Genomic DNA, 110,545 nt, shown 5'->3' with positions numbered 1-110,545 from the left:
TTTGAGAGAGAAATTTAAAAGAAGGAAGAAGGTCTTTGGTTTGAAAACTGTGCAGGAAGCTGCCTGTGGAGGGCAACAAATTACCTCAGGTTTAAAGGTATCTTTCCATAACACACCTTTTTTAACACCTTATGAGTAATCCTAAGTGTGTTTGGATGAATGACAACGTTCTGTCTTTCATCAGAAAGCTTTAACTCAGGGCTGAATGCATAACTTCTAATGGGGAAATACAAATGGAATGCACTCTTGCAAGACTGGATCTGTGAATAACCGAATCAAATCACTTACCCTGGGGTTAGAGTTTTTACCCAATGTCAGGGTTGGCTCACAGACATGGACGACATGGTTAAAGGCCAAATCCAGAAGGTCATTTTCTATGGTTATCGATAGTGCTCCTGGTTGCCCCCTCATACATCGAACTATTTTACACGTGTTTTCTAAAGTCAGCTGACTAAATGGGGAAGGAACACCACACTGATATTTCTGAACAATGGCTAGTTTCAGCTGGTTTGGAAGTCAAATTTAACTTCAGGCTGTGTTTTAAAATACACTTCTGTCTGAACTCCAACTCCAGCATACACATGAACCTCTTTGGGGCGACAAATCTTGATCATCGGGAAGAATTTTCTCCCTCCCACTTTGATGTTTCTTCAAGGTTGACTATTTATAAAGTCACCACTTGTTGTCTGGAAAGTGCAAGTCTGTGGTGCTACATAGATCCCCACTGTATACAAGCATATAAACAGTCCATGCTCACAACACTGCCCTCCTTATCGACAGGAACCCAAAGTTCCTCCAGCGGAAATGTCTTTGTTCCCCCACGGCTGCCACACAATGAACGCGACTCTCTGGAGTCTGCTGAAGGCACTGCAACCAAAGGCCTTCGCTCATTCCACACATAGTGTAGCACAACGAAGGCAGTGACCTTGGCAAGAAGCTATTAAAATTGTTCTCCACTGAACGAAATATGTACAGTCACCTTGGCACATAAAAACACTCCCTTTAGCACAACAAAACATGTTTAGGTGACAGCTGCTAGAATAAAACAAATGGAAAAATTTATCTCTACTTATCTGTCAATCTATCATTATATGATATGATCTGTATCACTTACCAACTAAATTCTGATATCTTTTCCATCTCATCTGCCCTTTTACTGCAGGTTCCATGGATCACACCTCTTTTTCTACCACATTCCACAGATTATCTTATCTGATATCTGGGGAATTTGAAAGTCAGATCAACAACTTGAACTCTCTGTAAAGCATTTTTCTACACATTTTTGCAGGGTGGAAGAGCGCATCCTGCTTGAAGAGGTGAACCCCATCAAGGAATGCATTTGCTGTGAGCAGCAAAGTAAAAGCAAAAGTAAAAAAGCAAGTGCAAACAAGACGAATCAGCAAATGAAAACCAAGCAAAACAAAATGCAAAGCCTGCAAACACAATCGCTGGTGTCTTGGCCAATAACCTCCTCCACCAACCTCTTAATGTCAACCTTTATCTCGTGACAAGGCACTAACTTCAAAGGGCACCTTATTCACCTGGGGATGAGAATTCACACGCACAACAGAACTAAACCAGGATGAAACCAGACCACCTTCTCCTATTGTTCAGTTCTGACGTTCACATTAGGCTCTTTCAATAGTGGGCAGGGGTGAGCATGGCTCTCCTTTTACAGACCCTTCTGCCGCTTTTCACACCCAACATTAAGACTTTCAGTCATGTGTACACCAAGTTCAGAGTTATCCTGTTTTTGTTGTACTAAGATGGCAGCTCACTTCTTCCTGGGTTACAATACCATGGCAACTTGTGCTGCAAACCCAAGTAAGTAACGTGTATTTATAGATCACTTTTCACACACGTAAAGTCACAGAATGCTGTACAACAAAATAATTGAAAGCACAATAAAATATAATCACGAGCTCTGGATAGTGACCGAAAGAACAAGATTAGCTTTAGCTGGCCTCTCCTTTAGAGAGAGGGTGAGGAACTCAGGCATGGGCTCAGAGTAGAGCTGCTACTCCTCCACATCATCATGATGACTGATGCAGTGTATATTTCTGTACTCATATTGCTTGACCTCATTGACCTTAACCATAATATTTTACTTAACACGCTTAAGGTTTTAGCTGTTATCTCTGGCTCAGCAATAGGCTGGTGTTGCACCTATTTTTTGAAAAGACTTTTTCTGTCAAATTCTCCCCTAACACTGTTTCTTTAACCTGCAAGGGTCAATTGTAGGCCATTTATTCTTTTTCTTTAACATCCTTTCTTTATCCAGCATTTTTGATCTTTTCTGGCATTTTCTATCATTTCTGTGCTGATGACATTCAGCTGTATATGTCTTTAAACCTCATCAGCTGTATGGACTGTCCATCAGAGTTGACAGTTCATCCCAGATAAGTGAGTGGAGCTCCAAGTGGCTCTCCTTGTTTCAAACTCCAACAAGAGGCCGTGATTAAAGCTCCTCCTGAAATACGTTCAAGAATGAAGTGATTGTTTCCTTTTGCAAAGTCCACTGTTCACTGGGATAATATTTGATCCTTCTCTGGCCTTCACATGCAAAATCTATCTCATATTCTCGTTTTATTCACTTGAGGAACATTTCGAAAGTTTATTTTCCATTACTGAACTGGAAAAACATATGCATGCATAGATATCATCGCACTCCTGTTATTGTAATGCCCTATTCACCAGCTTAGATAAATCATGTCTTTCACGGCTTCAGGCAATACAAAATGCTGGACCCAGACTCCTTACACGTTCAAGCAAGCAACCTCACATCACCCCTATCTTTCACTCCCTTCATTTCAAAATTTCAATACTTATATAGAGAGCTCTAAACAACTAGCTTCACACTATTTATTAACTTTTTCTTATAGACTGCTAGCATTCTTTGTTTGCGGGCTCAAAATGTATTAGTTGTTCCTTTTGCAAGATTGCAGGAAGACCAAGGGAGAAAGAGCCTTTCAGTCTGTGGCACTTATACTTTGTAACATTTTAATCGTATATGCTGTGCTGCACACAGAAGCCCAAAGGATCTTCCAGGAATGGTGATGCTTTTTCTAGAGAATTAAGTAGGCGATGATTTCATATCTGTTTCTGTCAACTAAAACAATTCCTGTTCTTGGGTAGAGTGATGTGAAAATGGTAATGGGAAATGGATTTATTCTTAAATAATGATTTTCTAATCCCCCAGCGCACTCAAAGTGCTCTGGGAGTGCGAAATAAGGTGTTTGTCTGCTTACTGATTTCTTAGTTTTCTTGTACATTTACAAATTTCACCAAGGGCTAGGTACATTTGATTAGATCATTTTCCTTGATAAATTAAATAATTTAAAAACTGCGATTTCTCTTTACTTGTTTTATCTTTGTCTAATATTAAAATTAAAAGACCTCTGAGAAACAAAACAGCATTTTCTCACAACGCATCTTAAACCAAGAATAATAATTTACATACTTAAGATAAAACACACCTATATCTATTGGTGAAGTTAAAAGCAATATAAGAAACACAATGAAGGAGTCAAGCGGATGATGTCCTATGGGTGTTTGTATGCTGTATACTATGCTGTTGATTTTGTACTTTATGGTGTATTTGTAAAACCTTTGAGACAATTTGAGTCTGTATGGCTGGTGCCTTGGGCAGGTCTCCCTTGTTAAAGAGATTTGATCTTAATGAGACTTTCTGGTTAAATAAAAAACATTTATTTTTTAATTGACTGTTAAACACCACCAAAGCTGGAGAATCAAAACTAAAACTGTCTTTGAAAGATCGGTTTAATTGAAGACCACTCATAATCCATCTGTGTCTCCTGTGTCTTAATGAAATTATTGCGACTTGATAAATCTGTTAATTTGCTTTTCTTCCCGCATTTAAACTTTATTAATGTAGTATCACTTTTTCAAACTTCCTGACCAAAATGCACCCATTCATTCATCCCTTGAGTGTGAGTTCCCTCTCACAACATTGATTTGTTGTGTATTGTTTTAAGTTTGTATTATATATGTAGCCTCTTTCCAATACTATTGTTTTATCATCCTTTGAAAAATCAGTTGCTCTACTACCAGCTGACTTACCCATGTTTGTGACTGGTCAGAATCTGCTAACACTACCTCTAGATAAGGAAACCCGAGTTAACTTGGTGAGCTGATAACCAGCTTAGCAATCGTGAGAGTTGACAGTTCATCTTGTAATCGGAAGGTTGCCGGTTCAAGCCCCAGCTCGGACAGTCTCGGTCGTTGTGTCCTTGGGCAAGATACTTCACCCTTTTCCTACTGGTGGTGGTCAGAGGGCCCGGTGGCGCCAGTGTCCGGCAGCCTTGCCTCTGTCAGTGCGCCCCAGGGCAGCTGTGGCTACAATGTAGCTTGCCATCACCAATGGGTGGATGACTGAACGTGTAAAGCGCTTTGGGGTCCTTAGGGACTAGTAAAGTACTATACAAATACAGGCCATTTACCATTAGTGTGACCACCTGATTGCCAGTGTTAGGATAAATGAATTGAGATACCCTGGGTACAATAGAGTTGTACAGGGCTCTGAACACCACTGGCATCAATGAACTTTGGGCACCCAAGATCCTGCTATTTTAGAGAAACTCTGACCCAGTCATTATCTATCAAGATTACTAGATTTGTCTTTGTCAAATCTGCTCAGAACCTCATGGTTGCGACTGAATGTTCACTTGGTAAGTAACAATGGTAACGGGATAATCAATGTTACTCACTTCACTTGTCACTGGCTTTAATGTTGGAGCTCACTAGTGTGCATCAACTGAATTGTATTTCCCTTTGTACCTATAAGCCTTAGGATCTGCTTTTTGCTGAATCTGTTTCTTCGTAGCACTAGTTCTGGCATGCAGCAAATGTGCATGTGCAACAAATCGACCAATTGAGGCCCCAAATAAAGTATAACTACCTACATACAGTATCAGCAAAGATGCACAAACACACACACACATACACATGCACACAAGCAGATATTTCCTAATGACTTGCCTCATGGCAGCAGTCAGTTGAAGGTCCACAGAGGATGAAATCCTGTTACAGCTGGCTTTTCATGACGCCTTTAACTGCATTATACTCTCCTCTCAAGTCTAGATCCAATTTCCCTATCAAACAAGGTAGCACACGCACAGCAAAGCTGTAACAAGGCTGGCTGCCTTTAATGTCACATAAAACAAGCGTTTTTTTCTTCTGCAGTGTCTGGACTTTCTGAGTAGATGGGAACAGGAAGTTGGTCAGACAGATGGGAGAGGATGGGGGGAACAGTGAGTGACTGGATAATTCACTTAAGTTTGCTGTGGTAATCATAATTATAGAAAGGTCGCCTGATCACTTAGCTTGCTTAGGATTTCAGAAATTTGTGTTACAGTAAACTGGATTAAGGGGGAGGTTTAGATCTATAATTGAATGGTATGAGAAAAAAACCCCAAATAATGTATTCGAAACACTCCCTGTTGATTTATCTCACATTACCTTAAGCCTAACAAGCTGACATTTCCACCTGAAATCATTATTTGAATGAATGAATGAATGAATATGAAGTCTTTATTTGTCACTTGCCGTTTCCTGCAGTGAGTAATACAATCATTTTAGACATTTAAAAGCAACACAGTGGAAATTTCTTACATGATTACTGCCTTTAAAAAATGAAACTGATTAACTGAAAAGTAAAAATAAAAATAGTAACTGGTTGAGCTCTCCAAAAAGTGGACATGGAAAATTCAAATGAGTTATTAGAACTTGAAAATATCTGGGTTGAATTTGCCTGAACTCTTATAATATCACCATCTCTGAATACCAAATGGTCATCAAAACTAGTGTGATGTGTTTTACTCTAACAACAAGCAAAAGTGATGTGAAATCAACTAGAGAAACGAGTGTATAAAGAAGCAGTTGCAGTATCTGCACATGTTCCTCTACAGGATAAAAGGCCTTCCTTATTCAGTCAGCTGTCACATCTGGCTTATTGCCAAGCTGCACATCCATCTACTCGCTAATAGCAGCTGTACTCTTATCGCTCAGTGCCAATGACAAACCCTAGTATGACCTTATACAACCTCAGCTAAGAGTTTTACTAGCCTCGCTGTATTTCTTCCCAATCTCACTTAAATATGCCTTCACTGTGGGCAGCCTATTTAAAGAAAAGGAGCAATTATTGTTTATTCATGCTTATCTAAGTGAAATAATGACAATAGTTGCAGCCAAATACAATTTATAGAACTTTCCAAAGGTTTTTAATGAGTAAAGGGGATCACTGGCTTAAACTCAATCAATTTCTTTTATATAGGTCTCGCATGGTAACTTTCAATTATCCTTTCATTTACTCTTTGTAATTGAATTGATGGAGTTGACCTCTAATCAGCTTTCTAAGGTCACACCTGTCAAGTGTCAAGTTGAGAGAATTGATTAAAGGATCACTTCAGTTTCTGATTAATTGATTTTCTTTTCTTGTGGAAAGGATCTCTTCCACAAACACAGGACATATGAAGGAGACCCGTTTCAACATTAATGAGTCTTGAAAGCCGGAAGTTGCTTGAGTTCCATACACGTTATTTTTAAAATTGTGTGTGAGGAAAATCTTAAACTGTATAACTGTATAAATGTAACTGTAGCATAAAATCAATCAGCATAAAAATCAGCCAGAATTGGGCACAGAGCAGTTTTTTCCGTTTTTATTTGCTCTCAATGCCTCAATGAAAAGGCTGGTACAAAAAGGGTATTGACCCTGATAATACTTTGTAGTGCCTCCTTTGGACACCACAGATCCATCCAAGAATAGATGATGGACACAAGACCTTAAGGAGCTATACAGTATATGTACATTTAAATTAACTTCCCAGTAATGCATTTCATAACTAGTTAGAAAGCTAAGCTGAGGACTATGCATATCCATCTGTTTAGCTAAAGTGCACCACCTGCTTCTTCTAATGCAAACAGTGCTGGGAGTATTCAAAATAATCAAGCTCTGCAAGACAATTTCTCAGTTAACCTAAGCAATTTTCCTGCTTTTGTGTTCTGTTCATATCAAAGCATACCTAATATGTCACTGTATATTTGTGTCTTTGGGATCATGTCCTGTTCCATGACTCAATTTATCTGTCAGATAAATGGCCTTATTTTCCTTTTCAATTTACTCACAACACACATTTTATTTATAGAATAGTCACAAATGGAAAGAAAGGGCACTGATTTATGTCAAGTAAGATAGTTAAGACTCATCTCTCTGTCTTGTACTGTGCATGGATCAATTATGCTTACTTTCTTTTCCTTTTTTTCACCTACTTAGGAAGAAAAAACCTGAATGGCTCAGTGTTGGATGATTAATATCACCTATCAATGTTATCAGCCACAATGTAGACATCGTCGCTGATAACGTATATCCAGGGCATGATTTACAATGAAAATGACCGTACACTGTCAGACAGTTTTAAGGGCGTGTAGGAAATATTACCTTAACCCAAAAAATTCCTTTAACAGAAAACCAAGCCTCTACATGCTTCAGCTGAGCTGTTTACTCACGTATTAAGAGGTGCAACACATCATTGCAATGTGGAGAAATTTGCAGCTGTAAACCATTTTTTTCACGCCCCCTGTTTTGTGACTGAGATGTGAATCAGGGGTCCTCACTAAGTTAGTCTGAGCATGATTAAGGTGGCCACTTTCCTCCCTGCATTATGTCTAAAACACACAGTCTGGCTCATCTATACTTGCCATGGCTCAAGGCAGCATATTTCCATGACATGCCCAAACCAAACATGGAATGTGTGATATTACACAGTCACGCATTCATTATTTCATTATTCACTCTAAACCATTTGCGTCAAGACTGAGTCATATAGGAGTGTCAAAATGAAAAGATCAGCAAAGCCTCACAATGGGTCGGTTTCCTTTTTAAAAATGTGTTTTTCCATCACAAAAATCTAAACAGAAACACTCCTACTTACCTTCACATGGATGTCAGTGAAACCCTTATTAACTCATTCTTTATTAGAAATAGCCCACTCTTGTAGGCCTTTCAAAGGGTTTTTTGGGACATTAACACTGACCTATGAATCATTCAAGCGTAAATCAACCATGCATTGTCTTCCACAGAGCCTGGACTACAATGTTATTGAAGCAGAGTGGGATCATCTTGACAGAGAATATGAAAAAAAGGCAATCAACATCCAAAGAGGAGCTTTGAATGTCCTTCAAGAAGCCTGGAGAACTATTTCTGAAGACTGCTTAAAGAAATGACAAAAAAGCTTTCCTAAGAGAGTTCAAGCTGTGCTGATGGATAAAAGTTGGCATAATAAGCATGTGCTTCAGCCAGTACCTTTTTGATTAGCCTTACTTTCTTCCTTTGTGGTAAATCTTTCTTCTTTATTCATTGAGAGAATTGAATGCTAACCAATAAAATAAAAATAGAAAAAGTGGTCAAACCAAATACTGACTTTCAAGCCTATTAGAAATATACAAAGTATTTATACTGTATTTTCGTGTGTGTTTTTACGTTTCAATAAATCTCTGTACCTATTTCCAGTTTTCCTAGCAAAAGTTAAAGAAATGAGGGGTCGCTCAAGATATTTGCATAATACTGTAGATGACATAAGCTGGTGCAGAATGGTAGTAATGCAGTGTAATTTGAAGAGCATAAAAAATCCTCTTATGTCTAATTATGTTCACAGTTCATATTTTATGAGGAACATAAATCAGCACCATGAAAGAATAATAAAATAACATATAAAATAAACCCCTAAAGGTAATAAGTCATTGAATTACTGCCCACAGGTAGAAACCAAGACTAAAGCAGAGGAATAGTCAGTGTTAGCTTACATGAACTGAGCCAAGAAACAGGAGTGAACCGAAACCAAAATCTCAACTTGTAATATGCACGTTAGGACGAGCAGCTTATACTTACAGCCAGTGATATAAAGCTCTGGTGGCTGACATTTCAACACAAAGTCTGAAGTATCTTTGGCAGAATAGTTTACTTTAAAATGAGTCATAAATATTTAACAGCAAGCTCCAAGCTGTTCTAGCTGCAAGCTACGGGTACTATTAGGCTACTAGCTAAAGTTAGCTAATGAAGAGTGTATATGTTACAGCAATATCAGCAGGTAATATTAAGGTTCAAATCCACCACAAATAAAACTCTTTTGCTCAACATCACACTTAAAGCATGTGAACAAAGTGTACTAGAATTCCAAAGTATAAGTTTATGTTCTGTAGAGATATATATCTACGATAAATTATGTAGTATTATAAAATTACAAAATTACTATGTAAAGTGAAATCAGTGTTTTAATGCTAAGGTTGTAAAGGAATGGGGAAATATTTCATTTCAATTGAGCTAACATTGCCTAGGTTGGCCTTGAACAGTTATTTCTAGATTTATTTACTTGAGGGCAATCTTGTGAATGAAATTGTTGGCAGATAATTTGGTCAATTTTGTGTTGAAGTTACAAGATAAAATAGAACAGCATTGTAAAATGAGGTTGTATGATTCACAAGACCAATACCGCATGAAAAATAATTACACACACAACACACACACTCAATCACTGACTAACCTAACATGTAATTCTTGAGGTTGTGGGAGGAAACTGGATTACCCATTGAGGACCCATTCACACACAGGGAGAACACATACTATTTTGGCAAAAGTATTCACTCACCTATGCAAATCATAGCATTCAGGTGTTCCAATCATTTTGATAGCCACAGTTGTATAAAATCAATACACTTGGCATGCAGACTGCTTCTACAAACAATTGTGAAAGAATTGGTCGCTCTCAAGAGCCATGATAGGATGCCTCTCGTGTATCCAGTTGTCCAGTTGTGAATTTATTTTGCTTCCACTGTCAACTGTTAGTGGTATTGTAACATAGTGGAAACAACTGGGAATGACAGCAACTATTAAAAATCAGTGGATATTAGAGCTGGGCGATAGAACGATAACGATATGTATCGCGATATAACTTTTACTCGATAGAGAAATTAAGCTATCGCGATAGACCTCTCCGCTCTTGTCCCCCCCCCCCCAAAAAAAGGTCAGCCAATCCAAATTAAGTAGCGCAGAGCCGAACCAATCACAGCCGCAGCGTCATGTCGCGTGACTTGTTACGTACAGCACAAGTGCCAAGCCGTGTGTTTGTTTGGGAAGCGTGCCGACTAGAAAAATCAACCGAGCGTGACCGAAGAGAAAACAGATGATGGTTCCAATGCCGGAGAGATTGTCGAACGGAAGAGCCATAGAAGCTCCGTAGTGTGAAGGTATTTCGGCTATTTCAAGTCTGACAAAAAACAGAGTAGCGTGCACTGTAAATTGTGCCGAAAGCAAGTCTGGAAATACAATAAACTGGTGCATGCGTCACACTGTGCGCCATGTTATTGTTTCGGTGAAATGAATTTCTACAATACTGTTACTGTTAATTCTACTCTCTGCAGTGTTTAAATGCTTACATATACACACAGTTACTGTCCCTCCACACATACGACTCGGTTCTGCTTCTATGCCGCAGCTTTGTTTACTTTTTCCCACCGAGGCTTCTAGACTTCTGATTGGCCAACATTTCTGCACGGTTAGGAATCTAGCGCCACCTGCTGCTTTGGCATGTTCATAGCAGCGTTTTCCTTCATTTCTGCCTTTATGTGTGGACGGGATTATTTTTTAAAACGAAAACGGAAAATCTCCGTTTTCAAAAATACCCGTATACGTGTGGACGTAGCCTCAGTCTCTGACTGGAAGCGCTAATTCGTTATTCGGCTTTTGTCAGACTAAAGTAACTGTTAAAACTGTTTGAAAAGCTCAGCTATACAACAAGGAGAGATTGAGAATTTCCTTTTAGTTCTCAGTTTATTTGATATTGACAAAAGTTAGTCAGTTTTGTCTGTTCTTCTGTAAAACAAACTAAGATTTATTTTTAGAATTAATATTTTCTTTCTAAGTGGAATTGACAATTTAGTCTGTTTCATTTGTTCTATTTTGAAACTTAAACGCTTTAGCGGCTGCCTTTTGTGTAGTTTGCAATATTTGCCTTTATTTATCTGAAAAAGTCTCATGTTCCTTAAGTACATCTACCCTGTTGAACTTATTATGGGAAATAAATATTTAAATCAAAACAAGCTGCTGATTATTTCACATTTTACTTGTGAGCAACGGCACATTTAAATCTTACAAATATAGTTATTTGGCTTATATCGTGATAGATATCGTTATCGCCTGAAATGAAAAAAACATATCGTGATATGAAAAAATCTCATATCGCCCAGCTCTAGTGGATATGGGGCACATAGTGCACAGAGGTTGCCAACCTTCTGCAGTGTCAATCCCGATAGACCTCCAAACTTAATTTAGCCTTCAGATCAGCAGTGCGTAGAGAGGTTCATGGAATGGGTTTCCATGGCCAAGCAGCTGCATCCATGCCATACATCACACAATGCACAATGCAAAGCGTTGGATGCATCGATGAAAAGCCCTTCACCACTAGACTCCAGAGCAGTGGAGACGTATTCTTTGAAGTGAGAAATCACTTCTTTTTTCTTTTGTCATCATACCAAGACATTTTGGATCATTTCATGGTCCTAGTTTCATGGGAAGAGTTTGTCTATGGCCCAATATGACTGCCCTCCAGTGCAAAAAGAAAGGTACATAAAGACATGGATGAGGGAGTTTGGTGTAGAAGAACTTGACTGACCTGAACAGAGTTCTGACCTCACCCCGAGAGGACACTACTGGGATGGACTAGAGTGGAGACTGTGAGCCAAGCCTTTTCCTAGTGTCTAACCTCACAAATGCACTGCGAAACCCCACAGAAAGCCTTCACAGAGGAGTTGAAGCTCTTGTAGCTGAAAAGGGTGGGCCGACATCATATTAAAGCCATGGATTAAGAATGGGATTTCACTCAAGTTCATATGCGTGTGAAGGCAGACAAGCAAATACTTCTAGTGTAAAAACCTCTACACAGATTAGTTCAAACCCAGAACCTTGATGCTGTTAGGCAACCGTGCTAAATACTGCATAATCGCATCACTTCAGTTAGTTATTCATCAAATGGTTTTAAAACCTAGCAAAAAGTAAGGAAATTTGTGTTTGATTGATTATTTCTTTGTTGTAAAATCCTTCTTGGCAGTTATTCTTATATGACTGGAAAGCCTGTTTATTTCTCCTTAAATAGTGCTACATCTCTAAAGGAAAACAGCCAAGTTTAGTATGTGGGCTGTGCCCATTAAAAACTTGCCAAATCTTTTCTGCCGTTGCCCAAAAGCTTAGCTTGCTATTGGATGTTGTTTTGAGATTCTAGTAGCCCAGGTAAGGACAAGCAGGTGCCTGATTAGTGCAGCACCTGTGAGCAAGGACCCTGCTACAGTGGTCAGTTGGTGTCAAGTATACCACATTTGACTGAACTAGATCAGACCCCGATGCCATATACTCAGCCCACAAATACATTTTATATAAATGAATAACATAAACAATCGACCAAAAACAAATTTCCTTCCATTTCTGGTAAGTTTAAATTGTAGCCTACATGTATACTTTTGACTGAATTGGAGAAAATCCTAAATAAATTCAAACTTGTATCAGTGCAGAGCCACTAAAAGTTATCGTGACAATTCTGCCCATGATGAGTGTAGGTAAACTTGTGACCACAACAGTAAAAACATCCCTATAGTGCTTCACTGTGTGTATTGCCAGTTACCTTTGAGTTTCGTTGCACTTTACATTATTGCAATTTGCTTATGAGTAGCTCCTGAGGGTGTTTTACACTCCCTGGTGTCTCTTGGGCTGGGAGAGGGGCAAATTGACCTTGCGTATCACTGCGCAGAGTGTAAGGTTACACTGCACACTGTCATTTGAGCATGTACAAACAGACACGCATGGAATATGTGGAGGCAAATATTGCAAAATCTCAAAAAAGCACAGCCCTGACCATAAGTGTTTCCATCTTCATAATCATGTAATGTATGCACTTTGTTTTTCACCACCAGTTGCTAAAGAACACGTTTAAACCAGAGGTATCAATTTGACCAACAAGTGCTGTGCATGCACTGGCATCAAGCTACTGCATGAGCATGCATGTACAAGAGTGGCTGCCGACTGTGGTAGGGAAGTAGATTAAAATTCACAGTTTGTTTATCCTCTTTTGGCCTCTTGACCTTTCCTTTGACCCCGCAAAATCCAGCATGTTTGTTTTGAATTGCTTCCATGGTTGTGAAGAAGAATGATTTACATTTAAATATCTATGTACGCACACAATCCCCAGAGGACAACTAACATTGTTTTTGAGGATAGGCAGCTAATCTACCTCTCAGTGTTGTTTAGAGCTAAAACTATTAGTCAATAAATAGAATTTGAATCAATCAAAATTGAGAAATTTTTATTATCACTGCTTAAAAACAAAACAAAACAAAAACAAATTACTCCATAAAATCCTGTTTCCTGTTACCTTTAATGTGAAAATTTTATATATTTATGAATTTGAAATAATGATCATCAGACTGATCAATATTAGAAATAGTTATAATTAAGAATCAGTTTAAATTTCAGTGATTAAACCTCTGTCTATGTTGCATTATCTATTTGTCTCAGTGTAAATGCTAGGTTTAGCCACAAATCATTTAATTTTCATCTTAATCTTTGTTTATTTAGATGCATGGCATTCACACACACACACACACACACACACACACACACACACACACACACACATCGAACAGCTGTCCCAGAAAAGCTGTTATGGATCTCTGTTGCACTCCTGCAGCCCCAGCCATCTCCTCCTCTCTGCCAAGACTGTGCCCTCCCCGCCTTCTGGTGCAGAGGGTACGTGTCGGGGTTTCTGCAGCGCCAAAAGAGACCTGCAGTGCCAGTAAACACACCACTCCCCCAGCACACATACACAGACTCAGTCAGTACACTGTTGCTTGTTTCCCTGCCTTAAACAACCCACAGTGCCAGCTGCAGCCCCGCTGTCCACCAGCACGCGCCAGCTTGATGTCCAATAAGGGCCACGTTCAGCGTGTGTATGTGTGAGTAGACCTTATGTGTGTATGTGTGTTTAAAGGGACGAGGGGCTTAGCCTTAAATCCTGTCACCCAGCTGCCTCTACAGTCAGATGGTCCCAAAGACCCACATCAACAGATGTACAGAGCAGCTAGAGCGAGCAGAGCAAACAGAAAAAAATACCATCTCAGACTTAGTCTGCCTGTGTGTGCAGAGGGAGTATGTGTCTATAAAAGAGTGTACAACCTCCTCTGAATTAATGAAGAAAAGCAGTCGTGACCTTTAATATTTAGCTGTTTATGTCCCTTGTGAATCCTTTCAGCCATTTTGAGCTGTCTGTAGTAGTACTACGTGTTTACAAATGCAGCACTGAAATGTCCTTGGCTGTTGTGGAGAGCTACTTTTGGAATCTGGTGTCAGTTTCCTGATGCAGTCTGGGGTATGTGGGGGGAATTGATGCCGACAGTCACAAAAGCAACTTGGCATCACACTCCTACTTCCTTGTACCAAGCAACAGCAATAAATAAATATTGGTATGCTTCCAGATTAGACTTAAAAAATTGATGTTGGCATTAAAAGCAGAAACAGATTAAATGTAGGTCAAGCAAATAACGTTTTACAGAGCATATTGTAAAAGCTCTCTAATGGCAAATTTGTGATTCAGAATGCTGGACTATATACATAACAGACTTAATCAGAATATTAGTTTCCTGTTAACCTAACCTTTTCCCAGCTAGAACAAAGCTACAAGTAAGTGCATGTAAGTGGAGTGACAAATGCCACATGGCTAAATTTTTTACAGCATGTGTGATGCCGTCACTGATCTCCCAGTTCTTAGCTGGGACTCTTATGACTTTGAGTCAATCCAAGATTCCGTCAATATAACACGTGAAAAAAGCATAACAGTAAGAGCTACACAACATATGCATGCTTTAATAATAACCTCCACTCTTTAAGCTTCGGATTTTCCACAAGATATTGGAACCTAGTTGCACGGATTTGTTCTCAATCACCGTCCAAAGACGAAGAGAATTAATAAATCTTTAGCTCAATGACAGCTTCCCAGCTTTTGGATGGGGTCTTGGTTAGGCCTCTGAGAAGGCTAGTCAAGTTCTTCTAAACCAAATTGTGTTTTCTGTCATATATACACTGGACAGAATGGAGAAGAAAGATGACTTTGAACATGGCGTAGCTGTTTTCACCAGAAGGGCTGATCTGAGTATTTCAGAAACTGCAAAGATTTTCCCACAAAACCATCTCTAGTTTGTTCCAAAAAGAGAACATATCCAGTGAGAGACAGTTCTCTGGGAGAAAATGCCTTGTTGAGACATACATACAAACACATGCAGAAAAGCACAACACAGCCAACCTTGAAGTGGATTGGCTACAGCAGCAAAGAACCACACTAGTTGTCACTCATATCAGCTAAGAATAGGAAACTAAGGCCAAAATTCACATGGGCTCACCATAATGACATTGACAGTGACACTCGGATGGTAGGGTCAGAAGTTGGCATAAATAGCATGTGAGCATGGATCTATCCTGCCTTATAAACAGTTCAGCTTGGTTGTGGGGGTGGTTTAATGGACTGGAGGATATTGAGCATTGTTTAATGTTACAGCCTATCTTGGTAATGTTGCTGACCACGTTCTTTAATTTTGGGATCACAGTCTACCAATCTTCTGATGGCTCCTTCAGGATAAGGTCACAAAGTTAAAATAGTCTCAAACTGGTTTCTTGGACCAGTTTAGGTTCATTGTACTCGAACTGCAGTCACTTTCAGATTGGTGAAGGCTTCCACAGCCACCAGATCTCAATCTAATAGAGCATCTTTGGGGTGTAGTGGAACGAGAGATTCACATCACGAATGTGCAGCTGACAAATACGCAGAAACTGTGTGATGCTATCATGTTAATATGAGCCAAAATCTCTAAGGAATGTTTTCAGCACCTTCATGCCATCACGTATAAAGACATTGCTCAAACCATACTGTGGTCCAAGCCTAGATTTGCAAGGTGTACTTAATAAAGTGTGATCTAGCTTGATGGTGCATGCATATGTTACACGTGACCAGAGAAAACAACTTATTTCATACAGAGAATAAACTGTACCAAGCCCTAACTGTATAAATTAAATATGGATTATTTTGAACTGTGAATTATCCAGAGATACTCCACTAGAGTCCAAGGGTAAAAATATGGAGATAGAAAGCATGATAGCCCCCCTTAAAGGACCTCATACAGAGCAGGAGGAGCACGGCCATGCTCAAACAAATTGTTTGTTTAGAGCACAAAGCAATAAATGCTGAGTCATAAAAGCAGCAAGAACTGCAGACAGTATTTCTGCAGAAATTAAACACCACATTCTGATATCGGTTACTCATGTCCACCAGATCTCTTTTACAGGATGTAATTATCCTAAGACCAGCCAAACCCTTCCTAAAATGATACAGTCATCTATATATTAATATAGCCGTAAACATAATCAGCTGACTTCCCTTCTCCCGCTATAACACCATCACTCCTACGAAACTGTAAGCTGATCTGGCTTTTCTGACAAAGGAAGGTCCCATTAGCACCAGCTGGGGCTACCCATGGGAACGAGGAGGAAAAAAGTTGTCCCACCCACACCACACACCATAACATTACTCATGAAACATTCACATCCTTATGTGGCCTGGACGATCACGCCAGTCTCCCATTGGCAGAGAAGAGATCGGCCCAGAGCAGGAGACAAGATTCTATTGGTGTGGTGCGAGCATGAGTGATGACAGGACGGCGGGGAGGCTGGCGAGGTTATTGGATCAATCGATCCAGGTCCTTCGCAGACCACACAGATGAGGGCAAGGGCAAGTGCTGCAGAAATTCAGAAGATGGCAGTTCTGGGGTAAATGCTAGCAGTTACAAGTTGTATTGTGTCATTACAAATACAAATACATGTACATATGTCTGTGAAGGTTCTCAGTCATCCAGGTCATCGTAGTCAAAGGAGCTTGCAAAGAAAAGCGTCTGGACTTCTTTAAGTTGCTTGAAGACGTTTCACCTCTCATCCGAGAAGCTTCTTCAGTTCTAAGGTCAAATGGTGGAGAGTCCCAGATATAAACCTAGTGGGAGTGACCCCTCTAGGTTTATATCTGGGACTCTCCACCATTTGACCTTAGAACTGAAGAAGCTTCTCGGATGAGAGGTGAAACGTCTTCAAGCAACTTAAAGAAGTCCAGACGCTTTTCTTTGCAAGCTCCTTTAAATACATGTACAGTTATTGAGCAGAAGTAAATTTAGTGAGCAGCTTATTTTGCCCACTTTGTGCTTTCGTCTTTATCCCTGTGGACAAATATTGCAAAATCACAGGGTGAACTGCTCCCAAAAGAATTACTACTCAACTATTCAATAATCGGCCTGTGGGCAACCACTTTCAATCACAAGGCTCAGTTGGTTTGTATTCCCACTTTTAAGTTTCTATTTTAAATCTGACATTCTATCTGGATGGAACTAGTTAACGTGAATTTCTGTGTATACCGATGACGCCATCATATTCCTATGTTATTGCCACCTTGAATGACATTTTGTTTCGAGGACAGCCATTGATTGCACGTGCTTGCTTATCTGGTCCCCGTCTTTGAAACAACCATTTCAAGGGGAATGATTTCAGAGGTGCATTGTAGAATGACATACATCTTGGGTGTCCCACTATCTCCAATCAGCATTTTCTCTAGACTGACTGTAGTATAAGGCAAGATTTAATTAAAAAAAAATAAAATACATTGACAAATCAGAATGTGTGTAATCGTTAAATGTTGCTGCTCAATTTACACTGGATGTGAATATTTTGGGGTGATTTTTGCACTGTAAACCAAATATTACAAGTGTGATCATGGTGTGTCAAAACTGCTTTAATAAATAGGTAGGATGATTATTTAAAACAATGAAACACCCTTTTTGCTTTGTACAAAATTAACGCATGTCCCTTGTACAATAAAATGTATACAATATGCATATTCAGCTTTTAACACCAGCAGTGATGCAGCTTTAATTGTTTATTTTGCTGTGTCCCATTTACAGAAATACAATGGCGTTTTGAGACAATGACATGATATGAAAAGGGGTAAAACTGTTTAAACTGAGTTGGTAACTTAAAACACATTTACATGATGGCAAAGAAAAATCTGCATCTGCAAACATTGTTCCCTTCATTAAAGCCTTTAAACCAAGCTAATGCTAATGCAAGATGTCCACATTTGACCCAACATCCACATTCAGAACTCTAAACTGCCAAGAGTGGACTGGTTTTTCTTTTGTTTTTAAACCATCCATCTGTGTTTTATTTTAGAAATCTCCATGACAGTAAAGTGACAGCAGTGCACTTTACTCAAGCGAATAAAGCACACCACACTACACAAGATGTCTTACCTGCCTTAATAGTGGAACAACATCAACAACAACAACAAAAAAAAAAACAAAAAAAACCCCAACAACATAACACGACCACTGATAACACAAACAATGCACTGTTACATTAAGGCACCTGAAATAAAAGGGTTTGTGATGGGTTTATAAATGGTTTGGAAACTTGTTAAGGCTATAGTATTGGCAGCTTTTAAAAAAAAGAAAAAGAAAGAAAAAGAAAAGAAAGACAAAAGAAAAAAAAAAAAAAAACCAAACAAAAAAAAAAAAAAAAAAAACAATGAAAAAGAAAGCAAAAGAGCGGTTTGACCGTAATAGCAATATGATTTTCTCTACAGCACTTACAAATAAATAGCAAGTAAATCTTAGGGCTAACAACAGTTAAGAGCAAAATTAAAGCATTTATAGTACATTTTCCTACAAAATAAAACATCCAGGTTATGCTTCCTACTTCTAACTTTGCCAATTGTGTATACACCCCCCTAAAAAACAAAAAAAAACCCAACAACAACAAAACACTAAGGGAAGCTAATATTGAGACTGCATGCTAGACTGAAAGAAAAGCCAAAATAACATCAATGACACGAACAGGATGCCTAGTGATGCCTCGGCCCTGTGAAAGTTATTCTATCACATAATGTAAAGGTGAAAAACCAAAAACATCACTTTTTCTTTAATATTTCAAAACACATATTAATACCCCCCCCCTCAAAAAATAGACACCATTTATAAACCCTTCATAAATTCCTTCATAGGTGGTACCTCATTGTAAATGTTCCTAACTCTTAACTGCGGGACTGAGTATTAAGTGTTATAAAACCTGCCTATTTGGACAGGCATTAAATAAAAGGAATGGCGTTGTAAAAAAAATAAAAATAATATTAATCATAATAATAAAAATGTGTGACTTGTCTTTTAAGTTACTTATTTCAAATATACACAGCGACTCCTTTAGTATTTACATGTATGTACAGAGTATTCATTTCTGCTTTGATCAAATACCTTGAATGGCGTTGCTGTGAAACTGAAGTCTAAATGTACACATATCCCTTTGAGATTTGAGAACAAGGAGGTCAAACTGGGCAGCGCAACTTGGAGCCTGAACGCAGCTCTTAGAAAGGCACTTGCTACCAACTCAAATACTGCAAAAAATCGTCAAACAGAGCTTTCAGCCAAGAAAACGAGACAGGAGAAAAGGAAAACAAACAAAAACAAGGAAGGCCACATAGTAGGCACTGGGGTTTCTGCCCCCTCTTCCCCTCCAGGCCAAGTGTTTTTGGTAAGGCTGGCGTGTGACGGCCACAGGTGGGCAAAGCTGGAAGGAAACTAGAGCAAAGGGAGAGTTTCCCCTGTTACTGTGAATGCAACAACAGTCCATGTCTCTAAAACCCTTCCCTTTCTCTCCCTTTAATGTGCATCTGCCCCAACAGACACTGAACAGGAACCCACTGATAGTTTAACAAAATCATACTCATCTGTAAACAAAACAAAAAATAAAATCATTATACAGCCTGTTTTTTTTTCCCCCTCAATCCATATCAGTGACTCACCATTTACCAACAAGTCCATAAACATAAATTGCAAGAAGCTTCTTTTGCCTCCTGAAATATCATTACATCTCAGCTCCTGTGTACATGTAAAGGAAAATAAGGTAACAGAATGAAAAAAGGATGTTCACTGTGCTCTAGCCCTCCTGAATCAAAAATCACTTCAGGTGACAGTGACGAAAACATGAAAATGAAGCAAACAATGGCTTATATAAACAAAAAGCATTTTTTCCTTTCTTTCCAAAAATAGTCCAAACTAAAAATAGTCACTGCCTTGCAGCTTCTCTTGCTTCCACACTGCAACTCATTTGTTTATATATATCTCATACACAATAGTCTCTGAGGTCTTTCTGACCAGTCAGGACCGCACTGACATTTTTCCAGCGGTTGTCTTTGGGACTGTAGCCTGGGGTCCGGTGGGGGGCTTTGAGAGGTGAACTGGAGCTGTGCATGGTGCAGATCACTCCTCCACTGGGCCGCACTGCAGTTTTAGAGTACTTATAAACTAGCTGCTTTCCCGCCTCTGCTCCACCGCACTCCTCCTCGAGCTCAAGCTCGCCTTCCGTCTCCTCCTCCTCCTCATCATACGTCCGACAGGAGGGGCCCATGAGCTTTTTGCGCTCCTGCTCAGCCTCCCTGTTGCTTTCTTTCAGCTGCTGCTGCTCCTGCTGACGTCGCACAACGATCCGCAGTGGCTCCCACTGGTTGTTGACGCTGTCGTCGGCGGCTGATCGGGAGGTCCTCTCGCGCTCTTTTCTCCGTTTGCGTGTCCACCAAACACATACAATGATGCAGAAGAGGCAGAGCAAACAAAAGGCGACACATAGTAGAGGCACCAGGTAATCTGTTGACATCAACATGGAAGGAAATTGTAGAAAAAGTAAAGTCAGTAGGAGTGCGACGTCAGCAATAACTAAAAATGGCTGGCCCTATGAAACCATTGTGCAACATTTGCGTTAATCATTCCTTACCCACTGATGGACGCATGACCTGGGTTTCCACTTTGACCTCAATGACTGCCAGCATTATGGTGCTATTGTGCCGCTTAGACAAGGTGCCCACAATGGCACTGGCTGTCTCCTGGATCAGACTGTGGTCAGGTAAATCCTCTGGATGGAAAGACTGAGAACCAAATCAAAAAGAAAGGAAGAGAAAAGACACCATGAAGTCCCAACCAAACATCTTATTGAGTATGCCACTTGGGTTGTATGGTAGGCACTGGCTGTTTGTGTATTTTATGCCCCCACCCATAAATCTGTGTCAATCAAGCTTGGTAAAATCTCCAACATGAGCTAGAATAAGGTTGTTTTAGAAGGCAATGGAATAATCACCACTCTAATTCACTTTTACTTACTATAGCCACCTCTACAGCATCCTGATTTGAATGAGAGAGATCACAGAGAAGGAGAAGAGCGTGGTCTCTTGCCAAGTGTCTAGTATCAGGAAGATACCTCAGCTCAAAACAGATATTCTCCACTGTTGTTCCCTGTAGATATACACAAAAACCCAAAACGCATCAATCAGAAGCAACATAAAAAGTAGTTTAAACGGTTCAAAGCGATATGTGGCTGATTACTCACCGGCGGTACTTTGTCTCTGTTGAAAACGAGTGTTATGCGGCCGCAGCTGTTGTCCAAATGGCCGCTGTTTGGCTGGCACTTGGTGGTTACATGTGGAGGTGGAGGTCCAACCATTGAACAAACCCCCCACTGATGACAAGGGGGGGAGAAGCAGGTGAAGTAGCTATGCTCCAGACATTCTTGTCCAGCCGGACAGGACTGGTCACGGCCCGATGACTCGAGCCGGCACGGACGGCGACCACACAGCACCTGGTGTTACAAGGTCAAAATATTCACTTAGACGTGAGACAACATTCGCATTGCCATTTCTTTCTTGCGTCACTTGTCACCATGTTAAAATATCACGTGGGAGTGCGACTTCATATGAAAGCATTTTCATTCATGCTTCTGGAAATATTCCCTTGAATATAATATCCATTGTGAACTCAAAGACACAGAATGGAAAAGCTAATAACAGGATATCAATCAAGCCATCTAAAAATAGCACAAGTCCTGGAATCTGTTCAAAGGTGCGAAAGAAGAGTACCTTGAAGGCTCTAATCATAGGCGGTTATTTAACTTTAGGGTCCAGGAATAAGATAAACACGATGAGCTCTTAATCAGAACGCCGTTTTGATAGTAATTAAGTCTCTTACCTTTGTACAATCCACCTTGCCATCGAGGCAATGGCAACTGTTGCACTCCTCCTCCCAGTGGCTGCCATGTGGAAACTGCAGCCCAGTATAGTGGCAAGTTTTCCCAACGCCTATGACTATAGATAGGAAGAACCATGATGCACTTATGGAACAGTTTTAAAATCTCCAGCTGTCCTCCTGCAGCTCTCCTCTCTGGTCTAAGCCCCTTGCAGTAGATAACGACATTCGTAATTGCATGTCATAACCAGACAGTGAAAGCCCTCAGCTTAAACCACTGTGCCACTGGAGCTCATTCAATGCAAAACTTTGTTTTTAAGATACTCCATGGTTTTAGCCAATAATGTAAATCTAAAGGAGGTGATTTCATCCTGAAATCACTTAAATTTGAGCGTGCTTACACTCTTGGCATCTGGCTCCTCTTCTTCCACGCGGACAGATGCATCGGAAACTATTGATCTCATCCACACAGGTGGCTCCATAGGCACAGGGTGAAGACTGGCACTCGTTTATGTCTACACAAAGAGGAAAAACACCACAATTTAAGACAAAATGTTAAACCATTAGTTAGGTCTACGAGTCTTCCAAGCTCCCTGAAAGTTGATGTTTTAAGTACTTTGAGCTACTGGGAAAAAGTTGACATCTTAAAACAAGACGTGGCCTTCTTATGCCTTTTTTTGCAACCAGTCACCATTGGCTGTACATTGTTAAATAAATGTTGTTCTACAGACAAAGTTAATTCAAAAAGATAGAAAATAACTATAAAAGTCACATTTTCCCCCACTTACAATCATATCGCATTTGATGCTTTAGGGAAAAAAAACAAAAAAAAAACAAACAAAACAAACAAAAACCGCCCCCCAATAACAACCCCCCACCCCCCACCCCGAAAACAGCCAGTCAAAACTAAAAACTTCCAAAAAGTGCAAAAATAAAAATCACAAAGCCTCGCCTCCCGTGTCAGTGGGAACCTCCAGGCCATTGTCACCCAGATTTCACATGAACATGTCTGAATGAGAATTTTCAAATTTAAGCCCCAGAAAAAAGGTGAAGGCTATCCGTCCAAAACAAAGGAGCAGAAAAGAAGAATTTCGGGGTCACTGGGTTATTTGTCTTCAATGTGTGAATATGTGACTGTGTGAGTACGGAGGAGGGATGACCTTTGACCCCCCCAAGGCGTTAAAGGACTAAGAGAAAGTGAGAGGGGTCTGTCTCGGTCTCACATTTAGATGTCAATACAGCCATCTTTTTCCACGCCCTATACTTTTTTCCACCCCTTCTTCCATGTAGCAATCCTCTTAATCATGTTCTCATCAGGAATATCATTGTGGTTGGTTTTAGCCATCACATCCAAAATCGGTTCATCTTAATCCTCATGTCATCACTCACTGATTCTGCAGTCAGGTCCGGCGAAACCGGGGGCGCACTCGCACCGGAACCAGTTGACTCCGTCCACGCAGATCCCACCATTGTAACTGAGGGAGCAAAGAAACTGACAGTTAGATGAGGCCGTACATCCTTTCCAGCTACAACAAAGCACATCGATTGTGTGCCTTTGTGGGGGGGGGGGGGGGGGGGGGGTCACAAGACTCAGTTCAACCCATCAATACAAGCCTCCACCTTTCAAATGCTAATAGGTGTGTCCAGTTCCTCCCCTCCCCTCATCAGGCCTTCTTCCATTCCTCCTCAAAAGCCAAGCTTCCCCCCAGGTCGCACGGAAAGAATGGACACGTACACCCCCTCTGCCATTCTACCCCCCACCTGCATTCACCACAGGGTAGGTGGGACTCTTGTCCTCCCCACAAAACTCCCACTTCTCACTGTCCTATTCAATATTTGAGCCCCCTCCTCTGCGAGATGCCCTTTGAGGCTTGATTTAAGGACAACTTCCACTGCTTTAGTGGCCCTTCACCCCTCTAGCCTGTAAGGTCTGAGTAAAGCGTGGAGATGAAGGAGCCAGGGAGGTGTGCAAGGAAAGAAAAATGTTACATACCATGGATGAGGGTCGCAGTCGTTTGTATCTGTTGAAGAAAAGAAAAAGTAATGTATCATCTTTGTTGCATACATGTGGCATGCTACCCCCCACATCTGAATTGACCAGTCTATTATTTATATGCATGTAATGCAGCAATAATCCCAGCCTAATAAGATCATGGGTTTCAAGCTTTTGTTACTTGCAAACTTTATAATAAAACTTAAATGTCCCATTGCAACAGATTTCACCTCTACTTCAAAAACAGTACACCCAACACACAATTATGGTGATTTTACCGTCAGTTATATTTAAAGTTATACAGTAAAACTAACTTTGTCCACAGGTGGGGCCTTCCCAGCCCTCTTTACAGATGCAGGTGAAGGTATCGCCTCCTCCCACACAAGTCCCTCCGTTAGAGCAAGGACTGGAGGCGCATGTGCTGTTCTTAGCTATGGAAAGAGAGAGTGAGTCACGAGGTGCACTAGACTGTCAAAACCCAAAAGAGCAACACATACACAGGTATATGATTCCAAGCAGTGGAGCAAGTGGGTGATACTAAACTACCGGGAATAAGGTTACAGGTTTCCTACACATTATAAACTTACCGTACAGTCCCTATAGACAGTTATTTTATGTTCTACCAGCCTATATTTATCATCATTTTACTATTTTTTAGCAACAGGCTTGAATAATTACTTGTTACCTGAGTGTTTGTGAAAGGCGAGGTAATTTGGGACATGCTTGTCCCACTAATTCCAGCCAGCCTTTAAATTAGCTAAAAGTAAGCTCTCAGGGAGGTCCTCCTTGGAAGGCTAATACCATATTGGATTGTCTGAATCATCCACTCCATATGGCGGTGTAGCTTCTGCCCTCAGGTTATCATGCAAGGTCAACCGTTTGGTCTCTCATGAATGCGATTCAGATATTTATAATGGGTTCTATTCTGCAAAAAAATGGGTACTTTGCTCACTTGTTATGAATTTTCATTTCCCACTTCTTTTTTTTTTAAATGCTAAACTGCTGATGCCATTACGTTTGTCATGTTTACAGTTTCTATATGAACCTAGAAAAACAGGACCGTCACCAGAATCCAAAACCTCTTCCGATTAAAACATTCGCCAACTTTCTCGTCAACCTAAAATTGGCTCACCGATCAGACAGGATTAAACTGCTGAAATGCGACACCAACAATGGAAGCCGATCAGAGGTGGCTGTTCTAAGAGTTACGTGGTTATTAAAAGATATGCCAAGTCTTGCAAATTTGCAGCAATCACTGTAGCCCGTTTTACTCTGAATCTAACCAATCGAGACTAACACAGCTGGTTGTTTCTCAGTTCTATTCAAGAAGTGAAGGGGTATAAGACTGCATGACATTTCTTTAAGGAAGGGCCAACAGACATCCCATCTATTACTCCAAGTTTGCCCACCATAAGGTTTATGAGTGAAAGACAATCATGCTCCATCTCCTACACTTAGTTTTAAAATACAATAATGTCAGTAATATAAAGCATCAGAAAAGTTTCTGATAATCTTACAAGTGGATGTTTCCTGTCAATTTGTGACAGTTTCTTATTAACATGATACTTATTCACCTATAAGGAACTGCAGTTGGTTTAAAATCAGGGCTGATTAACAGCCAAACTTTTTCATCCTTGAATCCATCATTAGCATTACTCTGGCTTAGCCTCACCCACACACATTTCTCAGCTTGTTCAGAGGGTTAAGGTTAGGCCTGGCATTGTGTCCATTAATGACAATTTAAGCCAGTGACGGAAACAGCCCATTTCATAGTTATGAAAAGCATTAAGAGCTCCCAGCAACTACAAATGTAGCCGTAATGATTGGTCCATGCATCGTCTGTTTAGTGAAGGCAAAGCAGAGCAAAAAGCATTCAGTAAACATTTTAAAGTTTTTGGATTTCTGACAAAATCTCCCGTAAAACTAAGCCATTAGCTTCCTTAAACCTTAGCGTATTCCGTTTCTGCCTCACCTGTGTTGCACATCTTTCCTCCCCAACCAGGTGGGCATGCACAGCGGAAGGTATCCCCGTGGTCATTGCAGGTTCCTCCATTACTGCAGGTGGTTTCATCACACTGGCGCTCACCTGGCAAGAGGAAATTAATTAATAATTGGTGTAATCCAATAATGATATAAATGTAGACATCAGTTTTACAGCTGTGAAACTGTAAAAATACACAAAAGGTGGAGCTGGAACTACTGGGAGCTGTGAACATAAACACACCCATTAACACATAGGCAGATAACTCACGGGAATGGCAGGTCTTGCCCTTCCAGTTATCGGTGCAGTTGCAGTAGAAGTCGTTTACTAGGTCGATGCACTGTCCACCATTCTTACAAGGATTGTGTCTGCACTCGTTGACATCTGAGGAAGGAGGAAGGTTTCTATGATTCAAGTGTTTCATTCACTTTTGCATAAACTGTGGCGTGTTTGGTACAAAGCAACGCAGTGGTGGCAGATTCTTTAAACCAGCCGTGACTTTGTGTTTAAGAAGGACACAAAGACTAGCAGGAAATCACTCACTGTGGTCACAGAGCTGGCCCTCCCATCCATCAGGACAAACGCACTGAAATGAGTTCACTCTGTCAATGCAGGTTCCCCCATTTCTGCATGGGTTGCCTATGCAGTCGTTAATATCTAAAATAAAAAGAAAATGATATGACGTATATAATGATATACTGAAAGGGTTAAAAGAAAAGAAAAAACACCCCAAAAATGAATTACAGACCACACAGCACCTCCAGAATCTGAAAGCTCAAGTCTCTACGTACTCTCGTGACAGTAGATGCCACTGAAACCCGGATCACAGACGCAGGTGAAGTTTCCGGCTGGCTGGCTGATGCAGCGTCCTCGTGCGCCACAGACATTGGAGGGTATGTTCTGTATGCCATCCGAGTCATTGGTTGCAACAGCAATGCTGCAGCTGTCAATAGCTGTCAAAAATAAACCAAAAACCCCCCCAAAAAAACAAGTTTCAGGTTTAGTGTTTTCTCATATTATCGATCTATTCCAGCCTTTTCCCCCCTGCAGATTCCTTTAGCCACCTTGACATGGAGTGGTTTGGCAATCCTCTTTGAGCCTTTCACACATCTTTCCTTCGTAGCCTTCAGGACACGCACAGTAGAAGTCCTGTTCCATGCTATGACACTTGGCCTCATTCTCACAAGGGTTTGGATCACAGGCATCAGAAGATGACGAGCTTGGGATCTTTGGAAAAAACAGGAGAAGAGGGGGGGGGGGGGGGGGGGGGAGGACAAACAAAATATACACATTAAAAGAGTGACTGTTCCAATTATAAGACCAATGATGGCGGAAAAAAATAAATAAATAAAAATCACTCAGTAAACATAGTCCATCATCTTTACACAGCCAGGTATCTTCTTCAGGTGATGATGGAGACCAAGAGGATCTAAAGCACTATATGTTAAAACAGTCCATTTGTATTCACCAGGTCATTGCAAGCACAAATGTTGAGGATGCTTCCTCAAACTAACAGCCTGATGTTGGACACAAAAACCCCGGCAAACAATACAGTAAACTGGTGTGACTTAGTACACTCAGCAAAGTTTTCTTCAACAAGTGCTCACGAATTGTGGGGTGGTAGAGCAGATCAGCTACTAACTGGAAGGTTGGTGGTTCGATCTTTGGCTTCCCCAGTCTGCATGCCAAATATAAATCCTTAGGCAAGATACTAACCCCAAATTGCTCTCCGATGTGCCCATCGGAGTGTGAATGTGTATGAATGTTGGTTAGATTATACTTGAGTATAGAAGGAAATGCTTGTATGCACACTATATCAGTCCGTTTTACGGACAAAAGAGTTTCTAAGTGGTAGAAAACATTATCATCACATTAAACTGCCTATGATAATAAAGCAATCAGGCCAGCTGGAGTAAGGACAGCTAAAGTCTGAAGGTGAGCAGCTTAGCTTGGCTCAAGCCTCTGCGATTATGAACAAACTGAGTAAGTGGACGAGCAATGTAAGCCTCAGAAACTTTTACTAAGCTCATCAACAGAATCCATGCTTTCGGTTTTACATCTCTGCCCTGCGTTATCATTCAAGATTATTTTGAGAGGAGTCAGAATGCGAAACGGAGCAGGCAAAAGAACGGCTATCTATTATGAAGCTGGTTCCACATCATGCAGAGACAAGCGAACACATAAATATAAATCCTCTGACACAGAGAGAAGCTGCCTAGAGGTCAGAGTGATAACTTCAGCCATTTACACATACGGCATTTCTGGGATTGGACAGAAAATCTTTCAGTTCCTATAAACAGAGCATAACTGTGCATAAACTCTGGGTTGCAACCCGTTGCCATTTAAGGTGCTGAAAAAGGGAGATGGAATTGGGCAACGGGGTTGGTGAAGTTTGTGGTCACACACAGTTTATTTTAAGTGTCAGGGCCAGACTTCTTTCTTTAGTATTTGCACGTGTGTGGTCAGGGAATCACGTCTGAAGGTAATAAATCTGCAGAACATCACTGTTAACTGCTTGTGCTGTCCAGAGCACAAAAGTCATTGTTAATGCAGCAGGCGAGAGCCCAGAATTTAGTGCGTTTCATTGCATAATTTATTTTTGCTGTGTCTAGCCAGACTTTTTGGCGATCGCTTAGATCACCCACATGTCCTCTGTGAATAAAAAGGGCCCAATTAAATGTAGATTGCCAACTGAGGACTCACATTTTACTGACCCCCTCTTTTCTTTCTTTGTTATTCTCAACTCGTATCCATGTTGTCCACTTGTCATCAAGTTTTCTACAGGAGACAGAGGCTCTCGTCACCAGCACTACCCGGGCAAGTTTAAGCGAAATTGCAAGATGCACCATTTCAAGTGGTCATAACTTGAAAAGTTGGCTCTGAAGAGAAAACTGGCAAAGGTTAAATCGGGTATTCCTGGAAGTTTTTTGTTATTTTCCCTTTTTTCTTCACACCTCTAAGATTGTTTAGATGCAAGCTGCCCATTTTTGGATATCTCTTGCTTTAGAGATGTTTGATTTCGCGTGAATAAAATCTCACTAGATGGCATTCACCGTGTTGCGAGTAGTTTCATGTAGGATATTATCTTTCTATTGCACTACATCCACCCGAGGTATAATTGTGCAGATGGAGGCGGGCATCCACCTGGGTCCTGCTGATGTCAGCGTGTAATGATTAGAATTTCTTTCGTTTATCATTATTCAGCAGCTGGTACCTCGCGATCTCAATTAACTCTGAGATAATTTAATATATTGCTTAATTTCCATAACAAGAGTCTTTAAAAAAAAAAAAAAAAAAAAGCATTGGCCAATCAGATCACCAAGATATTTAGGAACCATGAATGGATTTCAAGGCAGCAAATATGAGATTTCACGCTGGGACCTAGTGCTTGACCGACTAAAAGTGATATTCGCAGAGTCACACTAGTAAGAGTGCTTGAATATAAAAAGATAAAGCTCTTTTTTGCTTGGCCCCTTAAATTCACAAAATTCACAAAATTTAAGCATGTCTACTACCATAAAAGTAAATGCATCATATTTGTCCCCTTTAGCCTTTTCTCTGTACCCATTTTCTCTGAAGACATGAAACACCGAGGCAAACATGACATTGATTACTCCAGTAAGCACTTGATTGTGTAGTCACAATCTAATCAGAGAAATACGATGCTGGAGGCATTGTAGTTTTGGCACTGCGGGGTAGGACTATACGGCCCTGCAACAGCAGGCATTAGAGCTCTGTAGTATGCGGGCAGAAATCCAGGGTCCCCTCATTCAGAGAGGCTCATATTTATAGTAGAGATGCTAAATCAGGATTGGCTCCTGACCAGCAATGTCCTCCATTCAGGACCCCAAGAGATGCAGCTGAGTGTCGGTTTCCTCACTGCTAACCTACATTCAAACACTCGCTTCATACATGAAGGGCTGCAGCAGGGACACCAATATGTGGCATCTTTATGAAATAAAAGTATGAATTGTGACGTGGACTTGGCTTGCAGGGTTGGAGGCTGACAACATTGCACGTTTTGGCAGATCACAGCAGCGATTTGGCACGTAGGGGAGTTTAATGATCTGCTGGATCAGATGACTATTGTGTTATGGCTTTTTGGTTGTCTTTATAGTTTAGGGCAATTTCTAGTCCATCTTAATGACACTTACATCCCAATTCATGGGCTGCTTTGCTTCACAACATGTTTTCTAGCATCCAACTTCACAGGAAACCATTTCCCCATCAGTGCTGGTACAATTGCACATGATTAGTCGCTATGATGGCATTTTGTTAATGTTCTACGTTTACAGAAGATCTGTGAAACAAACAGATCACCTTTTACGGTCATGATACCAGGTTATAATAAGAGATATCATCTCCTGATTTACATGCATATAACCACAAAGCATTTGCGGTCACATTTTATTTGTAGTGTGAACAACCAGACCAAAAAAATAAAAAAAAAAATAAAAATAGGAATTGAGCATTAAGACCTGCAGTGTGAACGTAGCCTTAGACCTCCAAGAAAACACCCTGAACTTAAGTGGACATAACATACAAACTCCACAGGTCCTGGACCCCTAAGCCTGGGGTGGGGAACTCAAGGGCCGGTGTCCTGCAGGTTTTAGGTATCGCCCTGGGTCATCACAGCTGAATCAAATGATTAGTTCATTCCCAGGCTTCTGGAGAACTTCAGGACATGTTGAGGAGGTAATTCCCCCCAAACCCTGTCCTAAGCACTAAAGAGCTCAAGTTAAGGTAGTGTGTGAAACTTCTGGTTTTGGATCGATCAAATAATCAACGTTACTAATTTACAAGCGTTTGTTGAAACAAACTTTGAAAATGTGAAATTGTGAAAACCAAAAGTGTGCCTTGGCAAGGCCAACAAGTCCAGAAATGTGAAAGGCAGTAAAGCACTTTACACAAACCATAAATCCTGCATGATATTGGTTTATGGAATTACAGCAAAAAACAGGTTTCGCCTCTCATATTTTATACCACAAGATGCAATAAAGGGTTAGTCAGCATCTCACAGCAAAAATTAATAAATGAAGCCTACTGCTACGTTACGTATTGCAGTTGGTCACTGGTAGAACCTGGGTAACATGAGACTCACCTCACACAGCTGTCCAGTGAACTGCGGTGGGCATTCGCACACAAAGCTGTTCAACACAGCGCGGCAAGTTGCTCCATTCTTGCACTGACCGTGGCAGGCACTGGTATCTGAAGAGGAAGACAACAAGAATTAGCAAGTTTCCTGCAAACATACATTTTAAAAATGCTACTCCACTAAAAGAGTGAACGATGCGCTATCAGTTGTGCATAGATTAAGTAAAAGTTAGGAAAAGAAAAAAAAACTAGTGAAGTGAGAAGGGTGCCAGATAGACTCTTATGTAACTGGGCATGCATAACACAGCTGGAGTTTCGGTTTGCGAGACGAGAAAGGAACACGTTGCCACACGTGTGGAAAGTAAGCGGTGCCAAAGTACACCTAAGCTGTGCATCCAGAAAGTGAGGAGGAGACATCCGAGAGCAGCCAGAAGAAGAGTTATCGATTTAGGAGCGACTTTGAAGGGAGGAATACTGACTGATGTCACAGTTTTGTCCGGACCATCCCCGAAAACAGCTGCAGTGATATCCGCCAATCAAATTTTTGCAAGAGTAAGCGTTCACACAGGGCTGTCTTGCACACTCATTTGCATCTGTGAAGGCAGGAGTAAGGAGTCAATCAATTGAATGAAACCAGAGAAGGGACAAGATAGGAAAGAGACCAGCAACCCAGCTTTGAAGGCCTGCTGGCACCTGCGCTCTTGTATAATCGAACACTCAGAAGTTCGAGTGAGGTAAAGTTCGAGGAATAAAGAGTTAATCAAAGAACAGTTTAAATAATGAGGATTTTTGGTCAACTTCTGAGTTACAAAACTTTATGAACGTCTAATATTTAATGGCTCAAGTGCCTTAATTCTTAAATTTTTTGTCCAGTTGGTGTCAACAGAGTACTGGTATAAAATTACCTGCCTATTATTGGAATTCAAAAGCACAAAATTTGATATAAATATATTCATTCTTTTCAGTTTCTTGACCAATGAAAACATTGCTGGTTAAGATCAGGTGGAGCGGTCTCATAGGCTCGCTTCTGTACCCACAGAGTTCTCTCCACTTTCAAAGCTATAGTCTTCAGACCGAAAATGACGCAGGCTCAGGCGACAACACCTCAGGCACTGTATCAGACTTCACACAGCTTTAAGCACCACAAAAAGCTTTATTCAAGCCTTTACTCCACAATACATGGAAACAAACTTTGAAGAGTAAAAGTGCCGAGCTACTTTCAGGATCTCAATTTCAAATTCAGTGTAAGTGATAAAATCTGCGAAAGTTCACCTGAATTTAATATTTAGCACCGAGTTATCCTGTAGTGCACTGAGTCGACGTCATTTTCGCAAAAAATTCCCCATTTGCATCACAGGGTGTTTTTTTCCCTGCTTAAGAGATTTTAGCCAGACTGAGAGAAAAGCACTGTAATTAAGTCTTACGTAAAGTTTATTTTAGAACTTCATAATATTTTTAGAATATGTTTTGTGCGCCATATAGACAACCTCACAGTAATTCTATACACCACTTTGACCTGTTCAATAAAGATTAACAGTTTCACTCACAAACATCAACCACCTGCAGGTATTAAAAGTGGGTGTTTGGGGAGGAGAGGGCAGTCCGCAGGGAGTCCTGCTACACTCCCCTCACACACCTGTCTTCTCTATGAAACCCCAAACTCTACACATGCACCAATGGCCAGGTAAGACAGGAGGCCTATAGCTGCCTGTAAACTGAGACTGGAGCTGGTAAAACGACACTGAACTCTCGGGATCTCTTTCCTGCCTTTACCCCCACACACGCAACCCAACTTTGTTTACCGGTTGTAATCCATTTCCTGACTTTATGCTGGTCACGTCCGCTCATCGGAGAGGGGGGGGTTCTACAGAAATGAATGCCACAGAGAGTGGCCAGCAAACAGCCGGATATAGGCTTTGGTATCTCATAAAGTCATTGAGAAAAAGGTGGTCACGCTGTGGGAAGCTGCCAGCTCATTCAGGATACCAACATCCTATATTGTGGCCTTGTGACATGGCAGTTTCATTCCAAAATGATGAGCAATGCTATGCCTGCGTGTCAAAGGCCAATTATTTATTTTAGGAAAAGGAACAAACAGGAAAAGGGCAGAAAAACATCTTCCCCGGCTGAAATAAAAACACACTAATATGTGTATGCACACAAAACTCACCTATCTGGCAGGTCTTTCCTTCCCACTGAGGGAGGCACACACACTCGAATCCATCCTTCAGGTTAATGCAAGTTCCACCATGAGAACATGGACTGGAAGCACAGTCATCCAAATCTGAGGAAAATACTCAGGTAAGTGACTGACTGATCAAAAACCTGATTTTCATGGCTGGAAATCACTTTCATCATATAAAAATAAAAATAAAAATGTGTGTAGAAAAGAAATGAAGACACTCACTGGCACAGGTTGGGTTATCCCAGCCTGGAGGACACTGGCATTCAAACCCTGCTGGAACCTCGCGGCATGTACCACCATTTGCACAAGGACTGGAAACACAGGCGTGCTCAGCTGAAGAAGCAATAGTGTGGAAGAAAGGGAAACATTAATTTCATATGAGATATGTTTGGGTATTTTTTTCCTGTTTTTAAAAAGTGTATTGTTAAAAAAAAAAAAAAAAAAAAATACAAGTCTCCATTTGTCTTGCTGGATGCTTTCCCTACAAACTGTAAATAAGTTCACAGAAAAAGTGCCATGTATTTCTGACTAGCAAAACAAAGGCCAGTATAGCTGAGAGAGGAGGCGGCGGCAGCAGCAGCGGAGGAGAGGGCAGAAAATATGCTGTACATGGAAGGCCCACCTCTAGGGAGTGGATTCTCTCTCACCTATCTCACAGTTCTTTCCAGAGAAGCCCTCTGGACAGGCACAGTGGTACTCATCTGGCTGGGTGTTCATACAAGTTCCTCCGTTAACACAAGGCTGATGGCGACCGCAGTAATTCAGATCTGGAGCAAGAACAGCAAGGAGATGCACAGTGAAGTGAAATGACAACTCAAGGTTGCAAAGAGAAGCACAGAAAATCTATGAAGCTGTCTTTTTTCACTTTGCGCTATATTTTCAACCAGGTAGAGAGAAGTTTGATATTAAGTGATAAGTGAATGTTCAGAAGGAACATGAGGATTAGAACTTCACCACTCAGAAACAAAAATCAAAGATGACAGCTGTTGCCACACGTGTTTATGATGTTTCACATCAATCTTAGACACGGGTACAGAGGCATACTGCCAAATATGAGTTAATGCAGGTCAAAATAATGTTTTTACAAAACTGTTCCTGGTTGAACTGAATACTAGAATTTTATCTGTATTGGTATATTCTGAAGTGACACTACTAATAATTCTCTTTAACAATTACAAGTGGAACAAACAGCTCTCATCTTGTTCCACTTTTTATCCCGTTGGAGCAGAGAGCTCCCAGAAAGCTCGTCAGATTCCTCAGTCAGCAAGAAGCACCAGCTGTCCACTTTGACAGGAAGCACAGTGTTTTCTCAACCCCTCTGCTGCACTGCATTAAAATAAATTTTACTGTATTCAGACCACTAGCTGTGTAGACTTAGTCTGCTTATCTGTATAAATGCAGTTTTTCACAATTATATTCTTTGCTTCATTATTTTAAAGCTCCCAAAAATAAACTAACTGATCGCTGCACACCAGCTTTAGGCTAAAAGCCAGGTCACCCTAAAGGCTGGTAAATAAATGAGCAGGGGGATCAGTCTCCGCTGGGGATCTTAGGGCCCATTCTCATCCCCTGAAGAGCCCTGTGTGACGAAGGGATGTGGGGGGGTGGAGATCGGGTGTCCCTGCTGTCGCTCAGATCACACAAGCAGTAAAACTATCCAGCCGCCGGTCTCCACTCAGAGAAAATGAGCAGTAAATATAATTCAGACCTCATATAAACAGTGTAATTCTGTAATAACTGAATAACTATAATAATATAAAGATAAATGTAACTCCTCAATGTTAATGGGTCAGGGTGTGAGAAGCTTGCTCATCTATTACTCATGAAATCCAAGAAACTGTACCTGGAGGGGGAGCAGAGGAACGACAACAACGACTCACCCTGCCTGGTGTTGCGAGTCCCTGTGAATACATTTTGTAAAAAAAATAAAAAATAAACAGCATTTCTTCCATACCTTTTTCGCACATCAGACCACCCCAGTTCTGCTGGCAGTTGCACTGCCAGGGGGCGTTGCAAGTCCCGTGGACACAACCAGGATGAAGCTCACATTCATCACAAAACTGGCCCTTCCAGCCATATCGGCACCTGCCAAACAAGAACACAGCCATGAATAATTTCCCTTTAACAGCTTCTTGAAAAATTGTTGGTTTCATGGTCCGAATCCTAATATAGTGAAATCACCCATCGGTGATGAATCAATCTTTTCAAAATATCTACATAAAACAATCTGCAACTTATGTCCAACAGTTTTGAAACTGATATGGTTTTATGCTTGATTATAAATCACCACAACCAAACTAGTGTCTGTTAAGAACAGTTCTTAAAGACACCCATTAGGCTGTGAGCTGCTGTAGCTACTAATGATGCACAAGTGACAGACAGCCCGTGGAAACAAACCTAATATTGTACCTGCTATAGTGTCAACACATCCCATGGACGTCTTCTGCCAACTAATCTTAGTAGAGGGTGACATTCCGGGGCAGCAGGGGTTAAGGATACTTCCAGTAGCTACTGTGCATTGGGTTAGAGTATGCGGGTGAGGCGGATTTGGGGGCTACAAGGGTGACGTGATGTTTCTGAGAGTGCGTGGCTGGAGGTGATTGTGTGTATACAGTGTTTATGCGCAGCAGTCTGACTGTACTCGGCTATTCCAAGGCTGAAATGTTGTCACGGCAGCTGTCTTGTCAATTGGCTGCTATTTTGAGCCCCTTGCAGACGGCACCGCTGCCTCTCTGAGCTTTCAGCACCCCCTTCCAACCCCCTCTTCCAGCCAGTCTCAGACTGTGGGGTCCGGGGTATCAGGGTAAGACTTGGCATGCTTCATCCACTGTATTCAATTACCACCAGAGAGCTTAACAGCAATTTGGCAATAACACTAAAAAGAACACGGAGACTGCTTTAAGGTATCCAAAGAGTAAATCTGTAGTTTGTCCTTATTGATATAATTAATCACAAATGTGAAACTTATGAAACTTGGCAAAACTCCATATAGAAGGGTTACAATTAATATCTAAGGAGTTCTTAGGAACACTGCAGCAAACCTCTTAAATATGTCAGAACAAGCCTAATGCGGGCTAATAAAAAGCCTCAATACTGTGGTGTGACAACAGGCACGTACTAGCTTTTGTGTTTCTCAAAAGCCCGTGGCAGACGAGGCAAAGCCCATAAAACCTTGATGAAATAAAGGGAATAAAGGGAGATGGCAAGGGATTTGATGCAAGCTTTCTGTGACCTGAGGCATCATTAAATTCATGCCGCTGCAGGAAGTCTCTTTACTGCTGCTCTTCCATTGATGTCACACTTCCTGTTGACTGCAACTTGACATTTTGTATGACTAAGAAGAATGCGCTAACTAGAAAAAGGACGGCACAAGAAAACACCATTCCCTCATTCCTCAGCTTTCGGCCAACTCTCTTTCCTAACACGTGGAGGCAAGCATCCCCCCCCCCCCCGATACAGCAGGTGAAAGACTGGGGTGGCGAAATGACGACGGGATGTACCACATCCTGGAAACGTGGATTCACTGGGACATCCAACGTCACTTTATCTAATTGTCGTTTCCACTTTGGGAAATGTACATAACACGGCGGGATATTCATTTCCGCTCCTGTCCCTTGCCCTTCGAGGAGGACTGCAATGCGGATGGGGAGAGCATCTGACAATTCCCAGCACGTTTTGCAGTGGTCAAATTCACACACCAAGACGAGTCCCTTTCTTCAGTCCGAGCTGCAGAAGCCTGATGAGGTGCTTGGTATTCTAAGGAGGATTTCGGATAGCTAAAAATACAAGAAGGCTGGTACGGCATTGCCCTTTTCTTCTGAACCGAGGTGGAGATGCCCACGAGGGAGGGAAAGGCTGACACACACACACACACACACAAAATACAACAGGCTTCGACAAGTGAAGGTGCCTCTGCTTTAAATCCAGCCTTTCCACCCCCACAGATTTAGCTCCTCTGCTGAATTTTTAAGAAATACCGATGCAATTTTGTATGTTTTAAAAACAAACAAACAAACAAAAAAACAAAAACCAACATTTCATCTAAAAATGCATGAGCAATATGACAGTGATCTAACATTTTACGACATGTGATACATTTAGAAAATTACAGCGCCAGAAACAGAAAGATTCTGCATTTATGATTCACATTTTTGCATATCAAATAAAATCTTCCCAGTCATCTTACTTGCATTCGCCTGGGACACTGCATGAGCCATGTAACAGGTTGCAACCTTGCTTGCAGATCGCTAAGACAGAAAAAGAGCAACAACATGTGTTTATTTAAATGCATCTCTTCCCATCCCATGCAACCCAGGTAATTAAAGAAGTGGAGGAAAGGGGGCACCAAGACAGAAAGTGGGTGGTAGAGACGCTGGTTTGTTTTGTTTTGTTTGCCTTCATCCTAATAAGTGCAACAAGACATGAAAATTCATGGCACCCTGACTAGACAACTTTATGGCCTGCATAAAACACCACCCTCTTTTAAAAAAAACAAAAAACAAAAAAAAAAAAACAAGCCAGGCCTTCTGCGCTCTCCTCCCCTTTTTCACCCTTCATCTTCTAAGGTCAGTTGGATGATTTATTGAGGGCCCCCCACTCTCTCCAACACCACCCACAAGCATGACCTCAACACTGCTAGACTTTAGAATAATGACCTGACCAAACATTCTACGTTTATTTATGCATACTGCACATTTCTGCCATCTTACTTTAATAATTATAGCCTTGATGATCAGTAAAGAGTAAACTGATCGGACTCCCTTTGAAAATCTGAACCCAAACTTAATAGAAACAGTTTAAAAGACATCTCATTAAATAGATCTCAAAAGGCAGCGAATCTTTACAATTCATTCACGCATTTCTTTTTATTTTTGAAGACATTTTAAGGTGCTAGGAGCTCACCTGTTGTGCAGTCGTGGCCCATCCAACCATCCAGGCACACACGGGTGCCTAAAGGTCCACAGCGGTAGTGGCCAAAGTAGTCGTCACGAGGAGAACACTGTATGTTGCACGTGCTGGTGTAGTAGTTTTCGTCACACTTTACCCGGATACGATAAGTGATGCGAGCCACGGGCCCATCGTGCATGATTGTCTGCCAGGGGTCACCAGGGTTGATCATGCCAGTGCGGGCGCTGCGCTCAATCAGCAGGTCCTCCTCAGCTGAAACAAAACGGGGTGAATGTGCGATTCAGACTCACTTCCTTCTCACCACACATAAAGCAACTCAACCTGACACTGGATCAGATATTAGTCCACTCAAAAGGTGTCCTGACAAAACGTCCATCTATACGGCAGTTTAGTTTTTTGACTTGATCATTGCGGTCAACAGAGTCGACACAAAGTGTAAAGCTCAGACGATGACATTTCATTATTGCCTTTCTCTTGTTATGTTCTACACTAGCTTTAGAAGCTTTTATTGGACTTGTGCTAAAATAATATCCTGCCATAAACTGAATTAATATTTCACTTCATTTCACTTTCACACCTTTTGTCTGCTGAGAGCAGCTACACTTACAGTGAGAGGAGGGAGAGAAGAGTCTAACGTGACTAGATCAGAGAGGTATGCAATAGGTAAATTGAAAGTGGTGTTTAAGTACAGCCTGATGTTGCCTGGTGCCATGTAAAGAATCATTCCCAGCTTTTTCCTCAAAGTGAGCACCACAGCTTATTAGTATTCCCTACACGAACACCAACTACAGTCACTCATTTAAAATTTTTAGGCCGTCCCAGACTTCAGTGCATTTTACCAACTTTATGAAGCTCTGTAATGCTCCATATTTATTCTCAACCCTCAAGTTAATTTGTATAATTCACAGTTCATAACAATCCTCATAGCTCGAAGTAAACCCGCATAGTTCTCCCCGTTTATAAAAGCAAGACATTTCAAGGTCTCTCTTTTTAAGCCAGCTTCCTTCTGATTGGCTGCCCTCTTGCAAATCGATGGTCTGACCAGCAAGTGAGGGAGCCTTCTCTGCTCACCACCAGAACTGTGTCTGAGTTTGCCATTAAGGATAGCGAGGGGGGGGGGGAATCTGGCTGGTACTGAGCATTTACAGAGATATTAATTCTGAACGTTTGTTGCACAGGCGGTGCCTGCACGTGTGGTAGACTCCACATTTAAGCCAGATTTAAAATAATCGACTAGTTTAACAGTCAAAATACAGAAAAGTGTAACAGATCCGATTTCAGACTCTGACAAACACTCGGACCACATAAATAAGGCACACATGCTGTGCAATAACCAACAAATACCCACTACCCAGGCTGAGATCCTCACACTTTTTCTTTCCCCTGCCTATTGCACGCTTCTGTCCGTCTGTTACAGACCAAGCCACAGCATCTAACAGAGTGTCAACAGTAGACTTTATATAAAAGATTACAGTTGGAGACTTTAATATGAGAATCTCTTGGACCTGACTTGCATCTTCAGTCACTCTCAGGAGGTTTTTTGAGATACTGCAGTTTGTGGCACTTTCTGGTGGCTTCGCTTTTCAGCATCAGAGGTCACTGCTTTCTGTAAATAAGCTTCCACTTGCTATCATCAACTTAAAAGGTAATGAAGATCAATCAAGCACTTTAAAAAAAAAAACACTATCTTAGGAGTGAAACCTTTATGCAGAAGTCTCTCCATTAACTAAGTTGTTTAAAGGCTGAGGTATACTTATCAGGATGACTAAAAACTAATTTATTTGAAGCAATTTGAAAATCGGACGCTGATGTGGAGCCTCTATCCATTCGTACAGTCACACTCAATTGTACCCACTAAATTTTAAGTGCGCTCTTGAAATTCATTGTCAATTTTCTGGCAACAGCACATATCATCTGTGAGCTTTAAACAAGCACCATCATGAAGCATCTGTGAAACATTTAAAGCCAATCATCCTCTAGCATTCAAACAGTCTACTTCTGAGGGGCAGAATGAAATAACAGGCAATCTTTTCACAGTGGAGTCAAAGCTGGAGAACAATCTCTGTGGAAATATGGGGGCCTGCGACTTCCTCCGTGGCTTTGGGCTCAATGCTCCAAAGACATTTTAAAGCAGGAACACGCACACACACACATTCCTCTGCTGGAGTCTGACAATGTCAGACAAAATTAAGCAACAATAACAGAAATAACCCTCGGTGGTTGCCAGATAGAGAACAATGGGCTCGGGGCCCAAGCCGGTCTCTGCTACTAAGCGTCTAAACACTGAGCCCGGCCACCCAGTCCAGTCCACTTCCTGCTCGATAAACACAAGGAAAACAGCCGGCAGCCTTTCCTGAGGACACAGGGGGAAGGGAAGAGGGGTGCTATGGAGGACATGACGCTGGAAGAGAGGAATCTCACTGACATCCTCGACACACTGGTAGGCTCTTACGTAGGACCAGACATGACCCCGATGCTGACTCAGGCCAGACAAGTTCAACTTAATGTCTCAGACTGAGAATGAAGAATCCATCTGTGCAAAAACAACAAATAGTTCAATGACAAGCAAAAGAAAAACTTAAGTATCGCTGGCTCATGACAAGTGTGAACTATGGCTACACTTGGAGTGGCGTGTCTCCAGAATATTCAACTTTGCAGTAGCTTGCAAATGCAGACCCTGTTCTGTTCTGCAAACTCTCCAAAGTCTCCACCTGCTACAGGTTCTAGTTAGAGTGCACCTCTAGTACACAGTGAGTCAGAGTACACCACTGGGGTGAGGAGGTCTCTGAAGAGGCAAGTGAATGACAAAGGAGCACTACAACGGGGACGAACAGGGAAACATGAGGAAGGAAGACTGAATATGTCCCAGCATTGATTCATTAGCATTGGTGTCCATATTAATACAAGCACTGTTTTTTCAGCACTACCAACTGACTTAACAGGCTCCTTTTTTTGTTTTTTCTTGCAATGGTTACAACGGCTTCAAGCTGCAGTTCCACATGTATCCATTAGTATAGATCAAACTACGGATTTGGTTGTTGCACCCCAATTCTCACCAATATGTGGTGTTCTGGTGTTGGCCCAGTATAGATCTGGTGTAATAGAACTGGTGCTTCAATGTTCATGATCTTGGCTCTACTAAGGCCTACAGACCAGTCAGTGCAACCAAAGAAGACAAAAAACCCACTGATAGGTCTCTAAATTTGTGTGACTGGCGCTTTAGTTTTGGTGGAAGAAAATCTTTTACCATCAGTAACAAAGGGGTTCAGATGATGCTTTTCTGTTCTGTAAATCTAGATGAAGGCTTGACATCTTAGAACAGCGGTCCCCCAACCCCCGGGCCACAGACCAGTACAGGAGTCGCTTGGTACCAGGCTGCGAGAGTTCAGGCTTGGGTGTGAAATTTATGGTTTTCAGGTTGTTGGTTTTTTTTAAAATTATTATTAACTCTGTTTCTCTGGGTCTTTTCCTGTGTTGTAGTTGTGTCTTATTTTGAAAGAAATATGTATGCATTACCATAGCGACCAGAGAGCATTAAGGGGCAGAGGGGACGATGTTACTCTCAATGTTGTTGGCGCATTTCAGGGGGACGCTGCTAGTAAAGTTACAATTACACAGTGAATTCACGGTTATTATTGTATTTACAAAATACCACAGTTTGTCTTTGTTGTATCATTTTATTTTGTTGTATTTATGGACGACACCTTAAAGGCCAGTCCGTAAAAATCATGTCTGACATGTAGCGCAAAAAGGTTTGGGGAGCGCTGTCTTAGAACTACTGGAGAATGAGGTCCATGTCTTTCTAACAAGTCTCCCCATTTATAAAAAGTTGCCTTACCATTACTCATGAAATAAACCTACTTCTAACACGTTGCTATGAAAAGCACAAGACACCACTGCTAATGAAAAGATAAGACAAGTTCACGTGTGACCTGTCCAACCCTCCCACCTGCTGAGAAAAGCTGTAATAACTGCCCAACTCTGACATAAGCTTGCTACTACTGCAGACTGGCCCACCATCCTCCACAAAAGAAAAAACCAAACGTGTTTGTTCCAGACATTGTTATTTCTTGAACTTACTAAGGTAAGAAATTTGGGACATAAAAGCTAGTGACATCTGAAAATGACAATGAAAATAAAATAAAATCTAAGCTGCCTCAGATTCAAAGGACAGTATAATTAAGGTTTTTCTATAGTTTGGCAAATGATGAAAAGCACAGCATTTTCCGTCTCATCTTGGTGAGGAGTCCCATGTCTTGGGGAAAAAAAAAAAATCTTCATCTTCTTTATAGCGATTTGGCTGAGACTAAAGCGAGAGTAGTTGGCAGATAATCAACTGGTCTGTTACTCAACAACTGGGCCGTACCACCTTCATCAGAACTAATTACCGTAAATGTACACAATCAGTGCAGAAACAGGAGACTACACAGGGCATGCACAGTCTAATCAAAGAGTGATGATGTCAAAATCTATTTCTTCTCCATTGTCTGCATTCTCAAGTGGAAGTGTGTTTGATGTTATGGACAAAACAGGATGCAGTGACCTCATATAAACAGAATAAGCTCAAGACTGGACAAGACAGGATGGCATGATTCAATACAAAAATTAATTCACCCTTGCATGCACATAAGGTTAATAGAGACACATGAAAAATGACACCTTTCTCACAGATCAAAGTTACATCTAGACATGCAGACATTATATGCCTCAATGTGTCCTCTTCCTCCTAGACTGGGCTACTGCTCAGATGGGGAAAAAAGAGGCTCTACAGGAGTCCACCCAGCGGACACAACCAAAGGAAAACAGGATACAGCTGGTCAAAACTGACTGCCACAGCCAACATAGCCAAGGAAAACCAAGGCTTGTATTCTTTATGAGGAGTCCTGTAATTCGTGACCTCTGCCATTAAGCCATCATTAAACTATGTGTCACAAAGTATTTAAGAAATTTGGAGGATATGCTGGAAAGATCTTTGGCACATTTTAGTGGAAATGATTAAACGTAATGTAGCGTCATGGTTTTTTTTTTTTAACTGTAAGATGTTCTCATTACTGTATTAAAATAAATAAATAAGGAAAAAATACATTTAAAAAAAAGGAACCCTTACTACACACACACTGGATTGCAATCAAATCAAATTCGAAACTCAAGTATTGATGTCGATACTAAACTCAAAGAAATCCAACGCCAGTCAAGATTTGTACTAAACACTTCTTACTGACAAACGCTACATAGTAAAATCCAAAGCAGTATGATGAAGGTGAGGTTTAAACTTACTTTCTCGTGTCTTGTTGTCCCAGTCCCAGGCCTCTACAATCAACGTGTATGTCCGCTGAAGGAAAAAGCAAAAACAAAAAGACATTAGTCACATGGCATTTATGACTCATTATTTTAGTTTTGGGCAGGTGGGCCTAAATGAGCTTGTTTAGTGTTGGCCATTGACTGGTATAATGTGAATAACAGGAGTCTTCAGGATCATGCACATGTAATAGTTGTGTCCATAAGCTGCATTTTTGCAGCTCTTTTTCCTTCTACAAACAGAAATCAATGCATTTCCAGTAAATGAAGTTGCAAACAGAGTCTCAGAGTACACCTTATATTCCAATGCACGCACAAATGTTTGGGACTATTAATCACAGGCCACACTGTAATACCTGCTGTACAATGAAAAGTTCCACTTTATTCAGTGATTACCGTGACCAGTCCAATTGTGACATGGCTGTTGTAGCGAAACCCAGTGAGCATTGCAAGACAGAATTTCAGTTGATTTTACTCGTCTTGAAGGTAACCTTGTTGACATTTAAATCTAAAGACAAAGAGGAATTGAGGACAATGAAATATTCTCCAACCAGTTTTTGTTTTTTGTAACTAGAGGGGGGGGGAAAAGGGAACATTAAAACAGCCTTTGTCATTTTGTTCCTAAAATCACAGCAGTACGCATTAATAATGACAGTCGTTTCCTAAAAACAGACCGAACTGTGGAGATGATCATTTTAGCCTCAGCTGTGCTGCTCTCAAACATCAGCACGCACGGATACAAAAATCAATTTTACTGCTACTACAGCGTCTCATATGGACCTCGGCTCCATTATCCAAGGGTATGCTGAAGTTACTGCTGAATCATTGGGTTTCATTGACAGTGTAAGACAACAATTACAACTGTGGAAAAGAGCCAAGACAGGGAACAGGACTTCGATGTGAAAAGTACATGACAGGAAGATAATGCATCGCATTGGGTATTGGGATTATAGCTGGTTTAAAAGAGTTTTTATACCCTTACAGAGCGGTCCAAACACATCAAAATGAGATAAGAGCCATTCAGGAATACAACTACAAGATATAGTACATGTCAGGCAGGGGCTATGATCACATGTACACATTTCAGTCTAATGTGCAAAAGTGATGTCTAACCAAAGTCAATCTTTCCTGCTTCAGTCTCCAGTTTTTAAGTTTGCCTTTTATCAAAAAAGAAATTAAAAAAAAAAAAAGAAGAAAAATCTGCAAAAATGTACGGTCACTTTGCCAGTATAAGCTGTGTGAGATGAATTGGCTTTATCCTTGGTTGTCAGACAGTGAAAGAAAGCAGCAGCTAAGGGGATTATCTTGTTTCTGTCCAAGTTATGCTTTACAGTTAACCAGTACGACAGCGCTACATGGGTTTTACACTCTGCTGAAATTATTGTGCAATTAATAATAAAGACGAGCAAAGATACGATTGATGATCTATTGATGGAGTTTCATTAATGTGAAAGCTCCTCTGGTTGCTTAACTCCCCTCGACCAATGGACAGACGGGACCGCCCACTCTGATGAAAGTCAGTTTATGGACTGAAACTGTTTTATTCACACTTAATGGAAACCAGACAACCGTTTGCGTTTTAAGCAACGATGCAGCAAAAACTTGAGCATTCTGCACAGCTGATGCTGCTCGAGTAAACACCCGCACACAAAATAACCAAGCTAACCAGTATCACAGTAATCTAGCTGGTGTGCTGCAGGGCACACTGCTAGGCAACTAGCTGACCTAAATAGCACTCGTTACGTCACCGCCAGTGACAGTTGTAGTAGCCACAGTGTGACTGCTGTGATCTCTAGTGTAATGTCAATGACGGGGCATTACTCTCAGTGTGGATGGAAGGAAAAAAAAAAAAAGATAGTAGCATTTGAGCTACTTAAAGTTGAATGAAATGAGGAGGAGAAATCAGGGAGGGTCACTGTAAAACATGTGTACGTCTGCCTACGTTGTTGTTCTGGGGGACCAACAAGCTGGTAGGCTAGTTGCTGCTGGGCTGTTGGATTAAAGAGGCTTGTCTGGCTGTGGGTGGCAGCGGGAGGAAAGGGAGGGGAGTGTTATTGTGGAAGATCATTGGTGAAAAGAGAACGGAATGGAAGATGACAGGATAGGTGTGAGCGGGAGAGCTTGGGTTAATAAGGATTGGGAGTGCAGGTGTGTGAGATTGTATGTATCCAGGCAAGACAACATTAGAAAAGAAAAGAAGGCTGGCGTGAAGAGATGGAAAGCTATAGTTAGGAGTTAAGAGAAATCAGGGGATCAGGGCATGGGCAGACTCGTGCTTCTGTTGCCGGAAGCTTTGCCAACCCATCCGACCGCAGACACACAACAGATGCGGGCTCAAACGTGGATTATTATACATGAACGTGCATCATCCCACGACACGTAGACGGCTTCTGACCTTTCTAAAAACCCACCCTCCCCCAACAACAAAAGGGTGGGCTGGCCGACCCACTCAGAGCATTTGGATGGGTGGGTGCATATGCCAGTGGATATAAAGAGGAACTATAAGTGGCAATACATGCATTTGGGACAGGAGATCTTAGAATGAAGCCTGTCTGTTTCGTGAGACTATGCAGAGAGACGAACCTCGTCGTGACGCACATTCAAAGATTAAACAAAGAAGGGGTGGTCATACCGTGACTTGCACCTTTTGGGGTTTACTTTAAGTCCAGGCTTCCTTACATGCCTACATGTAGTAAACGTTTGAGTAAACAGTCCCGAATCGCGCATGCTGGGGATGAGCAAAGCCATGGACTAGTCTGGTTTCCCACAGACCGTCCCCGTCTGTGATTAGCTGGATTAAGTGACAGCTGCCCAAATGGTTGGAACAAGATAGATGGATGGGCAGAGGGATAAAGGGGAGGAGTGGGGGAGGGAAGGGGGTGAAGGCAACTGAACAAAGACCCTTGTCCCAACACCGTAACTCACCCCCATTCCAATCAAAACCATTGTCCATGAAGAGACACAGTCAGCACGGGGACAATTAGTGTCAGCATGTGTGCTACTGAGCCTGAGCAGCACAGTTGAATTGCTGAAGTCAAAACAAGCCGCCAGTGGCTCCTGTGCAAGTCCTAATCATATAATCAGACTCAGAAAGTATCCTAACATCATTAACCTGCCCTTTTTTCAACTCAAAACACATCTGCCATGTCTGACAGCGTGAAATACATCATTTGAGACTACAAAGTATCTGCAGTCAAATCTCCAAAACCCTTCCAAATGGATTAGAGGATTTACTTGGAGAAATCCTAGCTTTCAAGTCAAGAAGGGGGAGCAATGGTAAGAAACAAAGGATGTTAGTTGGATGCACTCAGTGACTGAGGTAATGATGCACTGACATTTAAGGGAAAAATAATAATCATTATCTATTCCAGGTAGTTATTTAATTCTCCACAGTAGACCACAATGATGATAAAAGCAAAGGATGTACCACTAGTGATGTCTGGGGAGAGCTACAGGTGTAGGTTCCCACGCCAGACGATGGGTGGATGGGTGAGTGGAAGGTGGCTGTTGAAATAATAAAAGGGACGGGAAACAGAGAGGTGGCAGTGGGAAGTGGAAGCCGGGGCAGGTTGGGGTCACTAAGCATGGGATCTGCACGCTTCTTTTTCAAAAGAGGGGTCAGCCCTCTGTATGTGGGGGCGACGTGCGGGTTTGCATTCGAAGAATACTGAGAATGTGAGATCCAGGGCTGGTGTGTAATCCCATGCAACATCCCCGTCTGCCAACAATTCCGTATCGTTGGAGGGGCGCGTCTGCTTTGTAGATCACAGCTTTGATTGACTAATTTCTGTCCCTTGGGGAAAGTTGGGATATCAACCGAGCTTTGAGAACGACTTTCACATAGTTACTATAAAAAAAGGTCTCAGATTAGCACTCGCAATTTAAAAGGAAACAAACAAACAAAAAAAAAAAAAAAAAAAAAAAAAAAAGCCCCGTCTGTGTCCTTGAGCTATTTTTGTCTCGCATGTCCACTGAAAGTAGCCTACATGCCCACCTCCAAGCTCGTCTACAGAGAGTTTAACTGATGTCTGATTTATTACCTTCTGATGGGACAAAAGGTCATCACAATTCATTCCATGGCCAGTAATCGCCACATGTAATCTTCATTAATCTGCGATGTCAATCCCAGCTTTTGATGTTAATAGGGCCGAGTTTACACTATTCTAGTGTAAAGGCACCGCACTAGAAGTCCTTCCTAGACTGGACACAAGAGCATGTGACACAGGATCTCTGGAAGAACTGCTAAAAATCTGGATTAATGAGAGATATGACATGCTATGTCACCCTTAATATTTAGTACCAGGTAAGGTGAGAAATAACAGAATTCATCTGGTATTGCCATTTCCTAATGAATCAGGATCAGTAATCAAGCAACCCCAAAGCAGAGAAGTTTCCAAGGGAAGGAAAGCATGCTCAGGTATAGGATTTTGGGAAGCCATTTCAGGGTAAAACATTTGAAAAAAATAAAATAAAAATGTGAGCTTCCCATCACTTCTGCCAGTAGAGTGGACTTCAAATGTAAATCTCTCAGACTAGCTCCTCAATCTGTTCAGAGGCAAGGATCAAAGACCTCCAGTGGCAAAGTCCTTGCATATGTTGGCAGGCAGAAAGGTTGGATGGTTTTTGACCCTTCTTGACATCAGTGTTGAAACAGCACGGTGGCCATTCCAGGTTTCCAGGTATGAAAAACTCTAAAATAACCTAGTAGGAAATAAATTCTCAGTCATAAAGACAATTAGAATCCTGAGCACACAAATATATGATTAGTGTCGTCAACCTATCAAATATTTATGACATAATCCTGTGATTTTAACATCTTTAAAGGAGGAGAAGCTGGCAAATAAATCACAGGATTATGTTGGGTTTATTTTTAAATGTCTTCTAGCAGTCAAGTTAGGCATCATTTATTTTCACCATTGCAACCACAGGTGTAGTTGAGGAAGCAGATTACAGACAGTCGCATCTCTCCGGGTAGAGAGGTGGAGGGCTATGAGTTCTGCACGCCTGCCAGAGTCGTGTGCCAAGAGATCTCGTACTGAAGGCAAGGCATTTGGCTGGCTGGCATATACCGGCTGTGCACACACACACACGGCCCATTGAGCATGCTGCTACTATGCCAACAGGGTCATTACCCATGCACTTCCAATACAACAAACCCCTCCCCTCCTGGTGCTAATTAACCAGCATAATCCAAGACTGTGTTACACGCAAAACAAACACTGACGCATGCACATGTGTATACAAAGGCTAACGAGCTCGGCGTTGCCGTGTGCTAGTTTAGAGTTACAATTAAAATAAGCTAAAAGTAGGGCTGCTCGATTATGGCAAAAATGATAATCACGATTATTTTCACTGAAATTGAGATCACGATTATTTGACGATATTTATTTAACCCTTTAAGACCTACTATAGAACCAAGTCCACCAGAGCTTATATTATTTTTTTTACATGTTGTAGTGCCATTTGTGGGAGCATTTCAAGTTGCTATACATCAATACAACTGTTATAGCCCATATTTTAATAATATGTATGCATTAAGTCCATAGTAATTACATAAATTGCAAAAAAGTGCAATAAACTACAAAAAAAAATTGAAAATCGCTTTTGTTTTATTTACATATATTTCTACTTGGAGAAGTTTAAGAGGTTTATCCCTCAAAACTTTAAATACAATAAAGTTGCAAAAAATAGTTTCCCACCACAGGAAATTTATTTTGAGTGTCTTCATAGTTTTATTTTGGAGATACACCAATTTTTATATACTGCAGGAAAAACAAAAAACAATCCTATGATGCAAATTTGCAAAGAAAACAGCAGGTGCATCATTTCACTGTGGGAAGTGTTACGAACAGCTGATAGGAACGGCAAAGCGTGTTTCTGGAATATTATGTTTTTGTTCCTGCAAGCGCTTTTTATGCAATTTTTGCAAAGCTATATGTGGAAGGAAACCGTGACCGAGGACAAGCTGATGGCATAAGATGTAAGTACAACTCCTCCGGTTTCATATGCAAAACAAATTATTGCGCTAGCTTACACGGTTCAGGTTCTACAGGTATTTAAAAATAGTTACGCAAAACGGAGCGTGCTGCTCTGACCGGCTTTAAAGGGTTAACAATGACTTTAAAAAAAATAATATAAAATTGTGTGCAACACCACTGAAGTTTTTTTTTTTTTTTTAAACTCTCTTTTCAACCAACGGCAGTCACTCTCCAAATAACTTCTGCTTAGCTTTCCGAGCTTCCCTCGGGTCCTCTTAATCAGCGGTCTCCAACCTTTTTTGCGCCACGGACCGGTTTATGCCCGACAATATTTTCACGGACCGGCCTTTAAGGTGTCGCGGATAAATGAGGGAGGGGCTAATAATCGGCTCAGTCATTTTTAATGATCGTTGAAAGCCCAGATCGTAATCGTGATTAAAATTCGATTAATTGAGCAGCCCTAGCTAAAAGCTAAGATGTGGTGGGGGATGAGAGGGGTGACACTACAAAGGCAGTTTAAATGCTGTAAGTTAGCTGAAAATAATTCACTGACAGTCACAAAACTATTGACAGAAATGCCACATGTCATGAGTTCATCCCGATGCGTGCCAAGTGTGACAAACAAGTCAGAGTTCAAACAGGTTAAATCTCCATTACTGCAGCGTCTTGGATATTTGCAAATTACTTCCTCTGGAGTTAATTTGCCTTCAGAGGTCTAAGAGGTACTAGAGAAATAAGCATGCTTCAGAAACATTAACAGGCCAATTCCTGATCCAAAGTTCAACAGAACAGTGACAATTTAACTGCCCATGTAATGACATGCTTTAATTACCCCCACAAGGAGCCTCTTGCACCTGCACACCATTCATTTAACAAGAGGCAGGGGATGTGGTGGGCCACAACAACACGCTTCAATGCAGAGTGACCATGGAAATACACACATGTGCAGACACACAACTTACTGTACAACAGGGTTATACAAATAACATGTGCAGCATTCGTTGACAAGCAGGTCACTGTGCCACCTACTTAAGCAATGTTTTTACAATAAGAGACATAATGACTTTTAAAGTATGTGGTGAAAATACTGGAAAAGAAATTGTCATATGATTTAAAAGGTTTCCACCAGAAAAAAAAAAAAATACATACAGCAGTGCTTGTGAGTCCTTTCAGGTGTAACTTTGAGCCTACATCTGTAGATCAAGTATGACACCTTAATCAAGGTGTCACCCCCCCTCCCCCTTTTACTTCATTTAGACCAATTGCACTTCTTCCTCTGTTAATATGAACACTGGCTACCAAATGGACTGATGATATACCAGACAGTGCTTTTGCTGCAGTGTTTTAAATGTGAAACATACCAAATATATCATTGATCTTTAGCAGAAAAAAACAACAAAAAAAACCCAAACATCACACACACACACACACACACACACACACACACACACACACACACAAGGGTGGAGCAGGTGCACTGTGCATTTACAGTAAATCTGAAAACACCAGTTTCATTTTGAGCAGAGACTCTGCAGATGTAAACAGTGGAGTTTTCTTCATCTGTCCCATGAGCTCAGATCCACAAGAGAGTACTCAGACCACCGTCTTAAACGCGTTCATGAATACACACTCTCTCACCTGTGAGATCACAACAAAGGAGCACATGCAGTCCCCTTCTAGACAGGATTTAAAAAAAATAAAAAATAAAGCAAAAATCCTTCAGTTACCAACCTTACATACACTGATAAAAACAAAAAAACGTTTAGATAGTAAACTTCGATACATTATGGATGTAGTCGAGCTAAGGAAGGCATTAACTACACAGCAGATGTTATAAAATTACAGTAGGTACACTGTAGAACAGATTCACTGTGCTAAATCTCGCCGTTTTATTCATTTATCATGTTCCCTCTTCTACTTACATCAATGAAATCTGAACTGAAACCTTTACCACTGAAAATGACAAGAGTCTGCATGTTGGACCACGCAGATGCAATTTGAAATTTTGTGCGTCAATTTGCCTCTGGTTATGTTTGCACAAGGTGTTCTCATGACTCTATAGGAAATGGCTCAATGGCAACTTAAAGCCCATTTGCATTCGCAGTGCAGTGGTTTGGTTAAAATATGGTTTACGCCAAAGAAAAATAATGAGCTTATTTTCATACAGTGTGGAAACAGGATGTGTCACATCTTCTTAAAATACCCATCTGCAACATTTTTACCAGTGTTGATGAAAACAGCTGTGATTCTAGAGATTTTGTTCCTTTTAAAAACAAACTTGGCGTTTACGGTTTATTTTTAGTCGACTTACTTTTAAAGATCAATATCCAGAGCCAATTAATTAGTTAATTGTGATGACCGTTTTTACAATAAAACAGAAGCATTACTTTCAGTCACCAAGACTTAGCGATAACGCTATGTTTATGTTATAAACAAAAGTGGCTGTCTGACATTAATAACTGTCGAGTTCCTCTGAAGTCATAAGAAACTTTATATATACGAACATGATATTTACAAGCTCATTAGGAGAGGTTTGATTCCCATTTGAGACACACGAGTCAAAGAGCGTGAAACTGCAATAAATGTCCAAAGATTGAATCTGTAATTGCACTTAACTGTAAAAGATGAGAACTGTAAAGACTGAAATGATCCAGTTATTAGTGAGCCTTTCATGGTAAGATGTCAGTTCATCACAGTTCACTGAAGCCCCCCCCCTCACTCAGTAGCACAGAGCATTTGGACTGTTGTTTACGTCAGTCCGCTAAGTCAGAACCCAAAGTGTGGAGCTACTGCCTGATAAATTTAATCTGTTTACATCTTTGTTTAATAATTGACAGGTTTTTTTACTTAATAAAATTGGAAGAATATGGTCAATCATTTCAGGAACAAAAAAAAAAAAAAAAAAAAAAAATCTCATTCTGCAGTAAAGCCTAGAGGAACATGCAAAGATAAAAGTAATAAAACTGTAGGCTACCACATCTTAATCACCACTTCTTAAAAAACAGAAAGGCTCTCTTACGTCCCATTATGTCACTTTGGGAGTTCAGTGCGAGTGGCTAATTGTATAATCGATACAGAACAACGCTGAATCACAGGTGAGACTCGTGTGAGTAGCTTTCCACAGACCAGCCCTGGGACCAGAGGAGGATGGATGGGGGAGGGAGCCACACAGAGGAAAGATAATTGTTTACTAGAGGCCTATGCAGCCGTCTCCTAGCAACAGCTCTGACACGCTCCGTATCAGGTGTGGTTAACCATGGCAGCCTGCTTTAGCCTCTCTCTCTGTGTGTGTGTGCATGCGCGTCGAAAAAAAATAAATAATATAGCTGCCCCTCAGCCAGAGAGGGGAGGAAGGAGGAAAGACCTACATTACATGAGCCAAAGTGCATCACCAAAGCACTGAAATGCTCTGCTTCATTCTCATATTCAGATGCATCAATAAGAATCCTTGTCTGAGAAATGCGATGATACTCAAGAACATTTTCCGCTGCTCAAGCTCAAATTTGCTGACGTTTATAAGACAAAGAGTTCTATGTTAGAAGGTTTTGTCTGCTACGGAGTTTTACTCTGATAACGGGTCAGGAGCAAATAGATCACATGTTATAGGTGATATGTGGTGTTGGATATGCATATATATTGCTAGATGCAGTATCCAACCACTTCACTTCCTTTTTCCATTCATCTTGCAAGTACTTCACACCTGTCAAATGTGTGCACAGCATACTTTAACACAATTACTACCTAGTATCCCAGAATGTGCATCTTTATCCTAGGATGTATAATTCATAACTTGATACAAGCACAATGACTGAGTTGGGGACTGTGTCCTTGACAATCTTCTAGGAGTCAGTCGAGGTTTTTGTACTTTTATTCTCAACAGAAGCATGAAACAGGAATTCCAATAATTTATGTTTGCTCCAGAAAAGAGTTATGTAAAATAAAATTTAGCAGGTACGGCTAAGTTGAGATGTCATTTAATTGTGAATCAAATCTGCTCACAGTTGAAATAATCAGCCGCATGAGACCAACTACACATTAAGGGAGTGCGTGAGCGGAAGAACAAATAAACCAACCTGTAGCACACTCACTATCCCTTTACCATAGATGGGTCAGAGTGTTTAAAAACTCTTTATTCTAGGAAACAAACTATTTTAAGAAATATGTAGTTTAAGCATTTTAATGACACTGATGCCTGGTGTAGATCCCAGTAGAGTTTAAACTACCTCCCTACATCCATTAACTAGCAGAGTGAGGATGGAGGCTTGATACATGTCAAAGCCTGGAGCGGATAGAGTTACAGGCAGGATCACATCAAACGGACGTCCGGCTGATGTCACTTGAGGGCAGGGAGGATGAGAGAAAGATAGGAAAAGAAATTCCACCGGCAATTTCATTAGTGTTCAAATGGAAGTAAGACGTGGCTCTCTCTTTCACTTGCTCTCCAGAAGTACGCACGCAGCATGAGCCAACAAAAAGGAAACTCAATAAGAGTGGCCAAACAAGGCACTAACTTGGTCAGCTCATCTGCGAGCTGGAGCATGTGAATCTACATTGCATAAGGTCCATGGGCTTTATTAAACATGAACGCTGTTTTTATTTTAATGAGCAAATAGGCTTATTTTTAATCTTTCTAAGGCCAAGATTAAGAAAATCAGTGATTAACCTAGTCTGGCCTAAATAATGGAAACGCAGGGAAATGACTAGCCTAACCCTGATTTAACCATCATTGAGTCTGTTCCTTTTTCCCCCCCCTTTGGCCCAGTCTGCTCATAATCAACTGGGACCCAAGTCAAGAACCTCCAATCAGAGCCGCTCCATCACCACAATGTTCAGTAAGTTACAGACAAGATGGGTGATAGTAGCCAAACACAAAGCAATGTCTAACAAAGGTTTGGTAGATTTCGTTTCCAGTTTGGACAAATGAAACCAATTCGGTGCATTCTGAATTCTATGTGGAAACCCCTGCATTCTATTTGAAGGCCACCAGATGGCGATGGCTGCGATTATAAAAAATAAAAATAAATAAATAACAAGACTGATATAGATTTCTATGGGAAACAGATTTTTATCCATCAATCCTTTTTCTGAAGCTGGCTTGCAGAGGCAGCAGCCTAAGCAGAGAAGCTCAGACCTCCCCGTTCCTCGTCCTCCAGCCTATTCAAGTGAACATGGAAGTGGTGCTCCCAGGCCAGCCAAAAGATGCAAGCGTGTCCTGGGTCTACCCCGAGGCCTTATTCTGGTAGGACATGCTTAGAACACCTCATGCAGGAGGCGCTCATCCTGGTCAAACGCCTGAACCACCTCAGCTGGGTCATTTTGATGTGGAGTAGCAGCAGCTCTATGCAGAGTCCCTCCGAAGGTTATTATATTTTATTGACAGGACACAGACTGAAATGCTAGGATGGCTCCTGCGTTGCCTACTAACATTACGAGATTGAACGTTAGCATTGGGAACACAGTTGATTTTTCAGCTGCAATGCCAACTATCTCAAACAAAATAGCAATATTTCCTAAGAAAAATAATATTTTAAGAAGATGTTGCATTGAAACTCATTCCCCCTCGAATTCTTTGGACAGATCTTGTCTATGGATAGTTCCTTCACTAAATTTAAAGGATTTCCTCCCTTTGTCTACAAAGCTGGACAGTATCACTTGGATATTGGTTTGACTGCCTTTCCTATCCGCAAGTTAGGGTGGACACATCGCAGAAGTTGTACTAGTCGCAATCTTCCATGTGCTGTTTTTTTGCGTGCTTATGGACATCTTTCTTCTTCAGCATGTAAGGACAGACTGGAACACTTGTAGACATATGCTGCCCCCTTCAGTTCCAGAAGAACTGTAGTGGCAGATATGCTGCACGCGGTACCCACGGTAATAAAGAAAAACACGAGTACCATCGTGTTGTCAGAATATCTGAATCAAAAGTTCTAAGTATTGGTTCTGGTGACATCCTAATTACAATATGAATGTCGGTCTAACAAAAAGATTTAAAGCCACGAGAGTATAAGCAGTAAATTTAGGACTGAAGAAAGAGAGAGAGAAGAAAAAAGTGGAGGCTGAGCTCAGAGGTGGCATCACTAATCAGTCTTTTTACTGGCATGCTGTCAAGAGAACAACAAGACAGAGAATCACTGGGAGAATTCCAAAGAATGGATAAAAATCAGCCATTAGCAGCTGAATCATACTGGTGTGATGATAGAAGAACAGAAGAAACTATGATGCATAGAGCCACTATTTCTGTGGAGACAATCGTCTCCAGGAATACATGATAACCTTTTTTTGTTACAGCCTGAGTGCTCTACACAAGACTGAGATTAAATGTTCACTTTCAGATTTAGCTTAGGTGAACGGTTTAATTGAAACTTAGTGTCTTTAGCAGCAACATAACCATCGATCTAAATTACGCAGACTTGCATAGCCAAGATCCTAGGATTCAAATTTCCGCTATCATAAGAAAGTGTGAGACTAATTAAGTGTATGTTTAAGTATGAACAAGAACATTTATTATCATCAAAAAAGGCAACCTAAGCAGAATTTTTTCTGTTGACATCAACATCTGATAAGGATCAAAATTGAGAGCAGGAATAAAATCATTCATTCTGCTCAAGCCTGATTCAAGATGACAGAAGAGTCCAGGCCTCGCTGGTTTTCATGTGGCTCGAAATGGGCAGTTGACCAGATGACACAGCCAATAGTACACTGCATCTTTGTTTCTTCAGTGAGGAAAGAAACAAGGCCACAGCCAGTGACCCCGAAGACTTGTTGTGACATCTGGCACTGGAATACTGCGACGTTATCAGCCGGGCACTTAACAGAAGTACGACACACCAGAACAGCCCTCTTCACCTCTGCCTCAAGTTGTTGAGATCCTCAGTGGATCATATTTTATGAGATATGAACCATGTAGTTAGTCCATATGAAGTTTGAGTTAGACTCGAAGGAATACTCAACTCAGATGAATTATAACTTGATGGTGAATATATATGGCTAGACATTGACTTTTTTGTCTTTTAGCCTTTTATCAAGTCATTTTGGACACAGCAGACTGCCTCAATTTGAGGAAAGATTTCAGGCATTTTAAGTCATTAATAAATATGGTGCTCCATCCTTTTCAAAGGATCAAAAGGCAATTAACATAGCCTTTGGGCTATTTGCACAAAAGCTGTTGATTATCCCGGAATCCTTTCCATGGTACAGAAAAATCCCTTTGTCGGATCAATTCATATGAAGAACACCTCCAGGTACCCAAGTGGGCAATTAAGGTTCCCAAGGGGCCACATGAGAAAACGGGCCCTTATTGTTAAGCTCACAGTGAGCAGAGACTTCAACAATAAGCTGAACTCATTGCTCACTGTTAATTTTATCTCGTCAGAAGCTTATTGGTGCAGTCCTCCACAACAGGCCCATTTTCTCAGGTTAACATGGGAAAATTAATTGCCCACTCCTGCTCCAGGTGGTAGATGTATTATCATTCAGTTCCACTAGCATGAGGTGCAGACCAGTAATTGGCGCCAGGAACAGAATAAAATGTCTACTAGACACGCCGAGAATCGACTAAAACGGCTCATGATCCAAGGAATACAACATCACCTCTACAACACTGGGCAGGGAGTCTAACATATGGCCATTCGTAGCTTCCAACCAGCTGTCACTGGCTTGCTGATGTTTAAGCAATGTGACAGAAGACAGGTAAAGACCGATGAATTCAAGTGTAGAGCACAACGTTTTGCTCAGATTCAGTGAAAAGTTAAAAAGAAATTTTTTTTTTTGAAAATGAATATTTTAATTTATGATTATGTTCATTTGCCCAATCACATTACAGCTCCTAATGGCTTTAATTCCTTAACAGTTAATAGGATTTCTCCCAGCCTCTTGAATTAAAGCTAAACATCTCCACTTAAACTGAATATTTATTGCACAAATAATCACTGTGGTGGCATACACTCAAAATTATGCCTTTGTATCCAAATGCTTCTAGACATTATTTCCTCTGAACCTAAAAAGTAAGTAAATGCAGCTGTTATTTCACTATTGGTCAACCACTTGTACTTAAGTTCACTTCGTTTATCATAATAAAACCTGAAGCACTCAATTAGTTAGGAAACTGCTGCTGATTTTGTCATCCATCCTCAACTGCAGTTCAAAAGACAGCACACACATCCTGGTCTAAACAGCAGCCAATAATGTGCAGTACAGTTCCTTTGACACAAAACATCCCCCTAAAGACGTTTTAACGTCTACCCCAACTGTGTCAGACGTCTGCGTTCGCATATTGAGTTTCACTGGCTACTTTATAGTAAAGAACACCTTTAGGTGTTCGAGGCTGTGTGAAAACAGTGCTTGACATTAGAGTGTCCAAAGGAAAGCACTCATTATCATAAAAACCTCAAACAGTAAAATTGCTCCTTTATCAGCTATCAGTTATCTGGAGGGAAATGAGGTTAACTGGCCTGGAAGGACCACAAGCAGCCACCTAGCAAGCACAGCATGAGAGGAGGCTCCTGGGTGCTGAAGAGGGGCGGAGAGTTGTCAAAACCAGCCAGAAGTGCACATCGAGCTACTACCCAAAGGCATCATTCACTCCAACTTGACGCATATTTCAAACTTTGAGCATAATGTAACACATTCATTATTGTATTACAGAATTCATCCAACCAGCACCTACAACCAGGCTGCATCCCCTCAATCTCCTACACCTGTAAAACTTGGCTGTTGAATGTTGCTATGTGTGAAAGTAGGAGTTTTCACTCCCACACACCAACAATCACCCCACAAAACTGCGAGTAGCAAACAATAAGGTTCAACCTTTAAGTTAACGAGCTAAGGCTCAATAAATTGATTTGACTTTAAAATCAGCAATTTGCTGATGCAAAAAGCATTGCCGTAACCATTTCTCCATAAAAGCAGAAGCACTCCCCATCCGCCACCATCTACATATCAAAGCATTTCAGAGTAATCACCCCATCACAGCCTTGACAGGTGCAAGCTGGTGGCCTGGAACAAAGCCAATCCTCATATATCAGGGCAACTTTAAAAGATGACCCAGTTGACACTGCGAAACACTGTAACTGCAATCGGATCCTTGTGAAGCATGTAATCATTTAGCCCCGATGTGTGTCAGTTCTCATAAGGACAGGATGCTGCTAAGCACCCCCTTTAATGAGGTCTAGCTTCTCTGTAATAAGACAGAGGAGGTGGGAGATGCTACAAAATCATTTTGGATCACTGCTTTAAATCTATTCCAACTGCGACTCCTTTACAGGTTCTTGTCTCCAGTCTTAACAGCATAAAGGAGAATCGCTTTAATTTGAGCCGCAACAAGCAATTGTTGATATAGCTGCTCAAAAGTTAAAGGTAATCTGCAATCGTTTTCATAATGGGTCAGAAATTTTACTCACTTTCAAATAGAAAAAAAACAAAAAACAAAGCAAAACCAACTTGGGGGGTTTCAGCTTCTGATGTGTTGCTCAGACCTTTGAGAAATAAGCTCCAGATGAAATAATCAACAAAATAACTGACTGTCAACTAAATTTGGAAGCAACTGTTAGCTGTAGTTTTTTTTATTTTTTTTATTTTTTTAATCTTGTGGATCTTATTTTGAAAATATGAACTTTTCTCCAGGTAGGTGCTGCTGGGGAAAACCTCATTATGCAGAATACCAGAGCGTTTTCTACCCACGAGTTTCTGCAGGTGTGTGCTTGCGCGTGTGTGTGTGCCCGCGGGTACATGTAACAAGGAGGGGGAAAAAACCCAAACCCGCCCTACATTTTAAACCGGGTTCAAAATGATGCACTGTCTGAAGAAAGGGTAAAGAAAGGCTTAACTGGAGCAAGAGAAATCACTCACCGGCCAAGCAAACTGGAAGGGGATCACAATCCTGCCAGCATCGTCGACTTTATTCGGGTTATTGTTGGCGCCCTTAAGAGAAAACGTATTTCCACCGACAACTTGCGTAGATTCAGCTCCGAACGTGCAGGAGCCAGTGGTGGCCACCTCCATCTGATATTCCTTCAGGCACACTTTGAAGTAAGTGTCGCACTCGTCTTGAGTGCAGCTCAGGTCCTGGGAGCTCCGGGGACCGTCGCAGCACTCCCCGTCCGCCAACTCGCCGTTTACATTCTCCACGGAGATCAGCTGCAGCTCGAAATAGCCGGTTGACTGGGACACCTACAACCAACGTATATACATTTTTTTAATAGAGAGAACTACATATAGGCTCTTGTGGAGAAATTACAGCATAATTTATACATCTTAATCTGGTGCGTAAAAAATAGTATGGAAGTGGCCAAATCTGAGTCTTACTCTCCATTTAAAACGGTATAGAGGTTTTGGAGATTGGGTGGATGTGCCACAATATTTTTCTGCATCATGAATGGAGCACGTGAACAGCGTACAGTTTGCACGCTGGGATTTTAGACAATCAGGTTACTCTCAGACGGGAGCGAATTAACCGCTGCAGCAGCCAATTGATGCAATCCAACTTACAACTTGTTTGGTTCAGGCCTAATTCTCTCCCCTCAAGAAGATGAAGAAATTCAAATAAAGGAGTCAGCATTAAACCAAAATGGAGAGTAGCCTGTATCAATTCCTTACACTTGTCATGGTAACACGATCACATGCTCCACAACTGACGGCTACGTAATTCAATTATCGATTAATGTGACGCGAATATGCGTTGCCGGAGAGCCAACGCATCGCTCCACGCCCACCAACTTTTTAATTTGAATTTTAAACATTTTTTTTTTAAATTAGCAGAATTAAATACGAGTAATAAATAAATTATTTTTAAAAACACCCTCTTACCTCCGTCCATAACGTCAACAGCAGGCACACTATTGGGAAGCAATTCCTAATCCTGGTGAGATTCCACATGCCTCCGACTAATTAGAGTGATATGTGGGGAGGGGGGGACGATCTAAAAAAAAAAAAAAAAAGACAAACAGCCGCGGACCCGGCGACTAGTTCCTCCTCTCCATACATGCAAAGATGGAATATTGACACGCGTGTCGTCTCCAACGTGTACGTCCCGATTTCAGCGAGGCATTACATGCGTGTGTGTGAACAGGCGGCGGATTGCAGGCGCAGTGATGGTCCATGTACAGCAGCGTCCCTCCGTCAAATCTCTCCACACAGCAACTGAGATGTTTCGTTGCCACAGCCTGAGGAGAGGATGTCTGCTGTGATTGGCAGCTCCGCAAACCACTTACAAATTGGCCTGCGGGCAGTCTCTGAGCCAACCGGATTAAGGGGCGGACAATAGTATAATAACCCCCGCTTCAATCCTCCTCCACCTCCGCCTCCTCCCAAAACTTGAATTGTACTGCCTTTCTATTGAGCTTCATTTAGACAAACCGCATTACAGCGTGCAAACAAAGCAGGGGTCGACTTTAATTAAACGCGGCCGCAAAGATATTATAATGAGCATGGCCATTAGCCTATGTCAAATTAGGAACTTATCGGCGCTGCTGTGCTTTTAATTACAGTCTTAATTAGGCCCAGAGACAAATTTGGATGGGTGTTTAAATGAAGTGACGCCCGATGGCAGAAGGCACATTAAAAAAATGATTTGCTCCTAAAGTTAAAAATAAAAAATAAAGCCCTACAAGTGTGCTAAATGTTTGGCGTTAATCTGCGGGGATTACTTGATTCGTTTACAGTACAGTTTCATTTTCTTTTCAAGTGGTTGCTTTTGATTTGATCTAATAATGCTTAAAATTGTTGCCACTAACACCGTTTTTGGAGTGATATGGAGAAATAAAGAGGTGCTAAAGTATTTAATCTAATCATCCACATTTCTGGATTATTAACTGCGATTAAAGGTTAAAAAAAAGAGGAAGGAAAAAAAATACTCCATACAACGCAACACTTTTCAGTCCACGAATTGCAGTTTAGAGCGCCCTCTACTGTCTATGCAATACTCGTCAACTTTAAAAATATGAAATCATGTTCGAATTTTTCCAGTATTTTTTAGGTGTTGCGCGGATCTTAAGTTAAAAACACAAACCTACTGTTGGTGCAGCATTTCCCATCATACATTTTCTCTTGTTTCCTTTGCTTCTCTGTTCTCTGCTGCATCTCATTGCTATTTTATTTGACCACACAAATCCACAATAAAACCTCTCCCTTATTGACTTAATGAGCTTCCTTGTCCTCAGCTCATTCCGCTGCCTTTATACTCCACGAGGAGTGGAGGTGACCCCCTCTCGAAGAACGCAACGACAGCAGCAAGCGCGTTTGGTCATATAAAATGACTCCTCTTCTCTCAGATTGTACACAGAGAAATACATGCTCACAGAAACAGATGTTTGGGATACCTGCATCACCTGACAGCGCACTCAGGTGATCTGGTCCTCCCTGACAGATGGTCAGTCCTTACCAGTGTTTTTCCATGCTTTTTAAGCCCATTATAAGCACAGCAATACTCATTTCTCAAAGCATGTTCAAGCTCTTTTGATATTTCTTTCTTCCTGCATTGAAGAAGTGAATTAAGGTCACTTCTAATAGGCAAGCTGCAACTAGCGGCTGCTCACTCCGAAACCTAAAGCACCTGCTGTGAAAAAGGCTGCTGTGAAAAGGCTCCCACTTTAACCATTCCAGTTATTCACCCACAACTAAGAATGAATTCTCCTTTAATCTAATTTACACTTTTACAACTTCCTCATCTTCGACCCGATTGAGCCAGAGTGTCCACAAATTGTATTTCTTCAGTACTATGAGCCACACCTTAGCATGAGCGTGATTTGTAGGTTAAAGCTCCCGATATCCAGTAGTTTAGCAGCCCTTTATTTGTTATTTTGCTAAATACTATAATCATGTAAGGTTTTAAGTAAGATGTGCACTCATATTAACAGGACTGGATGTTTTTGACTGCAACATTAACTGCATGGGTCATAGATGGGAGGTATTTAAAGAAAACTAACACTCAGTTTCAAGCCTAACATTGCTCCGTTAAACAAGTACCCAGATAAACTGGCCAAAAACTATGACAACAATTCTACAGGCTCAGGTAGACATTTACCACGCTACCAGGATAAACTGCCACTCAAAATGTACGTGACAGCAGCCTTCAGCCTCCTTTCATGTCACTGTCTCCTCCTCATCAGGCGCCTGCCAACCTGTCAGATAGGCCTTGAAGGAGGCTGCCGATATCCTAAGCCACCGCAGTCGCTTTGACTGGAACATTTCACACGCTGTCACAAGTACATGTCAGTGCCTTAAGTTGGATAAGTAAATAGTCTTGGGTGGCAAAGGAACAATGTGTAAGAGTGTGCATGTTCCATGCTGGGAGATAATGGTTCAGCTTGTGGTCAGCCCAAAAAAACGTGATGCAGGCTCAAAATACAGTATTTAAATTTTTGGTTGCTTAAAAATTCTTGTGCGCTACCCTAAACCTACTGACCCAATGTCTGCACTGTTTAAAAGGAATCATGAGAGTGGTATTTGTGGCTTTGGGATATTTTGCCAATGTTGCAAACACAAATGTTCCCCTCTGGGATCCATAAATTTTCAAACTACAGCCAATAATTTTCTTTTTTACTGAATACTGGAGCTAACGACCTGCCCGGGATGCACCGTGCTCTCATTGTCTGACAGCTGGCATAGGTTCAAGTCAGCCCCATGACCCTAGGTAAGCAGAGGAAGATGGATGGATGAAAGGACTGTTGCTACTGGTCTTATTGGTTTTTGGTGTTGCTAAACTAAGGCAGTGACCAGCATGTTTGCATTGCTATTAGGATGCTGGTGTTAATGTTTAGCAGAGAGCCCTAGAGTAAAGCCTAAGAGATAGATGTGGCTTTAGATTTACCTGTTAAAGTCCTCTATATATGAAGGTTATTCATAACCAATCTCTTGCATTAAAAGCATATATTAAAAATGCTTTTATTCCCATATTCAGCACTTCAATAGCCAGGCCTGTTTTCATGTCACAGTAGAAACGCATCTGTGAAAGCATTTAGACGTTTATGATTCACTAATATGAGTCTCTCCTTTAAATGTGTGACTAATGCAATTTGTTCAGCATATCTTTAAGCTCAAGGATTCTTAATACATTCGTTTTTTTTTTATAAAATTGATCAAAGGGGGGGAAAAAACCCGCATTCTGAATTGAATCCCAACAAGAGAAAATCAATCAATAGATTTAAGATTCATGGAGCCTCGCTTTATCACATCAGTCACGGATAACATCTATAATGTTATAAAAGACTAATATTAGCACCAAACTGATGAATTCTAACACCTACCGAGGACCTGAGGCGGTGTGTGTGCCTACCGTGTCTTCCTGTTTGCATACACCACATGCATGTGTTTGAGGCGCAGGGAGAGGAGTGTGTGTGCAGGAGGAGAAAGGATTATGAGTGGGAGCGCTGTGGGGGGTTTGCCAGCCTCCAGGGGGGAGGTGAAGTGGATTTCTTCTCTCATCCATTTTTCATGGCTTTTCTCCTTTCAGATCTCCAGTCTCTGTACATACGGCTGACGGGTCGATTCTCTTTTATCTTTAAGCATCTTTCGGCAACTCTGTGTGTGTGTGTGTGTGTGTGTGTGTGTGTGCGGTGGTGGTGTTTGGCGGGGGTGGTGGAGGTGGCTTGGGTCAAGGTTGAGGCGTGCTGTTTTTCATCAAGCTCTAATGGCTACGAAGATGATGATCATTTGCTGATGTCTTTGGATTTTTAATAGAGGTGGGTAGCTTCATTACCTTGGTCGGAGGAGAGTGAATTCCAAATACTTAGTGAGGTCTGTGATTTCTACAGTGCAGATGGCTGCATCTCAGAGGAATATTACAGAGGCCGGTCCACATGGACCATAAACACTACTATTTAATAGCAGTTTATTTCTCTTGTGGATTTATTCAAACTCATGTCTTTAAAAGGGACTTTGAATGATTAAAGACCTCCGTTTGCGACCTCTAGAGTTCAGCCTTCACTGACCAAACTTGTTTCGTGGCCACAACCTTTCCCCCTTGACCTACTTAACTGGCATCAATAACTGCAATATTCCTATTTAGAGAGGCAGTTTAGGTTCAGAACGTAACGATCACCTTGATGGCTTTGTCCTTTCTGGTTTTCAAGGTCTTTTGTTTTTTTATTGTTGTTTTATCTACTGTAGTTTTGATAGTTTCATTATTATCTGTGAAATAATTACTTCTTTTTGATCGAATCTATGCTTTATACCACTACATGCATGTCAGAAAAGGCTGAAGAATTGTAGCTGCTCCAAAGCAAACTAACCTGACCTGGTAAAAGACATTTCGCCAGCCATATAGTGTATATTTTTGTAGTCAGCATAAGTCAGGTTTCTCGATTTCAGTATCTCTGAAGTGGCCTTTAATGTGGCCACCTTCAGTTGCTGCTTGGCTATGAGTCATTCTGCCTTCAGTTTCATCTGCACTCATGACTTATTTCTCTTCCTATCGCTGTGGTACTACATAATCTTGTTTTCATCAGCCCAAAGACTTTTTTCCAGAACTGTGCTGGCTCTTCTGTCAAAATCTACTCTGGTCTTTTTGTTCTTCAGCGGAAACAGCGGTTTACACCTTGTAGTCAAAGCCTCTGCATTTCCATTCATGAAGGCGTCTCTTTAGACTACCTCCTCAAAGGTGTACTTCATTTAATTAGATGTTGTGAGACTGTTTTTCCTTAACCATGGATTCACTGCCATTCACTTTCAGGTCTAAGTGTTATAATCAGGGTACTAAAAGGTCTTTTAGGCCTTCTAGTGTTGCAGAGTTGGTCAGTGCATTTAGTCTTTTAAAGAAAGTACCAGGTTGTTGATTTTGCCACTCCAAAGGTTTTTGATGGCTACTTTATTTAGCTTTTCATCTTAATGATAACCTTCAGTGAAATTCAACACCTTGGATTAACTTTAGATATTAAGTCTGCTTCATTTGTCATGAAATAAGAGGAACAAGCCTCACCTGGCCATGAATGTACTTGTCAGCCAAATGTCCAATATGAGTCTGAGCATCTGAAAATGGAGGATTGTGTGTAAAAATGGCTGTAAGTTGATGTAAAAGCCCTTGAATTAACAATAACATATCGATTGCTTGTTTTAAAACCGATGGTTGTGCTCCAAGAACCATATGCTCCTTTCTTTCTACATATGCATAGTGCTTTGAACCAAATAGGCTTATTACGTGTCATATGAATGCAGGGGAAGTTTATCATACAGACCATACTGTATCAGTAAGATCAGTGTTATTCATTTTGCCCATCACTGGTTATAGTGTTGTAGCTGATCGGTGTGTGCAGTAGCACAAGCATAATTAATGGTTGAATTCAAGTGAGGGCATTATCTGAATTATCTGCACTTTTAAGAGGTCATTTTAAGAAGGTAGCATTTGTCAGTGGAGATAAAAGAACTCATTCGCTTACAGAAGTAATGTTATCATACCTTCCCACAGCACCTAAATGAAAATAAAGTGTTTTAGGTACAGTTTATCTGCTTATATCAGCTGAAAGAACATCTCACCCGTACTTTAAACTTTCAAGATAGGAACGGGGAAACTACCGTATCCGCTGTGCCAAAGCTAGCTGAGAAATCCAGCTTGTCCAGCACACTTGTGTTCAAAGAACATATTGCCAAATGCTTGTGAGTTCAGCCTTGAAAATAAACTATCTTGACATGTACAACGTTATCAGCACTCAGACTTACATAGTACCAGTATAAGTGATCACGTATAGTATGAGCTGTGTCACGACAACATAAAACTCAATAATGTTCTAAGAATACAAATAAATACGACCATCCTAGTTTGTGACCTAGATTTTCATTATCTATAAGAAAATCAGCAAATTGTAATTAAAAACTAAGCACACAGGTCTGATCAAGTTTAAACTGTACACTGGAATGAGCAAGAATGGTGATTGAAGTGACTCTGAAGGTGCCGTGGTTGATGGTGATCGACTGGGATTCCCCCCGCACATCCATCTCTAGGGTTTACAGAGAATAAGTAACTTTCAGCTGCTCTCAAGGGGTTGTCACAGGGTAGCGTATTTCATTTTGCAGATTTTTGTAGTTAATGATCCTCCTGATGTAATCTCTGAGGGAACTGTCTATCTTCTCAGCCTCTAAGTGGAGTCCTTTTACTTCTCAGACAAATATATAAACCACTACGCTATGGAGTTGTCTAAAAAAGCAAAAATAATCAATGAGTGGCAGTTCAACAGGTGACGTTAGAGGAGACTGACCAGGCTACTTTCAGCTGATAGGAAACTCAAATAACTACTCTTTTCATTCAGAGTATGCAGAAGAGCATCTCTGAACACACAACATGTTAAGCCTTGAAGCAGATCTACTACAGCAGCAAAAGACTAGACTGGATGCCAGCTAAAAACAGGAAACTAAAGCTACAGTTCAAATGGGCTCTCTAAACTTGCATAATGAGAGGTTGGAAAGACATTGTCTGGTCTGATGAGTCTCAGTTTCTGCTGCAACATTTGAATGGTAGGGTCTGAATTTGGCATGAACAGCATGAAAGGATGGATCCATCCCGTCTTATATCAATGGTACACGCTGGTGCTGGTGGTGAAATGGTGTGGGGGATAGTACAGCGTACCCATCCTCTCTTATCTGCTTCCAGCAGCATAACACATCTTTTCACAAAGCTCAGATCATCTCGAATTGGTGTCTTGAACATGACGATGAGTGCGCTGTACTCAAACGGCCTCTGCAGTTACCTAACCCAGTAGAGCCCCTTTGGGATGTGGTGGAACAGGAGATTTACATCGTGGATGTGCAGCTGACAAATAGAAACTGAAGAAACTGTGTGATGCTCACATGTCAGTGCAGACCTAAATCCCTGAGGATGTTTCCTTCTCAAGGAGAGGTTCAAGTAAGGTAGGTCGAAAGGAAAAAGTGGGCTGAACCTGGCATTAGCAAGGATGAGCTATTCATTTTAAAAAGGCTAGTAAATCTTTAATGATTTGGGATTTATACGTCTACTTGAATGATATTTAATATCCCAAAAAGTCTGCCACCCTATCCTGAGGCTAACTTTAAACTATCCACCTTTACATGTTAACAATATGTAACACCTACTGACCAAAGATATCGTATGGCAAATGGAGGAAATTATGGCTCTTGACGGTTGTTGCTTTTTTTTTCTTGATGTTGCAGAGCTGAGATAAGCATTGCCAGGAGAAAGCGTCTGAAGACACTGCAGTAACCTTTCCTCAACAAGCAGAAGTGAGGACAACGCCAAGCATGTTTGCCAAAGGGAACTCTCCAGAGCCTGACTGACAAGTTAGCAGACAAAATAAGCTCTGCAACCTTGAGGCAGTTTTTTATAGTACACTTAAACCAACCGATATATTAATTTTAGCTCACTTCAACTTCACTTCAGTGAAAATAATTTCTTAATTTGCAACAGACAGTCCGGGACTAGAAAGCTTTGTGCAGCTATTTGAAATATGACATTTTCCATATCGTGACTTAAGAAATCCAAACTTAGTATACATTTTTCATACATGGCTACCAGATTAAATCTTTGTGTAATTTCTGAAGCGTGAATCAGTAAGAGGTCAAAGAAGCTTTGTGCCTCAGTGACCTTAAGTTCCCAGTTTTTGTCCCGTAATTCCCCATGGCTGAGTAAGCCAGCAAGTGTGTGGAAAGGGTGCATTTCCGCTGCGATAAAGGCGCATTTTTAGCCACCGCTGAAACCCAGGCGTACCTCTACCTCTTTCACACCCTTATGTTCTGCTCCAGCGACAGTACCGCATGCATTTCTGTGCTCTCTTACAGAGAGCTCACATTTCCAAGCCCATGCTGGCTTGTTTGACATATTTACTGTTTAAAGAATTGGAAAAGTGACAGACATTTCCAAACTAACTGGAAAAGCATAGTTGGACTACAGTAACACCGGACAAACAGGGAAACGGTCCACACCAGCTAAGATATGAGCACGCACACACTTTTGTGAATGGTTTACAAAGGAAACGCCTGTGTTCATGATGTTAACCAGTTGGTCAAGTTAATCTCATTGCATAATGTATGCCTCGATTTGCTTGGTCATGTTTGGCAACATGAACAAGCAACTTAACCTTGACACACTTCTTAGCTGCTTCCAAGAAACTTAATTTAATCTTTTAGTTATTAAAACATTTGGCAAGTCTAAAACAGATCGAAGATCCTTTTTATTTAGTGTTTTTTCAGCAAGGTAACCACCGTCAACAATGAGTGAGATTTTGAAAAGAAAAAGCTGCAGGGGTTTAGTCCTTAATCCCTCTGAACCTAAATTATTGTCTCTTTTACTTCCCCTGTACTGTGAGATAAGATATGATGCTCAGATTATCTAAATACTGCTGGTTAAAAGGCTAAAGTGAAATATGGTATGTTGTTCAGATTCCTTATTGTCAGTGTTAACATAGCAGATAACATTTTCCTATTTGTCTCCTTCCAGGTATGGAGGTACTAGAAGCAGAGGCTCGCTTTAACCCATCCTAGCTGGGAAATCCCAGAGCCTTGTAAATTTACCTCACTGATAAGGCCAGTACACGTGCACAAGAACTCAACAGACTGCAAAAAAGAGCAGTTAATCATTTATGGCCTGCTTGATATTATCTCTCTAAAGTTGAAACAGGTTATGGGTATTCACCTGGTCCCTATGGAAGTCTGTTTATCAATTTGGACCATGCAGTTTCTCTTCTGCTGTTCCTCAAAGCACAATGGCATGTTAATCCAGGGTTATGACCTAACTGTTTAGGAGCTAAGGGCAGAAGGGCAGGACATCTTGAAGTGATTTCATTTGTACCCGATATATCATAGACCCCTTGATCCAATCAGAAAATTCACTGATGTTTTCAGGGTAAATATAAAGAGCTTTCAGAATTTTAATAGGATGACAATGAGAACAGAAACAAACTCTTTTACATTTTTTAAAATTATTTAACAGGAGCAATATGAAACCTCCAGAAAATGTAGAGTACACATAATTCCAAAAAGTTGATTCTGTTCATCTGGATGTAGCGTTTTCAGTGGGGCAAACATTTCGTCGCTCGTCAAAGTGACTTCTCCAGCCAAGACTGTCCTCAGCTGAAGAAGTCTGAACATGTGTACTTATGACAGTCCAAATTTTCCCACTAGGCTCTTAGAAAATGTCGCAGATGAGGCAGTTTAACCAGTGTATCTTATCAGCTGGGAATATGATTGTAATTCTACCCTTTAAGTACAGAATTTAGCCCTTCAGTTTAAAAAAAAAAAACACAGAATACAAAAATCTACAGGTTAGTTTGCTGTGCACAAAGGCATACTGAAGATTTGTGTTGATTGATATAAGGTTGAAGATCTTATCAGCATACAGATGGAGAGTGTGTCAGAATTCTGGCTTGGTGCATCTCAGTGTATCCTCTACCTGCAGTGGTAGTTATTGGATCTGGACTTTCTTTCAAAGGGCTTGTTTTAGATCCCACCTGTGAATGGACTGTATTCAGAAAAAGAGGAGTGGTAATCCATCTGCTGTGGAACACACACACACACACACACACACACACACACACACACACACACACACACACACACACACACACACACATCCAGATGGTCTCTGGAGAACAGAGACATCCCATGCATCCAGTTACAACATGAAAGCAGCAGGGACACAACATAAGGACTGATGCATCCACCCATCCTCTCCACCCTCGCCTAAGATGGTGTTGAGGATACTATTGCTGATCATGTGCGCAGTGTCTGTAAGAATAGAGGCTTCATTGGGGAGCCACTCAGCTGACTCAAATATCAGATTCAGCTTCTCTAGTGATCTAAGGATGGTGAACACAACTTAAAAATACATAGATAACAGTATCTTAAGGTATATTTTAGTGTCTTTGATTTAACTGTCTTTCAACTCACTCATCAACCGCATGTCCAAAACCAAACAGCATGACAAACAGAGTGTTTTTGCACATTGGGGTTACATTTGTCTGCTGGACTCTAAATGAATGCAAACTCTGTTAAATAGACTGTCACATGCTCCCCGTGTCATCCAAATATACAAACCTATCACCCTATGAAAGCTGGCATAGGCTGGCCCACCCAATTCCTTGGATACAGTAGGTGAAAGAAAATAATAAAAAATAATAAAAACAACCTACTTTCCCTGCCAAGAAGTGAAACATCTATGTCCCTCTACTCGAAGTAGTTTTTAATATATTTTAATACATTACTGAAGGATATGTAAACCACTCTTTTGTAATCTGTAGAAAACTGCCTACCAATCCTGCAAACAGATGAAACATCTCATTTTGTCTGTGTTTAAAAGGTCAAAGAAATTCTTGCCACTAACTCTGTTGTGTGTCTGTGCGTGCTTTCTGCAGGAGTTGCGTTACCAGAGAAGCAAGTTTTGATGCTAAAATGGGAGGGAGTATGACTTGTTGCGATTTTGTCTCCAGGCAACATGCATTGAAGAAAGCCAGAGAAAAGAAAATAATACTCCAAATGAAAGTGATAGAGAGTTGTGATTGGATAACACCTTTGACTGATGAACTTTTGACTGTGATGGAAAGTCATTTTTGTCTTTGTAACAATGCTTCCATAAGAAAGACAATGTTCTTCCTGTTTCCTTACACACCTCTGCTGAGCCACCTCAGATAAAATCACCACGGGTAAAATGAGAAAAAAAAGAGCCCGTTTTCATTTCTGGGAGAAAAAAAAAGAAATCATGATGAATTTACACTTGCTCAGGCTTATCTTTACAGGCGGATTCTTTGCATAAATGTGTTGTCTCATTTCCTGATTCACATCTAGTTGTGTCTTATCGGGATGCCTTTTTTTTTTTTCAAGAGGGATGATTCATATCACAGGGCCCCATAAAGGCCACTGACAGGTTTATATAAGCAGGCACGGAGAAGTGATGTAGATTTTATGGTAACCACAGAAAAAGCAGATCTTTTGCTTTACTATGAAGTGAATGGAACTGTCTGATGCAAACAATACATTTTGGGTAACAGATTATACCCTCAATGACATTCATAAGCAGTTGCATCAACAAAATTTAATGACAACACATTTGAGACTTTGAATGTGACACGGTTGTTGGTGCCAAACGGGCTGATCTAATTTACCAGGATATTCCCACAATTTACCAGGACATTCCCAATTCTAGGTTTTTACAGAGAAAACTACTTGGTGAGTTTTCTGAGTGAAAATCTCTTGTTGATGCCAAAGGTCAGAGGAGAATGGTCAGACTGCTTAAAGTTGATAGGAAGGCAACAGTAACTCAAATATATTATGTCTTGTTACAGCCAAGGTATGCAGACGAAAATCTCTAAATGCACAACACGTCTGACCGTGAAGTAGTTGGGCTGCAGCAGCAGACAACCCCATCGACCAAGAACAGGAAACTGAGGCTAAAGTTCACCAAAAGGTGGCAATAGAAGATTAAAAAAAACAAAACATGAAAGCACGGATTAGAGGTGGGAATCACCATACATCCCACGATACGATATTATCACAATACTTAACGCACAATACGATATTATTGCAATTTTTTAAAAATATTTTGCGATATTCAGATTCTGTACATGAATATTGATAAAGTTTACCTTTATCAATATTCATTTTATCTAATATCAAAGTCTCACACTCAGTCTTTCTCTCATTTCAGTCAGTTTTATTGTTGACAAACTGAACGGTTTGTATTACAGTCTAGTCCAACTTAACTGAATGCAACCATCTGGTACAATTATAGCTATTCTGAACTATGCAATTTATGAAAACTATGCAGCCCCTTCAGTAACTGAAGAATTTGAAAGTAAATTAAAACAAAATATAATTTTACATTAAATAAAAAAGTTTTAAACTTAATTAAAAAACTTAATTAAAATAAAACATGTCTTAAATTAAAATAAGTAAACTGTCATGTTTATTTCTGCCAAAAAAAAGTAAAACACATTTGGACAGCGAAGGAATGTCAGGATTCTTGCTCAGAAAAAGGATCAACATGCTCTGAAGTCAGTCATGTTCCAGTCCACAAAAACTTTTTTTGTAACAAAATATCGATTTCTGCTGTCCCTGTATCGATACATTATTAGCAAACAAAATATCACGATACTACACAGTATCGATTTTTTCCCCCACCCCTAGCATGGATCCACTCTGTCTTGTATCAACGGCTCAGGCTCCTGCTGGTGATGTAACGATGTAGAGGATATTTCCTTGGCACACTTTGGACCCCTTAATACAAAATGAGCATCATCTAAACACCACAGCCTACCTGATTATTGCTGCTAACCATGTCCATCTGTTTATGACCACTGAGTACTATTCTCATAAAGCTCAAATCATTTCAACATGGAAATGAGTTCACTGTAGTCAAATAGCCTAAACAGTCACCAAATCTCAATCCAATACAGCATTCTTGGGATGCAAAATCTCTGAGGAATGTTTCCAGCAGCTTCTTAAATCTATAACGTGAAAGAATTTGGGCGGTTCTGAAGGCAAAAGAGGGTACTGGCAAAGTGTACCTAATGAAATGTCAAGCACAGTCATCAGTAGCATTATACACCTTTCCTCTGAAAACCTTATTTTTTCAACCACTTAGCTGTTCTTTGTCTATTGAGATACAAATAAACATCAGTAAAAGAAATGACATAAAATATGCACAGATCCTTATTCTACGCAAAGAAAGAAAAGTAAGTAAATACTCAGAGCATAAACAGACACTTTGGGCATCAAACCCATTTTTATTTGAATTTAATGCAGTTTAATCGAACACAGTGCACATGCAAAGTATCATATTTAAATATCCTGTATGTTTGTACCAAGTGTCATGTTTTGAAAGTTAAATATTTTAACATTTAGGTAATAAATTAACAAAATCGAAACATTACTAAAAACACTGCCCACAATGAGTATACACATTTTAATAAAGCATAAAATACATGATAAATTCATAAATATGCAATGTTCATACCTGTACCTTTTTCTGAAAATATTTTCTTAAAAACACAAATTCAGTTTAAGACACCAAAAAGGGAAGAAAAAAAATCACAACTGGACAAATTTCTTTATGTCTTTACCATAAGAAAAAGAGTACTTTGCTCACTTAAAGGTAGTATGTGTAGGATTTTCACTGCCTAATAGAATAACATGTGCTACAACATACAGTCACTGAGCTCCTTCACTGCCTCTGTTGCTTCCGAATATTCAGCTACCAGTCTGCTAATTAAGAAGCAAAAGTGACTTAGTCTTGGACTTAATACAAAATCATCAACAGTACTACACCTTCTTCAATAACTCAATACTACACATAGCACCTTTAAATGTATTTTCTGCTGTTCAGATCATCAAAAAATACAGTAAGAGACTGTCAAACAGTGCACGAACCCTTAACAAAAGAAAACAAAAAAACAATCACAGTTGAAGAAGCAATTACAGCATAGCCATGGGGGCAGGGTACAGCTATAAAAGTACTGATGAATGAAGTGTTTTGTGACAGGGAACCACTGGGTTCCCACGTTACTGATCTGTTTTTGAGAATTTCAACACCTTAGGGTCAAGCAAACGGACACAAAACACCTTTGTTGTGTGCCTGAGTGATGGAGGTAGAAATGCTGGGCAAATGGTTGAAAATCCAGCATAGGCAAGAATGAAATACTCAGTCATTTGCTTACCATAAATATGAGTTTTCCTGTATATTAAATACAAGTAGCATATGGCTTACCTGTAGCACAGTCTGCAAGCTCACTCTAAACTGTCAAAAATGTGTTTAGATTTGTCGCAGAGGGGCAGGTTAGGCTTGTTGCACTGGTAGACCTAAAGGGACAGTTAACGGACGAAACGTGCTTATTTGCTTTTTTGACACTGTGGCGCCGACACAATGAAGTTGAGCTGCAGCCAGCAGTTATCAGCAAGCCAAAGCTAACTGAGTGTCTACACAGAGAGCACAATGCAACCAGTACATCTAGTAGATGTACTGGTTGCATTGTGCAGGTACACGGTTTGAAGGTGCTGGAGCCAAAGACATAATGACTGTAGTTAAAAACTGAGCAAAAACGACTTGAATAACGTAAATGCATAATGTTCTCTCAGATGTGACAAGTAAAAAAAAAAAGATGGCTGAAATGTTTTTTTTGTGAAAACAGCAAAACTCAACTCAAGTCTGGACACGATATCCTGTTCGTTACACAGAAGTGTGAAGAAAACATTTCACAGTTTAGAAGAGAATCTGTTCTCATATTCTGACGTCTCGTGTTCGCTGCTCCGTAGTATAGTGATTACTATATTTTGCATTAAATGCAAAAAAAGATCTGTGTGTGTGTGTGTGGTGGTCCCAGGCCTGGACTATTGGGAGCATTGTGTCAGGGTTTTCCTCTGTTTCTAGTCCTTATCCCTGTAACTGCCCAGACAGGTCATCAGTCTGCAATTAATTTCCGCCAAAAAAAGGGCTAATAACCACATTCCTCCAAAACTGTGAAACTTTTCCTATAAGTCTCCAAGAATAATGTTAGTCACCAGTGTTGAATTAATAAAAAAAGACCTCAGAGATTGCCTTTACACTCAAAAGATGTGTGTTTAACACAGAAACACACAGCTGTTTCTAACTAAATAAGATTACACAAAAGCTGATTAAAAAAAAAAATCAATGGGGAAAAAAAATCCTAAGTACAAAATTAACAGCAGGCCTGATAACACAGAGTACGTAATACGTTTTGACTCCACAGGCTAAACAAAACTAAAATAACTCAAATACAGGCTGAAGCTGGCCGAACCAGCTGAACCTGAAGTGCTACCACTCTGTTTGTGCTTCTTTTGGCAACCGAATTCTCTGCACCAATCAATCACATTAGCAGACATCTGACACGATCCTTCCCACTTTGCAGCTGCTATTCACCCGCATGGACGGTACTTTTATTTTCAGTCAGTGAGTCATAATGCTGCTGCAAATCCTCAGCAATGTTCACCAAATACTCTTAACAACTAGAAGGGAAAGTGTTAGGAAATAATCACCTGATAATACTTGCCTGAAACAAACAAACAAACAAACAAATCTATTTCAGCCTAAAGAGAAGTCACTGTGCAGCTCTTCACTTTTGACAGGCACGTTAAAAGTTACAGACTGGCCTTAAAGTTAAAATGGCTTTTGCGTTGAGCCAAATCAGAAGCAAACACTGGTAAAACACATTTCTAAAAATATTTTTTTCTTCCAGCCTTGAATCCTCATGGCTAACACATTTCATGAGTTATTTCTAGACACAAGTGTGATACTTCTATTATACTCCACCATACTAGATGAGAACAAGACAATGGAAAACTGTGAGCACCATTGGAAATCCTTCACTGAGGTTCTCCAGTAAACCAAACAACAAGTGCTGAGATCCACTTTGACCTTAAAAAAACAAACAAAGGGCTGTACGATTGTCATATGAGAGAAATGGGACTGCAGAAGTGTTGAGTAACTTCTGAAAGCTAACAGCAATTTATGATGTTACAACATATAATACACTGTCTGGCCAAAACAAGTCACATCTGAATGTAACTAAGGAAACACATAAAAGTCTATTACTGCAGTAATGAATATGTTTTTGCTAACAGATTATCCAACACTAACCAATGCAGTTCTCAAGCAACCATGTTTGAAGATATTCTGCGGTTGTGGAAAAGCCATTAGTCCATTTCAGAACGGTCAAATTATTGGCCTACATGGTGAAACTACTAAAACAGATCAACAGCAGAAATCAAGGATATGTTTAACAGTGAAGGTAAATATTTCTAAGTGCACACTGAGAGCTCAATGGAAGCTACGTTGCTTTAAGAAAACGTGGCTTAAATGAGGTTTATATTTGCTAGGGAGCATGAAGATCAGACTCTGGAGCAATGGAAAAAGGTCATCAGATTGATGGGAATATTTGGGGAAGAACAGGCAGGTGAAATGCCTACCACACAACATCCTGTGGGATCAGCGTTATGACCTGAAGTTGCTTCAGTTGGTCAGGTTTAGGTTCGAGAACATTACGTGCCCCAAGAAAAAGGTCAGCTGACAACCTGAAGCTACTGAAGTCAATTAACTTCCATTTTATTTATATATTGCGAAATCACAACATTGGTGGCCTCGAGTTGCTTGAGGTAAGGTAAGGTAAAGAGCCTAAAATAATACAGAGGGCAAGCACTTGGCCACTTGGAAGGAAAAACTCATTTTATTTAACAGGAAGAAACCTCGAGCATGGGTGAGGCGCTGAATTACTAGGTTTTTCCCAATAATGGGAATGGGAAGTTCGAGGGGTACGGCAGACTGGAGAGCGCTTTATCCACACTGAGAATCTTTGCTGAAGAAGGTTTTATACAGCAGTCTGACTCTCCCATCATCAATGATGAAACCTTTGGAAAATCCTAATAGAACTCTGGATGGAAATAAATGCTGGGGTATTCCCTAACCTTACAGAAACAAGCCCACGGCAAGTGCACGTTGTCATCAATGCAAAATACTGAAATTTGTCTTGGTCAGGCAGCATACAGCAGTCTTGTTAGGGGTACAATGTGTAACACTAATAAGTAATCTCATGGTTTTCCAAAGGTGCTTTCCACATTTTTCCAAAGTGTCCCGATATCACGCTCACAAAAGTAAATGCATTTGAGAGAGAAAATATGAACCTATTGAGCAAATGTTTCAAGCAGTCTGAGCAAACTCTACAATCGCACATCGAGGAACGATCCATGGTTGACGAAGGACAAAGAAGCTCAACAAATTATATTTATGGCTTTAGGATTATGCATATTTTTCTAAGCTATTTGGGTGGAAGTTACTCCCCAAATGTTTGCGTCAGTGTGTGGAATAAAATACAACCTTTGATTTTTTTAATCTGCGCGGGTGACGGAATTTCAGGTGGCTCCATGACACACTTATAGGGATATGCCCAAAAGTTATGCTCTTCTCTCTGCTTGATTTCTTAGTATGTAGAGGAGAAGAGCCTCACAAACATAGACATAAACCAAGTGAATAAGAAGCATAAGGTTTAAAGAAAAATTAATGTTGAACTTTTGATTGTCAGCTGTTCTTGGTGCTTGAAAAGCATTTAAAAAAATGCTAGACTGATTGTTCATATTAACCTAGAGTATTTATTCATATGCGCACCTGGCTGCTAAAGCTGAAAGTGCTCTTCTTTCAGAGAGGTGCTGATTTTGGACAATGTTGTCTGTAATGCTAGTAGTAATATTATTTTCTCCCCCCAAACTACAGAGATAAGTACAGAAATGTGGCTGTATATAATATAGGATTTACTGTTATATTACACTGCATTACTTTAAGCTTGTTGTCACTATCTGTACTCAGTCATTGCATTTCTGAAGTTAAAAAAAACATTTCTGCAGGTGCACCATAAGGATTTCAGCTCTATTAATGGTTGTTTCAAATGTAGTTCTCTTATTATTATTACTGTACTAATGTTAATATAATGAAATGTGTCTTTGAAGGTGAATTTTTTAAGACAGTATTGGCTTTGCTTCGGTTTTTGTACATCTATATATGTACTTTTTGTTAACAAAACTACAAGGTGGGTGGTTCTCTTCCTCACATATTAAATAATGAATGATGTACCAGCCCTTTTTGAGTGAAGAAAAACACTAACATTTTATAGTATTAGTGATAACTTTCTTGCCTAGTTAGTGAAGCTGCAAGTGATTTTGAAATGTGAAAATATAGTAACAGACATGCTGGTCATCATCACATTCAGAGATCCACTCTGAATATAATCAAAGATTGGACTATTTGGACCTGAGATTTTAAGAAGCTGCTGTTGAGAATCACTTTGTGAGTTCAGAGGTGCGTCTCATTTTCTGATACTTATGAATATTAATTTTGATGTAGTAAACCAAGTACCTACTTGTGTAGGGTGTGACATTTGACAGGGTACTGTCATTTCAACTTGAACATGGCAAGCTGTTCACTCAGAGAACTACTATAGTAGCAGGTAGCTCGAACTGTCGCAATACTTGCAGCATTACAAGTTACAAATCACTGACCTAAAACTAGTTTTGCCTACACTAAAACAACCCAAGCTACGAATGCAGATCCACTGCCTAAAAAAAACAGGTTGCTTTTTGCTAAATAGTGCGCAGCGACTATTTAGCCTGCTCCTACTGGTGGAAAATTGTTCACCGGCTCCTCCCTTTCCACTTCAACCATTAAGGGTCCAGTCATACAAGTCAAGAGACTGGTTGGCAGGAGCCTGGCAACTACTGGTCACTCCAGCAACCATTGATTGTTAAGGTTTCTATAGGCTGCTGACAAGAGACCAGTCAGTGGCTTGTTGGTAATAATTGGTCACTAGGGAAAAATGGGTATTTCTTAATCAGTAGGCGAGTGGTTGCTAGAGGCTGTTGCTAGTTGTGAGGTGAAATCGGCTACAGAGAGGTATACAGTGTGTAACATATTGCCAACACCTGAAAACTGTTCGAAAAGTGGTACTGAAACTGTGAAGAGTCCAATGTAAACACAAATGGATAGTCTTGGTCTTCAGAGTAAAAGTTGTGGTTTTTGGAAGATGTTGGTGTAAACGGTAAGGCACAACTTTTACTTTGAAGGGGACCACTCCCAGTGTCCAGGATGTAGTCCACTTTTTCTTTCTCAGATTCTTGGTGGTCAATTAGTGTTTTCATCTCCGTGTCTTCCATGAAAACTAAGGGCGACTGCAACAATTTGCTAGCGATGAAAGCAATCACAAAAAAGGCAACAACATCGAGGAATCACTCACCAACTGGTCAGGGAATACACAGTTCGGTGACTAGTCTCTAGGCCTATAAGTGACAACTGAAAAGCATTCTCCAATCAACTTTTAATAAATGTTATGTTTACAGCAGGTACTTAGTGTGAATTGCATGTAGTGTACAGAAGCATACAATAAGAGACAGAGCAGGTTTGTGCATTAATGGTTTTCAGCATGTGAGTTTTGCAAATGAATTATTATAAAAATCAGACTTTCACATGGGTTACATTTTCTGAACATTTTTCTAATTAATATTGATGTGATTTATGGGTTCATAATGTAACTTTGATGTTGTGTGCAAAAAATAAACAATCTAAAAATCAGAAAAATAGAGGCTACTGCCTTAAGACATCATGTCCGCAACAGTATACATTTGAGTTCCTCCAAAACTCTAAAAAACAAACATACAAAATAAAAAACGAAACAAACTGTTGTTTGTCTGAGACTCCACTGATGTGCTACAGGCTTGAAAACGCCTGTAACACGGCAGTGTGAAGATGTCACCAGAAGTGGATTTAAGTGTCTCCAACTACAAATAGGCTGCTTTTAATCACGATCGTGCTTCAGCGCAATTGAGTTAATTAAACTGAGGCCCTCTGCGCAGAGGTAAGTGTTTGCTAATGTTAACTGGTTTGACTTCACGAAGAATTTGATGAAAAGGATAAGGGCTGATTTCAATGATACTACGATTGTTCAGCCTGGAGTACTTAGGTAAGTATTGCTTGAAGGCTATGATTCAGAACTTAAATGGGGCATCCCTGAATACCCCAATCATTACAAGGCCCCATGATTGACTAGTATAGTTTTTGCATTACTGGATCATGGATTAAAGGAATACTCCACTGTTTTTTTGTAACCTCATCTATCTATCTTTACATTATAAACAGTGCAAAAAGTAGCTACTGTATATGTGCTTTGCATTGTCACAGTCAGACTTTTTCAGGAAAGCAAAAATGCTTTCAAGATTTCAGTGGAAATGCTGGCAAACTGAAGGTAACCAGCGGCACATTAGAGGTTAATCATGAATACTGACAGCCGTGTTTAATGTAGCAGAGGTGAGAAAGAGGAATATTTTCACTTGCAAGCCTTCTCATCATGTGCGAAAATGTGTGAAAACGGAAATACAGTGCATTGACCACAAATAATTTTGAAACTGGGTTTAATTTAGTCGAACAGTGGTTTTCAGTGGCCTCCAATCTGGTTTTGAGGCATTTCCACATAATAATAGAAAATACAATATTGTTACAGTATTATAAAATCATATATACTGGAGCTTTAAATTCTTTTTACTAAAGCAACTAGCAATGGAGAAAAAGTTTAAAGAACTTTAAAGGCCTTTTTCTCAACCAAATTTTGATTTTAAAAACACTAACATGTAGATAATATTTAATATCTACATTAAAATAAAATTTAAAAAAACAGTGGAGCATTCCTTTAATTAAGGGCAGGCAAATGAAATCTGTGATATGCAGCCACTGATAACAAATGGCACAGTAAATGAATGATTTACGTATAAAAAGAAGAGAAAAAGTGCCAGTGACAACCAGCTATGGCATATTTGTATTTAGGAAAAACACTAGGACCACATAAAACAATTGTCTTTTTAAAAAAGCTAATAGGACAAACCTTAAAGATACCAGCTGGCAACAAGACAAGGGGCCCACCCTTCATCATGTACCAATAAGCAAAAAGGCAATACAGGATGAAGAGCCTTAAGGGGAGGAGTGAGTGTGCTGGGCCAGTGTTTGATTTAATCTGGAATAAATTGTAGAAAGAGGGCTTATTTTAATACTAGTTACACATTGGTGGAGATCTTGTACTTAGGAGACATGTTATTATGGAACCAGATGAAACTAAAAATGACGCCCATGGTTTTGGGTATACGCTCGTCGTAGGCAAACGTCATGGCCTCGTGCAGCGGGACTTTGACCACCTCGATAAGCTCTCCCTCCTTTGGCTCACCTCCACCTGGGCTGACGCAGTTGTCATCGGACACCTCAGCGTAAAACATGGTCTGCTTGGCACCGGTTACACCGACACCCGACCTGGAGGAGAGACAAAAAATAAAAAATCTAAAAGGACATCTTCTTTCATTTTTAAACAGGGCTGAGTGTCTTGTGCTGGTGCTTCAGTATCAACACAACACTCTTAGAGACCAAAACAAAGAACTCAACAAAGTCACATATGAATTCTGTAAATCTGTCTTTCACTCTTTATAATAAAAAAAACCCCATATGGTGTAAAAACAATAAATTCTTTAGCATTTCAATAAAATATTAAATCTCTGCCGCAGGCGACAGTGCCCTCAGGTTGCCTGCTATTAGCAGAGCGCTTCAGTATACTGAGTACTTCTGTCAGAAACACCCTCATAGGTGTTATGAGGGTTAAGGTGATCCCCGTCTGTATAATGGAAGCAGCCTACACACAACAATGGTCGTAGACAACACCAACAGAGCTGGAGGTGGTGTGTAAGCTATATCAAAAGCGTCCTTATGAGAGTCATCACTCAAAGCTGTCCAGCTGCTGCTGTCTAATGTGGGACTGTTCGTCTCCTGGGTCTTTTCACTGCCGCTTCAAGCTCTACTCAGCTAATAATACATGGACAAAGATGGATGACTTGCCTAATGCTTATTTCCAGGTCACTTATATAAATTGTGCACTTTTAGTTTATAATTTCAGAACTTCCTCCAACCCCCGCGCCCCCCCAAAAAAAACAAACCATACAAAAAACCCTGCACTGTCACAAAGACTGTTAAGTAATGTTCTTATAAATCTCTCTACTTGACCACTCAAAGCGCTTTATTCAACATGCATCATTCACCCATTCATAAGAGCAATTTTTCTATGCCTTTCTAACATTCACAATCCAATGGAAGCATCAGATTGTGCATCCACTGGATTGTGAATCAATTGGAGAGCAACTTGGGGTTGGTATCCTGCCCAAAGATATTTGGGCATGCAGACTGGAGCAATCAGGGATCAAACCACCAACCTTCTGATCAGTAGGTGCTCTTCTGAGCTACTGCCAAACAGTGTTAATGCACTATTAAACCACTGTAAGGGTAATTGTCAGGCACTTTTTTCATTTTTACAGACTAAACTAGTGAAAGAGCACCAAATCACAGCAAGAAACATTCATATATAGAGCAAAGAATGATCCGACCTAAAGCCAGACTGATATATGATTTTAAGACCCATATCGATACCGATATTTAGTGATTTGAAAAAAAAAATACGATATAGCCTTAACACATGAAGCATAAATGGATTGGTTATGTGTATTTATGAGTCTAAAATATTATGATAATGCAGTTTAAAAATAATCTTGTTTTAGTGTCATAACTAGTGATGGACTAATCGTTTACGCTCTGCCCAACTCTCGGATGAGAGAGTTGTTGCGTTTCCAAACAAGTATTGCCAACAGGAATGTTGTAGAGTGCCCTCTGGTGGATAATCTATGTAACATCAACACCACTAGCATGGCTGTGAAGGGTGTTCCTCCTTTCTCGTCTTTATGTTTTTACATTTTTATTTATTGTCCGTTAAAGCAGATACAGATATGTCAGCTAATATTGGCTGATATATTAGCCCTGTCTACATATCAACTGGGATATAATCTAACCTATCATGTTCACGCAGCTAGTGAAAAAATAAGTGGAAAAATGTTCATTTAGATGAGGTTAATAAACAATCATATACCAATCCAACAGTGACAGCTTTTATAGACTAAGCTCATTTTCAATGGCTGTACCTATTAGCTGAAAGAGTAAAATGGCAAACAGTTATAATATTTGCCTGGTTATTTAAGTCTTTAAAAAAAAGTCTTCTTATTTTATTTTCCAAGTGAATTTTGAGAACTCACTTTACTCCCAGTGCTCAGGATAAGGGGAGCACTGGTTTTGCTATTCACTGGCAGATCATCACACAGGAAAATTGCACACATGATTTGACTAACACTTTCAGTCTGGCACCTTTTAAAATCCATCCATAAAGCTTTCCCAAGCCTTTCCAACAGACAGGAGTTTTTGTGTGTGTGCTCCAATAATCTACAGTATATATCATTTAAAAGTTTGAAACACTGCAAATGTAGGTTATTTCCTAGTAAATGCTGCACAAGGAAGTTCAGAATGTATAATTAAAGGAAATTATAACAAAATAGGACAATAGGAAATTAATTGTTAAGGGACAAGAAATCCAGTGGGAGTGACTAAAGTAGATAAGATACACAAGATAATGAAAAACATTGCACTGAGACTTTCCTGTGATTTGAGTTGATACTTGACAAAAGACCTTGACCTTGACCGAGTGCTCCTAACACAAACCATCAGCTGTAAATTATTTTTGAATTATGCGCAATAAACCCAAAAAACTAACCTGTAAGAAGTAATCTTCTTCAGCTTGGAAGCTGGCACATCGTAGCCACATTCTTCCAGCACCTCCTGGCGGGCGATCTCCTCCAGAGAGAGGTTAGGTTTGTCCACCAGGCCAGCGCAGAGCTCATAGGTGACCCCCGCAGAGGCAGGCAGCCACTGAGAAGAGCTCTCCCCTTCTGAGGCTGACTGGCCCTCCTGAGACTCCGTCGCGGCTTCTGCAGCACCCTCCTCGGTTTTTTCAGCAGACTTTGGTGGCTGCGTCTTGGCTTTTTCCCATTCACACATGTATACAGCTGATGGTGGGAGAAATGGAAGAAAATGCCAATACACTCGGGTAAAAAAAGCTCATTTTAACTGCAATGGCTACTTTTCAATCTTTAAACATTTATTGTCTGATAAATTCTATCGTGAGCTCAAGGTTTAAAATAAAGTCCCATTTTGCACTGCAGATAAATACTTAAAAAAAATGGCAAAACAAACGGACAAAACAAATAAATCAGTGCCCAGGTGTCCTTGAATTTAATAAACGCCAATGTGGAAAAGTCTGGTCACTACTAACAAAGGAGGCTAGGTTGCATTGTAATGGGACCTCCTGCAGTCTATTTATGAGTCTGTATTGTTACTTCCATTCATTTGAATAAAAAGTATGCACAGGATGTCCATAGGATGTATACCAAACTTAATCTAGATTGGTGAACATAATGAAATTGAATAAACTGTACTGCAGTGTTTTTGGTGTGCCACTTTGTGAACACAGAAAAAGAAAACTTACCTGGACGGAACTGTTTGACGAGGACAAAACAGTGTGAGGTGGTGTTGAAGATCAGCACAGATACACTGCAGACATTGGGGTGTGGGAGAAAGGCAGAGTTAAACAAATGTTATTCTCAAAGGACATGTTTTCTACCTGCCAAAATGACACATCACTGGTGCAGTGACGTCAAGTTCAAGAGAGCAATAAGTCAGTGGTGAACCATTTTTTAAATCCCTTGTGATGGAATCACCAGTCTAAAACATGCACAAGTCAAAGAACCCTGGATTCATGTATAAAGGTGGTCAAGCGTCGGGTCCAAACGCTGGTTTTTGCCAGTTGACAACCAATACTTAGACTTCCTGAAAACAAAAGACCGCCTGGTAAAAACTACTACTCTACCAAATTTCTTTACCTGGCACATTCTCAAAAACCAGTATAAAGCTACCATAAATAGTGACATCACAGCTGTTGCACGACACAAGCAATGTCATGACTTTAAACTTAATGCAAGATGCTACTTGGTGAGGGGGGGGGGGGGGGGGGGGGGGGGGGCTTCTCGTCGCTATGTCTGTGTGACTGAGGCTAAACAATCATACCTGTGTTTCATTGTGTCTGGTTTCCGTTACAATGTTCATCCACTTGAAAGTAGTTTTACTTGATTCTGCAGTTTATAATTAATCCTGGTTAATCGTCTACTGGGTCTTAGTCCTTCAGTTCATCCTCTGTCTGAAACGAGTTGTTTCAGAGACTCTCCATTTAAATAAACCTTCGTCCAATTGGTTACCCTTCACAAATGGAAGATGTGAAAAGCAGGTGTGTGGGGCTTGTGTACAAAAAAAAAAAAGCCATCTGCCTGAGACGCCCATGTTAAGAAAATCCACCCTTACTAACATTAAAAAGAAAGTTGGGGAAAAGAAACTGAAATATACAAAATGTTATGTAGTTCTGTGTCATTCAGGGAGACACACATCTCAGTGTTTAACAAAAATCATAACCTACAAACAAACGGAACGATCATACCCCTGACTTAACCTTTGTATTAGACATTTCCTGTTACAAAGACCTAAAAATAACATGCCACTAAAAATAAAATGGTCTGCCAAAATGAACAGTTTTCTAAAATAAGAGTCTTGCTTCACTGCTGATATTCACAATGACTCTTAACAAGCAGGATATGGAGATAAAATAGAAGGAAGGTCAGCATGATATGCTTCGCCACTGGCACCCAAAGAGCTCTATAGGCACAGGTGGGTCACCGCTCGAGTGTGTTTGTGTGTATGTGTGTGAGAGTCTCACTGTTGCTGTTTGTGGCGACTTGAGGCCTGGGGTTTGTGTTGGGAAAGCGGATGCGTCTGAGGCAGCAGGAAGCCCTGCCCTGTCTTTCCCATGGAAAGAAGGAACCAAGAGTTTGCTGGTACAACACCTAGCTGCAGCTCCTGGGCTGATACTTGGTTAATGTCTGTTTGCGTTTTAGATTTTCAGTTTTGCCTTTTCAAACATGTGTAATGTCAGCTGACTGGTTAATCCTTCTTAAAAACAGGATCATTCCCTTTGTAGTTTATTTTATTGAATCCACTACCTCATTTAACCTTCAGTGAAAACAAATGTCTAGTCCCTACAGTGTGCATTAAATCAAAGGAAAAGTAACTACAGACCTCACTTTTATTGGTACAAACACAGATCATAGCACACACCGATTAAAAAGTCATTAAAAACACCTCTACTGTGCATACTTAAAGTTAATAAAAAAGGTAAAGGAGACTACACCAGGTAATAAATGTAGCAGCAAGCAGGCCTGTAAACTATGATAGCCATTAACTGCTATTTTTACAAATTCAAACATGCTTGCTGCTTTGTTGGGTCCTTTTTCAAAACACTTTTGTGTTCAAAATTGCAGAATTGAACTTGCACTTCCAGCAATAACAAGTTAAAATCAAAGCTGGAATTAACTGTGGGGTTAACTTATAAATCCTTATAAATTTGCATAAAATATACCATCTCATGGCCCTGAAAACAGCTTCAGAAAAAGGTCAACCATCTTTCTATTACTGATTAAAAAGCCTTTGATTCATATCTGGATCCAGTGAGCAAACTCTGCGACTTATCTATTCAGCTCCTTTCGCCATACTCCATTGTTTGCTCTCACCTTGAGAACACAGAACAGCCATTTTCACCTCCTCCCTTGCATCTTTCTAGAGCTTCTTTTTCACACTGATATTGCTGAAGCTGATTGCAGATATACACGAGAAGACTGCGCTGTAGGGCAATATCACCTCACAAGACACAAGTGAGGAGGATGTAGACAAAAAGTGGGTCACAGGCCTGAGGCATTGGAGCTGTCCCTTGTGGCAAGTCATGGTCTTATAGTGCTGTTACACACCATTACTGCTCTTCTACTGCTTCCTGGTGAAAAAAAGGAGCTCTAACAGTTAAACCAAGAAGCAGGCTAAACAGACACTCAGGACTTTTCATGCACGGTTAAGCTTTCTCTCTGGGGCATCTGGCTGAACAGCGGGAAATCTGGGTTAAGGCAGACGTATGAGACGCAGGACTAAGGTGACTACTGGTAGAAAGCTTATGGTTTAAGGATATTATTATTTGGCCCAAGTCCCACTAGAAAAAAAAAATGGGTTAAAGGCTACACAATCCATCTTCTGCTGTCAGATCGGAGCCAAGGACATAACCACATCCCTTCTTTCATTTACCAGCTTTGGTTTAAATGAGTCAAGTGTCGTAATATTACATTTTTTAAATGTTTTTTTAAATGAATTATAAGATGCAAATTCTTTATTGATATAAACAGAGCCACATTACGAACTAATAAAACTTACAGCAAGCTAAAATGCATTAGAACAAACAAACAAACAAGGGTTTAACACAGTAATCATTTTATTTTTATCTTTGCCTTTCTGTTGCCTCTGGGCGTCTTTTATTCTCAGATTCATTATGTGAAGCTTTCTGTTATAAATAAGGACTACAAACCAATAAGAATGGCACCTGTGCAATGAGAAACCTCCTATTTCCAAAGGTTTATCAGCAAGCATCTTAATACACATATATAAAAACAGGCAAAGAAGGACATGAAGCTGATGTCCCATAAGTATGAATGATCTAAATTATAGTTTAGAGTGTAGTTTTTATGTTTGTCTTGTTTGGAAAACCATTTCCACGCAGTCAAGTGTGATTTTACAGTCAGGTAGCTTTTCTCAGAAGGCAATATGCAAACTTCAGTTAGCTTTGTAAAGTTTTAACGCTCTCCAAGCTCTATAGAAATAGCAGTTTCTTAAATAAGTTAAAGAGGTAAAACTATATACTCTTCAGATACTTTATTACTAATTCTGTTAAAAATGTTGCAGAGTTTGTTGTCATCCATGACTCACCTATAAAGTAATTTGTGCTGTTGTGTCTGAATGTGTCCCATGGAAGAGCAATTCAGTTTCATGTGTTTTTGTAGTTTTCAGGTCAAACCCTGCTTGTGCAAACAAAGTAAGCACTTGCTCTAGATAAGTGGCAGCTAATGAAGCATGTACTTCCAGAATCTTTGGCTCCTGCATTGACGATCTGCACCTCTAAGTCAAAAGCCACTGAACATTTTACAGTCAACTGTCGTATTTACACTGAGAGTAAATTGTTCCCCTTGTGCAGAGTTAAGTACTATATCTAAGGCAATATCCACACACGGAGCTATTAGCAGTTGTGTGGCAATCAGAGCCCATAGAATATCAATTACATTGAGCAATTTCAAGTGACAACGGGAGAAATAACCCCCGGGCAAAACGATATGGACAGGTACAGAGGTAAATTTTTCCCATCTTAGAGCAATCGAAGTGACTACCAATGAGAGCAAAGGATATGCAGCAGTCGATTGAAAAACACATGGGTGGCAAATGCATTAAAGGCTTAACAAGGCAAATAGAGCCTGGAATGTCCAGTAGCAACCAACTGTCACAATATTTAAATATTGACAGGCCTTAAGAGGTGAGGCCTGTCCAACAAGAAGATGAATCCATAACATGTGGAATACATGTGAATAGGTGGATAATCCACATAGTGAGGGAAAACCCTTGGGATCCTTCAGAAGAAGCTAAAAGCAAAGACTGTGAACCAGATACACCCTGAAACATCATGAAATATCATGAAAACCCAGGTTATCAGTTAACCTTACAGTTTAATTGTATTTATTTATGCAGTACTGTCAAGACCTTTTAATAATCTTGGTAAATGAAATTTCTATTAACTACTGTAATTTCCCCAGGAGGCCACTTATCAAATAACCGCAAATCTTGGTAAATGTGCATGCTTATGAAGCAGATGAATAACTGTGCACGTCGCCACAAACTCATCTTCATAAGAATTTTAGAAACAAGCTGAAAAAAATGTATTCAATAACGCATCTCATAGAATTCTGACTACAGTCTCTTCTAGTCTAATGTTGCCTTTGATAAAAAAAAATCTGTCTTTCAAATCTTTGACTAGTTCTTCTGAAAGACAACATCCTGCTGAGAAGAAAATGCTATGCACACTTGCACAAAAATGCAAAACAATCCAGGGTCTATTTGATACATGCCCCACGGGGAATAACCCGTTTCGCAATATCCACATGGGGTAGAGAAATGCAGGTTTGGGTTTACTGCTTCTTCCCTCTGTGGCACTATTTTTCAGAAGAACTTCTCTTTGGGGTCATTAGGAGAACAAAATGGGGCTGAAATAACCCGAGACTTACCTCAGGGCATTATGGCAGACTGCGAGTTGGAATTACGGCTTTGACGCAAATGTGTGATATTTCTCTTACAGAGCCCCACTAAAGTTCAGACATTTATTGCCACTTTCCCTGTATAATTGCATGGCACTGCTTTCTTCAAAACAAGGTGTGTTAAGGTTGACGATCCTCCAAATACAATGCATTTTTAAGAGAAACCAGATCATTGTGGTGTAAAAATACCAGAGAAGTCAGATGAGAGGAAATTGGTTTGGATGTTCAGGAGCAATCTAGGAACCAATAAGGCTTAAGCCTACCATGGTCTGGAAACTGCCGTTTTACATAGCCAGAATGACAAGAGGTATGTGTGGAAGACTAAAGGCTTTTAAACTTAAGTACACTGGACCGACTGCCAAGCATGGTGGTGGTAGCATCTTGCTCTGAGGTTGTTTTACTGCCTGTAGTACTGATACACTGCATAAGTGGATGTAACAATCAAAAACGAGAACTACCTCCAAATTCTTAAAGCTTTACTCAACAGTTAGACAACTGAAACTTGCACACAACTGGAATGATGCTAAACACACATCAAAACAGGTTTTGGAATGAATAAAGCAATCTAACATTAAACTTCGGAAATGGAATCCCAAAACTGAGTCTATCCCAGTGACGTTAAAAATGTTATTGCTCCGACTTGTGAAATTATGAATTCTTATAAAGCAACAAATCTTGTCATGATCTAAAGAAACCTGAGAACCAGTAAGAACCAAAGTCATTGACATCTATCAGTCTGGAAAGGATTACAAAGCTATTTTTAAGGCTTTGGGACTCAGGCAAACCACAGTGAGAGCCATTATCGACAAATGGAAAAAAACTGCCAATAATGAGAAAACTTCTGAGCACGGCTTTATGTTTAAAACAAGCTCTCGAGATTGAATAACCCCTCCTGACATAAACATGTATGTTATACAATTTCTCAACAATAACAATGCTGTGTGTCAAGGTCTCATTTCAGGCTACATTAATGTTTTCTTACCTCTTCTGTGTAGTCTGGTATTATTTATTAGCCATTTAGTTTGCCAATAAGATGTATTGAGTAAATATACATGCAAGTAAAGGACAGGAGCAGTAAAAGTAAATTGAAAGTGTTTTTTACCTGTCATGGGTCCGCATGAAGTCCCACGATTTCTTTGTACCATTCTGCGTAGAAATAAGATGACAATAAAACACCATAAATTAAAAAAAAGTATGATCTCATAGTAATTCTCAAACACTGCTGGGTTCCAGCTGCATCAATCAAAGTGTTTAAAAAGATAAAGAGTGCCTACAGTTTGCAATCAGTGTATTATAACCTGTTTTATTTCATATGACTTGCATGACAAGATATCAAATCCCCTCTCATTTGGTTAACAAGAATATTTGCTGCACAATTAATGTTGTCTTATTGAAAAAAGTGCACCCAATAAAAACATCTGCAGATGCAAAGCAAAAGAAAAGCACCACGAAAAACGTGTTTTCTTTTTATGCCTTGCAATTGCCTCACAATTGCAGAGAGAGATTCCCAATAACTAAACAATAAAACCCTTAAGTGACAGAAGTTGTTGTGTTTGAAAGCCCTGTGGACACATCAGCACATTGGCATAACAGGCAGCTTCACTCTTTCAGTAAATTTCCATCTGTATAATTATGATCAAGCTGCAAAGGAGGTGTGTTACCCACACAAAAGACAGACAAAAATATTCCAGAAATCACAGGGCTTCAATTTATAGCTTGTGACACATGCATTGTCTGGCATGTGACTCTCATCTGTAAAATGATGAGCTAACATCCTGAAAGTTTGGTTTCCTTTCTTTTACATTATTTTCATTAAAAATGGCTGGAAAAGATTTTAGGAGTTTGTTCCGAAATGTATAAAGCCAAATTTGTTCAATGGAAAGCTACATGCTCTAAGCTTTGCTGCTTTTTGAAAATATAAAAACTGGCATATCCACTTCTTTTAGCATGTATTGGCCAATACATGTCATTGCTTCAATCAACTGAATTCCTAAAGCTACATTTAGCTACATGGGTCAAAATGTCAGGATAAGGCTCAAGGTCAACCTGCTTTCTACATACAGCAAGGCCAGTGTAAAGCTAGCATGACCTAATGCTACAATACTCAAGGTGAAATAATACCAAAATGTTTGTCTATTTCCAGCATTTACTCAGCCAATACAGTGGCACTGAAGAATAAGTCGGGCAGATGAAAACAACATTCATCAAAGCTATAATTACATGAGTAATGGAAAACAGCGTTTTTTCGTCTGTTTTCCGAAAACAGCTGAAAAAGCAGGAGTAACTTCCAAAGAAAAGGTGTGCCAAGCTTATAGGATCATTACCAAGAAGACCTGAGGCCATCATTGCTGCCAAAGGTTGACTTCTTACTTGTCATTTAAATAATTGGTTCATGTACCATCAACAAGCTCTCCCTGTGTGAAATAACCACATTAACCTAGCATATTCCTATCTCTGCATCCAGTGCTGTTTAAATATGGTAAAGTTGGCCTACATTTTCTATGCCTGAAGAAATATGGCCTTGATTCAAATTTAGGCTGCACCTCCTCTCCACCTACGAGCTCTTTCAAACGCAGGGATGACAGTTTTACTAGAACAGGCTTATCCCAGTTACAACACACGGTGTGTTAGTGAGCTGTTTTCAGTACCACCCAAGAAAAAGGGAGGTGGTACGGCTAATTTCACTGATTCAATCAGACAACATAACTGCTGTTGTAGCAACATGATTTGTGGTTAAAGCTGCAATATGGAATTTAAAGATTTCTATCTGAAAGGGAAAAGTTTAATCACAACTACTTGATTGTGTGGAAGTTAATTTCCTTTCAAAGCATGTTCCACAAACAAAATCAGCCCCAAAAAAAAAAAGAAGAAAGAAATGAGAACGGCAAGCTTGGAAGGAAGGAAGAGGCTTTATTTAGCACCCATATTATCAGTTACTCATTTCTTTTTTTTTTTTAAAGTTCATTCATTCATTCAGGGTTTCATCTGTAGCGTAGTAACTAAATGGCTGGGGCCTTTCTGTATAGAATTTTCATGTTCTGTGGGTGCTCTGGTTTCCTCCCATATTCCAAATAGATGCAGTTAGTGAGGTTAGGTTAACTGGTTATTCCAAATTGCCCATAGGTATGAATGTGAGCACATGTGGTTCTCTGTCTGTGTTAGCCCTGTGATAAAATGGCGACCTGTCCGGGTGTTCCTTGTGACCCTAAATGGGATAAAGCGGAAGAAAAAAGATGGATGACTGAATGAAAACAATGCCTTAGATCCCAGTCTCTCCATCCTACAAACTGGTCAGTGACTCTCTGGGAACTACAAATCCCTTGAGATAAAATGTATATTCCTTCACCAAATGGCAAGTGACTGCTGGAACTAACCAGGTATAATTAATCATAAAGAGGTATACGGATTTCACCAAAAAACAAACAAACAAACAAACAAACAAAATAGCAATACGACTCAAAACTATGATATTTACAAGACCAAAAAAAACTCACATTTTAGGAGACAGTTCTGTCTTATGTTGATTACTTTTGCTTGATAAATATTTTGAAGACAAGTGAATATCATAATTTGCGCTGTACAATAGCTGTGTTACTACATTACTATCCCCTCTGTAAATCTGCGTCTAAGCAAAGGAACTAAAATGCACATCAACAAAATGCAAGCTACTGCAAGAACACGGCATCCAGCGCATGATGTAAGAGGTCATAGTCACATGACCTTAGCATGAAGCCAAGCCAGGATAATTCTGTTCATGCACCATTAACTGTCCTGATTTGGTGTGAAATGGAAGCATAAAACATTTATGTTCATTTATTTGGCTCCACAAGTAAAAGACTGCCCACTTACATATGCAATTTTACTGCATACTTTTATTTTAAAGCTGAGATAGCAACACTCAGTGATTAACTGAAGGCATTTTCTGTGTCAAATAAGAGAGGAATTCCTGTCAAAAGATCATGAAAGAGTGAAAAAGTCACTGCAATGAAGTCACTCAGAAATGCTGTAAATAAAAATACATTTTTACTCCAATTGCAGTGACTAAAAAAAGAAAAAAAAGATAGAACAATGAGAGTCATACATAATCTCATGTTCAGCCATTATTAAAGGCCTGATATTATGTGATTAAAACACTGCAGACATGCTGCGGGTGTAATTACTCACTAAATCCTTCCATGTCAGAAATTGGTATATGTGTTTTACATGCCATCATATGAAACCAAGCCCTTTCACTTCTCCTTATGAAAGCAAAGCTGGTATGGTGATGGAGTGTGTGATAAATCATTTTGTCATGACTGAGGTAGGGATGCACGTCTCGTAGCTTGTTGCTTTATAAAAATGCTTGGCTCTGGAAAATGCTCTGCTGAGGCGGAGTATTTTTGCCATCACTGAACGTATTACATGGAAATTGCAGGGTATTTGCATAAGTAAATGGTTACAAATGCATGCACTAGGGCCCCTAAACCCATCCATGTTGTTCAGAACTGAGCCTTTGTCAAACTGAGGCTATACATTGCATTGCTGTACAGCAGACACATTAAAATATACAATAGAGCTATACTTTGAGATAAAATGGCATTTTATAATCCAGTCCTCCAGCTACGGCAGGTTATGGTTAAAGTGGCCCTACAGCCAAGTACAAAAACAAGATCTATCACAGGACCAGAGCCTCTGTGTGAAGGCAGCTGAATAATCTCGAGAACCCCCAGAACAACCTGGTCAACCTCCCGGTACAGAAACACAAAACAAGAAGAATCTGAGCAAGATTTTAAGACAGAGACTGAACCTTCAGAAGAAAACCTTCAGATCTCTTGGAACAAATGCTAAAAGGAGTCAAAAATGCTTAGGTGGTCAATAATGCATCTAAAGGCTTCTGAATTTGCTCAGTGCAGAAGAAATGTGCAGGAAAGGTGCACCATCAGTTCAGAGTAAGCTGCAACTACTATACAGACATTTCTGGTAACAACACAAACTCAAGGTTATGAAACAGTGAGGATAAAAATAACATCCAAGAAGGTCTTTCTATTTAAAAAAGCAAAAAAGAACAAAAGTCATCTGGATTTCAAGATTAAAGAAATACCTTAATGTTGTCAGCAATTTCAGACAGCACCACAAAGAGACTAGCAAACACCTCGAATAGGGTTTGTTTACAGTACATCACCATTAATTGGCCATGATTACTGTTAAAAACACTGTAGATACAACACATTTATCTTCCAGCAGTGACCTACTACATAAGGTAAAACTGCACCGCATGAATGTGTCAGCGCACACACATTCCCTCTTTAGTCTCCTGTCACCACTCACAGATGGCGGGGTTCCCCTCATTACTCAGGCCACTTGCTGAGAGAGGGGAGGCGGGGACAGCTTGAATGGCCCAGGGGAGATGGAGAATCATGGCCGACACAGATTACGACAGAGAGATTAGCCCACGGGGGGAAAGAGAGAGACACAGGCAGAGAAAGAAAGAGAGAGAGCAAGGCAAGCAGAAGCAGGCTACACAGGACCTTGAAATTAATGTGGTCCCTCTGGCTTTGGCCATCCGAAATGACAGGCTCGTACGTGAATGGCTGTTGTAGGGAGGGATGTATGGTCTTGATCTTTTAGGTGCTTAAAGTCTAATAACCATCACACACACACACACACACCTTCTATGCTGACTATAAAGCAGACAGCTGCAGCAAGAATAAAAAAAATTAACTACCATCCTCAAATACAATAGCTCCCTTTGAGTCTCATCATGCGCGCTCCAGTTTTTTTCCTGGTTTCATTTATAGTTTCTCTGTTTGACCCTGCTGTCTCGACAAAGGCAGCAGGACTATCATTACAACGGTCAACGTGTTTTAAAAGTAACAAAAAGCATCTACACGTGCAGGGGGGGAAAAACCAGCATGTGCAGTTTCTTCTCAAGGACGCAGTTTCCAAGTACAAACTGACTGTGTCCTCCAGTGAAATCCACAGAGAGTATATAAACCTCAAATCAAGGCCAGTATACATCAGTGCCATCACCAAACTGAACTTCAAACCTCCTGCCTGGTCTGTACCATACACACACTGAGCCATATTATTTTATTTAGATACTTCCATTAAAAATGTTCCAAAAGGTACAAACACCACGAACAAGGTTGAGTAGTCCAAGTCAGTGATACGAATTAGCAGACAAGAGGCTAAAGCAGTCACAACCGCCGTGTTCCTAACTCTAAGCCTCACCAGACACAAAAGTAGTACCATAAAGCAAGCACAATACGTCATTCTTCTTGAAACAGGAGCTTTACTGACCTCTCAAAATTCCTTATAAAGTGTTGTGAATGTCAACTACTTCAGCTGCTACTGAAGGAAGGGTTGTCTGCCAATCTGTCTCCAGCACTACTGTTTGAAGTTGTATGCCAACTGCAGGAGGCAAGACAGCACTGTTGGTATCAATACTGTTGCAACTGAGTATCCAATAGTAACATTTTTAGTACTGATTAATATTTCAGTATTGATGTATTTTTTTTTTTGACAACTCTGGTGGATTTTAGTTAGTTTCTGGAACTTATTCACAGGGGAACAAAAACTAGATGCTCTCTCTGGATCAACTAAACTGACCATAGTGCACCAACGTTCTATCTTCTGTCATCATTAGCCTAAATTGAGTCTAAATGAACATAACATAGTGCTTATGTTAAGGACATAGTGTTTTCAGTGAAAGAAAAGTTTCGTAGAGTATCGAAGAAATCAAATACTTTAACGCATTTATCTCATGGCAAACCTGTAAAATCAAATTTTGAAATAATTACAATTGATGGAACCGTTATTCATTAAATCTAGACTGTTTAAACTGTGATAACCCGTGTTGTTATTGTGTTGTGAACAAATAATTTTAATAATTATATCCTCCTGGAACTGTGCCCTTATTTATAAGCAGATAATCACTATGGCAATCAGTTAACTGCTGTGATTCAAGCACGAGCAGATAAATAACCATTCACGTAAGAAAATGTGCGCTTCAAGATCATAAAGATCTCATATTCATTCACTGGCTGAAAGACGCACAAGGTACATAATTCTAGATGAATAATTCAAATCATTATAATGAATAAATAGAAGGTAATTATCTCGCTCTAAGCACCAACTCGTGATTCGCTGTCAGCACGAGGCGACAAACATAAGAGGGGTTTCCCAGAGTCAACAGAGCACAATCACCTGCTTTGGAGAAAGCACCAATAAACACTAATGATGCAGAGAGTCTCTTATGCATGACATTATGTACTTTTGGAGTGTGTTGCTGTGAGTGTGAGTAGATTTCTGTTAATGGCCAATAGCAAAAGCTGAAGATGTACAGATGAACATAAAAGGATTGTGGGAGAGATGCTCCCTCGGCATGACTGAAAAGCCTTTGTGGGGAGTCTCTGAACAGCCCCTCCTGACGTGCAAGGCAGAAATGATGAGAATGAAAGAGAAGGCAGGACAGAGAGAGAAACACAGAGGGTCCACCCGTCATCTCTTTTGTTGTCCATCTGCTGTCTTTAGCCGTTCCACCATCCTCTTGACAGGCTTAACCTTCCCCCTCTGCTGTCACAGGTGTGTACCCCAAATGGGACAAACTCCCAAAAAGAGTACCATGGTACTTGAGTTTTTGGATTACACTGAAAACAACAATACAAAAAAGAAGCTTCCATACATGTAAACCACAATTTGTAACTGCAAGTACCAATTAAAAGCCCTTTTTTCTCATTTGTTTCCAAAACAAAATATACAAAAGAGTCTTTTTTGGCATGTACTAATTACATGAAACAGATGTCATTAACGTGCTCTTATAATCTACTGTGTAAGTAACGCAGCAGCTCCTAAGTTTTAAGAATGAGTTCAGCACCACAGTCACTATCCAGGTTTTACACAACCATATCCATAGCCCAGCAACAGAGAAACTGCACAAATATTTTGAAACCTAAAAATAAATTCATCCTGGACTGCCGCCCGTGTTTGGGTAAGGAAGCACTTCTCACTTTGCAAGGAGACCATCGGGACACAGTCATCACACTTTGCTTTTAGTGGGAGGACAATTTTTATAGTAAATTATTAATGGCTAACCTAAAAAAAGTCAATCAAAGTTCATTGGCGGGGACACTTTCGGAAGCCCAGACCTTCTCATATTTAAGATGCATATATAAAGCAGTGCAGTGAGGTAAACGATGAAAATGAATATCAGATTTTGGTCAGAGATAATCAGCACTGCCTAAATTATTTTACCACCACCTGGATAAGAAGCTAAAGGTGGATAGATCATAGATAGATGCTGGCATGGATGGATGAATAGTGACTAAAACTGCACCCGCAAGCCCCTGAGACACCTATGTCCTTGGATAATAAATATTATTGACCTACAAGACAATTGACTCTGCACAAGAAGCGCTGCAAAAGCAAGGACGTGTTTGAAACGATTAAGTCATATTTACACCTGAATGCTAACTAGGAATAACAAAGTCTAGTTAGAAAAAATGAATCCCATCAACATGAGCATAAACATTTTTCCCCTCTTTTAGGTGACTTGGAGATTAGCACTTGCTATTTCAACCTCACTGAACTGCATTGCATTCATATTCAGAAAAATGTGAGATAACTGTGGCACTATGATCTGAGTCACAGCGTGACTAAATGAATGACTGAATGAATAATTTGTAACTGATAGGAAGAAACAGTGAATATCATTATGGCACTGACAAAGAAACCAAATTTTATTGGGGATGGGAATCAAAACCAGTTCACAAGCTTATCAGTTCATTTCATCAGTGTACGCTACATCTCTCAAAACAATCAAACTCAGAGGAGTAGCTTTCCTTTTGCAAATACTTTTTTTCTCCTGTTTTTTCCCATGTGTTCAGGTGCAGTGAAAGTAACAACTGCAGTGCTTCTAAAAAAGTTAAGTAGGCTTATTTTTTTCCATACCTAAAATTGATGATGAGCCACTAAGAGAGTCCGTAAAAATACCTACAAGCAGAATTAGTAATCACATTAGCAAAAAATATACTGACTTATTTTCTATTCATCCTCACTAAGGAAACTTATTGGGCATGGTCAGTAACAGTCCAATCTTACTGATTACAGTCTTCCTCTTTTCCTCTTACCTGGTAGCTCTATATTCAACATCCTTTGTTCAATATATACTCACTATCCCTCCTCTGCACACCTCCAAACAATCTCAACCTTTCCTCTCTGCATCTCTTAATAATGCTGACTCAAATTGCTTGATAACTGAAAAACCAAATTTAGGTACTCAAAATAACTGGGTAAGCCTTATTAAACTAAAGCGTTTGAATATAAAGGCACATCTACTATGGTTTATATTTAAGACAGGAGCATGACGTTGATACTAACAAAAAGACTTATAGTTATATTTTCTTAATTGAAACTTAATGCAAAAGAGTGATGCTGATCTGAGGTAGGAGCATGTTTCTCTGCACAATGTTCTGTCCATGATCTGCACATTTTTGCAGGTCAATAAAACACAAACACACGCATAACACTTTAAATCCCGAAAGGATATGAAAAGGAAAAACTACTCAGTGTCGCTCAAACACAAGCCTGGGCAACTTAGCTCTCTACACATCTGAACTTTCAAAACCTTCGACCTTACTAGACCCACCAGACTGGGTCACTTTGACAGCTGAGATCAACAAGTCTCGCCTGTCTTTACAGTGCAAATAGCGCGAAAAAAACCCCTCTCTTTTCACGTTAAAAAGACCAACTCGAGCCATCTACATCTCCTCGCTCTAATATAAAGCATGTGCCTCTGTTAAACCATGAAAAAAACCCTCTGCAGTAGCAGCAGGCTACCGTTAGCATGGTAGCTCATAGCTCCCTGTTAGCTTAGCTGTCTCGTAAAACACAGAGGTAACTGCGTTTCAAACCAGACCAAATACAGACCTCTTTAGGTCGTCGTGGTGCATGTAATGCCAATTTTTGCTGTCAGTGATTGTGTTTAAGGTCGGCTTAGCCTTCATGTTATGCTAAAAAAAATGAATGGGGGTGGGGGGGGTTGGGTTAGCCTACATCATCCAACAGCATCTACTAGCCGTTATTACTCAATAATAACTCACCTGGCTATAGTGCACCCTGAACGGCTTTAGATAGTCAGACTCTGTGCACGGAACCACTTCAATGTTGTTAATCTCTTCCATAGTTTACACTTGGAGCTTAGATTTGGAGGCTCACCGCTGTTGTCTGTCACCCGCACACTAACTGACAGTGAAGGAATGCCTACGGAAGCCGGGAAAGGACATGAGACTTGGCAGTAAGGGAACAACAAAGGGGGGGAGTGAAATGAATGGCGTTAAATTTATATAACAATATAAATTTATGTGAAATAAAGAAGAAAAGAACAATGTTTTATTGTTGCATCATCTTAGCCCCAGTTATCTTTAAATGATTAGTCTAGATTAACCTAAAGAGCCAAGGACAATGCAATATTGCACACTATACATTCTATGTCACTCACCAGTGCTGCCCATAATACTAGGATAAAGGATGTAGCTATCTTCTGATACCTGTTAGATGGCAAGACAATGTACTTTGTGCAAAGGGAAACGTGGTGGCTGATGACTGAAACCAATGAAAATGCAACAGCCTGCAGTTGTCAGCTTTTCAAAGCCAGCTACAGCAGTCAAACCATCTAAGGCTTCACTCACGCAGGCCTAGAGACTGTTCTGACAGCATCTGATTGCTAGGGAAAAATCTGTATTCTCTGACTGGTTGGCTCTCACAAGGTGACTGCGTTGCAAAAAAGGCTACTGTAACAAAAACCTCAAAAAGCTCTTCCGTTCTCCTAACCCTGACTTGTACATTCTGTAACTCCATGCATACATCACCGCTGACAACCATATCCAGGATGTTAAATCCAGTCAGTCAAAACCACATGAGGTTCTACCCTATATTGACTGTTCATTTATCCCACCTAATAATACCACTTGGGTCAGTTCAGCACAGAACCCAAGGTTAACAGCGTTAAGTTAACTGCCTTTTGATCTGTGTGGATAGTTTTCCTCTGTGCTGGGTGAATTTTCCTTTTTTCATTACTCAGTCATGGATTTGAGCCCACTTTGATTGGCAGATGTTCTAAGACAGGCAGCTGTAGCTGATATGTGTCTGGAAGACAAACTATTACAGTACTGTTTATGTCTGTCCATCACCTGTACACACTTTTTTCCTTTCTCTTTCTTTTGCTACTTGGGGGATTTTTCCTTATCTAAATCAAGACTGTGAACACAGAGGGTATTTTATGCTGCAAAGATTTCTGTAAAGTCTCTTGAGGCCTTGTGCCTTGTGATATTGGGCCATACAAATAAAAGTTACTTTATCCTGTGAAAGATCACAAGAGACCGAGTGCTATTATCGTAACACAGACACCAATTTATTGCTGTAAATAAACCTGCTGGCAACTTTTGACATGTGAGTAAAATGTGAGCACTTGAATTAAACCCATAAGACATGAAGATAGGCTATGTTATTATAAGTCTTCTACAATTTTACTTGAACAGGTTTGAGCTTGTCATAAAACCCTGATCAGTACTAACAGGCTTCAAATAGGGTAACCAGCTGCTGATTGGACCCATAGCTGTAGCTTTCTACCAGCTATGAGCGGCCATGCAAGCCAGGACATGGTGGTACTCTGCCTTTATTATAAAGCTGGCATTCCGTTAATTCGTTCCCCTTTGCCTGCCTATTAGATGTCTTCACGAGGGAAAGACTTTCTAAAAAAAGGGAAAAAAGGCAAAGTATGCAGGAAAAAATATTTGGATTGTACCTATATATCTACAAAGATTAAGCTAAGAATTAAACAGAAGAAGGGTTATGCTGTGTGTCAGTCTGCAGTCATGGGTCACATAAAGGTGGCATAGCTATTACCAACAGTCTCAAATTAGTACTGCATTATTCACAGGCCGCAGCATGACTTATGTTATTGTCTGGCATTTTTTGCCAGAGGAAGCTGAAAGTAGTTCACTATTTTAATCTATCTAATGAAAGAGGGTTCCTGTACCTTCATATTTTTATACATGGTCCGTTCATCCATCTATCTTCTTCTCTTTATCCAATGCACGGTGGCAGGCGGGCTGAGCCTATCCTAGCTATCATGGGGCAAGAGGCGGTGCACAACCTGGAATGGTTGCAAATCTGTTCCTGGACTAACATAGAGAGACAGACAACTCTTTGTGTTCAAATATGGCCTTAAATATATTTCATGTACTAAAAATGGCATTGCATATTCTCTTTATGCAAGATTACGCCACTGATTAACACATACTGTAAAAAGTGCAAGGTTGATTTTCAAACTGCTATTAAATAGTCTTCACTGTCTTCATTGGTAAATATAAGCCTTTGAAATGTAACCGCAATGCCCTGAAAAAGTGAGAAAATTTACACTTTAGATTTGAAACATAAAAGAAAGGTTTGGTATTTTATGGGTTTCTGTTGCTCAGACTGGTGCATAAAGTGCTTTTTGAAAGTCATAGGAACTTTGAAGTCTTATTCATCCTTCTTAAAGTCATTCTGTTATATAACAACAGCCACAGGTCCATTTTGTGTGAACCAGAGGCCAGGTATGCTGTGGCATTTGGGCTACATCTGAACCACAATACTTGCATTGACCCATGACAAGCCTTCTTTACAACATCTGGACCACATCTGGCCCCCCTCAGCATTAGCAAGTGCAGTAAGTGAGTCATTAGTGCCAGAAAGTAACCCAGATTCAGCCAAAATGTGTCCGTTCTCTGGGCCTGGCTATAGCTTTGACTGCTTGATTCACCAGAATGTTAAACTATTGCTTTTACAGCACATTTAGGTACTTGCTAGTCAATTTCCATGCTCCAGCCTTCTGCTTTGAGCTTAGCTATTGGAGTGACCCTTTTGCGGGATGGGGGGACTCTTAAAACCTCCACTCAACTTATTTTTGGATGAAACATGAAGACAAGTCCATCCTCCTCGCTGTGCTGAGTAATGAATAAGAGATAGGCTCTTTCTCACCAACGCTGCCTGTGAGGGCGAGGCAGCATGATGTCACCCTCTCACATCAATAACAGCCTTATAATGGAAAACAATCTGCACAGCTCCAATCTCGATGGGGCTGACTTCCTCCAACAAATGAGCACCAGTCCTCCGCCCACTACACAAGGGCAGGACGTAACACTTTTGCAAACTGATTTACATCTAAATAAATACAGGCCTAGACGAAACAATGTGCGGACCCAAAAGAGAAACCGGCGTCTCTCTGCTGGGCAAGTTCAATTTATATTGCCCAATCCGGCCAAGCTGCAGGGCACGATAAGACGGGAGGGACTGCTGAATTAAAGCATTGTACAGGAGTCACCGCCTCTGGTTTGCTGCCACACTTAGAAAAGTGAACACAAAGGGACTATAGCAAATGACAAAGGGGATAAAATGAGAGTGAAGTCTAAAAAAAGTAAAAAGCACAAAAGTCAACAACCAAGAGTAAGTGCAGCCAGTACTCAACAGTTGTAGAGGTTTCAAGGGAGATTGCAAAGTGACCATAGAAACACAATGTTATACACTTGCAGGGCAACATTGGAAATAATCCATATTTTTATGCCTCCATGCTGGAGAACACTGTTGTAGCAGGCGTTGTATTTTCAGGTCGTTCCTTCACCTGTTTGTATGATACATCTGTCTCACTGAAAGGTATATTCTTGGAGTACCTGAACATCCACGGGAACTCTGAAGTAATAATACTTAGGTGGACAAAAGCCAGGTTTAGGTGTTGTGTATGTGCCTAATTCTAGTTATCATTGTCAGCATGAAAATAGTGAAAAGACTAAAACCATCAATGTGTGAACTGATTTCTCACCAAGCTCATCATCTCTTCACCTGCTCTTACGGAGGACTTAAATTTTAAACATTACATAATTCCCTAATATTATCCTTTAAAATCTTACAGCGGCGTGATTGTTGGTGGCAAAATATCAGAGTATGTCTGGAACTGCAGAACTACTTGGCTGTTCCCACATGATCAGCTCTTGGGTTTATAGAGAAAGGTCCACAATAAAAATATTCAGTTCTCTGGCAGGGTAACTAAAACTGGAAAATATGTTGCTGGTCTGACAAGTGTCAATTTCTGCTGTAATGTAAAAGCACAGCCTTGTATGATTGATTCAGGCTGCTGGTGGTGTGAGCTGGTTAGAAATTCCAATTTTTATATGTTTAAGATATTCTCTGTAATTCCTGCAACTTTCATGGGAACCTAAAACGTTAAATACAACAAGTAGAAAGTTTATCAAAAAATTCAATGGTTTTTTTTTTCAGTTGACATATACAGAACTACTTAAAAAGATATTTATCAGTGCCATATGAACAAAAGACTCCCCCCCTTTCTTAAGTATATTTCCTTCTAGGAAGTGGAAATAAGGGAAGGAAAGAAAACTGAAGTTTGACAATACGCTGTTTTAAGAGGGTCGTTACATGTTTCAGTTAATAAGTACCACTTCACATGCTTATACTGATACTTTCAAGATAAATGGTCAATAGAAAAGACTATTTCACTTCATGTGAACTAACAATACAACAGTGTAAAAAGTCCATACATTTACAAAGAAAAGTCCTGTTTAGCTGTAAAAATATGTAATATTGTTAGATCATAAATGACCCAAAATCTTATCCTAATTTTTATTGCTAATGTTGCTGGATAACTAAATCTTCTCTCATGTTTTGATTTTTTTTCTTCGTTTTTTAAATTGTTTTATATTTCTTTATATTTACTATTGTTTCTTCCTAAAAGGTGAACTTTAATGCCATCACCCAACGATACTACTTCCTCTCTGAGGCCTCATTTGAACATAACCTGCACAAGAGGCCTCCAAAAGTCTTATCAGCTCCTCAGCCAGAACCCGGGGCATCCATAACGTGTTAATTCCATTCTTCCAAGAACATGTGGGTACAGGAGCCTCTCAGTCATGACCAATTATTGTCTGCATGCGGATGATGCAGGCCAGATCTCCTTGGACTATGTACAACTCCAAACCCGGAGCCTGTTGAAGTCATCAAACCTGGTCCTTCTGTCTGTCCATGTAGCTCATCCTACTTAGTATATTTTTATTTTATGGCATATTGATTGAAAATAAAAGTTTGTTAAATTTATGTAGATATGATTCACACCCAATAATATGTAGAAAAAATAAACCAAAAAAAATCAACACGACTTTGTGAAAGCGTTTAATTATTAATAAAATTGCGTTATTCAATGTTAAGAGTAGAACGAAAATCTTTTGGGGCCCATATTTTGAGTCACAATAGTCCAGTTTGTTGTTGTAAAAACTTTCCACTAACCTTTATTTCAAAGGTAAAAGCTCTCCTTTGGTCTATCCATAGTGTAGTTTATCAGTCAGGGTCAAGCAGGGATTTGGGCTGGGGCCTTTGGGAATGCACTTAGCAAAGGTGGCTGCTGCGTCGATGTTAGTGGGCTCAGGGTGTGGGTCAAGATGACCAGTATCCGTCCACCAAGCAGTCTGGACAATCAACCACTGCCGGCCTTGTTCAGGAGAGGCTCCTAAATCCTCCCACACAAGCCTGGATTTCAAAATAGCCCCATGTGTCAAAAGGGCACTCGATAACGCGGCACAGAAATGTGAACTCTGTGTAACAGAGGTGTGTGGGAAGTTGATGAAATGGCGAGGATGGAAAGAGTGACAGAACTGGAGTTTTCACATTGTGACACATTAAACTTTTTCTTGAGACTTAAATGTCAGATTTAAGCAGTGGGCTTTTAGACCCCACGAATTTGTTGTTTTGGTTTATCACTATCATTGTGTTTCTAGCTGCAGCAGGTAGTTGTTTCATGAAGCAAGTTCAGATAGCAAAATAAGGCTGAGGGAGAAAGGCAGAATGAATATTGATTTCATACCTGCAGGATTTATAAACATGCTATTACATCTTGGAAAAGCTTTAACACCACTTAATGTTAAAATTGTAAAATAAAAAAAGTATTGATTATTTCTTATGAAAACATGAAATAATGCTAAATAATAAGCCAAAATAGTTACATCATCAATTCATCTACATTAAAGCAAGCATTCCAAACTGATCACAATTCAGTTTAATTCTCACTGGATTTGGATGGTAAATTTAATAAGGGATTTTGAGACTGTATTTCAGAAAACCTGTGAGTGTGACTGGGAAAAAGTATTTGTATAAAGTACAAATACTTGGTTACTGTACTTAAGCAGAATTATCAGGTATCTTTTTGACAACGTTATACTTTTAAGCCTTACATTTTTAGAGAAATATTTGTACTTTCTACTCCATACATTTTCAAAACATTTGGGTTAAGACATATGAGAGAAGTTATTCTTTCAAGCTATTGTGGGCCTTCAAGCATCAAACCAATTTGAGCCTGAACAGTACACGAAACATGAAAGGCAATCCTAATGGTGTATCAATCACCAGGGTTATTGCATACAAAGAGATGAAAGAGATAAAATCCATACAATTTATGAATAATTTATAACCCAACAGTCAGGGATTAAAGTGGGCATCGTTTTTTATGCACAAATGTCCATAAGCTGTAGTCGTGGTATTTCAGCATCCAGCCAGCTCTACAGAAGAGGAGCAAACATAAAGGGGAGCAACACTTTTTAAGTCAAGTCATTTAAAATGCAATGTTTCTATCAGCTCAACAAATATCAGCAAACACTGTGTGCAGTTTGTCCCACAATGTGTTGCTAGCTAAAACTCCAGCTGCTGTATTTCACAAGGAGAGAAGTGAATGTGAGATAACTTCACTCAGAGATGGAGAAAGATGTAAAAAAAAAAAAAAAAAAAAAGACAGTACTGCTCAGTGGTATTTAATAAACTGAAAATTTAAAGTTTAGATGTAAGCCCTCTTTTGTTAAATCATATCTTGGATCTGAGGTGTGTATTGACTGACTTTGTGTTATTAAAGGTTCCATGCAAATACTCTGCAGTTTAGTGCAGCATAAACAGGTTAGTCTGCTGTACTGTGAGGGATTTAAAGCAAAGAACAGTTTGTTGGACTGGTGCAAAGTGGCTGTGGTGCTTGTGGTCAGGGTTAGGTTACATTAAGTGTAATAGAGATGGATTTGAAATTAAATTGATGACGCTTAGATTTATTCACAGAATTCCACCTACATACCAACTGTATACTGTCTTGTATAAAGACAGTGTGAACAGTAGACCGTCAGTGTAGAGGGTGGAAATTATCCAGGACAACTCTTACAACTGCTTGCAGTTGGGTAAATCCACTGTATCTGTACTTCTATTAAAGAATGTCTGTATTCTTTCCAGACTTTTTGCACTGGCAGTATTAATTTAATCCATTAATGTGAAAACAAACTGTAACAAATTGCCTTGACTGACAGTGTATTGGCAGTCACTCTGACCATAGCTGATCCCATGAGCACTAACCTAGTAGGTTGCATAAAGAAATCCCCTCTGCAAGAACTGATTCCATTGTAATGGCAAGCTTCATCAATCAGGCTCTTATATTTTTAGAAGAAGCTCTCATTGTCGTGTTGCTTTGTTGCCCGTGTGCCCCAGGATGTGTTTCCCTGTACAAGATCAAGATTCCTTCTATGTCATCGTTCTACCAGAGAATAAGCATCTCACCCACAACAATGCTCTCAGTTGTTGGGGCTCCTGATACTTGTTTTTCTTCCGTGAATACAAACAGACCTGAAATGGCAGTTGGATGAAACATACAGATTTAGTTGAACTCAGCTGGAAGTTATCTGATAGATGAGTTAGGATTCCTTTCCATTCATATATCCTTGGAATCTCCCAAGGCCGACCCCAGCACAAAATAATTACTTTAATCACATGAACTTCTGTATCTTAACATACAGCATATTTTAGTGTTTTATTTAATTTTTCTGCACATTACACATAAATTCTCAATGTTTTATTATCACCTTATTACAAATGTTTTTTTCTGACATAAAATTTCAACTTTTCGTGACTAAAGTTTTTGCCTTTTTCTGTTGAATGTTACATTCTTTGCAAGTCAATGCAGAAGTGCCTTAACCCTGCATTTTTTCCAGGGACCAGCAGGGGGCGACACCTGTGGTAGCAAAAAGAAGTGCTCGTTCATTAGAAGCCATTGGAAAAATGATCCTTTTCCTTCTTTGGGCTATGACCTCAGTAAACATTTGCTGAGTTGTTTGTCTCTGTTTTAAGTCTTTTTTTTTTTTTTTTTTTTAGAAAGAAAACAATGTATGTTCTACAAATTCTGGCTCCAGTTGGAGTCAAATAGGAGGAATAAAACAGGAAATGCTTTAGAGTGGAGCCACTCTCAGATTAACCAATCGTAACAATATGAATATCTCGTGTCCCTCAGTGTCTTAGTCACGCCCACCTCTACTCATTATGGCCATTCAAAACCTTAAGATTCTGACAAAACAACAAAATGCTCAGCTTGTGGCTCCAAGACAGGACTTGTCTAGCTAGTGGATGACGTCATCATTCTTTCATCTTTTATATACAGTCTATATTATATAAAGGCTGTGGTCTAACATTGGATGACTCACTCTGGTCCTATCACATGCCACATCCTGGATTGCAAATATCCCTTTTTTTGTACATTTTACCCCTATTGTAAAATTACCGTTAAATAAAAACAGACTTTTAATTTTCACATTTTTATGAACAATAACCTTTCTAACATTCTCACATAGCAGCGGAGATCTAGGGAAGGTTTATGTTAATACTTTTAATATTTCATTCCTAATGAGATGTTGTATGTCCTCACAGAAGTATAAAAAAAGCAAATCTTTGTACTGGAGGTTCTGTGGTTGCTCAGACTATTGAAGCTTTATACTATGGGACAGCTGCTGTGGCTCCTGTGTTCCCCCGCTGAGAGGGAGCCTATTTTAACAAGCCAGACCTATTGTCTTTTCCTAAGAATGACCAGAGAATGTGGCAACTCCATGGGTCACATAGTCTTTATTTGAGTGTTGATGATTGGGGTGAGGGGCAGGACGTGGCTATGTCTCTGTCATTCTCATCACCATGGGTGCACATGCCATCAGAGCTAATTACCTGCCTGGAAGGATCAATTAGAACGCCCTCTAATGCCCCCTAACAACAATGCCCCCAACCTCAGCTTTGCAGTAGCGCAGGAAGGCTGTGAGTGGGAAGTGGGGAGAGGCTGATGGTGATAACAACAATGCTTAGTAGTAAACTGTGTAGTGACACAGCTCCCTACCATCAACACACTATCGCAGCAGAAAGCCTGCACATATCCCCTGTTGCAAAAACACCTTTAACCCTTTTGTTCATTCCCGTCAACTGGATATACAAAAGTTACATACAATCCTATTCTTGTTACGGAAATTTGGAAAACAGACCTAAATAAAGTGCTTATGTTCTTCATTTTCATGCATGTTTTATTTCTGGACTAGTTCTCCAGTGTGTCTGACAGATGGCTGCATTTAGATCTAAATACAAATAAATGCTCAATGAACTTTTCCATCATCCAAAACCAATTGTATTACCTCAAACCTTCCGTCTTTCTGATGTCAGTGAAGGACACTGATAGGGTTACTAAGGTGAAATACTGCTCCTAGATCAGAGGATAAATAGATTTGAATGAGGCCACATGAGGCCAAATGTTCCACTTTAGAGAATTAGGCCTTTGGTGCAGTGACAACATGCTACCACCTAATTTCATCCAAAATCACAATGTGACTTTATATTTGTCTCCCAGAAAGAAAAAGTGTTTAATCTCATATACCGTGTATCTCATACAAAGATGTGAAACATGTATGCTTAGGTTCACTTGGACCATCTCCAATCAAGCACAATTTTATTTTCTAATGAATTCTTTATAAATCAGTAAACTTTTGTGCGAAGTGTTGTTTTTATGTCTGTGCTTCAGCAAAAAAATGAACCCTTTAAATTTTGGTATAGATCGCGATCACGTTCTAGAAAACTAAGAAGGGGCATCACTTAAAAAGCAGCATCATCCTTGGTGGAGGATTTGCCAAGTGTCTAAATGCCCTTCTAGTTCTCACCTTCATGTGGTAATTACTAATTAATCACCTCCAATCTGTCCAAAACATCACTCCGAGGCTTTTAACTTACTCTCATAAATTCTCTCATATCACATCAGTTTTAAAGTGCCTGCACTGGCTTCCGGTCAGCTTTAGGTATCAATTTAAAATTATGTTTTTTACTTTTAATGGCTCTCATTTATATTCTTGATCTACCCCACCACTTTTCTTCAAGCTGGATCCTTAGTCCGTAGACCTTTTTGTTATTCTACGTATCTGTCTAAAAACTAAGTGGGACTGTACATTCCAAACCTTAGCGCCAAAATTGTGAAACACTGTAAAACTCTTTTTGGAACTTTGTGGTATTTTTGAAAAACTAGCTTAAAACTCATCTATTCAGACATTTGGATAATGTTTTTGTGTTATTGTACTCATGCTTACGTGTTCTTACGTGTTGATTAAAAAACAAAAAAAAGCTCTGTAAAGCACTTTGTGACTGACTTCTTGTTTTAAAAAGCACTGTACTGTAGCTCTAAGACTTTCATAGTATTGAGATATTGAATCCAGTTAATTTTTGGTTTCTTCTTCTTGAGGAGCACATAGGTTTGTGAATTACATTGGTTATGCCTTACTCTTTAAACAAACATCAGGTTAGTATTTAGTGGCAAAGTTGATGGCTTGGTAACTGGTGAGCATTACAGCAGCAGCATCATATCAATTGTATGCTGCTGGTTGATCTGTTGATTCTAGTCTTCTAATGTGTTTAAGTACAAAGGAAAGCCCACTGATCTGAATTATTTACCTTTCAGGTGGTTTAATAAATGTTCAGTTGCTTTTCACCCGAATTTGTCCGTAACCATTATTTCATTTTGGGGTAACACTGAAATTACAGTGATGAATACCCATGTAAATAATTGTGCAAAGTGGATTATTAGGCACTTTTCAGGAATATCCAACACATAATTATGGACAGTGAAGAAAGGCCATGCTAATAAGATTTAAAACATCAATCAGTCCATCCATTTTCTTAATCAGTTGTCAGTCACATGGGGGCATATCCTGACTGGCACAGGGTGAGCGGTAGGGTACACCGTGAACAGCTTGCCAGTCTGTCACAGGATTTAAAGCAAATTACATAATCATATAGTCAAATAATACATTAAGTCTGGAATCTGTTTTTAACGACTTAATTGCACAGCTAATAAGAAGGTCACATAACTGCAATAAACTGGTAAATACGTTAGAAAGGAAATCTTTTCAAGCAGGAAAGGAAGCAATGACTGAGCCACATTTCTTCTCAGGTATTTGCAAAACAAAAAGAAAACCAAGTGAAATTCAATCACGTAATATAACAAGAGTGACCTTGAGGAAAAACTTTGCTCCTGTTCTCAGTGTTGTATG

The 110,545-nt window shown here is 40.1% G+C and overlaps 2 protein-coding genes across 3 annotated transcripts; both read right to left on the bottom strand.

Annotated features, from left to right (window-relative positions):
- Positions 1 to 17,858: 17,858 nt before the first annotated feature.
- jag2b (jagged canonical Notch ligand 2b) lies at positions 17,859 to 60,748 on the bottom strand. Of its 2 annotated transcripts, XM_004550573.4 has the most exons (25): positions 60,390 to 60,748; positions 59,433 to 59,753; positions 43,588 to 43,642; positions 38,305 to 38,562; positions 37,589 to 37,649; positions 35,357 to 35,487; positions 34,050 to 34,169; positions 33,625 to 33,735; positions 33,388 to 33,501; positions 31,697 to 31,810; positions 31,225 to 31,331; positions 27,188 to 27,350; positions 26,915 to 27,076; positions 26,667 to 26,780; positions 26,394 to 26,507; positions 26,115 to 26,228; positions 24,457 to 24,573; positions 24,143 to 24,170; positions 23,539 to 23,624; positions 22,551 to 22,664; positions 22,153 to 22,268; positions 21,518 to 21,766; positions 21,292 to 21,423; positions 20,909 to 21,059; positions 17,859 to 20,781 (listed from the first exon to the last, which is right to left on the bottom strand). In XM_004550573.4, exons 1-25 carry the CDS (start codon positions 60,456 to 60,458, stop codon positions 20,261 to 20,263), a joined length of 3,642 nt encoding a protein of 1,213 aa, XP_004550630.3. In that variant the 5' UTR covers positions 60,459 to 60,748; the 3' UTR covers positions 17,859 to 20,260. The 2 variants fall into 2 exon arrangements, with proteins under 2 accessions (XP_004550630.3, XP_004550631.3); XM_004550574.4 differs by lacking the exon at positions 31,697 to 31,810.
- Positions 60,749 to 73,233: 12,485 nt separating this feature from the next.
- Positions 73,234 to 99,406, bottom strand: nudt14 (nudix (nucleoside diphosphate linked moiety X)-type motif 14). The gene is made up of 5 exons (XM_004550572.3): positions 99,236 to 99,406; positions 90,259 to 90,302; positions 84,422 to 84,486; positions 83,651 to 83,942; positions 73,234 to 81,321 (listed from the first exon to the last, which is right to left on the bottom strand). Exons 1-5 carry the CDS (start codon positions 99,314 to 99,316, stop codon positions 81,072 to 81,074), a joined length of 732 nt encoding a protein of 243 aa, XP_004550629.2. The 5' UTR covers positions 99,317 to 99,406; the 3' UTR covers positions 73,234 to 81,071.
- Between the last annotated feature and the right edge of the window lie 11,139 nt (positions 99,407 to 110,545).

The sequence above is a fragment of the Maylandia zebra genome, linkage group LG15 (assembly GCF_041146795.1).
Source record: "Maylandia zebra isolate NMK-2024a linkage group LG15, Mzebra_GT3a, whole genome shotgun sequence".
Classification (NCBI taxonomy): domain Eukaryota; kingdom Metazoa; phylum Chordata; class Actinopteri; order Cichliformes; family Cichlidae; genus Maylandia; species Maylandia zebra.
The sequence above is the reverse complement of the archived record's forward strand: the minus strand, read 5'-3'. Positions and strand labels throughout refer to the sequence as shown.

Coding starts and splice junctions, on each gene's coding strand:
- jag2b (XM_004550573.4), bottom strand. CDS start 60,458: ATGTGGAATCTCACCAGGATTAGGAATTGCTTCCCAATAGTGTGCCTG. Junction 38,563..43,587: donor GGACAACAAGACACGAGAAA/GTAAGTTTAAAC, acceptor GTTTTGTTTCAG/CTGAGGAGGACCTGCTGATT. Junction 37,650..38,304: donor GGGCCACGACTGCACAACAG/GTGAGCTCCTAG, acceptor TTTCTGTCTTAG/CGATCTGCAAGCAAGGTTGC.
- nudt14 (XM_004550572.3), bottom strand. CDS start 99,316: ATGGAAGAGATTAACAACATTGAAGTGGTTCCGTGCACAGAGTCTGAC. Junction 90,303..99,235: donor TCAGGGTGCACTATAGCCAG/GTGAGTTATTAT, acceptor ATTTCTACGCAG/AATGGTACAAAGAAATCGTG. Junction 81,322..83,650: donor AAGAAGATTACTTCTTACAG/GTTAGTTTTTTG, acceptor TCTCTCCTCCAG/GTCGGGTGTCGGTGTAACCG.